Raw genomic sequence first — 123,548 nt, 5'->3', positions numbered from 1 at the left:
GAGAAAGGCTGAGAAATGAGAGTGATATCACCTGAATTCTTCACCTGGAAAAATGTCTCAATCCCCTCTATAAGCAAGGCGCAGGCAGGAGAGTAACATCATTCATGTGCAGGGTGCAGTGACATATCGTGATATTTTCTCTAGGTAGAGTCCAGGCAGAAGAATCACAACATTCAGGTGCTGCGCCCAGAGACATATCACAATCCACTTTGAGGGTATTTCTCAGGCAGCAGAGAAGAGGCACATTATGTAGGAAATTGATTCAGAGATGTGTCACAATGCCCCTTTTGGGTGGTGCACAGGCAGGTGAAGAGAGTCACATCACCTACATAATGGACCTGGCAATATGTCACAATACCCTCTGATGGAAGGGCAAAGACAAGAAAGTCACATAACCTAGGTGAGAAAACCAGAGATATGTCACAATGCATGCTATGAGTAGGAATCGTGAAAAAGAGGAGAGCCACAAAACCTAGGGCCAGCACCCAGATATATGTCACAATTACCCCAGTGAGTAGGGCCTAAGCATAAGAGGAGAGTCAAATAACATAAATGCTGTGCCAAGCCATATGTCAAAATCCCCACTGTGGACAAGTCCCCTCCCACCCAAAAAAAGAGTCACATTATCTACATTTTGGGACCACAGACATGTATCAATGATGCCTGTGGGCAGACAGCAGGCAGAAGAAATTCATCACTTTTGTGCTGGGTCCTGATAAGTCACTCTTATCTGTAGTCATGGCCCAGACAGAAGAGGCAAGTCAAATTAGCTGGGTGCAGAGCCCAGAGATATATCACAATGCCTACTATAGGCAAAGCCCAGGAAAGAGAGAAGACTCAGATCAAATAGTCGATGGGCCCAGAGATATATCACAATGCCCCCTGAAAGGAGGGTCCAGGCAAAGGACTCAAATCTCTTTTGCTTTGGGCCCAGCAATATGTTGCCATGCCTTCTGAGGGTAGGGCTAAAGTGAAAGAGTAATATCACCTTGGTGTTGGGCACAGCAATATGTCAGTATCTTTTGTGTGAACAGAATTTAGAAAAAAAAGAAGAGTCACATCAACTGGGTGCTGAGCCCAGGGATATGTCTCAATTTCTCCTGTGAGCAGAAACCATGCAGGAGAAAAAAGTCAAAACACATGGGTGATAGGCACAGAGATATTTTATAACATCTGCTATTGGAAGGGCCCAGGTGGAAAAGTAATGTCACCTGGTGCTGGACAGTGCAATATGTCAAAATAGCCAGTGTGGTCAGGGCACAGGCAGAAATCACATAACCTGGGTGCAGGGCCTGGCAATGCATCACAATGCCTTCTGTGGGCAGAGCCAAAGCAGGAGAATAGGTTACATCGGCTAAGTGCTGGACCAAATGACATGTCATAATCTCTGCTGAAGGCTGGACCCAGGCAGGAGAATCACTCAGATTCTGGACAGAGGCATATGTCAGATTCACACCTATAGGAAGGTCCAGGGATGAGATTAATTCCACACAAGTTCCAGTTCCAGGTATGAGAGTCAACACCTGTAGTTTGGGCTAAGTACATGAGTCACAATCTCAACAAGGGACTGAATTTGTACACAAGAGACTAAATCTCTCCTGAAAACTGCATTCCCTTAGTGAAGTCACAACTTCACTGTTGTTGGGAGTCTTAGTCTGAGAGTCATCAACTCACCTATGGATCAGATCCATGTATGAGAGTTAATTCTCCGACTTTCCACTGCTTCTGGGTGGGAGATTCAGAACCTCAACAGTGGGCTGTATTCATGTGGAAGAATGACAGTCTTTACTATTGGCCACCTGTGCATGGGATAATCACAATGTTACCTGTGTGCTGGGCCTTGTGGGGACACTCTGTCTACCATTCAAGGTATTTATATGGTATGCATGAGAGTCAAAATCTGCTCTGAGGCCTGTGTGCTGGTATGCACCCATGATTGTACCTGTGGGCCTAAGCTCATTCATGAGAGTCAACATACCTTCCATTGATTTGGTCCAGATAGAAGTTTCTCAGCTGTCTATGAGCTGGGTTTAGAAATGAGTCACCATTCCAATTGTGGCTGGATGTTCACATATGACAGTCACAACTGCAACTGAACTGCATCCACCTATGAGGTTGAAGACCTCACCAGTGCACTGTGTCCATGTGTGAATGCCTTTTAGTTCATGTGACATAAGTAATCTTTGGGAAATAAAAATGGCTTTACATGCAAGGTGTGTAAGAAAAATAGAATGTGCTTTCAGTATAAGATTATAAAAAGGCATAAGAATGTTAATTTTGGGGCCTCGGTTAGAGATCTAAAGGGTTGTTTGAAGTTAGAATAAACCTAAAAGTTTGAGCAAGCTGTGGAAAGTTTTTAAAAAATTAATCTCATAAAAAATTCTGTGTGTGAACATACCGGCTAAAGTTAAATAGATATTATTCAGTTTTCCCATAAATTGAACATTGGAATAAAAGCACAACAGGTTTTTCTTAGAGCACAGATTTGCCCTTTAACAAAAATTTTAAAGGGTTTTAAAAGATTTCTGAGAATCTTACCTTATAATCAAACTAATGAAGATTGGATATGTTTGTATATAAGATTTTATTAAGAACTTTGCTTGGCATCATTAGTATACTAACACAAACATGAAATATAGGTTTTCACTCTTGAACAAGATTTTCATGTTATATTTTAAAAAATGAAAGATTTTGGTTTGTCTTTTGAATAAACTACAAGAAAAAGACAAGAGACAGACTGTTTGGAAAGCTAAGTCTTTCCTCTATTAATAAGTAAAGGCTTTTGGCTTTTAAACAATTTTTAAAAAGAAAGGTTACTGTTTGGCTAAATGAATGACATAGGGTGACCTGGAATTTGATTTTATAATATAAAATTTTTTAAACCTTTGTTATTTGAAAAACTTTCCAAAATTAAATTGCAAATTTTGTCTTTTCTGACCTAATTAATCTTTGAGATATTAGGTCACCTAAAGTCCAAAAATAATATATTCAATTTATTTGGTATAAAAGTTAATACAGAATGTATTGTCAAATACAGAATGGTATTTGGCTTTCTTGGGGTTGTATTTGTATAAATATGTCATTGGTGACATTCTGAAATTATGGAAAACTCCTGCAAGTCTGATATAACAATGTATAGTGTGTTATTAATAGTTATAATTGTTTTGTAAAATTGTTTATTCCACAAGAGTAACCAATATTTCTAGTCAATTGTGGCTTTGATAATGGCTGTCCTAAGACTTTTTTGTCACCCACAGACAATTTTTGTCTTGTTTTAATCCTTTTCAAAGGATAATTTATAGCCTGCTATGGAACATTGATGGGTGCTTTTCAATGCAAATTTCTGATAACTTTGAAGACTGCAAAATTAGAACAGGGGAAAAACTTTCAAGACTCTCATGGAAAGCTGAAATATTAATAAATATAAAGCAGAACAAGAGTTTACTGCATGAACTGAACTAATAAAAGATGGAAGTAATTTTTTTGGCTTTTTGCTTAAAATGTTGTAGATCCTTTGTTTTTCAGAGTCAAGAGCACTTTTGAGCTATTTGCAGCATTTGACAATTGAGTAAAATATACTTCAGTAAACATACTTTGGAGCATATTTGTTTCTCTCTCCCTGGTTTCTCCAGAACGTGCAAAGGTATTGGTGAGTATCTTAATTTATGGCAATATAGTTATTTGCATAAGTGCAATAAGCATGTTTTCATTTGCAACAGGACACAATGGGAGACACAGGTTATTTTACCAAAGCTTTGACTGGAATTATGGTCTTTGAGAAATCATACTTGATTTGCAGAGCCAGTAGAAGCCCTTTGGGAAAACTGGCCTTCTACATTGTCTACACAGTCCCTGTGCAGGGTTCCTGACCTGTGATAAGTAAGGAATGTCACTTTCTGACAGGCCCAAGAGCCCCAAGCTATCTTGAGACCTCAAAAAGAAAGGAATTAATCCAATTCCTGCACTCCCAGAAGACTAGGCATTCTATGTCACAGGATAAGACAAGAGGTCAGCACAAGGTACCATTTACAAAGACCTTGCTGATAAAAGAGGATGCAGTACAAAAGACAGCAAAAACCCACTGAAAGAACAATGGCAATGAATGTGACCTCTGGTAGTCCTCACTGCTCATTATATGCTAAATACAATGCATCGGTATGCTAAAAGACACTCCCAACAGCACCATGACACTTTACAAATGTCATGGCAATGTTAGGAAGGTATCCTATATGGTCTAAAAAGAGGAGGCACCCTGAGTTCTGGAAATTGCCCATCCTTTCCCTGGAAAACTCACAAATAATCCATTCCTCATTTAGTATGTAATCAAGAAATAACCATAAAAAGAGCCAATGAGCAGCCCTCAGGGCTTCTCTGTCTATGGAGTAGTCATTCTTTTGTTTATTTACTTCTCTAATAAACTTGCTTACACTTTAAAAAAAGAAGTCACATCACATCGAATAGTTGATAGGTCTAAAGATATGTTACAATGCCCTTTGTGGGCAAAGTGCAGGCAGGAGACTCACATCACCTTGGTGCTGGGCCCAGGAATATGTCACAATGCCTTCTGAGTACAGTTCAAAAATGAAAGTGTAACATCACCTTAGTTTGAGGCCCAGTGATATGACACAATCTCCCCTGTGGACCAAAACTAGAAAGGAGAATCACATCAGTTAGGTGCTGAGTTCAGCAATATGTTATAATGCTCCCTGTGAGCAGGGACCAGGCAAAAAAAGAGAGTCACATAACCTGGGTTATTGGCACAGAGATTTGTCACAATTCCCCCTGTTGGCAGGGCCTAGGCATGAGACATACATCACCTGGGTGTTGGACCCAGCAATATTTTATGATAATATGTGAAAAGGGCACAGGCAGGAGAGTCATGTAACCTGGGTACATACCCCAGAGATATGTCAAAATACCTTTTCTGGACAGTGCCAAGGCAGAAAAATAGAGTCACATCACCTAGGTGCTGGGTACAGCAACACATCACAGTTCCATCTGTGGGCTAGACCATGGCAAGATTCATATCACTCAGATGCCAAATAGAGGAATATGTCAGAATCACTCCTGCAGGAAAGTCTGAGGAAAAGATGAACAATCTTACACATGTCCCAATTCTAGGTATAAGAGTCAACACTTCCTATATTTTGGGTCTAAGCAAATGAGTCTCAGTCTCAGTGGTGGGCTGAATTTGTGCATGAGAGTCTCAATTTGTTCTATGAATTCCATTTTCTTAGTGGAGTGATGGCCTCATAACTGTGCTGAATTTTGGTCTGAGAGTCACCAACCCCACTGTGGCCTGGGTCTACCAATGAGAAACAATGTTTTAATTTTCAACTGCCTTTGGTTATGAGATTCAACACCTCAACAGTGGGCTGTATTCATGAGGAAAGATGGCAAGTTTTACTGTCAGTTGGGTGTGGATATCACTGTCAAAATCTCACCTGTGCGCTGAACCCCGTTAGGACATTCTCTATACTACCCAAGATCATTGTAGACTAGGAATGAGAGTCACAATTTGCCCTGAGACCTTTATGCTGCTCCCTAGGCCCAGGTAGAAAAGTTAATATTTCTCGAATTAACTGGGCCCAGACAGAAGAGTCCTCGCTTGTCTATGAGCTGGGTCTAGAAATGAGTCACCATCCCAACTTTGTACAGGTGTTTACATGACAGTCAGGAATCAAACTGTGGATTGCATCTGCATGTGAGACACAAGACCTCACCAATGGGCTGTTTCCAGGTGTTAGGGTGACAATCCTAACAGTTGGCTGGGTGTGTATACAAGAAACACAATATCCCTTTTGTTTTGGGACATGTGGACACTCTCTGTACCACTCAAGAGCTTTATACTATATACAAGTGCATGGTAGTTCTCTATGACCTTCATATAAACAGGAGACACAGGTATTTTATAAGTTTTCCTAAGCCTAGCTATGAGAAACAGTATCTCTTCTATTGACTTGTTTGAGGTATGAGAATTGTCATCACACTGGTGAGCTGGGCCAGGATATATGTAATAATTTCTCCCCTGAATAGGGAGTAAGCAGGGAAGTCACATTACCTGGGTTTGGGGCTGAAGATACATCATAATCTTCTTTGAGGGCACGGACAAGGAAGGAGAGTCAAATCTCCTGAATTCTTGGCCAGCAAGATTTACAATCCTCTCCTGAACACTGGGAACAGGCAGCAGAGTCACATCACCTGGGTCCTGAGCCCAGTGATATATCACAATTGTTTCTGTGGGCAAACCCCAGTCAGAAGAGACACATCACTAGGTTGCTTAGTTCAGTAATATGTCACAATCTTCCCTGAGGGCAGGGTACAGACAGAAAAGGACAGTCATATTTTTAAAGTCACATATCTTTTAAAAAAATCATGAGGCCCCCTTGGGCTGAGTCTGGGCAGAAGTTTTCCTACCCATAGCTGTTGGTCACAGAGGTATGTCACCGTACCAATAATATGTGAAACCCAAGCAAGAGAGGATAGTCACATCATCAAGGTGCTTGGTCCAGTGATATTCACAATCTCTTCTTTTTGCAGGGCTCAGGAAAAGAGTAGAGTCATATCACCTAGGTGATGAACAAAATGATATGTGATAATATTCCTATGAACAGAGCTTATGCAGGAAAGTCACATCACCCAGGTGTTTAACCTAGCTATATATTACAATACACATGTATGCAGTGCCCAGGCAAAAGCAGAGAGTCATATCACTAGGTGCTGGGTCCAGCAATATTTATAATATCCCTTGAGGGGAGGTCCCAGGAAGTAGATTCACATCACCAAGGTGAATGGCCCAGAAATATGTCCTAATGCCTCTTGTGGGTGGGGCTCAGGAAAAAGAGGAGAGTCACATAACCTGGTGACTGGGCCCAGATCTATGTCACAACCAACCCAGTGATAAGGCCTAGGCATGAGAAGAGAGTCACACCATGAAGGTGCTAAGCCAAGTGATATTTCACAATCCACACTGTGCACAAGTTGCAGAAAAAGACAGGAGTATCACATCATCTAGGTAATGGGCCTAATGATATATCATAGTAACACCTGTGGAAAGAGACCTGGAAGAAGTATTACATCATCTGTGTTCTGGGCCTAGCAATAAGTCACTCTCCCTATCTCCCACTCTCCTGAAGGCATGGCCTAGGCAGGAGAGGAGAGTCATGTCAACTGAGTGATAAGCACAGAAATATGTAACAATGCTCTCTGTAGATAGAACCCAGTCATAAGAGTTACAGCCTTTGGGTGTTGGACAATGCAATATGTCACAATGGCCAATGTTGTCTGGACACAGGCAGGAGAGTCACATAACCTGTCTACAGAGCACTTTGGAATGTCACAGTGCTCTCTGTGGGTGGTGCAACAGCAAAAGAATAAAGTCACATCACCTAAGTTCTGGGTCCAAGGATGTGTCATATTTTTATCTGTTGTCTGACCCCAAGCAAGAGAGTAAAATTATTAAGGTCCCGGGCAGAGGCTTATGTCACAATCACACCTAGGAAGGTCCAGGGATGTGATTGACAATCTTGAACATGTCTAGGTTTTATTTATGAGAGTCAACACCTCCTGTATGTTGGCTCTAAAAACAGGAGTCACACAATCTCAATGAGACAGTGGGTCCATACATGACAGCCTCAATCCCTCCTGCAAACTGTGTCCTCTTTGTGGAGTCACAGCCTCACATGTGTGCTGAATGTCTGAGATTAACCAACCCACTTGTGGATTGGGTCCATGGATGATAGTCAATTTTCCAACTTTCCACTGCCACAGGGTGTGAAATTAAGAACTTCAAAAGAGGGCTGTGTTCATGTGGGAGGATGACAATTTTTACTATCAGCTGGGTGTGCACACAGCTGTTACAATCTCATCTGATTGCTGGACCCTGTTAGGACACTCTCTGTACCACACAAGGGTTTTATGTGGTATGCACGAGTGTCACAATGTGTTCTGAAACCTTCATACTAGTATGGATTCATGATTTTACCTGTGGCTTTAAGCCCAGGTATGAGGGTCAACATCTCTTCTATTGGTGGGTTGCAGATAGATCAGTCTTTATCTACCTATGATTTGGGTTTAGAAATGAATCACTATCTTAACAGAGGCTGGATGTTCTGTCACAATTGCAACTGTAGACTGCATCTGCATTTGGGATTCAGGACCTCCTCAGTGGGCTCAGTCTATGTGTGAGGGTGATGATCTTAATGACTGCCACAGTGTAAATATGTAAAACACAATGTCAATTGTGTGCTGTCCTCTGTGGTGACACTCTCAGTACCAGCTGAGTGCCTTACAGTACATGCAATAGAGTGATAAACCTCCATGATCTTTGTACAAAGAGGAGACCAAGGACCTTACCCATTTTTCTAAGCCTACCTACAAAAGACAGTATTTCTTTCATTGGCAGGTTTGAGGAATGAGGGTCATCATCACATCTGTTACCTAAGTAAAGATATATGTCACAATCCCACCTGTGGATAGGAAGTGCGCAGGAGAGTCACATCATGTGGGTTTGGATCTAGAGATATTTCTCAACATTCCCTGAGGACAGAGACCAGGCAGGAGAGTCATATCACCTGGGTGCTGCTCCTAGCAATATGTCACAATTTCTCCTATGGGTAGGGTGCAAGCAGGAGAAATCATCTCCTAGGTAATGTATGCAGAGATATGTCACAAGTCTTTCTGTGAGTAAGGTTTAGGCAAGAGCCTCCCATACCCTAGGTGTTGGGCCTAGCAATATGTCACAATACTCAAAATATGAGAGGCCCAGGTAAAAGAGAAGACTCACATTACCTAGGTGGTGGGTCTAGGGCTTTATACAGTTTGAATGACAGTCACAATCCAGTCTGAGACTTTCTTGCTGGTATGAACCTGTGATTGTATCTGTGTCCCTAAACTTAGGTAGGAGAGTCAACATCTCTCCAATGTTCTGGGTCCAGGTAGGAGAGCCCTCATCGTCTTATGAGCTGCATTTAAAGATGTTTCACTATCACAAATCAGGCCAGATGCTCACATATGACAGTCAGAAATCCAACTGTGAACTGCATCCATGTGTAAGATTCACAAGTGAGGTCTGTCCATCCATGAGGGTTACAATTTTAACAGTTGATGAGTTGTGCATATGTGCAAGTCAACTTCATCTGTAGGCTGGGCTCTGTGGTGACACATTGTGTACAATTCATTGGCTTTATACCATATGTGAGAGTGTGGTAATCCCCTCTGACCTGCAGAAAAATAGGAGACCCAGAATCACACCCATATTCTTAAACCTAGCCTTGGGAGACAGTATCTCAGCAATTGGCTGGTTCAAGATATGAAAGTCATCATATTACTTGTGAGCTGGGACAGTATATATGTAACAAATCTGCATGTGTGTAGGTAGCAAGCAAGAGAGTCACATCACCTGGGTGCTGGGCCAGAGATTTGTTATGAAAAACAAAGCTTTTAACTGGTCCTAAGAACTAACTAGACATAGTCACAGAGATTTGTTATATTTGTTTATATTTGTTAGAATATTTCCTTATTTTTGAAAACTGAGTGAATTTTCAATGTATTTATCTTTCTAATTGTATCTACTGAATGATTTGGTGACAGAAATTTGCATTGCTTTTGCCTATTGGCCTACAATAACAATGCTTCAATAACTATGGGTATGCAAATAACTGTTCATATTACCATATATGTGAAAATTTATGTATGTGTTGCATTTTATTTTATTAGTCTACTTTTTTTACCTTTACACTCATCCAAATTGTTTTAATTCTTTAGCTTTATAATGTGTTTTGAAATCAGGAACTGTAATGCCTCCAACTTGTTTTTTTTAAAAATATTTTTTGGTACATTATTGTCTCTTGCAATTTCATATACTTTTGCATTTGTTGTTTTTGTTTCTTTAAAAATGCAATGAGAAATTTTAAAAACATTGCATTAAATCTGTAGATTACATTGGGCAGTATAAACATATTCACAATATTAATTATTTCAACTTTTCACCAAAAGCATGTTCAAGAGTGTATTGTTTAATTTGTAGATATTTGTGAATTTTTCAGGTTTCTTCTGTTGTTTATATATTCTTATTCAATTTTGGTTATAAAAAGTAATCCATACAATTTTAGTTTTAAAAATTTGTTAAGACTTCTTTTTTGGCCTAACAGGTGATCTATCAAAGAGAATGTTATGAGCTACTGCAAAGGGTGTGTATCCTATGTTGTTGAGGAGTATTCTCTATACCTTTCTTAGGAATCATTGTTTTATACTGCCTGCAAATCTTATGTTCCCTTACTAATATTCTGCTTTGTCTTATTTTTATTACTGAACACAAGGTATAGAAATATCTCACTATAATTATATTGCTCTCTATGTGTTTCTTCAATTCTCAATATTTGCTTTATATATTCGGAACCCTGTGAGATACACACACACACACACACACACACACAAACTTATGTACAAATTTGTCATAGGTTCCCAGTGCATAAATCTATTATTGTATTATTGTTGGCAGGGCACAGTGGCTTACATCTGTAATCCCAGAACTTTGGGAGGCCGAGGCAGGTGGATCACGAGGTCAGGAGATTGAGACCATTCTGGCTAACATGGTGAAACCCTGTCTCTACTAAAAATACAAAAAAAAAAAAAAATTAGCTGGGCGGGTGGCATGTGCCTGTAGTCCCAGCTACAGGCTGTAGTCTATACAGGTTTTTTCTATGGTACCTTGGAGATTGCATAAAACCTTTAAAAGATACAACAATATATTTTAATCTGGTGAAAAGTTAACTTTAGTTGCCTGTAAAATTTCTTCCTCATTACATATGCCCTAAACCTTGTTATTAATGTTGCTAATTATCTTTTTATGTTGCATATTCATTAACGGTGTTTATCATAATTTCTATGCTTTTATCTTTCAAATTTGTAGAGATTAAAATGCTTTTTCCACCATTTTGATAATGCTAAGGAATTCTGTTTTGTGTATGTGCATAAGTTTTTTAGAAAGTTATGTATTTTTATAAAATTATGTGTTGTTCTTCATCATGTTCTTTTCAGTGGAAGGAACTCCTTTCAGCATCTTTAATATGTACGGCATATGCAATGCCAATATACTGTTTCCAAATTTGGTTACTTTGCAAGGTCTTTTTCTTTTTATTTGTTAGGACAGTTTTGCTGATAGTATTATTCTCACTTGACAACTATTTTCTTTAGGACTTTTGACTACATCACACAGTTTCCTCCTAGCCTGCAAAATTTGTCGACAAATTTACTAGTTATCTCATTAGACTATGCTTTTAAATGACACATCACTTTTACCTTGAAGCTCTCAAGATTCTCTCATTGTCTGTGAATTTAAAAATTGTGCCTATATATATGTTTGTTAGAAATATCTTTGTGTGGCCAGGTGCGGTGGGTCACACCTGTAATCCCAGCACCTTGGGAGGCTGAGGCAGGCTGATCATCTGAGGTCGGGAGTTTGAGACCAGCTGACCAACCTGGAGAAACTTCGTCTCTTCTAAAAATATATATATATAAATTAGCCGGGTGTGGTGGCGCATGCCTGTAATCCCAGCTACTCAAGAAGGCTGAGGCAGGAGAATCGCTTGAACCCAGGAGGCAGACATTGCGGTGAGCCGAGATTGCGCCACTGCACTCCAACCTGGGCAATAAGAGCAAAACTGGGTCTCAAAAAAAAAAAAGAAATATCTTTATGTGAATCCTAGTTTGTTTGTTGAGCTTCTTCATTTCTACATCACACTTTATTACTTTTAAAAATTTTCAGTTATTTCGCTTTGTATTTTTACCTTCATAATTTCTAGGGTTTATTGATATTTTAAATATTTTTGTTGTTATTCTTTTTTTAATTGCATTTATTTTAATGCTGAATTTACTCACAGGCCATAAGTTTGTGTTTCTTCAGTTTTTTCTGGGACACCTTTTTTTTCTGGGTAATGTCCTTTTTTGGTTTAGGAACAATTTGTTCCTTTTCAGTAAAGATCATCTTTATGTGGCAGGAAGAGCTCATGTATGGGTTAATCTAACCGTGAGCTCTGCAGTCTAGACATAAGAAAATTTGTACTGGAGAAAAACCCTACAAACGTGAAGAATGTGGCAATGCTTTTAATCAGTGCTCAAACCTTATTGAGCGTAAAATAATTCATACTGGAGACAAACCCTACAAATGTGAAAAAATGTAACAAAGTCTTTAACTGGTCTTCAACTCTTACTGAACATCAGAGAATTCATACAGAAGATAAAGCCTAAGAATATGAAGAATGTGACAAAGGCTTTAACTTTTGAACCCTTATTACACATAGGATACATCATATTGGAGAGAAATTCTAGAAATGTGAAGAATATGGCAAAGCTTTTAATAAGTTCTCAAATCATACTGGAGAGAAACTCAACAAATCTGAAAGATGTGACAATGTTTTTGAGAACACCTCAAACTTTTCTAAAAATAAAAGAAATCATACTGGTAAGAAACAGTAGAAGCGTGAGTAATGTGACAAAGCCTTTAAATTCTTGTCATACTTGATTGTAAGATAATTTATACTAGAGAAAACTTCGTCAAGTGTGAAGAATATGACAAAAAGTTTAACCGATGCTCACATCTTTTTGTTTGTTTGTTTGTTGGAGATAGAGTTTTTCTCTTGTTGCCCAGGCTGGAGTGCAATGGTTTGATCTTGGCTTGCCGCAACCTGTGCTTCCTGGGTTCAAGCGATTCTCCTGCTTCAGCCTCCTGAGTTGCTGGGACTAAGGGCATGCACCAGCACACCCAACTAATTTTGTATTTTTAATAGAGATGGGGTTTCTCCAAGTTGGTCAGGCTGGTCTCAAACTCCTGACCTCGTGTGATCTGCCTGCCTCAGCCCCCAAAGTGCTGGGATTACAGGCGTGAACCACTGTGCCTGGCTCAATGCTCACATCTTATCACACAGGAAAGCATTTATTCTTGAGAAAAATTATACTAATATAAAAAATGTGGAAAAGCCATTCATATCTGCTCACATCCTACTCAACATCACGGAGTTCATACTTAAAGCATTAACAATGCAATTACTGTCAAAAGATCTATCAGAATATATAAAATTTTAATAGTATTTATTTTGGGCTGGGTGCGGTGGCTCACGCCTGTAATCCCAGCACTTCGGGGGCTGAGGCAGGCAGATCACATGAGGTCAGGAGTTTGAGACCAGCCTGACCAACTTGGAGAAACCCCATCTCTATTAAAAATACAAAATTAGTTGGGTGTGTTGGTGCATGCCCTTAGTCCCAGCTACTCAGGAGGCTGAGGCAGGAGAATCGCTTGAATCCAGGAAGCGCAGTTTGCGGCAAGCCAAGATAACACCATTGCACTCTAGCCTTGGCAAAAAGAGTGAAACTCTGCCTCAAAAAAAAAAAAGTGTATTAATTTTGAACATGAATGAACATTACAAATATAAAAAGGGTTTTAGTGCCTTTACTTCTATTACAGATCTTCTTGTATACATTTTGTGCTACAGGAAAACCCTACGGCAGTTGCTCAAACTTTATTCAACACCAGGAAATTTATCTTGGAGAAATACCCTGCAAATTTAATGAATTTGGAAAATCATTTTTTAAAAAACTACAGCTTAGAAAACATCAGAGTGTTTACTAAGATTTTTTTTTGTAAATACATAAATGTAGAGTATTTTATCCAAAATTAAGTCTATGTCAGTATCAGAGAATACACAGTAGTAATAATAAGGCATGACATGTCAGACATTACACTGAATCAGTGTTGAGTACAGAAAATAATCCCAAACTAAAATTGTTAGATAAGTTTTTTGTATATATCTTTAAAAGGAGCAGATTTTTTGTAGAGTTATAATTACATTGGAAGTATACTTTTTATTGAAAAAATTACAGACTTTTTGAAAAGCAAATAATGATGTAATTGAACTCTCAAATTATTTTCTGCTCTTCGTTTCTATTGTATTCACATGTGAAAGCCTGTGATCGATTGTTGTCGCATCAGACATATGAGAGATTATTTTTATTAGGTGGGCATTATTAATGAACTTTTCCGTAAAAGAGTAAGGATATTAAAATATAAGATGCATGATGAAAATCTAAGTGAAGAGGCTTTTTGTGGTTAACTTATAATATTGAGTAGTGTATGAGGTAGGTTTCTAAGTAATATTCTTGTGCATTATAGTGAGAGAAAAACATTTTTAAATTTTAGTTAAAATTAAAAATAAAATTAGTAGTATATCATTATAATTGTGCTTATATGTAATAAAATATGGTACATTTAAAATTTTTAGATTATATGTGAACTTAATTTTGTAACATTTTTTAACATGTTAATTTTATTGTGCATTCAATAGTGTTATTATGCCACTAACTTTAACCTATCCCACCTTACTCAAGGGTGTAGGTAAAACATGGTAACAGTATATTATTTAATAACATAGTGGAATAACATCTCTAGTAATCTATTTTTTCAGTGGCTTTAATCTGCAAACAAGTTAGAAACTATTGTTCTCATAGGTTAAGTTTTTATTTTTTTATTTAAATTTTTAAAAAAATTTTGTGGGCATATATTGTATGTATATATTTATGTCCTATATGGCATATTTTGATACAGACATACAATATGAAATAATTACATCAGGGTAAGTGAGGAATTCATCACCTCCAGGATTTATTCTTTTTTTTTTTTTCTTTTTTTTGAGACACAGTCTCGCTCTGTCACCCAGACTGGAGTGCAGTGGCGCAATCTCAGCTCACGGCAAGCTCCGCCTCCCAGGTTCATGCCATTCTCCCGCCTCAGCCTCCCGAGTAGCTGGGACTACAGGTGTCTGCCACCACGCCTGGCTAATTTTTTGTATTTTTAGTAGAGACGGGGTTTCACCATGTTAGCCAGGATGGCCTGGATCTCCTGACCTCGTGATCTGCCTGCCTCGGCCTCCCAAAGTGCTGGGATTACAGGCGTGAGCCACTGCGCCAGGCAGCATTTATTCTTTAAGTTACAAACAATTCAATTCTACACTTCTAGTTATTTTAAAATGTACAATTAAATTGTTATTGACTACAGGTCATTTTATGGTCATAATAAAAATTATATACAAGTATACATAAAATCCACACATATCTGAGACCTAAATATTTTTAAAAACTTGTTACATATTTTTCTTTGAACATGTGGACACTCAGCCTGCAAAAACATACAGATATTTAGTTTTGATTTAAGTACGATTAAATGTATACATATATTACTCTGAAGACAAACATGAGGTGTAAAAACATTATGCAGTGTGTTTGTATAACTATGAGTTTGTACCTGTTTTCAGAAGAATACAACAATGTTAGAACAAAACAAATTATTTTAGTGACTAATTTACTAGAAAACTAAAAACCTCAATTCGCCTAGGCAATAATCTATCGTGATTAATTTCCCAGATGTTTTTTGAGCTTCTCATATTTTGATGTCTAGGTCTCTAGCAAAGCTGAGAAAGTTTTCCTTGATTGTTACCCCAAAAATGTTTTCCAAACCTTTAAATTTCTCTTCTTCTCCAGGAAAGCCAATTATTCTCAGGTTTGGTTGTTTAACATAATCTCAAACTTCTTGGAGGCTTTATTATTTTAAAATTATCTTTTCTTTGTTTTTGTTGGATTGGGTTGATTTGAAAACATTGTCTTCGAGCTCTGAAGTTCTTTGTTCTGCTTGTTTAATTTTATTGCTGAGACTTTTCAGGATATTTTGCATTTCTCTAAGTGTGTCCTTTATTTCCCGAAGTTGTGATTTTTTTTTTGTATGCTATCTATTTCACTGAAGATTTCTCCCCTCATTTCTTGTATCTTTTCAAATTTTTTAAAATTGGACTTCACATTTCTCTGGTGCCTCCTTGATTAACTTAATAATCAACCTTCTGAATTCTTTTTCACGTAAATCAGGGATTTCTTCCTGGTTTGAATTCATTCCTGGTGAGCTAGTATAATTTTTGGAGAGTGTTAAAGAACTTCATTTTCTCCTGTTACCAGAGTTGTTTTTCTGGTGTCTTCTCATTTTGGTGGGCAATATCAGAGGCAAGACCTGGGGCTCAAGACTGCTGTTCAGATTTTTTTGTCCCACACAGTGTACCCTTGATGTAGTACTCTGCCACTTTTCCTAGGGATGTGGCCTTCTTAGAGCTGAGTTATAGCGATTGTTATTTCTTTTCTGGATCTAGCAACTTAGAAGAACTACCAGGCTGAGGGTCAGTACTGGGGCTTGTCTGCATAGAGTCCTTTGATGTGAACCATCTGCAGGTCTCTCAGCCATGGATACCAGCACCTGCTTCAGTGGAGGTGGCAGGGGAGTAAAATGGACTCTGATGCTTCTTAATTTTGGTTGTTTAATGCACTATTTTTGTGCTGTTTGGCCTCCTGACAAGAGGTGGTGCTTTCAAGACAGCATCAGCTGTGGTAGTAAAAGGAGGATCAGGCAGTGGGCAGGGCCCCATAACTCCCAAGAGGGTACCCTCTTTGTCTTCAGCTACCAAGGTGGGTAGGGAAGGACTATCAGATGGGGGCAGGGTTAGGCATATCTGAGCTCGGGCTCTCCTTGGGCAGGGCTTGCTGTGGCTGTTATGGGGGTGGGGGTGTGGTTTTCAGGTCAACAAAGTTATGTTCCCAGGAGGATTATGGCTGCCTCTGCTGTGTCATTCAGGTTGTCAGAGAACTGGGGGAAAGCCAGCAGTTACAGGCCTCACCCAGCTTCCGTACAACCCAAAAGGTCTGTCTCACTCTCACCGTGCCACCCCCACAGCACTGAGTCTGTTTCCAGGCAGTGGGTAAGCAGGGCTGAGAACTTGCCACAGGCTCCCAGCCTTCCAGCTGAGAAAGTAAGCAGGACTTTCACACCTTACCACCTGTCATGTGTGCACACCGGATTCACACTCTTCCTGTGTTCTGGTCAGGAGACTTCGTGTCCAGTGGAATTGTTACAAAGTTCAGCTGGAGGTTTTCTTCTCCCTGTGGTCTTTTCCCAGTGCCTCTGGCGTCTCTCCCCAATGACCCCTGTAAAATAGATCAGAACTGGGTTTTCTGGGGAACCCAGATTGCCCACAGGTCTTTTCTGGCTGCTGCTTCTACTCCTGCATTTTGCTCAGCTCTCTAAATTGATTCGGCTCCAGGTAAGGTCAAATTCTTTTTCCGTGATCTAGACCATCAGGTTTTTCAGTGAGGGTGTGTGTTTGTGGGCAAACAATCCCCCTTTCTTACTTTCACAGCTTGGGAACTCACAGTATTTGGGCAGTCTCCCAGGCCCTGCAGGAGCATCTGCTTTTTTCAGAGAGTTTGTGGATTTTCTTGGCTTTTCTGGAATATTTCTGCAGTAGTTCTGGAGGAAAATTTCATGATGCGAGTCTTAACATGCTCCTCTGTGTGTCTGAGTGGAAGCTGTGATCTAATTCTGCCTTCTGTATACCATCTTTTGTGGAGTCCTGACCTATTTTTTTCTTGGGAGCTTTTTTAATACATATAGTTACAGGTATAAGATTGGTGGATAAACATACAGAATGGGTCCCCTGGGTATGTTTATACAAACTCCATATATACATACGTCTGGCAAAAAGCTTCAGGAAAAAAAGTAGGTCTGAGGTTATTTTGCCTCACAACTCCTGTAAACCAGGTGAATTTGAGAAGCTGATTAGCTCTGCCCAGGTTAATTCAATCAGCCAATCCTCTCAGCCCAGATAGATATGATCAGCCAATTAGCTAAGCTGGAAAAGTGAAAGCATCCCATTTTGTGATGTCATCAAGCCACATCACAACATGGCTGATATGAATAACACAGACACACAGTGAGTATGAGAGTGGGGTCTTAAAGGCCGGGTGCAGTGGCTCAGGCCTGTAATCCCAACACTTTGGAAGGCCAAGGCAGGCGGATCACGAGGTCAGGAGGTCGAGACCAACCTGGCTAACACGGTGAAACCCCGTCTGTACTAAAAATACAAAAAATTAGCCCGGCGTGGTGGTGGGCACCTGTAGTCCCAGCTACTCGGGAGGCTGAGGCAGGAGAATGGCGTGAACCCAGGAGGAGGAGCTTGCAGTGAGTCCAGATCACGCCACTACATTCCAGACTGGGAGAGAGAGTGAGACTCCGTCTCAAAAAAAAAAAAAAAAAAAAAATTAGCGAGGCATGGTGGCTCAGGCTTATACTCTCAGCTACTTGGGAGGCTGAGGTAAGAGAATCGCTTGAACCCAGAAGGTGGAGGTTGCAGTGAACCGAAATCGTGCCACTGCACTTCAGCCTGGGTGGCCAACCAAGATGGCCTCAAAAAGCAACAAGAGGCCGGGCGCGGTGGCTCACGCCTGTAATCCGAGCATTTTTGGAGGCCGAGGTGGGCGGATCACGAGGTCAGGAGATCGAGACCATCCTGACTAACACGGTGAAACCCCGTCTCTATTAAAAATACAAAAAATTAGCCGGGCGTGGTGGCGGGCGCCTGTAGTCCCAGCTACTCCGGAGGCTGAGGCAGGAGAATGACTTGAACCCAGGAGGCGGAGCTTGCAGTGAGCCGAGATAGCGCCACTGCACTCCAGCCTGGGTGACAGAGAGAGACTCCGTCTCAAAAAAAAAAAAAGAACAACAACAACGACAAAAGCAACAAGAACAACAACAAAAAAACCCAATAAAACAAATAGGTAATACTGAACATTCACGAAAGTGCCATAGGTGGCTCTTATTTGCCCCGCCAAATCTTTGTGAGGAAGGCTAGGCCCCCTGGTGTCAAATTTTTCTGGCAATTCCTCTCTAGATGAACAGAACCTCAGTGAGCTGGTTTGATGAAACCCAAAATTAAAAACAACCAGGTACCAGGTTATCAAGGAAATATTTAAATTTATGAAAAAAAGTGACGTGGTGTGTTGCTTGGGTTGAATAAATCTTTACTGAGCTAAGTGATTGGATTTACCTAACCTGTAGGTAAAGATAATGGAAATCACCTCTGATGAATTTTATTTTATAGGCTTCTTACTGTACATATATACAAAGACATAAAATATGTGGCTAAACATATACACACAAAATAAGTCACATGGGTATGTCTACATAATATTCATCTGTGTATAGGTCTCCAAAGAAAGCCTTAGAAAAAAGTAGGTCAAAGATCATCTCCGTATTCTCCTGAAGCCAAGGTAAATTCAGTAAGCCAGTTAGCAGAACCCAGGTGGAACCAATCAGCCAATTATCTAAATAACGACTGTGGACTTATCAAGGCAGGACCAAAATGGTGGGTGTGAGTAGAATATGCACACACTGAGAAGAAATGCAAGGGCTGGGTGCGGTGGCTCACGTCTGTAATCCCAGCACTTCGGGAGGCTGAGGTGGGCAGATCTCGAGGTCAAGAGATTGAGACCATCCTGGCCAACATGTTGAAACCCCGTCTCTACTAAAAATAGAAAAATTAGCTGGGTGTGGTGGCGCATGCCTGTAGTCCCACCTACTCCGGACGCTGAGGCAGGAGAATCACTTGAACCCGGGAGGCAGAGGTTGCAGTGAGCCGAGATCACACCACTGCACTCCAGCCTGGCGACAGATCAAGACTCCGTCTCAAAAAAAAAAAAAAAAAAAAAAGGAACTTTCATACATGTATACATTTGTCTGCCCTTTAAACAATATCTAGAGAATTACACAAATAAAAATGTGCTCCAATATCCTGCTGCATTTTACATATATTGTTAAAGAAGCATTTTTTCTTGTTTCTTGCTTCTGGGAGATAAAAATACACTAAGGCGATGGAAGTCATTCATTGCCATGTCAATGTTGACCCTTCTCTTTCTGTTGCACATGGGGCCAAAGTTGAACCAGCCTCAGTCCAAAGTTTCTCACCAAAATTTGAGAATGTTTATTCTTTCTCATTAAGACTTTCATCAAGACAGGGACTCTTGTTTATGTCCATGAGTGTGCGATGTGAAAACATACTCTTTTCTTTTTGTCTTTGTGGCTAAAATAGGGTCTTTATGGTAATGGAAAGAAAGCCTAGGTTTCTTATTATAAGATAGACTGTGATACCGAAAGCAAATATAATGGTACATGTTACCTGGCTACATTTCAAATAGGTGATAGTGACACTGCACTGAACCACCAAAGGTGGTTCTTTTTGGCCAGGGCAAAGCTCCTTTGTGAAAAAGGTTAGGCCCACTGGTGTCAGGCATGTCTGAATGTTTCTATCCGGATGGACAGAATCCCATGAGCCAGTTTGATGAGACCGAGTTAAAAACACCTTGGTGCTGTGTAATGAGGACATTTTTACATTAAAAAAACAAGATTTGAGGCCGGGCATGGTGGCTCATGCCTGTAATCCCAGCACTTTGGGAAGCTGAGGTGGGCAAACCACCAGGTCAGGAGTTCGAGACCAGCCTGGCCAACATGGTGAAATCCTGTCTCTACTAAAAATATAAAAATTAGCTGGGCGCGGTGGTGGGTGCCTGTAATCCCAGCTACTCTGGAGGCTGAGGCAGGAGAATCCTTTGAACCTGGGAGGCAGAGGTTGCAATAAGCCAAGATTGCACCCATTGCACTCCAGCCTGGGTGACAGGGTGAGACTCTGTCTCAAAAAAAAAAAAAAAAGAAAAAAAGCATGATTTGGTGTATGGCTTGAATTTGATAAATCTTCACTAAGCTAATGGTTGATTGAATTTACCTGGCCTGAATGGGGAAAAAATAAATATCACCTCTGACCTACTCTTGTTGGCTGTCTTTTGTATGTATAGATATAGATATAAGATAGGTGGCTAGATAAACATATACACAGAAAATGGGTAACATAGGTATGTCAACGTAATGACCTTTATTGTATATGTCCTGTAGGGAAGCCTCAGAATAAAAGTAGGTCAGAGGTCATTTTTCTTTCCAGCTTCTGCTGCCCAGGTGAGTTTAATGAGCCACTTAGAGCAGCTCAGGTTGATATAAGTCAATTAGCTAAATTAGGAAGGTGCAGGCATCCAGGCAGACCCCAAATGGCAAATGTGAATCACATAGGCTTACAATGAGAAAGGAAGCAGGGCCCTGAAATGCTAAGCTGGAACTAGAGTCTAACATGGTTTTGCCGAAAACTTACTTCCCAGGCATTGCACCTAAATGTGAAGCTTTGTTGATGTTTAAACATAACACTGTATGGCTGTGTTCCAGTCTGAGATGGTACGGATCCATATGGGTTAGAGTAGGTTTACATCTGCATCTTCAGTGTAGGCTAGGGAATTTAAAATGTCTTTTGATTAATATCTTTTGTATATATAAATATTTACATAGGCATGCTCATATAATTCTATATGCATATTTATCTACTCATGTATATCTATATACAGATCTATCTATCATTTTTTCCATTTGCATACTGAATAAAGATATAGGAGGTCAAAGGATAAATAAGTATTTGCATTTATAGCAATGTAAAGAAAAACTTCCATAAATGCAAAATCTTACTTGCCCTTTAAATTTTATCCACAATTGTACAGAAATGGAGGTATGCTCTGATGTACATCTTGTTGCATTTAATGTTTACAAGGAAAGAATTGGTCTTTGTTGCTCACATCTGTTAGCAGAAAATGCACTAAGGCCATGAGAGTTATTTATTGCCAAGTCAAAAATGACCCTTTTTATTCTGGTGAACACGAAAACATGGATAAATTAGTTTCAGCCTAAAGGCCTTAACCCAAATTTGCAAATGAGAAATAATTCTTTTAAAAGCTTCCCTCAATTTTAGGGCTCTTATTTTTGAATACTTGACACAGAAATAGATCTTATCTTACTGTTTTGTTGGCTCAAGAAGTGACATTTTGGGTAAGAAAATAAAACACAAGGTCTGGGACTTGACTATAGACTGCTATACTGAAAGCATACTTCAGGGTTTTTTTGGACACTTTTTTTCTGTACATTTAAATACAGATATAATGTATGTAGATAGATAAACATATACATCCAGGTTCACTGGCTCACGTCTGTAATTCCAGCACATTGGGAGGCCAAGGCGAATTGATCAGTTGGGGCCAGGAGTTCAAGACTGTAGCCTGGCCACATGGCAAAACCCCATCTCTACTAAAAATACAAAAATTAGCCAGGCATGGTGGTGCACACCTGTAATCCCAGCTACTCATGAGGCATGAGAATCACTTGAACCTGGGAGGAAAAAGTTGCAGTGAGTCGTGATCACACCACTGCATTCCACCATGGGCAACAAAGCAAGACGGTCTCAAAAATAAAAAGATAAACATATACAAAGACACAAGGTCATAGAAATATGTGTATATAATGTTCATTTGTGACTATGTTTTGTAAGAAACTCACAAATGAAAAGTAAGTCAGAGGTTATGTCCCTACTCATGCCCCTCAAGATAGATGAATACAATCAGCCAATTTTCTCAGCCCAGGTAAATGTAATCAGTTGATGAGCTCAACCCAAATGTTTCCAATTAGCCAATTAGCTGAGCCCAGGTCATTCCCATTAGCCAATTAGCTCAGCCCAACTGATTCCATTTAGCCAATCAGCTCAGCCCAGGCAATTCCAATCAGTAAATTAGCTCAGCCCAGGTGATTCCAAACAGCCAATTAGTTCAGCCCTGGCAATTTCAATCAGCCCATGAGATCAGCCCAGGTGAATCTAATGGGCCGATTAACTTAGCCTAGGTTATTCTAACCTGAAAGTTAGCTCGTGTGATTTTAATAAGGAAATTAGCTAAGTTCTAGTAAATCCAATTAGCCAATTAGCTGAAACCTTGTGATTTCAATCAGCCAATTAGCTCAGTTCAGAAATATCCAATTAGCCAATTAGCTCAGCTTAGTTTATTCCAATAAGCCAATTAGTTTTGCACAGGTAGATCCAATCAAGAAATTATTCAAATAACAACTGCAGCTTCATCAAAGCAGCATGTATAACATGGCTTTGCTGTCAGCTTATTTCTGAGGCCTATGCTACTGAAGGTGAAGGTATTTTTATGTTTATATAAACAATATTGAATAGCTATGTTCCATTCTGAAATTCTGTTGTGCAAAGGAGCTTAGAAGTAATTCTATACTTGCATCATTAGTATATGTTAAGAGATTGAAAATGATCTTTTGGGGAACATTTCTTTTATACATAAATATTTACATAGACATATAATCCCGTAAGTTTTTAAAATCTATTTACTTATGTATATCTATATCCTGATGTACCAATCTTTGTATTCATATTTAAAAAGAATAGAGATACAGAATGTGGAAGTATTGGTAAATATTGGTACTAATTGTAATATAGAAAGAAACTTTAGGCTGTGTGTGGTGGGTCACACCTGTAGCCCCAGCACTTTGGGAGGCCGAGGCAAGTGGATGACCTGAGGTCAGGAGTTTGAGGCCAGCCTGGCCAACATGGTAAAACCCAGTCTCTACTAAAAGTACAAAAAATTAACCAGGCGTGGTGGTGGTCACCTGTAGTCCCAGCTACTAGGGAGACTAAGGCAGGAGAATCGCTTGAACCCTGGAGATGGATGTTGCAGTAAGCCGAGATTGTGCCACTGCACTCCAGCATGGGTGACACAGCAAGACTCCGTCTCAAAAAGAAAAAAAAAAAAAAGAGAGAAACTTTAATAGATATATAAACGTATTTGCTCTATAAACTATATCTAGAATAATACACAAATAGAGGTATGCTCTGACATACATTTTGCTGCATTTAAATAAAAGAAAAAAAGCATTTGTCCTTTTTGTTCACTTCTGTGAAATGGCCATGCACTAAGGCCATGGAACTCATTAATTGTCATGTCAAAGTTGACCCTTTCTTTATGTTGTATATAGGGCCAGAGATAAACCAACTAAAGTCCAATGGCCACCCACATCTTATTCTTTCTCATTAGAACTTCCATCAAGGCAGGTTTTTTTTATGGCTGGATGTGGTGGCTCACGCCTTTAATCCCAGCACTTTGAGAGGCCGAGGCGGGTGGATCACCTGATGTCAGGAGTTCTAGACCAGCCTGTCCAACATGACAAAACCTCATCTCAACTAAAAAAAAAAAAAAAAAAAAAATACAACAATTAGCTGGGTGTGGTGGCAGGTGCCTGTAATCCCAGCTACTTGGGAGGCTGAGGCAGGAGAATCTCTTGAACCTGGGAGGCGGAGGTTGCAGTGAGTTGAAATCATGCCATTGCACTCCAGCCTGGGGGACTTTGTCTCAAAGAAGAAAAAAAAAAGACAGGGGTTTTTGCTTCTTTATTCCATGAGTGTGTGATGTAAAAGTGCAATCTTATCTTTTTGTCATTGTGGCTGAAGTAGGGTCTTTATGGTAATGGAAAGAAAGTCTAGCTCTCCTTTTAGAAGATAGACTGTGATACTGAAAGCAAATATAACAGTACATGGTGTCTGGCCAAATTCCTGTGAAGCAAGAGCGAACATGCAATGAGGTGCCAAAGGTGACTCTTGTTGACTAGGCCAAAGTTTTTTTGTGTGTGAGGAGGGCTAGGCTCACTGGTGTCAGGTATTTTTAAATTTCCTAGCTGGATAGACAGAATCCCAATGGGCTGGTTTGGTGAAAGACAAAATTAAAAGAACCCAGGTTCCAGGTAAGTAGGACATTTTCACACTTATCAAAAAAAGTGATGTGGTGGGTAGCTTGAATCAAACAAAAGTTATTGAGCAAATTGGCTGATTAGATTTATCTGGCCTGGAGGAAAAGAAAATGCAAATGACCTCTGACATAGTTTATGTTAGTGGCTTCTTTTTGTACATGTAAACATAGACATAAGATCGGTAGATTGATAAACATATAAACACAGAATAGATTACATGGGTCTGTCTACAAAATGTCCATTTATGCATCTGTCCTGTAAAAAAAGCTTCAGAATAAAAGTAGGTCAGAGGTGGTCTTATTGTTCTATCCCTGCAGCCCAGAATTCAGTAAGACAATTTGCTCAGCCCACATGATTGCAATAAGCTAATTAGCTCAGCTCAGGTGAATATAATCAGCCAATTGCCCAAATTGGGACAGCAAAGGCATCTAGGTAGGCCAAAATGATGGCTGTGAATAACACAGGCATACCGTGAGAAAAAAGCAGGGTCTTGAAATGCTAACCTGAACTTAAAGGCTTACGAGGCAGTTCTGAAAGCTTACTATCCAGGCCATGCCCATAAATGTGAAGCTTTGTTCCTCTTAGCCTTATTGCTCTTATCTGTGAGAAGAATATTTATTAAAGCCCAAATAAATTTGGGTTTTTATTGTTAAGTTAAAAATGTTCCTATTGGGTGGCTGAGGCAGGAGAATCACTTGAACCTGGAGGCAGAGGTTGCAGTGAGCAATGGCACCACTGCACTCCAGCCTGGGCGACAGTGTGAGACTGTCTCAAAAAACAAACAAAAAAAAGTTTATATTGATTCTGGTGAACATGGAACCAGAGATAAACTAGCCTCAACTTAAAGGACCTCACCCACATTTAAATATGCACTTAAGCCATGGGAGTCACTCATTGCCATGTCATTGTTGATCCTTCATTTTATGTTGTACATAGGAACAGAGATAAACCAGTCCCAGGACAAAGACCCTCACCTCAATTTCAGAATGCTTATTATTTCTCATCGGGGCCTCCATCAAGATGAGTTCTTCTTTTCTTCATAAATGTGTAATGTAAATGTGCACTATTGTCAACTACTCTTTGTTGCTGATGTAGGGTGTCTATGGTAATGGAAAAAAGTCTAGATCTCTTTTTAGAAGATAGACTTTGATACTGAAAGTAATTATAACAGTACATGGTACCTGGCCACATTTCAACCAGGTGATAGTGAATGTTCACTGAAGTGCCAAAAATGGCTATTATTGCCCAGGTCAAATTTGCTTTGTGATGAAGGCTAGGCACACTGGTGTCAGGCATATCTGGCTGTTTCTAGCTGAATGGACAGAACCCCGCTGGAGTGGTTTAATAGAATACACAATTACAAACTACAGGGTTTCAGGTAACAAAAGCAGTTTCGCATTTATGAAAAAAATGTGATGTGTATGGCTCAGACTGAATACAACTTAACTGAACTAATTTGCTAATCATATTTAAATGGCATGGAGGAAAAGAAAATGGAAATGAACTCTGACCTAGTTAACTTTGGAAGCTTTATTCTGTACATACCTATATAGATATATAGATATAAAGTAGCTGCATAGATAAACATATATGCACAGAATAAGTTCCATGGGTATATCTATGTAATGGTCATTTGTCCATGTGTCCTGTTAAAAAAAAAGCATCAGAAGAAAAGTAGACTAGAGGTCATCTCCTTTATTACATTTGCAGTGCAGGTGAATTCAGTAAGCCAATTAGCTCAGCACAGGTGATAGCAGTAAACCAATAAACTCAGCTCAGGTTAATATAAGCACCTAATTATCTAAACTGGGAAGTGGAGGCATCAAGGCAGGCTCAAACTAGCAGATGTGAATGACACAGGCATACAGATAGAAGAAAAGCAGGCCCCTAAAGTGGTAAGCTAGACATAAAGACTTACAAGGCAGTACTAAAAGTTGATTTCCCAGGTGGCCATAAACATTAAGTTTTGTTGATGTTTATAAATAACATCGTGTGGCTCTGTTTCACTCTAATTGTATAGAGCCATCTAGGTGAGAAGTATGTCTTCATCTTTGTTTTCAGGATAGGCTGAGGAATTGAAAATGTCACCTGATGAACATTTTTTGTATACATAAACATTTACATAGACAAACTAATATAATGCTGCATATATGTGTTAAAATATTTCTCTACCAATGTATATCTATAATCGTCTATCTAGCATTCTCTCCATATTCATGCAGAATAAAAAATATAGAAGCTCAAGATATTGATAGCTACTTGTACTGAAGGTAGTATAAAAAAAAAAAACCTTTCGGTCAGGCACGGTGGCTCATGTCTGTAATCCCAGCACTTTGGGAGGCTGAGGCAGGCAAATCATGAGGTCAGGAGTTTGAGACCAGCCTCACCAACATGGAGAAACCCCGTCTCTACTAAAGATACAAAAATTAGCTGGGTGTGGTGGTGGGCACCTGTAATCCCAGCTACTCGGGAGGCTGAGGCAGGAGAATTGTTTGAACCTGGGAGGCAGAAGTTGCAGTGAGCCAAGATCGCAACACTGCACTCCAGCCTGGGCGACAGAGCAAGACTCCATCTTAAAAAAAAAAAAAAAAAAAAAAAAAAGTCCGTGCATGGTGGCTCATGCCTATAATCCCAGCACTTTGGGAGGCTGAGGCAGGCAGATTACAAAGTCAGGAGATCGAGACCATCTTGGCCAACACGGTGAAACCCCTTCTCTACTAAAAACACAAAAAATTAGCCAGGTGTGGTGGCTGGCGCCTGTAGTCCCAGCTGCACGGGGGGCTGAGGCAGGAGAATGGCGTGAACCCAGGAGGCAGAGCTTGCAGTGAGCCAAGATCGCGCTACTGCACTCCAACCTGGATGACAGAGCGAGACTCCGTCTCAAAAAAAAAAAAGTTGGTCAGTGGTCATCATTTTTTTACCCCCTCATGCACAGGTGAATTCACTAAGCCAATTAGCACAACCCAGATGATAACAATAAGACAATTAGCTTAGCTTGGGAGGATATAATGAGCCAATTAGCCAAATTGGAAAATAGAGAAATCAGGGCAGGCCCAAAATTGTGGATGTAAAAAACACATGCTTACCAGGAGAAGAAATGCAGGGTTCTGAAATTCTATGCTGGACACAGAGACTTAAATGGTAATAGTTAAAACTTATTTCCCAGGCCATGCCTGTAAATGTGAAGGTTTGTTGATGTCTACACATAACATTGTTTGGGTGTATTTGAGTCTTTGATGGAATGGAGACATATAGATGAGAAGTAAATTTTCATCTATGTCCTCAAAATTGGCTGATGTATTGAAAATGTCTCTTGATTAACATCTTTTGTATATATAAATATTTACATGAAAAACATAATTCTCTTCATATTTATTTATCAATCTACCTATGTATTACTATATCTGGATGTCAAGAATGTTATATTTTATTCTGGTGAGGACAGGACCAGAGATAAACTAGCTTCAGCTTAAAGACCCTCACCCAAAGTTAAAAATACTGAACAAGGCTAGGTGCAGTGGCTCACTTCTGGAATCCCAGCACTTTGGGAGGCCAAGGTGGGCAGATCACCTGAGTTCAGGAGTTCAAGATCAGCCCGGCCAACTATGCTGGAAACAGTAAAACTTTATCTGCCCTTAGTACATAATTAAAATAAATTACCAGGTTTTACATTAAAGTTTAAAATTGCTGAGTTACCATTATAACATGTAATCGAGACCCCTAAAAATGAATTTACATGCCAGATGTGTAAGAACAGCAAAATATGTTTTAGTAAAAGATTATAAAAGGGATGAAAGTTTAAATTTTTACCTAGGTTTAAAGGATTATTTTGAATTAGATAAGATAAAGCTGATAGCAGTAAACCAATAAACTCAGCTCAGGTTAATATAAGCACCCAATTGTCTAAACTGGGAAGTGGAGGCATCAAGGCAGGCTCAAACTAGCAGATGTGAATGACATGGCCAGGCATGGTGGTTCATGCCCATAATCACAGCACTTTGGGAGGCCGAGACGGGTGGATCACCTGAGGTCAGGAGTTCAAGACCAGCCTGACCAACATGGAGAAACCCCATATCTACTAAAACTACAAAATTAGCCAGATGTGGTGGGGCATGCCTGTCATCCCAGCTACTTAGGAAGCTGAGGCAGGAGAATTGCTTGAAAATGGGAGGTGGAGGTTTCACTGAGTCAAGATCATGCCATTGCACTCCAGCCTGGGCAACAAGAGCAAAACTCCGTCTCAAAAACAAACAAACAAAAAAAACTGATGGTTTAAACAAATTGTGGATGGACTATAAAAATTAATATTGCAAAAGAAATTCTGTGCATGAACATATTGACTAAATTCAAAAAGGTATTATATAGTTGTTATTCCATAAATTGTGCATTGAACTAAAAGAAAAACATTTCCATAAGGCACTAGTCTGTGCTTTACCAAATTTATAAATGATTACAAAAGGTTTATAAGAATCTTACCATATGGTCAAACTGATTAAGATTGAATTGTCTATATAGTTTCATTAGAAAATTAGGTTTGATATTAATAGTAGACTAATGAAAGAGTAAAATTTGGCTTTCTCTTCCTTGTACAAGATTTTCATGTAATAGTAAAAGATAATGGCTGGGCACAGTGGCTCACGCCTGTAATCCCAGCACATTAGGAGGCAGAGGTGGGTAGATCACCTGAGGTCAGGAGTTCTGGAACAGGAATTAAAATAAATTAAAGAATCTGTAAACAGAAACTCAGTTATATGTAAGAAAATCCAATCCCCACCTGAGAAAGAGAAAGGCTGGAGTCCTTTAAAAATTAACTGCCTGTTTTTCTGTGGCTAGCGAGCCTTATCTCACCCTTTCCCAGGCATTGTGAAGACCCTGTTTCTCTAGCTGTGCAGCTGCAATGTCACTAGACAGATAAACTCAAGTCATAAAACATGTTTTTCCTTAAAAAGTAAGAGATGATATAATGCATGTCTTAATTAATTGAATAACTGTCTTTGTTTCTCACTTCTGTAATATGCTTCCCTCTGCACAGATCTCTCCCAACCCCACAAAATGCTTAAAAGGTGACTTAGCTCTTTGTTTAGGGCTCAGTCCTTTGGATGTTAATCCAACTGGGCCAGTGCACCTAAATAATAAATATCCTCCTCAACCCCTTGGTCTCTCTGATTCCATAAAATATCCCACTACAGTTCAAGACCAGACTGATCAACATGGTGAAACCATGTCTCTACTAAAAATACAAAAATTAGCTGGGCATGGTTGTGTGTGCCTGTGGACCCAGCTATTCAAGAGGCTGAGGTGAGAGGATTGCTTGTACCTGGGAGGTGGAGGTTGCAGTGAGCTGAAATTGCACCACTGCAGTCCAGCCTGGGTGACAGAGTAAAACTCTGTCTGGAGAAAAAAAAAAAGAAAAATTAATGAAACATTTCTGTTTGCCTTGCAGGTAGACTGCCAAAGAAAAGAAAGAAAAGAGAAAAGACAGATTGTTTAGAAAGCTGAGTCTCTCCTCTTAATGAGTAAAGGCTTTTGCCTTGTTTTAAAATTTTCAAGTCATCATTTTGGCAAAATAAATAATTTATGGTAACTTGAAATTGTATTTCATAATATCAAGTACTTAAAATCTCTAATATTTGACAGGCTTCCCAAAATCAAATTTCAGCTTCAAGGTTGTCTTTCCTGACCCCTAGCTTTTGGATGCTTCAGTGATACAGAGAACCCCTGGAGCATCCAGAAGAGAGAAAATCAGAATTATTTGACATGTTTAGGTACATGGGATTGCCAAAATAATGTTTAATCTTCCTCACATAATATTTTAGTTAATAATATTAATATGTGTTTCAAAATTGTATGGGATTTCTAGAATTCTAATGTCTAAATATATGCTATCAATCACAATTAAGGTTGCTATGTTATAGTAAAACACAGAGAGAACAAAATTTATTTGTCAATTGTGTTTGTTTGTTTGTTTTTTGAGATGGAGTCTCACTCCATCACCCAGGCTGGAGGGCAGTGGTACAATTTCAGCTCACTACAATATCCGTCACCTGGATTCAAGCCATTCTTTTGCCTCAGCCTCTCAAGTAGCTGGGATTACAGGTGCCCACAAACATACCTGGCTAATTTTTGTATTTTCAGTAGGAACAGAGTTTCACCATGTAGGCCAGGCTGGTCTCAAACTCTTGGCCTCAGATTATCTGCCTGCCTCAGCCTCCCAAAGTGCTGGGTTATAGGCGTGAACCACCGTGCCTGGCCTCAACTGTGTTTTGGACTATTCCCTGGACATGTTGTCATCCACAGACAATTGTTTTCTTCTTTTTCAAAAGATGGTTTATAATCAGCTATAGGACTTTAACAGGTGCTCTCAAATACAGGTTTCTGATAACTTTAGAGATTGTGACATTGAAATAAAGGAGAAACATACAGAACTCAGGAAGAGCTAAAGTGTTCATGAATATCAAGCAGAACAAAAGTTAGCTCAATGGACTAAACTAATAGGAAATTGAAGTAATTTTTTTTTCAACTTTTTGCTTCAAACATTGCTAATTTTTGTTTTGTTTTCCATAGTCAAGGAAAGTTACCTTGAGCTATTTACAGCCTTTAATAATTGAGTAAAGTATACTCCTGTGAACAAAATTTGGAGCATATTTGTTTTTCTCTGCCTAGTTTCTACAGAATTTGGAAGCTTAACTGTGAGTGTTCTTAACTTATGCTAATATGGTTGTTTGCATCAGTGCAATAAGAATCCATCTTCTTTTGTGACAGGGTGCAATTGGAGAAACTGGTTGTTTTACCAAGGCTTTGACTGGAAAAATATGCTTCCCTTTAAGGAATCAGGCTCAACTTGCAGAGCCAATAAAAGCTCCTTGAGCAAACTGGTCTCATACCTGTCTACACAGTCCCCATACAGGGTTCCTAACATGTGTTGAGTAAAAAGTGTCACTTTGTAACAGGCCCAGGAACCCCATACACTTGGGACCTCAAGAAGAAAGGAATTCACCCAATTCCTCGGTATTTGAGATTACAAACCCATGAGGGGGCTTGGCTTTAAAAAGTTATATCATAGATTCTTTGTAGAACAGAGTCCCATCAAAGTGAATTTTAAAAGCCTATTTAAAAATAATTATACTTCCTGCACTTTATACAAACAATCAGGCCAAGTATAAGACTAAATTTTATTTTGCAAACAAGTCAGTCCTATCATGATGTGTTTTTAACAAAAATGAGAACTGGAGAGAAAAATTATGTTTCCAAACTTATCATACACTTGTCATTAAATTATAGTCTCATTAGTTTTTAAGTTTTTCCTTGCAATTTAGACTAACCCTGTTTATTCCTGTGAATCAACCAGTGATCTCCAGCTACAGTGCAGAAGAAACAGAAAGGAATGGTTAATGTAACAATCTGGATCCACGTTTCAGTTCTGGGCAATTATCCCACAAATCCTGTCAGGTGATAGGAGTAACTAGGGTACCCGTAACCTGGAGGTTTCTATGTTTGGGAAAATAAGAACAATGGAGCTAATGAAATCCAAGCCCCATGCACGCAAATCTTAGCAGGCATAACTATAGCCACCTGTTATCTAGGTGTGTCAGTAGCCTTAGGATTTTTGTGCTGTCATTACTCTCTTGTTTCATTTTAATACATGTCTTCCAATAACCCAGTTTGTCTTTTCTTGCATTCAGGCCATTAAACTCCAAATGGTCATGCAACTGGAGCCTCAGATGATGGCCACGTTTTACTGGAGACCCTTACATAGGCCTCTGATGGAGATCTGACTGCTGACTTGCCAAAACAGTGCCCCCTGTCAGCAGAGAGGAGTTAAGATTAGTCATCGTTCTTATCATTATCTTTATTCTAATGGCAGTTAGATGTACTTCTTTAGCTTAACATCAGCATAATGTAGGAACAAAATCTTTAAAAATTTAAGCAAACAAAAACCTACACCAAAAAAAAAAACTAACATCCACGAATGCATACATATTGATCTTTGTGTTGGCAGAGTCTGAAGCAGAACATTGGGTGAAGTTGATGCAGTTATTTTGACCACATTGGCATACTGATAAAATTATTTCTATTTGAATAAAATATGTCTACATCCTATAAATACTGCTTTGTACTGTAAATAATAAATGTAAGATCTCTATCCTTAAGAGGATTCTAATTCTCAACTCAATATATATAGAAACCCATTCCTCTGGTTCCTCCAAACTGAAGCCTCATTAAGGCTCAAATATAGAGTGAGAGGGATTCAACAACAGAGCATGTGAAACAAAAAGGATGAGGTAGGATAGTCAACTCTAAGGCCCAGATTGCCTTGGTGACCCCAATATAATAATATCAACTATTATGCTCACTAGCTAAAAATAAACATGAAAAGCTGAAAACACCATGGCTTAAATTTGATGGGACTGAGTCTCTAGAACTGTAGACAGTTATACTAAAAGAATTGAGCCAGAATGGCATGTATCTAAGGATTATTAAAGAGAATGTTTAAAAGCACATAAGTATTTGTTCCAAATCTCATTACAGTAGCGATATTCTTTTCTGTAATGTCAGCTTCCCCAAGCTAGGGATGCCATAGACTAAGACAAGTGCCTAATATGTTGCAGGCAATTATTTTCTACATTTAATGAACTTGCAATAAATTTGTAAAATATATTGGCCTCTGTTTCATGTATAAATCTCACTGAAAGGCACTATCCAGTAGCTATTTTTCTGAGTCATTTTTGGGATTTTCTGTTGCTTGATTCCCAACTAACGTTATTTGAATCTTAGTGATTTCTTTTTCTTTTTCTTTCTTTCTTTTTTTTTTTTTTTTGAGATGGATTTTTGCTCTTGTTGCCCAGGCTGGAGTGCAGTGGTGTGATCTTGGCTCACCACAACCTCCACCCCCTGGGTTCAAGTGATGCTCCTGCCTCAGCCTCCTGAGTAGCTGGGACTACAGGCATGTGCCACCACGCCGGGCTAATTGTGTATTTTTAGTAGAGTCAGGGTTTCTCCGTATTGGTCAGGCTGGTCTCGAACTCCTGACCTCAGGTGATCTGCCTGCCTCGGCCTCCCAAAGTGCTAGGATTACAGACATGAGCTGCCATGCCTGGCCGAATCTTAGTGATTTCTAAAGCCCCAGATGTAATAACAGAAAGAGAACAAAAATGAAGCCAAGTTACCCCAACAGTTCATATCTAATATATTTTGTTTTACGGATGAACCAAAAACCACACAAGCTAAACAAAAGTGGGTTTAATATTCAACCTGAGTTCAATGGTAGCAGTCAAAATCATATGTAAAACTTAGCAAAGTCACAATATAGAAACGCTTAGTCTGGTATTCCAAAAAAAAAAATTCTTATTTTGGCATTTTTAAAAAAGGGTAAATACATGAAATATGACAAAATATACTCCCTCAATTACAATAAAATATTTGAAATATGAATAATTTTATTCTTAATATTTACTATAATATATTTAGACAAGAGTTTCAGTAAAAAATACTTACAGCTACCATGTATGAATTAAAACAGCCCTGGGGGAAATAGTAATTTTTATTAATAGTGAATCCTGAAGCTCCAAGGATGTAAAATAATTTCTCCTGGGCACACACAGCTAATGAGCTACATAAAGCTCACATATGTTTAATTTTAAAATTTTTATTTTCCTGGCCGGGCCCAGTGGCTCACACCTGTAATCCCAGCACTTTGGGAGGCCAAGGTGGGCAGATCATCTAAGGTCAGGAGTTTGAGAACAGCCTCAACATGGAGAAACCACGTCTCTACTGAAAATACAAAATTAGCCAGGCATGGTGGTGCGTGCCTGTAATCGCAGCTACTTGGGAGGCTGAGGCAGGAGAATTGCTTGAACCTGGGAGGCGGAGGTTGCGAAGAGCCGAGATTGTACCATTGCACTCAAGTCTGGGCAACAAGAGCGAAACTCCATCTCAAAAAAAAAAAAAAAAATTTCCCACTATTGTCTATGGTAACATAACAGCTAAATCTTAATCACAGAGTTGGAAGTTGGGAATAAATTAAGACAAATACTATTTAGGCAGGATAGGTAATCAAGAAAGTGACCATGTCCTTGAAATGCAACAACCATGGTGATTGCACAATGACTGCATATTGTCAACAAAATAAACCACAGCATTTGCATAGTATTTCAGCTCATTCAAGCAACGCTTTCTCCAGTTAGATAGCATGCACATTTTGATTTTACCTGTTCTCAGACTAACCTTTTACTCATTATAATAGGAAAATTCACACTTGTGAGTGATTTAGGATGCTTACGAAACATGTGACGTATGAACAAGCATGCACAGCTACTGTGTTTGTGCACCAAGAGAACCACCTAGAACATGCTATTATAGTAACACCTGTTCCCACATCTTTTTTTTTGGAGACGGAGCCTTGCTCTGTCGTCTAGGCTGGAGTGCAGTGGTGTGATCTCGGCTCACTGCAACCTCTGCCTGCCAGGTTCAAGCAATTCTCCTGCCTCAGCCTCCTGAGTAGCTGGGACTACAGGTGCACACCACCATCCCTGGCTAATTTTTTGTATTTTTAGTAGAGACGGGATTTCACCATGCTGGTCAGGCTGGTCTCGATCTCCTGACCTTGTCATCTGCCCACCTCAGCCTCCCAAAGTGCTGGGATTACAGGCGGGAGGCACTGCGCCCTGCCTTCCCACATCTTTAAAAATAACTAAGTAAGATTTGCATAAATACAGTCTCCCTAGTCACAGTCTTTTCTGTCTCATTCTTATAAGCAGCCTGCCTTGAATCCCTTCTCTCTCAGGGTGTACTGGCTATTCTGCACCTAACTTTTAAAATAGTCATTCTCCTTTGCAATACTTTATGCTTCATTTCCTTTGTTGTGTGTCTCTAATTTTTTTTAACAAAGAAGACAAGAAGCGAGGTCTTACAACAGCCATCAAGACTATCATGGTTTGTTTTGTATTCTTTATTATCAATATTTTCTTCTCTGATATGTCAATATGCACATTTTAAACACAGACTACTTTTATTGAAGTCTACTATATAACACTGTTAAATTAAAAATTTAAATCACAAAATAACTTATCATAAAACCATGTATGTATTTCCATTTCAGCTTTATTACACTATTCAAAATTTTTGTAAAATTTCTGACACACAGTAAAATACATTTATCAAATTTAATATTTTATTTTATAATTTGAATTCAATTCCAAAGTGATTTATATTCAAGTTTATTGTTATATTTGCTTTTGACCAATTTAGGCTTTCCAAGCTAAAGATAAACTAAAGCATGTTTTCAAAAGTTCAAGAGATTTAAGCTTACTGGCATCAAATGCTCTGTAGTAAAAAAAAAAAAACAAAAAAACTCATTTTTTAATCGATATTTTAATAGTTTTATGTCTGAGTACTTAAACATCAAGGACAGGACTCTGAATGATGTTGATTGCATACTTAATTTATTAAAGTAGAAGATAATCATCAAAGTCTAATAAGTGATGGATACAGCAACATAATACTTGACAAAACAATTCAAGAGATGTTTGACAAACAAGAAGGCTGCATAGGAACTACGCTGCATTACTAATGTAAAGTGTTCTCTCTCCCTCTCTAACTTTAGTCTTTATTGACAACCTTACAGCTGCCACATACTCACATACACAGAATAAGAAAAATTAACTCTTTTCCTAGAAGGCAGTGTCTCATCTTTATTATATTATACCTGTTCAACATTGCTGTGACAATGTTGTTCAAGTGTACTTTCTTTATAAGATAACCTGTGTGAATTTGAATAGATTGATACTGGAGAGAACCAGCTCAGAATACTCACTTGAACTGTCCCTTTGATTTTCAGGCAGTTAAAATGTTTTCGAAGGGTGAAAATAAACTGACTACTGATTAAGCAGAGAGTCTAACATAGAAAAAGGTTTTTCAATTGTTTGAAAATTACATTGCATGGTCTACAAGTTTTAAAATGTAAAATACGTAATATAAATACTGCACAACTAAATAAGATAGAAATGAAGGAGCTGGCCACAAAGGACAGGCAAAACTCTATTATAGCAATATAGAAAAATATATATCTACGATCAGAAGAAGGTAACTTGAAGTATTTGAGAGACATTCTCTAAAAATCTACAAGTATTTTTAATTTCTACAAAAATGTTTGTTAGGCACTTTAATTTTCTTTGTTTCTTTCTTTTTGGGACAGAGTCTGGCCCAGGCTGGAGTGCAGTGGCGTGATCTCGGCTCACCGCAAGCTCCGCCTCCCGGGTTCATGCCATTCTCCTGCCTCTGCCTCCCGAGTAGCTGGGACAACAGGCGCCCGCCACCACTCCTGGCAAATTTTTTGTGTTTTTAGTAGAGACTGGGTTTCACCATGTTAGCCAGGATGGTCTCGATCTCCTGACCTGGTGATCCGCCTGCCTGGGCCTCCCAAAGTGCTGGGATTACAGGCGTGAGCCACTGCACCTGGCCAGGCACTTTTAATTTTCAAAAAAAATTTAAATGCATTTGTTGTCAGTTCGGGTTTTCTGAAGAATTTAAATAGAAACAATTACAATAATACGTATCAAAAATCAACTTTTCTGTTAATTGAGCAGTTTAATTTTCAGACCAAAAGAGTTAAATTTTACAAAATTTTATGCTGAAAATCAGAAGCCTCTTTCTTATAACCGGGAGAGATGACACAAAGATGCAGCTTTCATGTTGGGTGAAAGAGAAAATGATTATAGGGTTAGATAATTGTTTAATCAATGTTGATGTTTATTACTATTTTGTCTCAAACGATGTTGATAATGAAGAAATGGCCTTGATTGAAAAAATTTTTTAGAAACTTATCTTCTTAATCAGCCAAAATATTAACCAAAATAAGGCATAGAAAATATTTAACAGTCATAATTTACATTTTAAGAATAATCTACTTCTAGGAATAAAAAAAGGAAGGAAAAATGATATAAAAACAAATGAAAGTAAAGGATGTGGATTACTCACAATAGCTAATGTATGAAGTCAACCTAAGTGTCCATCAACAAGGGAATGGATAAAGAAAATGTGGTATATTTACACAATGGAATGCTATTTAGTCTTAAAAAGAAAGTCTTGCTATTTGCAACATTAATAAACCCAGAGGACATTATGCTAAGTGAAATAAGTCAGCAGAGAAAAAAATAATACCAATCTTATTTTTATGTAGAGTTTAAAAATATTCAAGCTCACAGAAGCAGAGAATAGAATAATGCCTGGGACTGGAGGTGGAGATGTTGGTCAAAAGCAATGGGTCTTCCCTAAACCACTTACCTTAACAAATGAATTATTCTCCTATCAGTTTTAATTCAGCAAGGAAGTGAATTATATCCTTAAGAATCAAAACAGGCCAGGCGCGATGGCTCACGGCTGTAATCCCAGCACTTTGGCAGGCTGAGGCAGGTGGATCACCTGAGGCCAGGAATTTGAGACCAGCCTGCCCAACATGGCAAAACCCCGTCTCTACTAAAAATACAAAAAAGTAGCTGTGCATGGTGGCGGGCGCCTGTAATTGCAGCTACTCTGGAGGCCGAGGCAGGAGAATCATTTGAACCTGGGAGGTGGAGGTTGCAGTGAGCCAAGATTGCACCACTACAGCCTGGGCAACAAGAGTGAAACTCCGTCTCAAAAAAAAAAAAAAAGAAAAAGAAAACTGAAGAAATAATATATTTATTAAAGTAATGCAGGATGTATGCTGAAATTTCAGAGGCTTAGCAAAATAATATATTTTCTGCTGACATCACTATCCTCTGGTTTTTTTCTTCAAGAGCGAAACTCCATCTCAAAAAGAAAAAAAAAAGAAAACTGAAGAAATAATATATTTATTAAAGTAATGCAAGATGTATGCTGACATTTCAGAGACTTAACAAAATAATATATTTTCTGCTGACATCACTATCCTCTGGTTTTTTTCTTCAAGAGTGAAACTCCATCTCAAAAAAAAAAAAAAGAAAACTGAAGAAATAATATATTTATTAAAGTAATGCAGGATGTATGCTGAAATTTCAGAGGCTTAGCAAAATAATATATTTTCTGCTGACATCACTATCCTCTGGTTTTTTCTTTTGATGTTAAGAGGACTTCTTCATGATCTTTCAGAGATTATTTTTTCTTTCTTTTTTTTTTTTTTGAGATGGAGTTTTGCTCTTATTGCCCAGGCTGGAGTGCAATGGGGCCACCTCAACTTATTGAAACCTCTGCCTCCCAGGTTCAAGCGATTCTCTTGCCTCAGCCTCCTGAGTGGCTGGGATTACAGGCACATGCCACCACACCTGGCTAATTTTTGTATTTTTAGTAGATGGGGTTTCTCTATGTTGGTCAGGCTGGTCTTGAACTCCTGACCGCAGGTAATCCATCCGCCTCAGCCTCCTAATGCTGGGATAACAGGTGTTAGCCACCGCACCCGGCACACTTTCATTTTCTATCTGCATCCTTCTCTTTCTTCAGCTGATGGATGAAAAAGGAGATGCTGAGAAGACACATTTGCTTTTCATCCACACATCGTTTCCACTCACTATTAGTCAATGTGGGTAGAGCTGAGAATGCCAGTTTCCTGGCAGAATAGCCACTTCTCAGCAGTAAAAAACACACCAAAGTATAAATCTTTGATAAAAAGCTAACATACTTTAAGCAAAATAAGTATATGCATCAATAATAAAATGCTTGTAGATATTCATTTGGTTGATTTCTTTTGAGCTCAGGTAATATTGATCTAAAGCTAGCAAATATACAGCAGATAAATGAATATCACTGGAAATCAGAATATTGCCAATTAAGTTTTCTGTCAATAGAAGTAAAAATATGACCTCACACTAATAGTCCCACCTAGAGTTGTACAACATCAAATGCTTTTTATTAAAAATTGTATTTCATGTAAGTATTCAATTTATATGACCCTCCACTATTTCAATGCTTTCTACACTTTTATCAGTAGAAAACAGGCCAGCTGGTTCTAGGAAAGCACACAGTGCTATTGCTAGTTTAACAGTGATGATAAAGAGCAAAGAGCACTTGTTTGGGTGGTACTCACATGCCAAACTCTGTTTTGGGCCCAAAGTACTGGTTTTCTATTTTTCTCTTAATGTACTAATGAAATAGAATTCTTAGCTAAGAAGACTTTATCTCATTCAAGTGTGTATTATAGAATTTGATTGACATGTGTCTCTGATTTACCTGGAAAAGTAAATTTTTCTATGAATCCAAATTGAGTAATATACATAAACAATTCTTTTACTAAAAGCCTTTCAGAGGTAGAGTAAGATTTACAAAATTTTATTATAATATGAAAAAACTGTGTTAACCATGTTCTCAGTAATCGCTCTGAACAACGCATTCTTAGTTCCCAGTATTCACCAGAAGTCACTCGGGAAATTGGTGTCTCTGTAAAGAGGCAGAAGGAGGTGCTATGTGGAGGTGCAGCACCTTGCACATGCTTTCCACATGCACCTATTAGGGTCTTACTTTAATTGGGCTGTCATTTTAATGGCTAGATACTTACTGCATCTAGTCATACTATTTTTTGGCAGATGATGGCATCTGTTACTCATTAATTTTATATAATTATTTGCTTGGCTGAAAAATAAATGTTAACATACTCTAAATTTAGTTTATATTTGCAATTTTTAATCTTTTAATGTTAAAGCAAATCAGAGAAGAGTAATGTGTATATTTAGTATGCTTTTTTTCTGCCTATCAGAATTCTTGTATTGCCTCAGAAATCTTAGGAAGTTACCTAAAAAAAAATTTCTTCTAATTTTTTAGCCAGAGTTTTATTTAGATTTCTAAAGGTCAATCATGTAATGATTGAGCAAAGCTAAAATCTTGTCTTTGCTTCTTGGTAATAACTGGCCGTTTTATTGTTTTTTATTTATTTATTTTTCTGGCCATTTTAAAAGGCATGGCAATTACGCCAAGACATTGTAAATATGTGGCTTTAAATTTATTCCATTTCAAATGTTTTCTGTTACCTTTAATCATGTTAATCTAAGAGAAATTATCTACATAACTGTTTATACATTCAAGAAATATTCATATTAAGGTGTTTAAAGTTCAATGTATTACAGAATAGTAGGATCTTCTAAAATTAGCAGTTCCTTATTAATAAATTCATTGTTTTCAAGGCTTTTCAATTATGAAAACAAATAATTAGGTATGCTTTCTAATTATAATTTCAATTTTAGGAGGGTACCCACTGGTCTCCATGGTATTTCTGAAATGGATAGTGTAAAACTGGGCCAACCAGAATGGTGCAGACATGCTGATTTATTAGAATGAGTTTAACTTTCTTAGTAGACTACCGGTATCCCAGAGGCTGATCATTCACTATGGCTTACAAAATGTTTCTCCATAATGCCAGTGGGCACTTTCGATCATGTTATCTTTTTCCTCTCATTGATGTGGTCATGTTGTGATTTTTTTTGTCACCTTTGATGCTATCTCAAATGAGAAGTGATTATTTCTTGCATGAATGAGACCCCCCCCTTTTATTTTCTTGTCATGGAATTCTTCTGTCTTCCTGTGGAAAGCAACATGTGGGAAGCAGAAATGATGACAATATACAAACATTTCCTGCCATGTGACCACCAAAAGCAGCTTACAGCATGGCCCACCTAGAAGTCACTTACTTCCAGGCAAGCAGCAGTGTTTTACTATGATGTATCTCTTCCTCTTAAAAGCACCTCTAATTCAGTTTAGCCAAATTGAGATAATCTCCCTTTGGATGAACACCAAGTCAACATATTAGTAACCTAATTTCATGAGTGATTTCTCACCATAGTCACACCTTTTTTACACTCAAGAGAAAAGGAATGCACAGCAGATGTGCAACAGACTGGGAATCCTTGGGATCACCTTAGAATTTTGCCTACCCACCTGAATAGACTTTTAAAAGAGTCTTGTAGTTTATTTTGTTATCTAAGTAAACAAAGATATCATCTGCAAATAATTAATTACTTTCCAGTTTTATTTATTGCAAATATTACTATCTTTTTTGCTTAAATTATTTCTTCATGTACAATTCTATACATTCAAACAATCTTATAACAATATAAATGATTCAATTTTTGATTTTTATTAAAAATGAGTGTTTAAATGTTAAGTTACTGTGAGAATTAAAATTCATTAACACATAATGTTATGGTTAGTGCTCAGTACAAATTAGCTATTAATAAGATATTTATATGCTGAATTACATTAATATGTGCTTTAACACAAATATTTTTACATAACACACAAGTTTATCAACAAACATATATTTAATTTTTTTAAAATGTGGTAAATGGAATACAATTCAGCCTTAAAAGAAGGTAAATCCAATCATTTGAAACAATATGGATAAATTTGGAAGACACTATGCTAGATGGAATAAGTCTGACACAGAAAGACGAACACTGCATGATCTCATTTATATGTAGAATCTAATAAAGTTTAACTCAAAAAAGTAGAAAGTGAATAATGGTGACTAGAAGGCAGGGGTCTGAGAGGGAAATAGGGAGTTGTTAAAGGGTATAACGTTTCAAATAGACAGAGGCAAATAGGGTTTGAGATCTATTGCACAGCAGCATAACTATAGTAAACAATAATGCATTATTTCAAAATAGGAGTACATTTCAAATGTCTCACCACAAAAATGTTATTGATACATTATGTAACTTTACTTATTTTATATACATATATCAAAACATCACTTTGTACCCTGTAATGTATAAAAGTCTGATTTTCCAATAAAAATACTTTTTTTTTTTTTTTTTGAGAGGAGTCTCACTCTGTCGCCCAGGCTGGAGTGCAGTGGTGCGATCTCAGCTCACTGCAACCTCCATCTCCCAAGTTGAAGCAATTCTCCCTCCTCAGCCTCCCGAGTAGCTGGGACTACAGGCATGCGCCACCACGCCTGGCTAATTTTTGTACTTATTTATTTATTTTTGAGAAGGAGTTTCGCTCTTGTTGCCCAGGCTGGAGTGCAGTAGTGCAAACTGGCTCACTGCAACCTCCGCCTCCTGGATTCAAGCGAATCTCCTGCTCAGCCTCCTGAGTAGCTGGCACTACAGGTGCCCACCACCACGCCCAGCTAATTTTTGGATTTTTGGTAGAGATGGGATTTCACCATGTTGGCCAGGCTGGTCTCGAACTCCTGACCTCGGGTGATCCACCCACCTCGGCCTCCCAAAGTGCTGGGATTACAGGCATGAGCCACTGGGCCTGGCCTAATTTTTGTATTTTTAGCAGACACAGGGTTTCACCACGTTGACCAGACTGCTCTCGAACTCCTGACCTCAGGTGATCTGCCCATCTGGGCCTCCCAAAGTGCTGGGATTACAGGCGTAAGCCACTACACCCAGCGAGTACATTTTTTTTTTTTTTAAAGAGATAAACGTTAAGAAATTGGGTCAGAGAAGAAGTGTTTCTTCATCTTAAAATTCCAGGAAACATACATAAATTAAAACATATACATATATATATATATAAACACATATATATAAATTAAAACATATATGTTTCCTGGAAGTATAAGATAAAGAAATATATATATATATATTTATATTTTATATATATATATATATATTTCAAATGCCTTTCTCATTTAGTAATGTAGGTAGGTAAACTTTTAATATTATGAATAGTCTGAACCCAAAATTCAGAAATAAAATATCTTGATTTGAATGTTCAACATAATGTAATACTTTAAGAAACAGACTCTAAAGCAACTGTTTAAAGTTTTCTCTAAATGTCTAAGTAGATGATTTCCTTCACTTGTTAGAGAAAAAATATTTGAATACATATTTGTAAACTTCATTTAACAAATGAACATAAATACTTGGCAATAAGAAATTTATTAAACAAGCAGATGAAGAAACAATTTGCCTCTTTAATTTTAACACTGACAAACACTAGGCATTTAAGTGCTTATTTATCTAGTGTTACTGGAGTGCTAAGGAGCAGTACTCAACAAGAAATCTTTCCACAGATATTTGTAACTATGCTGTATGTGAAAATATGGGAATTTGCCAAAGATAGTATTAAAAACATCCAACTACAATTATAGCCCTGGACTGACTGATTAGAATAAACATGGGTTACAAACCACTGATTCGGCCACGTTCTTTTTAGGCTCAACATTGATCATGAGCTAACAGAATCAACAAGAGCTAATAAATTTCCTGTACACTCACGATGTGCTGGGAACTCTTCTGGTAGCTTTATCAGTATTAATTGCTTTAATTTTACTAATACCCTAAGATTTAAGCATTATTATCCTCACTATACAGCTTAAGGGTTAAGCACAGGGAGGTTAACAAACTGTATTCAGGTCATACAACTCATAAGTGGCAGAACTAGGATGCAAACAGGAACCACCTCGTACTAAGTATCAATCTTAATCATTATGCCCAACACCCTCTCACCTAATGCTTTTTTTCCATTTCGAACGTAACATTTTGGCTTTGAATTTTCTACTTTAGTAGAATCTAAAAGGAATTTAAAAATCACTATTTATACCTTTAGATAGTATGTAGAACTGGATTTTTGGTTTAAAGTACTCATTACTAAGCCTAACAAAAATACATTGGTAAATGGCTACTAACAATGATATTTCTCTTATTATTTGAAAGAACCACTAATTTTACCTTTTATCAAATTTTTATATTAAAAGCTAGAATGAGCCTATAATTAAATAGAAAACTTATGGTCTGCATATACCTGATCATTTTTTGACTGGTTTACACTTTCTGAAAGTTTCAGAAACACTAATATCAGAATACTTTTTCCTATTTAATAATTAAAGAATATTAAGTTTTTACAGTGACTAAAATAGTTTGGAATTACTTTTTTTTTTTTTAATTGTATTTACTTATTTTTTTTGAGATGGAGTTTCACCCTTGTTGCCCAGGCTGGAGTGCAGTGGCACGATCTTGGCTCACTGCAATCTCTACCTCCCAGGTGCAAGTGATTCTCCTGCCTCAGCCTCCTGAGTAGCTGGGATTACAGGCGCCCACCACCACGCCCAGCTAATTTTTGTATTTTTAGTAGAGACAGGGTTTCACCATGTTGGCCAGGCTAGTCTTGAACTCCTGGCCTCAGGCAATCCAACTGCCTTGGCCTCCCAAAGTGCTATTACAGATTCATATGAGCCACTGCATCCAGTCAATAGTTTGGAATACTAATCAGTCACTTACCAATGATCAAGGAGTTGGCTACAGTTAGGTGAGTAAAAATCTGTAGACTAAACTGTACCTACTAAAAAAAAATCACATAAAAGAATATGGGCCAAGCGCGGTGGCTCATGCCTGTAATCCCAGTACTTTGGGAGGCTGAAGCAGATCTCAAGGTCAGGAGTTTGAGACCAGCCTGACCAACATGGTGAAACCCCGTCTCTACTAAAAATACAAAAGTTAGCTGGGCATGGTGGTGTGCACCTGTAATCCTAACTACTCAGGAGGCTGAGGCAGGAGAATCGCTTGAACCTGGGAGGCGGAGGTAGCAGTGAGTTGATATCATGCCAGTGCACTCCAGCCTGGGTGGCGGAACGAGGCTCCATCTCAAAAAAAAAAAAAAAAAAAAAAAAAAAAAAGTAGAATTTCTCCAAATTGTTTTATCAAGATGTAAAATAAATATTATTCCAAATTTCAGATCCGCAGGTCATTGTATTGTTTTGCCACATTCAACATTCACACTTAAAAATATAAGATTCTGCCAGGCGCAGTGGCTCACACCTACAATCCCAGCACTTTGGGAGGCCGAGGTGGGTGGATCACCTGAGGTCAGGAGTTTGAGACTAAACTGGCCAACATGGTGAAACCCCATATCTACTAAAAATACAAAAATTAGCTGGGCGTGGTGTAATCCCAGCTATTTGGGAAGCTGAGGTAGGAGAATCGCTGGAATCTGGGGGATGGAGGTCACAGTGAGCCGAGATTGGGCCACTTCACTCCAGCCTGGGAGAGACAGCGAAACTCCGTCTCAAAAAAAGAAAAAAAAAAAAGATTCTGCATAGAAACATAAGTTGTGCTATAAATATATCATAGGAAATTAAATTTAAAATTGTTCATTTACCATTAACTCTATTTAGAATCTAATTTCTGAAATAATTTTTTTTACAAATTTTATATTTGCCATGCTTTTTGCAAGAATAAAACTTTTTTTTTTTACAAAGAAAAAGCTAACTGATGTAATCTTTTCACTTGTTAACAGTGTATGTCTATTCTCTTAATTAACTAATCTGAAAGTTTTATTGATAAGCAAATTCTTCAGTTAAAACCAATTTTTCAATGCATTAAAAATACTAACTTTCTCATGAGAATCTACAAACTACCATGTAAAATGACATGGCATGAAGACAACAATGAGAAAACTGTAGTCATAACACAGTAAACGAAGAAACGCTGTGATGCATATATAGTTGGAATACACATAAGACAAAACTGAAGATTAGAAAATAAAAGCAGCAGAATTTGTGTTTAAATTCAGCAAGTCAGCTTTGCAGCCTGAAAATGTCTTCTCCACATGATGAATCAATGTTATTTCTTCACCATTGCTATTTTCCATCTCTAACTTGAAGTTACGAACTAACTCCAACAAAAATATTTATGACTTATTATAAAGCATGTTTTACTCAGAAGAACTGTCATATTTGTTTGCTACATTTATATGTAAAAACATCCTCATGACTTATGAAGTCTCCCTAGTACTTACCAAAGCAAATTAGCTCACTCAATAGATTTACTTATGTCAATTACAAAAAGTGAAAGAAACAATAAAGAAAATAAGGCTTATACAGGTTTCTCCAATAAAAAACAAAAATCAAACGTTAAAATATAACAATATAACTATTATAGTTATATAAAAACATATAAAAATATAACTAATTTTGTTATTACATCTAAAAATTACTTTGTGTGCACTCTTAAATTTCATAAAAATCATTCTTATAATCCCTGACCAGCTCACATAATGAGTACTTCATAAAATACAAAACAAGAAAATTATGGGTCTAGCATGAGTACCAGACAAGTAAAAACAGAGAATGTGCATAGGGAGATTCTGAACTATAAGCCCTAACATTTTACAGTAATGAATTCAATACAATGCACAGAGTATAGATTTGCTTTCAACATTTTCGAGGTTTTTAGTTTTCTAATAAGTCACCTTATTAAAATAATTTGTTTTGTTCCAATATTGCTTTCTCCTTCTGAAAATGGGTACAAACTCATACTCATACACACTTACTTCATAATTTTCTTACACCTAAGGTTTATCTTTAGAGTAATATATGTATACATTTAACTCTATGTAAATCAAAACTAAAAGCCTATATGTGTTTGCAGGCAGAGATAAAACATGTTCAAAGAAAAATATGTAATAAATTCTTTAAATATTTATTCAGGACTTGGAAATGTATCAATTTTATTTATACTTCTATATAAATTTTATTATGACCATAAAAATGACCCTGTAGTCAGAACAATTGTAAATTTTAAAATACTTTTAATATTTTAAAATAACAGTATTTTTATTTTACTAATCAAATTGTTTGTAATAAAAAGGATAAATACTAGAGGTGATGGATGCCTCATTTATCCTGATGTAATTATTATATATTGTATGCCTGTACAAAAATATGCCATATATGGCATAAATATATACACATACTGTGTAACCACAAAATTAAAAAGAATAAATTTAAGAAAAAAAGGATAAAAATGTAACCTATGGGAAAAATATTTTTAACTTATTTGCAATTTGAAGCCATTGGCAGAAGAGATTACTAGAGGTGTTATTCCACTATGTTGCCAAATAGTATATTGTTACCATATTTTACCTACACCCTTGAGTAAGGTGGGGTATGTTAAAGTTAGTGGAATAATAATGCTCCACTGAATGCACAAGTCTTTTTTTTTTTTTTTTGAGACGAAGTCTTGCTATTGTTGCCCAGGCTGGAGTGCAATGTCGTGATCTTGGCTCACTGCAACCTCTGCCTCCTGGGTACATGTGATTCTCTTGCCTTAATCTCCCAAATAGCTGGGATTACAGGCACCCACCACCATGCCCGGCTAATTTTTTGTATTTTTAGTAGAGACAGGGTTTCACCATGTTGGCCAGGCTGCTTTCAAACTCCTGGCCTCCATTGATCCGCCCGCCTCAGCCTCCCAAAGTGTTGGGATTACAGGCGTGAGCTACTGTGCCCAGCCTGAATGTACAACAGTCTTAACGTGGTAAAAGAAAATATTTAATTATAAATTAAGTCCACACATAATCTAAAAATTTTTAAATGTACTGCATTTTATTAAATAAAAGTATAATCAGTAACATTATATGGTACTATTTTAATTAATTTTAACTTACATTTAACTAAAATTAAAAATGTTTTTCTCTCATAACATGAGCAACTACTTCATACATCACTAAGTTAACCACAAAGAGCCTCTTCACTTAGACTCTTATGCATCTTATATTTCAATGTCCTTACTATTTTATAGAAGAGGTCGTATATAATTCCCATCTAATAAAGTATCTCTCATATCTCTGATGCAGCAATAGTTGATCACATGCTTTCACAGGTGAATACAATAGAAATGAAGAAACAGCATGAAGTAATTTGAGAGTTGACTTACATCATTATTTACTTTTAAAAAGTTTTATAATTTTATCAAAAAAGTATACTTGAATTATGACTTCTCAAAGAAATGTCTACTCATTTTAGTTATATAAAATTAATTTACTCACCAACTGTAGTTTTGGATTTTCTATACTCAGCAATCTGATTTAGTGTAATGTCTGAAGTGTCAGTGCCTTAGCTATTTCTACTGTTAATTCTCTGATAATTATATAAACTCAATTTGAATGAAATATTTCTTCATATTTATTGCATCTGCAAAAGTATATTTTAGTATAAGCTCTTGCATTTTCTAAGCTATAGTTATGGAAAAAATGTTTTTCCAAATTCATTACATTTGCTGAATTCTTCTCCAACATAAATTTCCTAATGCTGAACAAAATTTTAGCAACTGCTTCAGGGTTATTCTCTAGTATAAAATGTGTACAATAAAATCTGTGATACAAGTAAAAGCACTACAACCCCCTTTATATTTGTAATGTTTGTCTTCAGAATAAACTCTTCTTCACTTTAAAGCCTTATATTTCTGAAAGATCATTTGATAGTAATTGTATTTATAATACTTTTATTAAGTATGAACTCTCTGATGTGTAATATGTGAGCAAATATGAATGACTTCTCCACATTCTTTATATTTGTACACCATTTCTCAACTATAAATGCTTTCCTGGACAATAAGTTGTGAACACTGGTTAAAAGTTATATTCTTCACACTTGGAGTTTCTCCGGTATAAATTATTTTACCTGCAATCAAGTGTGAAAACCATTTAAAAGTTTTTCATGTTCTTTGTATTTCTAGAGTTTTGCACCAGTATAATTTTTTTTTTTATGTTTAGAAAAGTTTGAGGTATTGTTAAAAGCACTGTGACATCAATCAGGATTGTAGAGTTTCACTCCAGTATGAAACATCTTATATCTGTTAAGAATTGAGGACTTGTTAAGGGCTTTGTGACATTCTTCACACTAGGATTTCTGTCCAGTATAAATTATGTGTAATAAGGGTTGAGAACTTTTAAAGGCCTTCTCACATTCTTCACATTTGTAGGCTTTGTCTTCCACATGAGTTCTCATGTTTAGTAAGAGTTGAGAACTGGGTAGAGGCTAGGCATTTCAAGGGTTTCTCTCCAGCATGAATTATTTTGTGCTTAGTAAATGTTGAGGATTTGTTAAAAGCCAGGCCACATTCTTCACATTTGTAGGGTTTCTCTATTATGAATCCTCTTATGTTTTACTAAACATAAGAGGAACAGTCAAAAGCTTTGACACATTCTTCACATTTGTAGGGTTTTTCTCCATTATGAATTATGTTTAGTAAGGTTTGAGGAATGGTTACAAGCTTTGCCACATTCTTCATTATTTGTTGGAGTTCTCTCCAGCATGAATTCTCTTATGTACGGTAAGGTATGAGAAACGATTAAAAGGTTTGCCACATTCTTCACATTTGTAGGGTTTCTCTATTATGAATCCTCTTATGTTTTACTAAACATAAGAGGAACAGTCAAAAGCTTTGACACATTCTTCACATTTGTGGGGTTTTTCTCCATTATGAATTATGTTTAGTAAGGTTTGAGGAATGGTTACAAGCTTTGCCACATTCTTCACTATTTGTTGGAGTTCTCTCCAGCATGAATTCTCTTATGTACGGTAAGGTATGAGAAACGATTAAAAGGTTTGCCACATTCTTCACATTTGTAGGGTTTCTCTCCAGTATGAATTACCTTATGTTGAGTAAGGTGTGAAGACCGGTTAAAGGCTTTGCCACATTCTTCACATTTGTAGGGCTTCTCCCCAGTATGAATTATCTTATGTTGAGTAAGGTGTGAAGACTGGTTAAAGGCTTTCCCACACTCTTCACATTTGTAGGGTTTCTCTCCAGTATGAATTATCTTATGTCGAGTAAGGTATGAAGACCGGTTAAAGGCTTTCCCACACTCTTCACATTTGTAGGGTTTCTCTCCAGTAAGAATTATCTCATGTTGAGTGAGGGTAGTAAGAGCTGAGGACCAGTTAAAGGCTTTGCAATATTCATCACATTTGTAGGCCTTCTCTCTAGTATGAATTCTCTTATGTTTAGTAAGGTGTGAAGACCGGTTAAAGGCTTTTCCACACTCTTCACATTTGTAGGGTTTCTCTCTAGTATGAATTATCTTATGTTGAGTAAGGTGTGAAGACCGGTTAAAAGCTTTGCCACACTCTTCACATTTGTAGGGTTTTTCTCCAGTATGAATCATCTTATGTCGAGTAAGGGCTGAGGACTGGTTAAAGGCTTTGCCACACTCTTCACATTTGTAGGGTTTCTCTCCAGTATGAATTCTCTTATGTTGAGTAAGGGTAGTAAGAGCTGAGGACCACTTAAAGGCTTTGCAACATTCATCACATTTGAAGGGCTTCTCTCTATTATGAATTCTCTTATGTTGAGTAATGTGTGAAGACCGGTTAAAGGCTTTGCCACACTCTTCACATTTGTAGGGTTTCTCTCTAGTATGAATTATCTTATGTTGAGTAAGGTGTGAAGACCGGTTAAAAGCTTTTCCACACTCTTCACATTTGTAGGGTTTCTCTCCAGTATGAGTTATCTTATGTCGAGTAAGAGCTGAGGACTGGTTAAAGGCTTTGCCACATTCTTCACATTTGTGGGAATTCTCTCTAATATGAATTCTCTTATGTCGAGTTAGTTGGGAAAGCATGCAAAATGATTTGCCACATTCTTTACATTTGCAAGTTTTCTTTTCAGTATGTCTTATCTTATGTCTATCTGAATTTGAAAATTTATAGAAGACTTTTACATATTTATCACACTGATATATTTTGCTCTGGGTAGTTATCAGACATTGGTTAAGTCCATTATAACCTCCTTTGCACACCTTACACTCATCCACACTTTTACAGCCCTTTCTTAATTGTAAATTCTCATGTTCACATTTATCATATCTCCTCAGTATGACATTTTGGAGAAAGTCTTTTATGTCTCGCTCTGGGCAAAAGTCTTCAGCAATATGAGAACACATAACTAAAAGAAATAAAAACAACAAATTACTTACTAGACTCAGGTAAATATTTTTTACAAATCTAACCTATAAAACTGTATACACTACATAAGCAAGATGGCATAGCAAAATACCACAGGCTCTAATTTATTCAAAAACATATAAAATGTAACAAAAACATACTGACCAAAACACATTTTTGGAAAATTTATAAATGAGTTAAGTGTGTAAAGTGCCCCAGGTTAACACAATGTAAAAAGCAACACAGAAGAAAAAGAAAAATCTGTTATATTAACCCAACACAGTACTTCCTTCTCCTCAGTATAACATAGTGCCCTTAGAAGTAAATTGCCAACTCCTTGTTTCTATTTAAAAGACAAGAAAAATATTGGCACATACATTTCTATGTCTGGCTTTTAGGGGTCTTTCAAGACACTGGTTTCATTCTCCCATTAAATAAAATGCTGAAAAAAATAGCATACTTTAGAATGACAATTTGAGACTGCTGAGACCAAAGGTAAATGTTACAGCAGCAGAGAGCCTGCAGTACCACAGACAGGTAACAAGTGTAGCAAGTGATTGATAACTAGGAAGAAGCGCAAATAAACTTTCTAAACTAGAAAATAAAACATTTCAGATCAGACACATTCTAAGAACATGTTTGAAAGGCTCCCAGAATGTCTAGCCATGACAACTGGTTTTAGATTATGCCAGGATAAAGCTACATTGTAAAGATTGTGACAAGTAGCTTTTTTTTTTTTTTTTTAAATGTCCAAGTCTCAAAGATTACAATGTATACAAAATATTAGGGCAACATGGCCCCATCAAACAAATCATGAAATTTTCAGAAAGCAATCATTATAAAATAAAAATGTATAAATTTTAGAAATTTAAAATAAGTTGAATAATACTCAACGAGTAAAAGGAGCACAGACTACTGAAAATCAGAAAAATGAGAAAAACAGCAAAAATATTAAAAGCATTTTAAAAACAGTAATTGTGGAGGTAAATAATACAAAGATAATAACTAACCAATTCTAAAAGAAAAAATGATATAAAAATAAAGAAGTTCAACAAACAAAAATACACATACAAGATATTTATTTAAAAAACACATATATAAGAACAACTTAAAATGTCACAGACAAGACACAATCTCAAGAACTGCAAGACAAAAGTGATGTGTCATTTATAAGCACAGAGTTACACACTAAACAGTGAGTTTTTCAAAAGAAAATTTTGCAGGCAAAAGAAAACTGTGTGATATTGTCAAAGTCCTGAATAAAAAATGCTGTCAGGTGAAAAGAATAATCATCAGCAAAAACATCCTACCAAATAAATTTAAAAAAAAAGACCTAAAATAACCAAATTCTGAGACAGTATATTAGCACTGCATATGGCCTATATATATATCAAAGATGCTGAAAAAAGTTTCTTCCACTGAAAATAACATGATGCAAGAAAACAACACATACTCATATAAAAATATATGTTCCTGGGAAACATACATACACACAAATAGAATTCCTTAGCATTCTCATAATGGGACAGAAAACATTTATAATTATGCTCTAAAATTAGAAAAATAAAAGCACAGAAATTATTGTGAATATCTGTTAATAAATATACAACATATAATCAGCAATATCAATAACAAAGTTGAGGGCAGATGTAATGAGGAAAAATTTTTGTATATAACTGAAGTTCATTTTTCACTAGATTAAATATATACTGCTTTATCTTTTAGAGGTTTTATGTAATCCCTAAGGTACCACAAAGAAAATATCTGTATAGACACCCAAAAGAAAATAAGAAAGAAGTGAAACCATATCAATACTAAAATGAAACAGACACAACAGAAGACAGAAAGGGAGAAAATGAGGGACAAAGATACAAGAATCAAATAAAATAATTAATCAAATAATAGAAGTCTTTTTCTTTTAGAAAATTACTTACATATAGGTATAATTAGCTTTCTAGTCAAGAGACATAGTTTCAATAAAGGGATTCATTAAAAAACATTAAAACTCAAGGCCCGACTTGCCTTTCTACAACAGTCAGTTTAGAACTAATAATAAAAAAAGCCTGAAAGTGGCAAGATTGATGTAGGCATTTTATCCAAATATTAACCAAATGAGAGCGGAAAAGGTCAAAATAGTATTACACAAGCTACATCGTAAGTCAAAAACTCATATTATATAGAATGTATATGAAGTCAAAACTCCAAAAAGACAAAGAAGGACATTAAGCAATAATAGATTGATGGGGAACCTATGAAAAATTTGTATATACTCATGTTTGTGTGTTTGTGTGTGTGTGTGTGTGTGTATGTGTGTGTGTATCTCACATTAGGGTTCCAAATATGTAAGGTAAATATGGACATAATTGAAGAAACACATAGAAAGCAATATAATTATAGTAGGATATTTCAATACCTCACTTTCTCTGATAATAATAAAACAAGAGAATATTAGTAAGGAAACAGTGGACTTGAAGGCAGTATAAAACAAGTATTTCTAACACAGATATAGAGAAAACTTCTCAACATCAGGAAACACACCCTTTGCAATAGCTCATACAATCTTCTTGATAGACCACCGGTTAGGTCAAAAAATAAATCTTAACAAATGTTTTAAAACTAAAATTTTGAGCCAGTCATGGTGGCTCACACCTGTAATCTCAGCACTTTGGGAGGCCGAGGCAGGTGGATCAGCTGAGGTCAGGAGTTCAAGACCAGCCTGGCCAACATGAAAATACAAAATTAGCCGGGTGTGGTGGTCTCCACTGAAAATACAAAATTAGCCAGGTGTGGTGGTACATGCCTGTGATCCCAGCTACTTGGGAGGCTGAGGCAGGAGAATCACTTGGACCCGGGAGGCAGAGGTTGCAGTGAGCAGAAATCGTGCCACTAAACTCCAGCCTGGCAACAGAGCAGGACTCTGTCTCAAAACAAACAAACAGCAATGAAAAAAAAAGCTAAAACTTTGGCCAGGCACAGTGGCTCATGCCTGTAATCCCAGCAGTTTGGGAGGCCGAAGCGAGTGGATCACCTGAGGTCAGGAGTTTGAAAACAGCCTGGCCAACATGGTGAAACCCTGTCTCTACCAAAAATAAAAAATTAACTGGGCCTGGTGGCATGCGCCTATAATCCCAGATACTCAGCAGGCTAAAGCACGAGAATCACTTGAACCCGGGAGGCAGGAGTTAGCCGAGATCACGCCACTGCACCCTAGCCTGGGCAACAGAGTGAGATTGTCTCAAAAAAAAAAAAAAAAAAACCCTAAAATTTTCTGGATTACTTTCTATGAACAAAATGGAATAAGAATATGAAACAATGAAAAAAACTAAAAATTTCACAAATATATAGAAATTAAATGATACACTCAAGCATGCTCTTGTTCAAAAGTTAAAATAATTAATATTGTATAGATGTTTATACTGTTTAATGTAATCTACAGATTTAATGCAATGTTTTTCAAATTTCTCATTGCATTTTTGAAAAAACAGCAATAGCAAACTCAGGAGTGCTATTGCAAGAGACAACAAAGTACCCAACAATCTTCAAAAAAAAAAAAAAAAAGAAACAATGTTGGTGGCATTATAATTCCTTATTTCAAAACAGATTACAAAGCTACAGAATTAAAACAATTTGGTATCCGTATCAAGCTGAAAACTAGACAAATCAAACAGAATGCAGCACATAAACTTTCATATATATGGTCATATAAAGAGTTATTTACATACCCATAATAATTGTAGCATTGTTACGGAAAGCCAATAGTTAAAAACGATGCTAATTTCTGTCACCAAATTATTTAATAGATATAATTTGAAATGTAAAAATACTGGAACATCACTCAGTTTTCTTTTTTTTTTTAAGAGATGAAGTCTTGCTCTTGTCCCCCAGGCTGGAGTGTGATGGCATGATCTCAGCTCACTGCAACCTCTGCTTCCCGGGTTCAAGCAACTCTCCTGCCTTGGCCCCCCGAGTAGCTGGGATTACCGGCACCTGCCACCACACCCAGCTAATTTCTGTATTTTTAGTTGAAACGGGGTTTCACCATGTTGGCCAGGCTGGTCTAGAACCCCTGACCTCAGGTGATCCACCCACCTTGGTCTCCCAAAGTGCTGGGATTACAGGCGTGAGCTATCGCGCCGGACCACATCACTCAGTTTTCAAAAAGCAGAAAATATTCTAACAACTACACAGATAAATCTTGATGATATTTTGCAAAGTGACATGAGCCAGCCACAAACAGACAGAGATTGTATGAGATATATAAAGAAGTTACACCCTAGGAAGAGAAAACAGAGTGGTGTTTCAAAAGTGCCATAATACTGGAAAAATTGGTAGTTGTATAATGTGTATTGAGATTTAGCTTTGCAAGATAAAAACGCTTCAGCAATATGTTGCATAACAATGTCAATATAAGTAAAGTGAATATTTGAAAATATTTTATTATAAATTATTATGTGTTTTTGACAAGTAAAAATGAACAATGGTAGCTAGAAGAGAAATTTAGTTATGAGTTTAGTTTTTCGAGATGGAGTTTCACTCATCGCCCAGCTGGAGTGCAATGGCGCGATCTTGGCTCACTGCAATCTCCACCTCCTGGGTTCAAGCGATTCTCCTGCCTCGGCTTCCTGAGTAGCTGGATTACAGGCGCCCACCACCATGCCCGGCTAATTTTTTTGTATTTTTAGTAGAGACGGGGTTTCACCACTTTGGCCAGGCTGGTCTCAAACTGCTGACCTAAGGTGATCCACCCACGTTGCCCTCCCAAAGTGCTGGGATTACAGGCATGAGCCACCACAGCCTGCCAGTAGTTTTTAAATTATCTTCAAAGCCAAAAGTATTTCTTTCACAGAAAAATAATATAGATTCATGAATAAACAGGATATGGAAGATTCACAAATAAATAGAATGTTGAAATTAGGAGAATTTTTGTGGCTACTCATCTACACAGGATTAAACAACCATTCACAACAAACCTACACAACAAATATACAAGTTATAAAGAAACACAGGGATAATATTTATAAAGGCAAACAAACACAGAGACAATTATATTGGCACTAGATGTATGGCTGATTCATATTTGATTTTGCTCCACAGTCTTAAATTGTTCAGAACTAAATATTGTCATACACAATTATAATATAAACTGAAAAATCAAAACACAATTAACTGGTATGAGATGGTATGTTCTAAAATATACAATACAAAAATATAAAATTGCAAAACAAATTTAAAACGTAGAATGTAATACTTATTGGACAGCATCAAGTCGATCAATATATTCATGAACAAAATGTTGGAAGAAGACTATAGAGAAAAAGTAATACAGAGTTTACTTGAAAATGAAAAAGACTAAGTACTTCCCAAATTTTGAGGTAATAAAATCATACCTGACCAATAATACTTGATGTGAAATTATTTTACTTCAAAAAAAGATAAAAATAAACACTTTCCAAAATAAAAGGTGAAAGTGTTCATACGACTAGCACTGTCCTATAAAAAATGCCACTTGGTGGCGAGGCACAGTGTCTCATGTCTGTAATCTTACAGTTTTAGGAGGCCCAGGCAGTCACATCACTTGGGACCAGGAGTTCAAGAACATCCTGAGGAACATGGTGAGACTTTGCATATAAAAACAAAGAAATGCTACGAGTCCATTATGTTGAAAAATAATATTCGCACAGCATCATATGACTATGTAAATATAAAGCTCCCTATTAAATGTAAATATACAGACACACATGGAATCCTTTACTATTATAATGATGGTGCATAAAATCCCTAAATTTCTTCTATAGAATATGAAAAACAAAATATAAATCTGCATAAATCTGTTATTAGATATAATTTGTAATATTAATAACAAAAATGTAGAGGAATAGTATTTGTATTCAGTTGAAGTTGTTATGAGATTAAAATATATTGTTTTAACTTTAAGATGTTTTATGTAATCTTCATTTTTCAAGATGATTATGAAGATAATATTTATAGAAAGTATGCTAAACAAATAGAAAAGTAAGGCATGTCACTATAAAATTAAAATTTAAGGTGGTAAAATAGGAAATGAGAAAAAACATATCTATAAGAGCACATAAAACAATAATAATAAAACTGGTAATAGAAACATTTCTTTAAGCAATTATTTTAAATACAAATTAATTAAACTATTTAATTTTAAAAAATGTAATCCCAGGACTTTGGGAGGCCAAGGTGGGCTGATCACTTGATCTCAGAAGGTCAAAACCAGAGCAGGCAACATGCCAAAACTGTGTCTCTACAAAAAATACAAAAAAACTAGCCGGGTGTGATGCCACATACTTGTAATACAGCTGCTTGAGAGGCTGAAATGAGAGGATCATCTGAGTTTGGGAGGTTGAAGCTGCTGTGAGCCATGATCAAACCACTGCAAACCAGCCTGGCTGACAGAGTGAGAACCTATCTCAAAAATAAAAAATTAAATAAATTATATTTAAAAAATTAAATGCCTAATTGGCTTAAGAAAAACAGCATACAATATGCTGCATACAAGAGATTCATTTTAGAATTCAGTTAAATAGGCTGAAAGTAACAGAATGAAAAAAAGCTATATTCCATGCAAATAGTAACTACAATTGGGTGAGGTAGTCATAATTACGGTAGACATAATATGTCCTAAGTACTAGCATGAGACAAAGATTGATATTATATAATGGTAAAATGGGTCAATTTAACTGGTATCTATCCATATGCATATGTGTATATATAACATATATATGTATACACATAGATATCTATATAGGGCCGGGCATGGTGGCTCATGCCTTTAATCCCAGAACTTTGGGAGGCCGAGGCAGGTGGATGACGAGGTCAGGAGTTCGAGACCATCCTGGTTAACATGGTGAAACCCCGACTCTACTAAAAATACAAAAATTAGCTGAGCATGGTGGCACGTGCCTTGTAGTCCCAGCAACTCGGGAGGCTGAGGTGGAAGAATTGTTTGAACCTGGGAGACGGAGGTTGCAGTGAGCTGAGATCCTGGGCAACAAAGCAAGACTCCATCTAAAAAAAAAAAAAAATCTATATAGATATATAATATCTGAGCTGAGATCCTGGGCAACAAAGCAAGACTCCATCTAAAAAAAAAAAAAAAATCTATATAGATATATAATATCTGAGCTGAGATCCTGGGCAACAAAGCAAGACTCCATCTAAAAAAAAAAAAAAATCTATATAGATATATAATATCTGAGCTGAGATCCTGGGCAACAAAGCAAGACTCCATCTAAAAAAAAAAAAAAATCTATATAGATATATAATATAATTAATGTATTTAATAAAATACTTATCTAGCTATATGTATACGTATATATAATATCAGGGCTCCAAAATATATAAAGCAAATATAAACAAATTGAAGCAGGAAATACATAGCAACATAGTTGTAGACATCAAGACCTCATTTTCAATAATAAATAGAAAATTCAGATAAAATAGCAATAATAAAACAGAGAACTTAGAAAACATTATAGACTGTATAAATTATTTTGAATATACAGGAAGTCCGATAGTAGATAATTTATTAAAAAAAAAAAAGATTTGGCTCACAGTTCGGCAGACTGTACAAGAAGTGTGTGCCAACCAACATCTGCTTCTGGTGAGGGTCTCAAAAAGCTTACAATCATGGTGGAAGGCCAAGAGTAACTGGTAACTGGACATACCACATGGTAACAGACAGCAAGTGTGAGGTGAAGGAGCCAGGTTCTTTTAATGAGCCAGCTCTCTTTTGAATTAATAGAATGTGAAATTTTGATTACAAAGAGGATGGTGCCAACCCATGCACAAGGAGTTTTTCCTCACAAACCAAACACCTCCCACTGGTCTTACATCCAACATTGAGAATTACATGGCAGCATGAAGTCCTCATGCCTATAACCCCAACACTTTGGAAGAACAAAGTCAGAGGCTCTCTTGGGGCCAGAAGTTTGAGACCAGGCTGGGCAACATAGAGAGACCCTGTTCCTACAAATAATAAAAAAATTAGCCAGACATGGTAATGCATGTCTATAGTTCCAGCTACTAGGGATGCTGAGGTGAAAGGATCACTTGAGCCCAGGAGGTTGAGGTGATAGTGAGCCAAAATCATGCCACTGCACTCCAGCCTGGGTGACAGAGTAAGATCCTGTCTAAAAACAACAATAAATACATTTAAGTATACCAAAATTACACACTGTGTGTTTTCTGACCACAACTGAATAAAACTAGGAATTAAAAGCAAAAGTAAAACTGGCAAATCCAAAAGTATATAAAACTAAATATATAAAACTCTTCAACATATTCTTGCTCAGGGGCCAAAAATTTTTCAAAGGTGTCAATACAACCTACAGTTGTGAACAAATCTGATATAATCATTATAACAATCTCAATAGCACAGTTTTTAACAGAAATAATATGCTTTGGCTGTGTCCCCACCCAAATCTCATCTTGAATTGTAGCTCCCATAATTCCCTGTGTCATGAGAGAGACAGGGTGAGCCAATTAAATCACAAAAGTGGGTCTTTCCTGTGCTGTTCTTGTGATAGTGAATAAGTTCCAGGAGATCTGATGGGCTTATAGAGGGGAGTTCCTCTGCTAACGCCCTCTTGCCTTCCACCATGTAAGACATGACTTGCTCCTCCTTTGCCTTGTGCCATGATTTTTGTGAAGCCTCCCCAGCCATGTGGAAGTGTGTGCCAATTAAACCTCTTTTCTTTATAAATTACCCAGTCTTGGGTATGTTCTTAGTAGTAGCATGACAACAGACCAACCAATACAATAAATCTTGTGTAAAAGTTTAAACCTTGATTACAACTATAGCCAGAAACCCACGAAAAAGAACAAGGAGGCATTATACTTTCTGATTTCAAAACATACTAGAAGCTAAAATAAAAACGATGTGGTACTGAAACAAAGATAAACAAAGATAAACAGATGAAAGAACAGAATACGAGTGAAGAAATGAAACCCCCTTTAAAAGATCAAATGATCTTCCACAAAGTTGCCATGAGCACACAATAGAGAAAAGATAACCTTTTCAAAAAGTAATGTTGAAAACTGGATACCAGCCAGGTGCGGTGGTGGCTCACACCTGTAATCCCAGCATTTTGGAAGGCCAAGGCAGGTAGAGCACCTGAGGTCAGGAGTTTGAGACCAGCCTGACCAATATGGAGAAACCCCGTCTCTACTAAAAATACAAAATTAGCAGGGTGTGGTGGCACATGCCTGTAATCCCAGCTACTAGAGAGGCTGAGGCAGGAGAATCACTTGAACCTGGGAGGTGGAGGCTGCAGTGAGCAGAGATTGTGCCACTGCACTCCAGCCTGGGCAACAAGAGCGAAACTCCGTCTCAAAAAAAAAAAAAAGAAAGAAAGAAAACTGGATATCAACAGTGATAAAGTTGGATTATTTCCTTGAACCATATATGAAAAATATTTTAAATAAAAGACTCAGACATAAAAAATAACTAACCAATTTTTTAGAAATATAGAAGAAAAACATGACATTGGTCTTAGCAACATTTTTTTAGATACATTAAATGCATCAGCAACAAAGAAAATAACAGAAAAATTTAACTGCACTATCCTTCAAAATTTTTGCACCCAAATAAAATATTCAATAGAGTGACAATGCCTCATAAAAAATGTGTGAAAATATTTGCAAATCACATGATAGGAGTTAATATTCAGAATATATAAACAAGTCTTTAAACAATACAGTTGAATAAGTTGATTTAGAAATGGTCAAATAATTGAACAAAATTCTTATAAAAAATATACACAAATAAGAAAATGCATTTAAAAGAAAATGCAAAATAACTATTTTGTAGAGAATTGCATAAAAATCACAGAAAACAAAATCACCTCACACTCATTGGAATGGCCACCATAATTTTTTTTTTTTTTTTTTTTTTTTTTTTTAGATAGAGTCTCCCTCTGTGGCCCGGCTGGAGTGCAGTGGCGAGATCTCAGTTCACTGCAACCTTCGCCTCCCGGGTACAAGCAACTCTCCTGCTTCAGCCTCCTGAGTAGCTGGGACTACAGGCGCCTGCCACCACACCCAGCTAATTTTTTTTTTTTTGTATTTTTTTTTTTTTAGTAGAGACGGGGTTTCACCATATTGGCCAGTCCGGTCTCAAACTCCTGCCCTTGTGATCTGCCCACCTCGGCCTCCCAAAGTGCTAGGATTACAAGCATGAGCCACCGTGCCTGGCCTAGAATGGCCACTATAATTTTTTAAAAAAACACCAAATCTGTTGATGATGCAGTGAAAATGAAACCCATGTCGATTGTTGGTGAAAATCAGGAGTGTAGCCATTATTTTAAAATGTTATAAATGTACCTCAAATAATCAAAAATAAAATTACCATAAAATACAGCAATCTCATTTATGAATCTATATCTATAACATGCAACACAGGACCTGGAAGACGTATTTGAACAGTCATGTTTATTGTATTAGTATTCACAAAAGTCAAAAGGCTGAAGCAACCCAAATGTCTTAATTTGGAAACACATTGAAAAATGTAATACATAAATACAATGAAATATTATTCAGCCTCATAAAATCTTGTCACATTTGAAGATAAACTGAGATTATGTCACCTGAAATAAGCCAGTAACAAAATAATGAATACTATATAATTCCACTAATATGAGATATTTTAAGTAGTCACACTCATAAAAACAGAAAGAGAAATGGTGTTTGTCGAGGGCTGGAGAGAAGGTAAAATGGGTTGTTGTTATTTAATGGGTATTGAGTTTTAGTTTTACAAGATGGAAAATTTCTGGAAGTCTCTTGTATAACAATGTGAATGTACTTAACATGCCTGAAATGTATACCATTTTTTTGAAACAGGATCTTACTCTGTCACCCAAGCTGGATTGCAGTGGCACAACTATGGCTCACTGCAGCCTCAAACTCCCAGGCTCAAGTAATCCTCTTCACTCAATCTCCCAAATAGCTAGGACCACAGGTGCATACCACCATGCCTGGCTATTAAAACATTTTTTGTGTGTGGAGAGAGGGGGACTTTATATGCTGCCCAGGCTGGTCTCAACATTTTGGGCTCAAGCGATCCTTCTGTCTTGGTCTCCCAAAATCCTGGTATTATAGATGTGAGCCACCACCATGCCTAGGCCTGAAGTGTACACTTAAACAGATTAAAGATGGTAAATTTTAGGACAGGCATGGTGGCTCATACCTATAATCCCAGCATATTGGGAGGCCGAGGCTGGCAGATCGCTTTAGATCAGGAGTTCGAGACCAGCCTAGCCAACGTGGTGAAACCCCATCTCTACTAAAAATACAAAAATTAGCTGCTCATGGTTGCCTACGTCTGTAATCCCAGCTACTCGGGAGGCTGAGGCAGGGGAATTGCTTGAACCCAGGAGGCAAAGATTGCAGTGAGCCGAGGTTATGCCACTGCACTCCAGCCTGGGCAACAGAGCAAGATTCCATCTCAGAAAAAGATGGTAAGTTTTATGTTATCTGTTTTTACAATAATAAAGGTTTTAAGAGAAAAACAGAAAAAAATACACAATTATAAATCCTTTCAAAAATTACCTTCAAATCACAAAAGTGTTTCTCTCACACACACAAAAGAAAAATTCATTATTAAACATATGGTGAAAATAAGACTATTTCCATAACTACTCACTTAGTCAAAACCACCACTAAAAACCAGCTAAAAATATATACATAAGCGATAACCAAACTTGGGATATTTATAAACACACACACATATATAATCTGATAATGATAGACATATGAATGGTTTATCTCTTTTTTTTTTCCCTCTCGAGATGAAGTCTTGCTCTGTCGCTCAAGCCAGAATGCAATGGTATGATCTCGGCTCACTGAAACCTCCACCTCCTGGGTTCAAGTGATTCTCCCACCTCAGCCTCCCAAGTAGCTGGGATTAGAGGCGCACGCCACCACGCCCAGCTAATTTTTTGTATTTTTAGTAGAGACGGAGTTTCACCATGTTGTCCAGGCTGGTCTCAAACTCCTGACCTCAGGTGATCCGCCCGCCTCAGCCTCCCAAAGTGCTGGGATTACAGGTGAGAGCCACTGCGCCCAGCCTGGATGGTTTATCTCTTAATTCAAGCCCATATTGACTTAAAGTGTACAAACAAAATTGCAAATTGTCTAAAATTATAGTACGTAAGTAAAACAAAAAAATCACAATGAACTGATGTTAAGAAACCTACATTGGCGGGGCACAATGGCTCACGCCTGTAATCCCAGCACTTTGGGAGGCCGAGGCAGGTGGATCACGAGGTCAGGTGATTGAGACCATCCTGGCTAACATGGTGAAACCCTGACTCTACCAAAAATACCAAAAATTAGTCGGGCGTGGTGGCGGGCGCCTATAGTCCCAGCTACTCGAGAGGCTGAGGCAGGAGAATGGCGTGAACCTGGGAGGCGGAGGTTGCAGTGAGCCGAAATCATGCCACTGCACTTCAGCCTGGGCGATAGAGCAAGACTCCATCTCAAAAAAAAATAAAGAAACCTACATTGAAAAAAACACACTAACATGTAACTGCAAAACAATAATAAGTAAAATGTTTACTCATATAATCTGGTATGCAACATTGATGTACCATTTCAAAAAATTGTCTAGATAACTACAGTATTTGACTGTAACTGTGTACTCATGGAAGGCAGGTATTTTGAATCATTGACAGGCACTGTGTGGCAGTAAAATTTTAGAGAAAACGCAGAATAATCATAAACAGAAGATTTTAATGAGAAACATTTAATAAATAAGCATTTAAAATAGAGATAATTTTTATGTTTTAATTGTATGCTATTCTTTCACAAAATGAAACTGCTGTAATCCAACTTTAGAAGCAAGGAATAGCCTTACATTGCTAAAATATACATGTAATTTAATATATGTATTTATTATTAAATATTTATTTTGTATATATAATATATATATAGCAGAATATCATTAGAGTCTCATATAAAACGAATACTTATGAATAAATTATGTTATTGTTTAGATATAGGCTAGAGAAAGTGGGTGAAAAGCTTATAATTCCTTTTTGCCCGTAGCAAACTTAAATTTATAAGTAACTATATTAGTAAATATGGAGTGCCTACTAATTATCTAATTTACTTCAAACATAACATGTAAATTCTAGCTTATTGCTCCTAAATGTCTGAATCTAAAATTACAGGCACATTTGAAATAGAAATTAGAAATTAAAAACTTATAGAAAGGGTGACATTAATAAGATAGAGAAATAAAAGGTGCCCTATTTGTCTATTCCTCCACAGCAAGAAAATTTGTTGGCCATCCCTGACAAAAATACCTTATGAGAGTATCAGGCCTCATGGCTCAAACCCGTAATGACAGCTACATGGTATATTAAGGTTGGAGAATTGCTTCAGGCCAAGATTTCAAGACCAGCCTGGGTTATGTAGCAAGACCCCATCTCCAAAATAAGTGCCTTTAAGAGATCTTTAAGGTCCAGGGATGAAGTTGTGAAATTCTGCTAAAGCCAAAGATTGAGGGGTGTTCTCTTCAGAAAGCAGGCTCTCATTTCGGTGGCAAACTACAGGACCCCTGGTCTTGGCTACAGGACAGGAAATGGCCAACCCAACTTGGTCCCACTGAGAATTCTGAATTTACTCTGTAATTATTTCAAAATCCTTTCAGCCACAGTCTGGGAGAGGTTCTGTCCTTTCACAGGCCTGGAGGAAGACACCCGTTTATAGCCATGCAGGCAGGCCTGCAGACCCTGGCTTTTAATGTGGTGCCTTTAGCAGTTCAAAATCTCAGTTCCAGCTTCCTGGGCCACAGTTTATGGCCAGTTCTCTTTACCTAGAAACCAACACAGTGTGACCCGAAGAAATCCTCTGTGGTACTCAGCAAAAGCCGTACTCATTTACATCCCGATTTAAGGTACATTATATACAGACCCTACTGCAAAAACCTGCCCTAGTGTCTGCCCTACAGAGCAAAGTCTTGAAGGATATCCAATCTGTCCAAAAATAATATGGGAATTACAACTATCCAAGCCCCTTGTAACAAGCCAACTAAAGGTGGACCCTAGTGCAGACCCAGCAATCTTGTGACCAAGCTACAACCCCTCTCCATCACAAACCCAGAGGGAATCCCATCACCCTGGGGGCCCAATGGAAGAAGATCTTTACCTCCTGAAACTAGTTTATAGAAACTTGAAGAGGTGTTTGCTCCTTCAAATTCAGACACCAAATGCAAAATTATATTGTGCACCTTGTCAATGCTTCTATTTTAACATAGCACTGAAGTATATGGCAGAATAATTAGTCAAAACAATTTTCAAAAAGCCATTGAAACTGAAGACAAATAAGTAAAAATTTGCTGTTTGTAGATTACATCTTATATATAGAAAACCATAAGCAGCACATTAAAACCTGTCTAAGTTAATAAACTCAATAAATTAGCAAAATATAAAATTAAAATACAAGTTATATTTCCATACACTTAAAACGAACTATCTGGTAAAATAGACAAAAAAATATCTTATTTACGATAGCATTAAAATAATAAATTTCTGGCCGGGTGTGGTGCTCACGCCTGTAAACCCAACACTTTGGGAGGCTGACGAGGGCGGATAATCTGAGGTCAGGAGTTCGAGACCAGCCTGGCCAACATGGTGAAACCCCATGTCTACTAAAAATACAAAAATTAGCCAGGCATGGTGGCGAGTGCCTGTAATCCCTGCTACTTGAAAGGCTGAGGCATGAGAATCACTTGAACCCGGGAGGCGGAGTTTACAGTGAGCTGAGACTGCACCATTGCACTTCAGTCTGGGCAAGAAGAGTGAAACTCCATCTCAAAAAATAAATAAATAAATAAATTTCTGAGAACAAATTTGACCAAGGAGATAAAAACTCTTTACACTGAAAGATATAAGATAGCTAGGAAAAGAAAGAGAAGACAAAAATAAATTTAAAAATGTTTCATGTCTATGAGTTGAAAGAATATAGATTCAATAAATATAGGTTCAATAAGCTCCCTATAAAAATTCCAGTGGCAAGTTTTTTTCACAGTAATGGAAAATACAAGACTAAAGATTACATGAAACTACAATAAACTCTGAATAGCCAAATCAAACTTGAGGGGAAAAAAAAGCAGAATGACATCATATTTTATAATTCCAAACTATCTTTCAAAAATATACTAAAGAAAAAGGATGAAATGTGCAGAAAAATTAAAAAATTCAATGGAACAGAAACCACTACTCTATTCATGTCAGACACAATGCAAAAAGAGAACTTAAGAAATAGCTTAACATAGAATTTTTGAAAATAATGCAGATATTTGTATGTCCCTAAAAACAATGAAAAAGCAGTCAGACTGTGCAGTCTCTTATATGCCATGAGGACTTTGGCTCTCACTGTAAACTTGAAGGAAAATGACTGAAAGGAAAATAGAATCTTTAGAGAATTTAAAAGCATAAGACAGAAAATGTCCCTATGTGAGAGCAAAGAAAAAAAAAATACAAACTCAGGCTTCCAGAAACTGTATCCTTTGGAACACAGCTTCCGAAATGACATTTTAAGGACTTGCTTTCTCCTTGACCTTTGGATCTCTCATCTGTGCCATCTGTTGTACTGGCTTTCACTCTCACCTACCTGGGGGTTTGGCTACCATCTCATGTCTCTTCATATTCCAGGGCTCTTTTCCTTGCTCCAGACAGGTGATCAGGTCTGGCTTAGAGACAGCAATACCTGTTTTTTAAAAAATAAGTAACATGCATCTTGCTCATATTCTCCAATTACCAACTTAGTAATGTGCTCAGTAAAGGGGATGTAATACAATATTCTAATACATTTATCCCAAAATACTAATTTATGACAGAAATTTCTAAATATTTAGAAAATACTGTATATTTGTAGGTTCTTAATTCACTACCCAGTACTACCGAATAAAAAAATTGGTGGTAGCAATTAGTTTTTAAGGTGTGGGCAACAATATTTTACACCACTAAATTTCTGGAATTACCACTATTCTAGAGTGAGGGATACAGATCAGCTCAGCAATGTGGAAAGTTCAGTTCAAGGTGAAACATCTTGAAGAAATTTTTTTTTCTACACTGACAAATCCTTATGATTTTCTTGAAAACAGGGATTATGAAACTCATTTATGCAAAGCATAATTATCAAAAATTACCAAATTACCAAAAAACATTCTATAAAACACAAAAAACAAAAAACAAAAATAAAGCCTTTGGAGTATATTAGGAATTCAGTATTGAAGTTATCCTCACCCAGGAAGACCAGATTTCTGTAGTTCTCTAACATCACATCCCTATATAAATTCTGCTGAACAGTGTCCAGGCATTGCCACTCCTCCAGAGAGAATTCTACAGTCACATCCCTAATTGTCAGTGGTCCCTGAAAAACACACAAACACAGACACACATATATTTACCAAATGGTCATGGACAGAATTTTTAATGTCACTCAAGGTGTAATTAGAGAGTAGAGAGAACAGGTTCTGCCTTATTGGAGTGACCAAAATTATCCAAGAAAATATTTTTTTAACACAGAAATATTCTCTAATGTATTCTCTGACTCTAAAAAACACACCCCCATACACATTTACCCAGTGGCCAGGGCAGAATTTTTAATGTGTCTCAAGGTCAAATGAGAGAGTAGAGAACTGGTTCTGACTTATAGCAAGTCTGTTTCTGAATTTTTTTTTTTGTTTTGAGTTTCTATATTTCTAACAAGTTCACCAGTAATGCCAATGTTTTTGGCCCAAGAAGAATATTTTGTCAAACATCCACTAAGTAAAAGAGCCTGTGTTTTTCCTAACATTGCTGGACTGTAAGAAAAAAAAAAAAAATGACTGTTTTTACTTGCCAAAGACAGATATATGCAAATAAAACCTAAGAAAGAGGGGCAGCTACCAGATAAAATGTGATGGTTTATGCACATCCGCTGCATAAAAATAATTTATAATGAAAAGAAAAATAATTAGCTTTCTAGTAAAAAAAATCTGTAGGAGACCTCCTTAACCAAGTGAATCATTAATATTACTTGCACTAGGACAAATTTTTATGATGTGCTGATGCACAAAAGGACACATCATCACCACTGTGACATTTTCTCCCAGAAGTAAATTGTAGTTTGAATTCAACCATAAAGAACCATCAGTTTTATACCGTTCAAGATACAGATATCTCCCATGTTCTGTAATTTTTAATAGTGATTTTAAGTAGTTTTCTTTAGCACCCTAGAAAGCAAGTATTTCCTCATATTTTTTCAGGACTTTCTGGGTAATAAATGCCATCCTCTTTAAATAAACACTTTCTTAATCCTGCTCTCTATAGTTAATGAAGAACACAGATGGAACCTCAACATTACAAGTTTTCCATCTTTTTTAAGAACCCCTTTCTTCTCCAATAGGAATCTTGAGTATTCACACCTTCCCAGCCACAAAGGGAACATTTTTAATACAGTAGATTATAAATTCATGAAGAAAATTCTGCGTGGCATAGAAGGAGCTATGATGTAGAAGGCTCTGGTATATGGGAAAAAACATATTTTTCAGAGACCCTTGACTATTATAAGAATTTTTAAAAGTAGTTAAAACAAACTTATTAAGGAGGAAAAACAAGTAGAGAAGTAAAGGTTTGCATGTAAAAATGCATGGCATTTCAGAAGGCAGAGTGGACACAGCTCTTGATATGAGACCTGTTTAGCCGAAAAAAAAAAAAGCCATTCTTTTCCTCCTTCTCCTCTGGAATTCCTGCTTAGATGAAATTTTCTGCACAAATTACACCTGCATCTTGAGAATATTCCTTTAAAGGTGTCAGCACCACCCATTTACCTGCTACCACCACACCCACTGGCAGAAGGACCAAGACCTACAGAAACATTCCATCCATTTCTGTCCTTTATACTAGTAGAGATTCAGGAACAATGAGCTTCTCTATGAAAATAAAAATATGTTTCTTCTTTTCTGTCCTCAGATGCCCTCCTCCGCCACAGACAGCAGCAATTTCTACTACAGTAATGGTAATATGGGCCACACTGCCTTGTCTCTCCCAAACCCAAACAGAACAGGCCCTGTGACCACCCTTTAGTGCAAAGGTTTCTACCTTAAGTCTCATGAATGTCTTGAACCCTTCATTGTTGATTCTGGCCTCACCTTGGAATTATACGAGAGACTTAACTAAAACAACAAGTATGATTCCACCTAAAACAATAAACAAAACCTGTGGGAAAAGCTGAAGTAAGGATTTTTCTGCAAATTGGCCATGTAATCCTAATTAGAGGTCTAGGCTTATAACCACTTAGCTAGGCATTTAATCTGAAGCTTTAATGAGCTTACAAATCACTTAGTAATTTTGGGCCCACTCTATGTAATGTGATGCTGCAGGTTTGAAAAGGGTCCAAAATGAATGTTTTAAACAAGTCCCCTGTCAATGTTGATGTTGCTCTCCCTGGGCTCATGATCAGCATTAGTTAGAGAAAGCAGGCACAGCACAGAGTCCCTTACACTCAGCACTCTTGTCACAACACAAATACTTCTAGGGCAAATGAAGACAACCACTCTCCATCCTAAAGTATCATATTCTTTGCTGGCTCTGTAGAGTATACAGAGGAAATAGAAAACAGCCATGTCTGAATAAGTCTGCATTTAAATAACATGTACAAGTGTACTGATGGAATGTTTATTAAACATTGTGCTCTACGTGCTCAAGAGGATGTTACAGAGTACTGTGCTGGGAATAACACATTATGTGACTTAATCCTCATAACAACCTTGGGAGTTGGTATTAAGTGTTTAATAATTCCCAGGATTTAGATAAAGGGCACAGCATTTTAATTTTTATAGTTTCTCTGTCATTAATTTTTTATAAAATGTATAGAATAAAATACATTTTATAAAAAATAGATAAGAGGGATAAAGGAAAAATTTAATGTAGTTTAGAGGAATTTTTATTGTGTTTATATTTAATTTTTTGTGATTTGTGGAGCAACTACTGATTTGTAAGAATAGAAAACAAGTTGCTAAATGGAATGTCTCTGCAAGCACTGGTTTTAATAAAAAATTTAAAAAGACCCTGAAATACATACTTTATTATTCCCATTTATCTGCTTTTGGATTTCAGAAAATTGTGAGCACCACTTCTAGAAAGACAGCAGGATTCACCAACCAAAACTCTGATCTTATTAAATCAGTTATCTGAGGCAAGACTCCAGGGTGGGGACAGGACTAAATAAAGCCCCCAAGTAGGAACTGAACAGAACTGGAGCAGGGAGTGCAGCCTATGTAGAATTTGTTCTCTATGCCACTGGGGTACTTCCAGTTCTGTTTCCTAAGCTTACCTAAGAAAAACTTAAATCCCAGAGTTCATGTAACTTTAATATTTTTAAAGCTACTGCCCTGTCAATTTCATAATATATACTAATAATCCATTTAAACAAATATCTTAAGGATATCTAGAATAATTTTATTAGAAGATAAATATGTATTCTTAGCAAAATAAAAGAAATAAAAATAATAACAATTCTTCTGTCCATAAACATCCCGTCAGGTGATGACATCAGAAGTCACAACAATATTGTTTTTTGTTTTTGTTTTTTAGACAGAGTCTCGCCCTGATGTCCAGGCTGGAGTGCAATTACTCAATCACTCAATCTTGGCTCACTGCAACCTCCGCCTCCTGGGTTCAGGTGATTCTCCTGCTTCAGCCTCCCAAGTAGCTGGGATTACAGGTGCCCACCAGCACGCCCAGCTAATTTTTTATTTTTTTAGCAGAGATGGGGTTTCACCATTGTTGGTCAGGCTGGTCTTGAACTCCTGACCTTGTGATCCACCCGCCTCGGCCTCCCAAAGTGCTGGGATTACAGGCGTGAGCCACCACACCCGGCCTAATATTGTTTATTTTTTATTTGGGTTACTTATGGCCCAAATAAACCCCAAGTTTCTTTGCACAAATCTATTTATTATGTCAACCATATGATGCTTAATTCATCGTTTGTCCAGTTGCTGGTCTGGACTAAAAGTTCATGGATGGTAGGGACCATGACTGCTACATCTGTTATATTAATGGCCATATGAGATGGAAGCATTTAGTTTATCTGTTCGAATCTCCAGAACTTCTTCTTTTCCTCCCAAGTACCAGGAATCTGAAGAAACTGTCGTCTGGGTACCAACCAAAGACATCTCTTGAATGAGGTATGACCCATTTCTCTTACACTGAGACAGAAGCAGAGTTAACCACTCTTGTCAGCCAGACAATTCTGCTCTGGAAATCCTCAAATGTCTCAAAGACGCCTAGGTGAGAGGATTCCCAGTGACCGTGTACTGATAGCCCAATTGTAAGCCAGACAGAAGAGATTTAGGTTGATTCTAAATAGAAAATGGAACTGCCCTGGTAAAGCTCCAGAACCTGGATCACCTGTCCTGATTTGCTAGCTTTTGGGTAAGAGGTAGGACAAAAATGTTCTACTCCAGTATCACATTTTAGGAGTAGGTATAGTTGCAGTCATGGCTGTGGATACTTTGTAGCCTTGATCTCTCACTCCTAAGATGCTTCTTTTTACTTACAGATTCCGCTATCAGATTCTATTTACACCAGGATCCTCTCATGTAACTGTAGCAGGTCACTGGACAAGACTTGAAAAGCTCAAAGAGCCACACTATTAAAGGGGGGCTTTAAGATGTCTATGTTGACATCTCACAATGCAGAAAATTCCTCCTATTGGTTTTCATTACCTTCTTAATCTAAAACCTGGCCCTGTCTTGTGAATCTCAGGCAGAGGTCAGCTCTTATGTACAGATTCTTGGTCAGATCAAACTGGCTCTGCATTCTTGGGTGTTACAGCAAGCGGAGTACAATCAAAGAGAGATGTTCTCCTAGAGGCTGTTCTAGCACATCCTAAGTAATATGTCTGCCTAAAAAGAAAAACCCGAGGCAACACGGATATAAGTAGACAGTTTATTTGTTCCACCTTTGAGGATTGTAACCTGGGAGCAAAGATTCAAGTTGCCCGGAATCTACACTTTGATTAGCAGCAGTTACAAGTGGATTTGTAAAGGCAAAAAAAAAAAAAAAAAAAAAAACCAGGGACAGAGTGGGATGGTACAAAAATGTTTGTCAGTAACAAATGATTTTGGGAGTGAGAGATCAAGGCAACAAAGTATCTAGAGTCATAACCACAACTATACCTACCTTTCTTATTTATTTATAGAAATAACATTGACTTTTGATTGGATATACATCATTAAGGTTTACAGCTTAAGTTATAGTGTTCAGTGTCACATTTTTAGTTAAATTGATAGCTACTTGTGGCAATTGTGAATGGTTTCAGGAGATGAATACATAGCTCAAAGGGGGGGGAGACATAATTGTGCTCTCTTTTTTTTTTTTTTTTTTTTTTGAGATAGAGTCTCACTTTGTCACCCAGGCTGGAGTGCAGTGGCGCGATCTCGGGTCACTGCAACCTTCGCCTCCCAGGTTCAAGCAATTCTCTGCCTCAGCATCCCAAGTAGCTGGGATTACAGGTGCCCACGACCACGCCCAGCTAATTTTTGTATTTTTAGCACAGACAGGGTTTCACCATGTTGGCCAGGCTGGTCTTGAACTCCTGACCTCGTGATCCACCTGCCTTAGCCTCCCAAAGTGCTGGGATTACAGGTGTGAGCCACTGCACCCAACCTGGGCTCTCATTTTAATGTCTCTCTGAGTTTGACAACTAAAAGGACTTGTATTCCTCAGATAAACGTCTTTTTATTTTCCAAATCTTAAGACCTACATTCAGAATTTGGAGCTGCAGATTTAGGCTCTGGATGGGTGGAGTGGCAGCAGGTGTCACTTGCATATTTGTGGACATTTTAGCCAGAGGAGATACAAGAAAGTGAAGATTCTCATGTCTACATGTCTACTCAGTGCACACATGTTACTCTGATTGGGTTTCTGAGCTCCATGTTCTGTGAGTCAGTTTCAGGTCTGAAGATACAAGAGTCATTGAAAGAGGTAAAATGTTGATTGCTGCCCTGTGAAGTTTGTAGAAATCTGGTCTAGCTTCTCTAGAAGTGACTGTAGTGGCCTATAGATATCAAATAGGCAGATACACAATTCTTCCTGCATATTTAAGAGACAGCACATACTGTGTAGCATAATTGTGAGGTGACTGGAAGCCTGAGAGGGAAAGTCCCTTCTAGAGTAAAGCTTGGCTGGCACCTTATGTGTTTATATCAAGTCTGGTAATTCTAGACAGTGTTTGGAATATATAACGAAAAGAAAAACTTTCTACAGCCCCAGAGAAACACAATGATAGAACAAAAAGAAAACTGTTTTATTACACAATTAAACTAGAATGTGAAGTGCATCATGGTCAATCTGCTTAAGAGACTGCAAAGACAGAAAGATGTTCATCAAATGAGTCCATAAGTAGAAAAATTTACACCACTATGTCATACATAATTCATTCTAAATTCACTTGATAATTGAAAAGGCCTTCCATGTATGCTACATGGTTATATTCAACGCCAAAATAAACCTTATCACATCTTCATGACAAGAGGCAGTTTTGCCACTTAAGCCTGGTGCCTGCTGAAGGTAGGCTCTCACTCTTCTACAAAAATGGTTGATTAGGATGCTGTCATTTTGGCTATTTACATTTTAAAACAATGGCTCTCTACTCCCTGAGACTGGGCTAGAGCACTCCTGCTTGCCCTCCCCTGGTCACCAGTGTCCTCTCTTGACTCCTACCATCTGCCACCAAGGCACAGCCCACAGCACAGGGCTCACAGCTGGCAGCTCACATCTTATGTGAACCTGAACTGCCATAGCAGCACTCCAGTGCCACATCAGAGTGAAGCCTGAGCTGCAGGAGGAGAGCTTGCAGGCCTCCTGGGTAGAACTGCACCTTCACAATAAAGGGAATGGAAGAAGTGTTTCAGCCTCAGTGCCAATTTATAATGGTGACATGAAAAAATACTGCTGGATTTGCAGTATGAGTCTGGGTAGAGATCACTCCAAGAGTCATCCCTGTGACAGCCCACCTCATTCAAAAACACCATGGGATATGCATAAGGCTTCTAAAACAGACACCCAAAGCATTTGAGAGAAAAACAGCTTTCAAATGAGCAAGATTTTATTGAGAGAAATAAAGAAGTTAAAAGCATCTGAAGAAAAACTCAAATTAGACTAAGATTTATCGAAATAGCCAGAAAATATTCCCCTAAAAAGAATTTCTCTCTAAGCATCCAGAGTGCACAGCTACTCTCAGGATGAGAAACGTGAGCATTATAAAGAAATTGTGCATATTTTCAGCAGAATTTCATAAAGTTTCTCTTTCATCTCTGCTGCTCTCTCATCTCCTAGCCATTGAATGGGGGATCTATGTTGAAATACATCTGACAACTTCCACCAGCACTTTTTGATGAAGAATTGGAATCCCTCTCTGTTCATATAGTAGAACATATTCGAGCTTGCAACATAGTTAACTAAAGAGCTATTATGGTTTTTGGATGGCCATGTCACCTGTGTTTGTCCTGTAATAGCAGCATTCCAAGTTAGTGAAATACAAGACACTAAAATTATGCTTACCTAGAGTTATCCCTATTAGGTAGATTAATAAGCATTTCAGACTAATATCTACTGTAACAATTTTGTAGTAATTTTTTTGAACATTAGATACAAATATCTAAGTATATATAATTTTAATGTACTAGTCATAATAAATGTAAAATTTTTTTAAAATGTCTGTAATCACTGGGCGCCATGGTTCATGCCTGTAATCCCAGCACTTTGGAAGGCCAAGGTGGGTGGATCACCTGAGGTCGGAAGTTTGAGACCAGCCTGACCAACACGGTGAAATCCCATCTCTACTAAAAATACAAAAATTCACTGGGCATGGTGGTGGGTACCTGTAATCCCAGCTACTTGAAAGGCTGAGGCAGGAGAATTGCTTGAACCTGGGAGGCAGAGGTTGTGGTGAGCTGAGATCATGCCATTGCACTCTAACCTGGGCAACAAGAGCAAAACTCCATTGGAAAAACAAAACAAAACAAAAAAAGTCTGTTATCATAATTCAGTTAAAATACTTTATATTTCAAAAGTATAAATAACAATATTAAAAGGCCTGATTCATTGAAAGTAAATTTTGTGGCCTTATATTGATACTATTGTAGAAAATACTTTTTTTTTTTTTTTTTTTTTTTGAGGCGGAGTCTCGCTCTTTTGCCCAGGCTGGAGTGCAATGGCGTGGTCTTGGCTCAACGCAACCTCCGCTTCCCGGGTTCAAGCGATTCTCCTGCCTCAGCCTCCAGAGTAGCTGGGACTATAGGCGTGTGCCACCACACCTGGCTAATTTTTGTATTTTTAGTAGAAACGGGGTTTCACCATGTTGGCCAGGCTGGTCTCCAACTCCTGACCTCGTGATCCGCCCACCTCGGCCTCCCAAAGTGCTGGAATTACAGGTGTGAGCCACCGTGCCTGGCTGAAAATACTTTTTAAAGTATATAAATGCAGGTTGCCTACAAACACTACACATAACTATGCTAATTGTTCTGAAGTAATAAACAGAAACCAAAGTACAGCTAAAGACTTCACTGTTCAGTTTATATACTGAACTGCTTTCTTTTGCAGTGTGAGTACTTCAGCCTGAAAATATTAGATAGTTACCTTGGACAATCAGTTTTCTGTTAAAAAAAAAAAAAAAAAACTACTCGGTATCTTTTAGTCTTTATCATTCTGTATGGCTAAATTTAATCCTATTTTTGTGCTCCACTTTTGCGTATTTTTAAAATTAGCTTTGATATAAACAAATCTGTGTTGACTTTAAAAGACTAAAAATGAAAGGAAAAAAACTTTGCCAAAGCAAAAACAAAACAATGAATCTGAAGTCCTAGCTAATGACAACCTTGAGTAAAAAATAATGACAAAAGGTTTACTTAGCTGTTAATATAATTTATGTATATTTCAAAATAACAAAGATAAATGTACATATCATCTAAATGCTTTAAGATGCTAAGTGCTTATTTCAAGATAGAAGAATAAAGCTTTTCATTTCTAATTTATATTTTTTTCTACAACAGCCAGGTTTTCTGGATGTGTTCTTGAATTCCTGGACACCTGAATTTCAGTACACATTGGATTTAGGCATCTAAGGGGCAGCCTTGGGCACACTTTGTGCACTTGAAAGAATGCTTATGGGGAAAAAAGCAGAAGAGAGAAACGTGTTATAAAAATTCCATGGGTACACATGAATAAAGCAAGTTCTTAGAAACCTATGAAGAGACTTTAATTCTGACACAACAGTAGGAGACTACAACACCCCACAGAAACTATTAGACAGATCCTTGAGACAGAAAATAAACAAAGATAACATTCGTAAACTTGACACTTGACCAAATAGTCCTAATAGATATCTACAGAACTCTATGTAAAAACAACATAATATACATTATTCTAATCACCATGTGAAACAAACTCTAACATTTACCACACAATTAGAAATAAAACAATACTCAGCAAATACAAAAATCCCTACATTATACCAACCACACACGGAGACAACAGATTGTTGAAAATATAATTCAACTACAAAGAAAACCACTTGAAAACATACAATTATATGAAAATTAAACAACCTGCATTTAAATGACTTTTGGGCAAATAATGAAATTAAGACAGAAATCAAGAAGTTGTTTGAAACAACTGAGAATAAAGATACAGCATACTAGAATTGCTGCAACACAGCTAAGGCAGTGGTAAGAAGGAAATTTATAACACTAAATGCTCACATCAAAATGTTAGAAAGATCTTAATTTAGTGACCTAATATCACAAAATAAAGTATGAGAAGCAAGAGCAAACCAATTCTAAGCTAGCAGAACGCGAAAAATAACCAAAAGCAGCTCTGAACTGAAGGAGACTTAGACATGTAAAACTATACAAAAGATCAAGAAATCCAGGAGTTAAATCTTTGAAAAAAAATTGATACGATATACTACTGGCTAGATTAATGAAGAAATAAGAGCCAAATAAACACAATTAGAAATGACAAAGGGACATTATTACTGATCCCACAAAAATACAAGTAACTACTGAAGTCTACTATGCACATCTCTATGCACACAAACAAGAAAATCTAATAGTAATAAATAAATTCCTGGACAAATACATCCTGCCAAGACTGAACACAGATATATCCTGCCAAGACTCCACACAAAAGAAAACGAAGCCCTTAATAGACCAATAACAAGCTCCAAAATTGGATTAGTAATATATAGCCTACCATCCAAAAAATTCTGAGGACCAGAGAAATTTGCAGCTGAAATCTGTAAGATGAACAAAGAAGAGCTAGTACCATTTCTGCTAAAAGTATTCCAAAAAAAATGAGAAGGAAATCTTCCCCAACTCATTATATTAGAACACAATCATTCTGATACTAAAACCCGGCAAAGATAAAATGGAGAAAGAAAACTTCAGGTAAGCCGGGCGCAGTGGCTAGCCAGGAGCTGTAATCTCAGCTCTTTGGAGGCCAAGGCGGGCAGCTCACCTGAGGTCGGGAGTTCGAGACCAGCCTGACCAACATGGAGAAACCCCATCTCTACTAAAAATACAAAATTATCCGGGTGTGGTGGCGCATGCCTGTAATCCCAGCTACTTGAAAGGCTGAGGCAGGAGAATTGCTTGAACCCAGGAGACGGAGGTTGTGGTGAGCTGAGACTGCGCCATTGTACTCCAGCCTGGGCAACAAGAACGAAACTCGGTCTCAAAAAAAAAGAAAGAAAACTTCAGGCCAATATCCTTCATAAACACTGATGTAAAAATCCTTAGCAAGGCTGGGCACAGTGGCTCACACCTGTAATCCCAGTGCTTTGGGAGGCCGAGGCAGGTAGATCACAAGGTCAGGAGTTCAAGACCAGCCTGGTCAATTTGGTGAAACCCCATCTCTACTAAAAATACAAAAAAAATTCGCCACTGAACTACAGACTGGGCAGCAGAGCAAGCCTCTGTCTCAAAAACAAAAACAAAAAATCCTCAGCAAAATATTGGGTAATCAAATCCAACAGCCAACAGCACATCAAAAAGCTAATCCACTATAATCAAGTAGGCTTTATCTCTGGGATGTAAGATTGGTTCATCATAAACAAATCAACGTGATTTATTACATAAACATAAAGACAAAAACTGCAAGATTATCTCAATAGATGCAAAAAAAAAAACACAAAAAAAACGCTTTCAACAAAATTTAACATCGTTTATGTTAAAAGCCCTCAACCAATTAGGCGTTGAAGGTACATACTTCAAAATAATGAATTATCTATGACAGACCCACAGCCAACATACTGAATGGAATGGACACAAGCTGGAAGCATTTCTCTTTAAAAAATGGCACAAGACAAGAATGTCTTCTCTCATCACTCCTATTCAACATAGAATTGGAAGACCTAGCCACAGCAATCAGGTGAGAGAAAAAAAAAAGGCATCCAAATGGGAAGAGAGGTTGTCAAACGATCTTTGTGTGCAGACAACATGATTCTGTATCTAGAAAAGACTATAGTCATGACAGAAAAGCTCTTTAAATTGACAAACAACTGCAGAAAAGTTTCAGGATACAAAATAAATGTACAAAAATCAATAGCACCCATGTACATCAACAATATCTGAGCTAAAAGCCAAATCAAAAACAAAATCTCATTCACAACTGCCACAGAAAAATAATTATGTAGAAATACAGCTAACCAGAGGGGTGAAAGATCTCTATGACAAAAATAAAAAACAAAACAAAACAAAAAAAATTGCTTAAATAAGTCAGATATGAAAAACAAATGGAAAATCATTTTATGCTCACGGATAGAAAAGATCAATATCATTAAAATGGGCATACTGCCCAAAGAAATCTACAGATCTAATACTATCCTATCAAACTACCAAAAATATTCTTAACAGAACCAAAATAATCCATTTTAAAATTCATATGGAACAACAAAAAAAAAAAGCCCAAATAGCCAAGGCAATCCTACACAAAAGGAACACAGCTGGAGGCCTTACATTACCAAACTTTAAACCACAGGGCTATAGTGAAAAAAGCAGCATGGTACTGGTACAAAAACAGGCTCAGAGACCAAAACAACAGATTAAAGAGCCCCAAAATTTATTCTGCACACCTACAACCATCTGATCTTTGACAAAGCTGACAAGAGGAATTTGAGAAAAATTCCTTGTTTAATAAATTTTGCTGGAATAACTAGCTAGCACTATGTAGAAGATTGAAACTAGACCCCTTTCTTACACCATATATAAAAATCAACTCAAGATTGATTAGGCCAGGCACCGTGGTTCACGCCTATAATCCCAACACTTTGGGAGGCCAAGGCGGGCAGATTGGCTGAAGTCATGAGTTTGAGACCAGCCTGGCCAATATGGTGAAACTCCATCTCTACTAAAAATACAAAAATTAGCCGGGCGTGGTGGTGGGCACCTGTAATCCCAGCTACTCAGGAGGCTGAGGCAGGAGAATTGCTTGAACCTGGGAGGTGGAGGTTGCAGAGAGCCGAGATTATCCCACCACACTCCAGTCTGACGACAAAGCAAGAGTCCATCTCGGAAAAAAACAAAAAGAAAAAGTAGGCAAAAGACATCAACAGATACTTTTCAAAAAAAGACATACATGTGGTTAACAAGGATATAAAAAAATGCTCATCACTAATCATTAGAGAAATGCAAACAAAAACCACAATGAGGCATCATCTCACACAAATCTGAATGGCTATTATTCGAAAGTTAAAAAGAATCACAGATGCCGGTAAGGTTGTAAAAGGAATGCTTATACACTGCCGGTGGGAGTGTGAATTAGTTCAACCATTGTGAAAAGCAATGTAGTGATGTCTCATGTAAGTAAAAACAAATTACCATTTGACCTAGCAACCTCTTAATTGGGTATATACCCAAAGAAATGTAAATTATTCCATCATAACACATGCACATGCATGTTCATTGCAGTACCATTCACAATGGCAAAGACATGGAATCAACCTAAATGCCTATCCATCGTAGACTGGATAAAGAAAATATGGTATGGGCAGGTATGGTGACTCATGCCTCTAATCCAACACTTTGGGAGGCCAAAGCTGGTGGATTGCCAGAGCTCAGGAGTTTGACAGCAGCCTGAGCAATATGGCAAAACCTCATGCCTACAAAAAATAGAAAAAGAAAAAATTAGTGGGTGTGGTGGCATGTGACTGTAGTCCCCGCTACTTGGGGGGCTGAGGTAGGAGGATTGCTTAAGCTCAGGAGATTGAGGCTTCATTGAGCCTAGATCACACCACTCCACTTCAGCCTGGGTGAAAGAGTAAGACCCTTTCTTCAAATATAAATAAAATAAAAGATTTAATAAAAACAAAATATGGTACATAAGCATCATGGAATACTATGTGGCCATAAAACAAAAAAAAAAAAAAGAAACAAAATCATGTCCTTTGTAGCAACGTGGATGGAGCTAGAGACCAGTATTCTTAGAAAACTAATGTAGAGACAGTAATCCCAGCACTTTGGGAGGCCGAGGTGGGTGGATCACCTCAGGTCAGGAGTTCGAGACCAGCCTGGCCAACATGGTGAAACCCCGTCTCTCCAAAAATACAAAAATTAGCTGGTGTGGTGGCAGGCATATGTAATCCCAGAGTCTCAAAAAATAATAATAAATAAATACATGTTACCATTTATAAGTAAGAGCTAAATGATAAGAATGCATAGACACAAAGAAAACAATAGATACTGAGGGCAAGTTGATGGTGGATGATGGGAGGATAAAAAAGATCAGAAAAAATACCTGTTTGGTGCAAAGTTTAGTATCTCAGTGACAACATAATCTGCACACCAAACCCGCATGACACAATTTTACCTATATAACAAACCTGCATGTGTACTCAAGAACAAAAAATAAAAGTTAAAAGGAAAAAAATCCATGAGTTAGTTTGAGAGAGTGCAATGTAGGTGATAGGACTGGTTTGTGCTACAGATAGTGGCCCAGGTGTGACTCTACTCTAATTTATTTCTGGGTTCATGCAGGCAGATGAGATTACGAACAGGTGGTCCAGAACCCTAGGTTGGTGGAGAAAACAGGTTGCTGCTGCAGATTCAGTGTCTGGGGGTGAGGATATGCCAGGAGACTTGTAGACACTTGTGGGTTTTTGGCAAAAAAAATTAGGATAAAAATGCTGTGGTGAAATTCCTGAGGGTGGTGTCTAGCCCTGGGAGTGATGTAGACACCTCAATGTCTAGTGGGTGTGTTTGTGACTGGGTAGAAATCCTGTGCTGACAGCTGTGGAAAAAGGGAATCTGCTATCAGAGCTTCTTTCCTTTAAGTTTTCAGTCCGCTCTCACCCTGGGAGGAGACCTAGAATCACAAAACAATGGGCACTGTGACAGACAGAAAAGCAGAGCCTCCCACTGTTTCATTCCAGGCCAGGCCTCTGTGGTATCTTTCTTCTGGCACCAAATCTGTAGTTTGCTGAATACCAAGATTCTCCAACATCAACTCATTGTCTAAAATTTGAATTCTGACACCAGCCATTCAGCACAGACCCTGATTCAGGGCTCAGTCCCACAGTATTCTCCTTACTGCAGATGTCAGTAACAAACCCAATGAACCCATCTATGCTCCTGAGCTACTGTTTAAAAATCGGGGACTCCCATAACCTCCCTCAAGTTCAATGATTTGATAGAGCCACTAACACAACAAGCAAAACAACATAGTTATGTTGACCAGTTAATTATAAAAGACACAACCCAGAAAAAGTAAAATGGAATAAATGTATAGGACAAAAAAAAAAAAAAAAATAGGTGGGGAAAGATGAAGCACATAGGTAATCCAGGTAAATAATTGTGATTAATAAAATTCTCCATCCTTTGTGTGCTCCAGGAACAGTTCATGGAAAGAAACACCCTTTCCAATATAACTTAGATTGTGCTCTTTTTTTTACCCATCACATAGCCGGACACAGACTCTGCACATTTTCTTTTTTTCTCATATAAAAATCAGCTGAATTTGGCTAGGCGCGGTGGCTTATGCCTGTAATCCCAGCACTTTGGGAGGCCGAGGTGGGTGGATCACCCAAGTTCAAGAGTTCAAGACCAGCCTGGCCAACATGGTGAAACCCCTGTCTCTATAAAAATACAAAAAATTTAGCCAGACATGATGGCTGGTGCCTGTAATCCCAGCTATTCAGGAGGCTGAGGCAGGAGAATCGCTTGAACCCAGGAAGCGGAGGTTGCAGTGAGCTGAAATCACACCATTGCACTCCAGCCTGGGCGACAGAGTGAGACTCCATCTCAAAAGATCTCAACTCTAGTTATTTAATCCTCAATTTGCCATTTCCCTCACACCTTCTTTTTAATCTGTTTGCTCCTCCTTATGAAAGTCAGTCCCTGTCTGCCTAAGCTTTGCAATCCTTAAAGATATTATTGTTAGTGCTTCCTCCTGTTGCAATACTCCTTTGGAATTTTTTTTTTAACATAAACCTAACTTTGCTTTTATTTTACAAAGTCTAGAAACTATCTCAGAACAATAACAACTTCATCTTCAGTAAGACCTTCTGAGACCCCTTCTATTTTAACCTTGACTGCATCTGCCTGTGGATCCCCAGCTTTCCAGGGCTCTGAGCTTCTCTCAGGATAAAGCCTTCTTCCATGGCTGGGACATCTGCAGGGGCGGCTCCCCAGAAAGAATTAACTGGGCCTTTAATAACCTTTTTTTGCAGGCTCAATATTAGCCTTAGCTTGGAGTCACTGGGCTCAAGTTTTAATTTCTATGACAGAATTACTCACTTGGTTTTTGAAACTAAGTGTTTAAAAAATCTAGCAAAATTATCATAGTACTCAAATAAGGAAAAAAAATTAAGGTGCTTATATTTCATACCCAATAAAAAAAGTGAAAGTATTCCTTTCAGAGAATAACTGTATTATTGTATTAGTTTCATTAAAAATCACGTAGTAAATAATTAGTAATATGTGAACACTTCTAGGAGGTAACAAGTTTAATCTCATAAAATTTAACATTAAACTCAGAAATCAAAATAACAGAATATAGAACAGATATATTCACTATTACAAATTTTCCCTACAAAAAAAGAAACTGATGCTTTTATGAATCCATGTAACTCATCAATTATCTACCATATTTTCTTGTGGAAATGTATTCATTTTCTACAGCCAAAATACAGAGATTTTTTTCTATTCCTCTCCTTGGTAGCATTCTAAAAGCTAAGCCTTGGAATTGCGTTTGAAACCACCCGGCCATAAAAAAATAACACACTTGAAAAAATTTCTAAATTTGGCCGGGCGCAGTGGCTCACGCCTGTAATCCCAGCACTTTGGGAGGCCGAGGTGGGCGGATCACGAGGTCAGGAGATGGAGACCATCCTGGCTAACATGGTGAAACCCGTCTCTACTAAAAATACAAAAAAATTAGCCGGGCATGGTAGCGGGTGCCTGTAGTCCCAGCTACTCGGGAGGCCGAGGCAGGAGAATGGCGTGAACCTGGGAGGCGGAGCTTGCAGTGAGCCAAGATCGCACCACTGCACTCCAGCCTGGGTGAGAGGGAGACTCCCTCTCAAAAAAAAAAAAAAAAATCTAAATTCACTCTGGAAAAGAAATAGGTAAATGAGAGCTAGGTGTGGTGGCTCATGCCTGTAATCCCAGACCTTTGAGATGCTGAGGCAGGCAGATTACTTGAGGTCAGGAGTTCCAGACCAGCCTGGACAACATGGTGAAAACCCATCTCTACTAAAAATACAAAAATTAGCCAGCATAGTGGCGGGCTTTCACGGAGTTTCACCGTGTTGCCCAGGTTAGTCTCAAACTCCTGAGTTCAGGTGATCCACCCACCTCCGCCTCCCAAAGTGCTGAGATTACAGGCATGAGACAGTGCTCCCAGGTCCCTTTGTAAATATTTTCTCACCTTTAAAGCCCTAATAAAATGCAACTTATACTTAAAAAATCTGAGGTCAAGATAAGTGAAAACAATTCTTTTCAAGGTGACAAACCGAGAGAGTAGCAATGCTGATTAAGAAACAGATGCGTCTGACTCATATGTCAAGTAAGGCCATTGAATCGCTTGAGAGATTCTCCCACCCCATCCTGCTCTCATAAGTGCTCAATAACCACTCTCTCAGGAGAAACTGCACTATGCCCCACTGAGTGGCCCAGGATCATTTTATTTTGTAAGCTCTTGTACCATCTAACTGGGTTCAGTTTTCTTTTTTTAAATTTTTGTCTTTTGAAATACTAGTTTTTGGCCAGGCGCAGTGGCTCACGCCTGTAATTCCAGCATTTTGGGAGTCCGAGGTGAGTGGATCACCAGAGGTCAGGTGTTCAAGACCAGCCTGGCCAACATGGCAAAACCGTGTATCTACTAAAAATACAAAAATCAGCCAAACGTTGGGGTGGGCACCTTTAATTCCAGCTACTTGGGAGGCTGAGGCAGGAGAATCCTTGAACCCAGGTGGCATAGGTTGCAGTGAGCCAAGATGGTGTCACTGCACTCCAGCCTGGGCAACAGAGCAAGACTCTGTCTCAAAAAAACCAAAAAACACTATTTTTTCTTTCACAAATGTTTCACTATTTTTATTTCACTATTTCTCTGCCCACTTAGAGAATCCGGGGGGCAGAAATTATTTCTGTGTTTTTTACCAGCATCTGATTGCTTAACAGCAATGTGTCTCTAAGAAATGGAAGCTGAGTTGGGTGAAGACAATCTTAATATCTTCGAAAAAGAAATACAACAGGAGACTCCTCTCAGCCCTGGGGCAGCCACCTTCTTTCTTAATAGGCTACACTCCATAACTCAGGTTGTGCTATAAGGGAAAAAAAAAAAAAAAAAAAAAAAAGACCAAGTAGCTGATATCCACTAGATACTCTAGCAGATATAGCCATGGTGGGTATCTTGGTTTATCCCCAGGAAATACTGAAGCCCAGGACCAAGAACAAAACTAAAGGGTGGGTGAAGACATCTCACCTCATAGCTTCCAAAGGGAAACTTTGACCCAAAAACATTCTGATAAGATCTCTGTGCCTATACAAGATAAAAGCAAAGAGGAACAAAATTTTTTTTACACTACAATGTCAGGGAATTATACTTTGCTTTCTTCCCATGCAAAGTATTTACAAACAGAAGACAAGTCTTTTTAAAGTGCCATCTGATGCTTTGTCAAAAAATGATTAAAATATGGTATAAAAAATGTAAACTAAAGGACGAATAATTGATAATGTGAATTAGGGAAAACTGGCATTTGGGAATGTCAGAAGAAACTGAAAATTCAGTATTTTATTATTTACTATGTTTGCAATCCAGAGTTAGGCTGAAGAAACGATGGATGGGGAGGAGGGTAAAACTTGAGACTCTGCTTGGGCCACATGTAAAAAATTCAGCGGAAAAAGCCAGACGCGGCTCACGCCTGTAATCCCAGCACTTTGGGAGGCCAAGGCAGGCGGATCACCTGAGGTTAGGAGTTCGAGATCAGCCTAGCCCACATGAAACCTCATCTATACTAAAAATACAATAATTAGCCAGGTGTGGTGGTGGGTGCCTGTAATCCCAGCTACTCCGGAGGATGAGACAGGAGAATAGCTTGAACCTGGGAGGCGGAGGTTGCAATGAGCAGAAATCTCGCCCCTGCACTCCAGGCTGGGTGACAGAGAGAAACTCCTCAAAAAAAAAAAAAAAAAAGAAAAAGAAAAACAAGTCAGCAGAAAATTAGTCTCCTGTGGCTTGTGAAAATAATTAAGTGGCAGGCAACTAGACTGAGGTGGCTCTAGTCCCTGGATTTCTACTTTAAACAAATTTAACTCAAATGCATGGTTTTTTTTGTTTTGTTTTTTTGAGATGGAGTTTCACTCTTGTTGCCCAGGCTGGAGTGCAATGGCACAATCTCGGCTCACTGTAACCTCCACCTCCTGGGTTCAAGAGATTCTCCTGCCTCAGCCGCTGGAGTAGCTGGGATTACAGGCATGCACTACCACGCCTCGCTAATTTTGTATTGTTGGTAGAGGCGGAGTTTCTCCATGTTGGTAAGGCTGGTCTCGAACTCCCGACCTCAAGTGATCCGCCCGCCTGGGCCTCCCAAAGTGCTGGGATTACAGGCGTGAGCCACAGTGCCGGCCTCAAACGCATGTTTTTATAAATTACTAAATTGGGGGAAACAAAATTGAGGCTTAACCAACTATACACTACCATTTAACCTCTGATTACATAACAAGGAAATGTCCACCTTGATCTTACAAATTAAGAAACTATGTAACTGCACCTAACCAATTATTGAATTTGGTTTTCTTTATCGCATGTTATTAAAGTCTTTTCTTCAAGCCCCTGCTATGGACGACAAATGACAAACCATAGCTGGGTACTCTACATTTTTTTTTTTTTTTTTTTTTTTGAGACGGAGTCTCGCTCTGTCGCCAGGCTGGAGTGCAGTGGCGCCATCTCGGCTCACTGCAACCTCTGACTTCCTGGTTCAAGCGATTCTCCTGCCTCAGCCTCCTGAGTAGCTGGGATTACAGGCACGTGCCACCACGCCCGCTAATTTTTGTATTTTTAGTAGAGGCGGGGTTTCACCATATTGGCCAGAATGGTCTCAATCTCCTGACCTCGTGATCCGCCTGCCTCGGCCTCCCAAAGTGCTGGAATTACAGGCGTGTGCCACCGCGCCCGGATTTTTGAATCACTCTTTAATTAAATTCTTTAATATTTTTGCGGTAACTTCTGTATATTTTTAATAAGGGAAAAGAGAGACTCAGAACCCCACAGACCAAAGCTCTTCCCATTCATGAACCCCGCACCCCGAGTCAGGATTCTCCCCTGACGACCCTCCTGTGGTCCCTGCACAACCTGGGGAGACTCGGCGCTGCAGGTGGAGAGCTGCCAAGAGAGGGCTCCAGGCCAGGGCACAGTCACTGCGCAGGGAAGAGACAGGACGCCCGGGGTTCCGGCTGTCAGCGCAGCCGCCATCTTATGGCTGAGGGGGACCGAGGCCGAGCTGGCCAAGGAAAACGGGCGCAGATGGTAGAGCTGACTGCGAGGAGGCCTGAGTCCCGCCACAGCGACTTCCCACCGGTTCCAACCACCCCCTTCCCCTCTCCCGGGATGTCGGACCCGGCACTCTCACCATTTTTAAGCTTCCAGGGAGACCTGGCGTCTTAGCTGGGGATCTCCCAATACCTGCAGGTCACAGGGCCACAGAGGCTGGGCCCCTAGGAGAAGAGGAGACAGACGAGGGAAGACGAGACCTGCAGCTCTGGCTACAGCGAGAGACAAAGTACCCGCCAAACCCGGAAGCCGCCCTGTCCGCTCCAGCTTCGTGTCTGATTGGACGGTTTCCAGCCCAGCGTCCCTGACTGGATAACGTTTAAGGCCCCGCCCCTTTAGGCCCTGAGTGACAGGAGACTTGATGAGATGCTCGGCTGAATGAAGAGTGACAGCCTAAGCTCCAGCCTTTTCAGGCAGGGCTTCCTCTCTGAGCTGAGCCAGGCCCAACCCAAAGGTATTTGCATTTAACCTTGTGTGTAAGGTCATATGCGTTTATACATAATACATAATACGGCCGGGCGCGGTGGCTCACGTCTGTAGTCCCAGCTACTCCGGAGGCTGAGGCAGGAGAATCGCTTGAACCCGGGAGGCGGAGATTGCAGTAAGCCGAGATCGTGCCACTGCACTCCAGCCTGGGCGACAGAGTGAGACTCTGTCTCAAAAAAAAAAAAAAAGAAAGAAAGAAAAAAATACGCTATATTGTTATTCACAAACAAAAATAATCTAATAACAACTATTTTAAAATTTCAGCTTTCCTGACCTTCCTGGCTTCTGGTTTTTTGATCAGGCAGCCTGAGATTTTAAGAAGGACGCAATCATGGCCGGGTGTGGTGGCTCACGCCTGTAATCCCAGCACTTTGGGAGGCCGAGGCCGGCGGATCACCTGAGGTCAGGAGTTGGAGACCAGCCTGACCAATATGATGAAATTCCGTCTCTACTAAAAATACAGAAATTAGCCGGGCGTGGTGGCGGCTGCCTGTAATCCTAGCTACTGGGGAGGCTGAGACAGGTGAACCTAGCTACTGGGGAGGCTGAGACAGGTGAACCCGGGAGGCAGAAGTTGCAGTGAGCCGAGATAGTTTTGAACTCCAGCCTGGGCAACAAGAGCGAAACTAAGCTCCGTCAAAAAAAAAAAAAAAAAAAGGAGGCAATCTTCTGAAATAGAATGTGAGCCAAATGTGAATTTTAAATTTTCTAGTAGCCAAACTTTAAAAAGAAAGAAGAAACAGGTCAAACTGATGGTAACAATTTCAGTAACCCAATATATCCAAAATATTACTATATGAGCAATGTGTAATTATTAATGTAGCATGTATATAGTTAGAACTATATCATTGGAACTAAGTCTGGTTTTGTTGTTGTTGTTGTTTTGATTTTTTTTTTTTGAGATGGAGTTTCGCTTTTGTTGCCCAGGCTGGAGTGCAATGGCACAAAGTCCGTTCTCCGCCTCCTGAGTTCAAGCGATTCTCCTGCCTCAGCCTCCTGAGTAGCTGGGATTACAGGCATCTGCCACCATGCCCGGCTAATTTTTGTATTTTTAGTAGAGAGGGGGTTTCTCCATGTTGGTCAGGCTGGTCTGGAACTCCCGACCTCAAGTGATCCACCTGCCTCGGCCTCCCAAAGTGCTGGGATTACATGCGTGAGCCCCCGCACACGGACTACTAAGTCTGTTTTTTGCTTTTCCAGCACATCACAGTGTAGACCCAGCCACATTCCAGGTACTCAGGAGCCACAGGTGAAGTGCAGCTCTGATGTTGGGTGGGTAAAGGGCCTGAACGAATTTATTCTGCCAGTGTGAAGGAAGGGCCTCTTCCTAACAACATCTCTCTTCAGTTTGGAGGATGGAAAAGATAGTGGCCATAGAAAGAGCAGAGGGCAGCAGGAATAAATTAACCACAAGTAGACAACTGCTGGCCACCTTTGGCCCACCTTCCTTCCAGAGATCAGAAAGGGAACAAAGGATGATAGGTCCGGAGGAGAAGAAAACTAAGTCTTCATATCTGTGCATACTCTTGACCTGCAATGTTTATATATAGAGAAAATAGATTAAATGCAAACACATTTTGCTATTTGGCCTTGAACCTAATCATCAGGCCTCCTGGATTGAAGTGATTCTCGTGCCTCAGCCTCCAGAATAGCTAGGATTACAGGCGTGTACCACCATGCTCAGCTAATTTTTTTGTATTTTTAGTAGAGATGGGGTTTTGCCATGTAAGCCAGGCTGGTCTTGAGCTCCTGGCCTCAAGGGATCCACCCACCTCAGCCTCCCAAAGTGCTGGAATTACAGGCATAAGCCACTGTGCCTGGCTATGATATATTTTTACATTTATGGTTTAGGTGATGTGTCCTTCTTCTCTGTCAGGTCCCTGCCAAAATGTGGCATGATGACATATCCCTGGACCTAGCACCTAGTTAATGTGACTCTTGTATGTTGCAGAGGCCCCACATATTTTGAGTAGTGTGACGTATGACTAGACCCAACACCTAGAAGATGGGAGGCACCTGTCTATGCCCTGTAAACAGGGTGTTAGCCCTACCATTCTCGAGAGCCTCATGACATATCTCTGCATTCATCACCTAAGAGATGTGACTCTCTTCTGCTGCCTGCATCCTGCCAACAGGAACGATTGTGACATAACATTTGGCCCAGCAACAGGTTGATGTGTTTTCTTTTCCTGGGTCCTGTTCACAGGGAGCATTGTGACATATCACTGGGCACAACACCCACATGCTGTGACTCTGCTGCCTGTGTTTTCCTTTCAGAACAGGAATGTAACATATCCCTGGCCAAGCACCCAGGTGACGTGACTCTTCTTCCTAGTTTCTGCCATGAGAAAAGATTGTGATATATCTCTGGCCTAGCACCAAAATGATGTGACTCTCTTGCTCACTGTCTATGCACAGGTGGGATTTGTTCAGCTCATAGGTGAGATGACAACTCTCATATATCAAATCAACAAGTAGGGGACATACTGTCTTTCAAAGCTAGTCTTAGGGAAATACGTAAGATTCTTGGTCTCCTCCTTGTATGAAGGTCATAGTGGATTACCACTCTCTTGTATATCATATAAACCCTTCAGGTGGTACAGAGAGTGTCATCACAGGGCCCAGCACACAGGTGACATTGCATTTCTTGTATGCACACTGCATCATCTATTAGGATTGTCACCTGACACATGGACAGAGCCTACTGGTAAGGTCTTGAATCTCACATGTGGATGCAGTCTACACTTGAAATTGTAACTGTCATAGTTGAACATCTGGCTGCACTTGAGATGGTGACTCATTTTTCACCTAGCTTCACAGCAGATGAGAACTCTTTTATCTGGAACCAGCCAATTATAGAGATGTTGACTCTCATACCTGGGCTTAGAACCACAGGTACAGTCACGAGTCCATACCATCATGAAGGTCACAGAGTGGTTTGCAACACTCATTAATACTGTAGAAAGTTCTCAGATGGTACTGAGAGAGTCTTAGCAGAGCCTAGCACACAGGTAAGATTGTGAGGCTCATATGCACACCCAGCCAGCAGCAAAAATTGTCACCTTTCCACATGATCACAGCCCACTGTTGAGGTCCCAAGTTTTCCTTGTGAAAACAGTCAAAAGTTGGAAAATTGACTCACATGTGGATTTGGTTCAAAGGTGAGTTGGTGACGCTCAGACATCTATTCAACACACCTGTGAGTCTGTGGCTCCAGTAAGCCTTCAGTCTGCAGGAGAAATTGAGGCTCTCACAAACAAATCAAGTGCGCCATTGAGATTGTGACTCTTGTACTTAGACCCAACATACAGGAGGTGTTGACTCTCAAATTTAGAACTGGGACATAAGTGAAATTGTTAATCTAATTTCTAAACCATCCTGCAGGTGTGATTGTGACATATGCCTCTGCTCAGTACTTGAGTAATTTGACTCTCCTGCCTGGGCCCAGTCCGTAGTTGCAATTGTGACACATTGCGGAACCCAGCACATAGGTGATGTGACTCCATACTCCTGCCTTGATGCTGCCTACAGGGGGCATTGTGACATATCACTGGGCCTTACATCCAAGTGATGTAAGTCTCTCCTTTTCTGGTACTGCCCACAGGGGACACCATGACATATTCCTGGGCCACAAAGCCAGCTTATGTCGTTCTCCTATTTTTTCTCTGCCCACATGGGCCACTATGACATACTGCTGAGTTTAACACCCACGTGATGTAACTCTTCAGCCTCAGCCATGCCTACATGGGACATTGTGATGCATCTCTGCACCCATCACTCAGGTGATGTGACTGTCTTTTCCTGTGTGCTCTCTGCTCAAAGGGGAAGATTGCTACCTGTTGCTGGGTCCAGCATCTAGCTGATGTGACTCTTCTCATCTTTCTAAGTTCTGTCTGCAAGGGAGATGTTGACATTTTACTTTGCCCAACACCGAGGTGACATTAACCTGTTGGCTTTGTCGTACTTTCAGAAGACATGTGACATATTGCCGGGCCCAGCAGCAAGGTGATGTGAGTCTCCTGCCTGGACCCTGTTCTCAGAGGGCATTGATACATATTTCTGACTTCATCAACTATTTTGTGTGACTCTCCTCTCTTACCTGGGCTTTGACCATAGAAAAAATTGTGACATATCTCTGGGACCAAAACCTAGGTGATGTGACCCTCTTCTTAGCATACGATCAAGCCCACAGAACCAAGATGCCTTATCGGTGTATCTAGCACAAAGGTGAGGTGATTATTCTGTGTGGTCCCTGCCCACAGGGGTCATATTGACATGTTTCTAAGCCCATCACCTAGATTATGTGACTCCCTTTTTCTTCCTGTAAACCGTACACAGATAAGATTGTGACATATCACTTCATCCAGAACTTTTGGGGTGATTGTGGCATATCGCTGGCACCACCGCCTAGGTTATGTGACACTTTTCTTCCCTCTTAGCCCTACCCACAGAGGACATTGTGACATCTCTTCACTTAGGTAATGTTACTTTTTTGCCTGGGCCATGCTCTGTGACATATTGCTGGACCCAGAAACTAGGGAATGTGACACTCCTCTACTGCTTAGGTTCTGCCCAAGGAGAAATTTGTGGTGTATTGCTGGGCCAACAGCTAGGTAATGTGATATTTTTCTTTTACCTGGGCCCCACATATTTTGAATACTGTGAGATACTGCTGGGTTCAACAGCTAAGGAATGGGAGAGTACTGCCTGGGCCCTGCTCACATAAGTCCTTGTGAAATATCTCTTCATCCATCACCTAGACTATGTGGTTCCCCTTCCTGCACCCTTCCCATAGAGAAGATTGTGACATAGTACTGGACCTAGCAACTAGGTGACATGTCTCTCCTGCCTGGGCTCGACCCACAGAAAGCATTGTAATATGTTACTGGGTCCAGCACCCAGGAGATGCGACTCCACTGCCTGATCTCTGGCCTTATGCAAGATTGTGACATATCCCTGGCCCAAGAAAACAGGTGATGTGACTCTACTGATTAGTCTCTATCCACAGGTGGTATTGTCTCATTTACCTTGGTTTAGCTCACAGGTACAATACATTTAACCAGCCAGTAGCAGAGAGTCTGTGTCTCTTTGCAAGGCTTTGGCAAATAGACAAGTTTCTGGGTCTTCTTTTTATAAAGACCATGCAGAATTGGCATTCACTTGCATATTGTGTAAAGTTCTTGGATGGTACAGAGAGTGTCATCACAGAGCCTGGCACACAGTTGAGGTTGTGTTTCTCATATGCACAACACAGCAACCCTTAGGATTGGAACCCCCCCACCCCAACATAGACAGAGCTCACTGCTGAGGTTCTTAATCTCATAAGTGGATTCAGTCCGCAGTTGAAATTGTGACTGTCATATGTGAATATCCAGCCAGAGTTGAAGTGGCTAGATATTCACATGTGGCTAAATATTCACATATGGTTCAATGGCTATGAGCTTCCTGCAGCTCATAGGCAGGTAAGAAATCTCTTATCTAGACTCAGCCAACTGGAGACATGTTGACTCTCATAGCTGAGCTTAGGGCCACAGGTATGATCATGGGTCCGTACCAGCATAAAGTTCTCAGACCAGATTGTAACTATTTTTTTTTTTTGTTTTGAGATGGAGTTTGGCTCTTGTTGCCCAGGCTGGACTGCAATGGTGCAATCTCAGTTCACCACAACATCTGCATCCTGGGTTTAAGTGATTCTCCTGCCTCTTCCTTCTAAGTAGCTGGGATTACAGGCATGTGCCACCACACCTGGCTAATTTTGTATTTTTAGTAGAGATGGCGTTTCTCCATGTTGGTCAGGCTGCTCTTGAACTCACAAACTCAGGTGATCTGCCTGCCTCAGCCTCCCAAAGTACTGCGATTACAGGCTTGAGCCACTGCACTGGGCCAGCAATTCTTATGCATACAGTATAAAGCCCTCAAATAGGACAGATTATGTCCTAACAGATCTCAGCACACAGGTGAGATTGTGACATTCACATGCAGACGCAGCTGACAGTAATAACTGTCATCCTTCCACATGAGCACAGCCCACTGTTGAGATTCTGAATCTCAAAACTGATAAAAGTTTCAAAAGTTGAAAAATTGACTTTCATCCTTGAATCCACTGTACAAGTAAGCTGGCGACTCTCAGACCAAGATTCAGCACCCCTGAGACTTGAGAAACTGTGAGTCCACTAAGGAGACACAGTCTAGAGGATGGATGGAAGGTCTCATGCATAGATCAAGACCACGGTTGAGATTGTGACTCCTGAACATAGATGCAACATAAAGGAGGTGTTAATTCTCATACCTGGAACCGTAACATGTGCAGGATGGTTAATCTCATTTATGGACCTTCCCTCAGCTGTGATTGTAACATACACCTCTGTCAAGCACCTGAGTTTTTTGACTCTCCTGCCTGGGCTCAGCCCACAGATTGGATTGTAACACATCGCTGAACCCAGGATCTAGGTGATGTAAATTTATTCTCCTGCCTTGGCGCTCCCCACAGGGAGCACTGTGACATATTACTGCAGCTAACATAGGGGAACCATAACCAGGTTATGTGACTCTCCTGCCTGTGCCTTGCCCACATGGGCCATTGTGACATATTGTTGGGTCTAACATCCATGTCATGTAACTCTCTTGCCTAGGTCCTGCCTACAGAAAGTATTGTGACATATCTCTCTGCCCATCACACAGGTGATACGACTCTCTTTTCCTGCTGGGTTCCTGCTTACAGGGAGTATTGAAAGAGATTGCTAGCCCCAGCACCTAGATGATGTGACTCTTCTTTCCAGGTTTTGTTCATGGGGAACATTGTGACATATCACTGGGCCCAACACCAAGGTGATGTTCCTCTTTTGCCTTGGCCCTGCACTCAAAAAGCATTGTGACATATTGCTGATCCCACTAGCAGGTTGATGTGAGTCTTCTGCCTGGATCCCATTAACAAGGGGAATTGCGATGTACCTCTGGGCCCATGAACTATTTGATGACTCTTCTTTCTTGCCTAGGCTTTCTTTTTTCTTTTCTTTCTTTTTTTTTTTTTTTTTTTTTTTTTGAGATGGAGTCTCGCTTTTTCACCCAGGCTGGAGTGCAGTGGCACTACCTCGGTTCACTACAACCTCTGCCTTCCACTTTCAAATGATTCTCCTGACTCAGCCTCCCGAGTAGCTGGGATTACAGGCACCTGCCACTATGCCTGGCTAATTTTTGTATTTTTAGTAGAGATGGGGTTTCACCATATTGGCCAGGCTGGTCTCGAACTCCTGACCTCATGATCCACCTGCCTCGACCTCCCAAAGTGCTGGGATTACAGGCATGTGAGGCACTGCACCCAGCCAGCTTTCTCCATAGAAGATATTGTGACATAACTCTGGGCCCAGCACCTAGGTAATGTGGCTTTTTTCTTCGGCTTGGATCATGCCCACAGAAGGGATAATGACTTGTCACTAAGCCCAGCACACATGATGTAATTTTTCTGCCTGGTCTTTGCCAACAGAAATCATTTTCACATATTTCTGAGTTCATCACCTAGTTGATGTGACCCTTCTTATTTTCAGACTTGTTCACAGTGGAGATTGCTACATATTGCTGGGCCCAGCTCCTGTGTGATGTGATTCTCTTCTCATGCCTGGGTGCTCCCCACTGGAGTGATTGTGACATATAGCTTGGCCCTGGCCCTAGTTTATGTGACTTTCCTCTTCTTCCTTAGCCCTGCTCACCTGGGGACATTATAACATATCTGAGCCCATCAGCTAGGTGATGTGACTCTCTTGCCTGATATTCTTCTCAGGGGTTAGTGTTTTATGTTGTCAGACCAAGCAACTAGGTGATATGACTCTTCTCTACTGCTTGGGCTCTGCCCAATAAGAAATTGTGATGTATCACTGGGCCTAGGTTATGTGATGCTCCTCTCCTCCCTGGGCTGTACATATGTTGCTATTGTGACATGGCTGGGTGCAATGTCTAGGTCATGTGAGTTTCCTGCATGGGCCCTGCCCACAGGGGCATTATCACATATCATGTTGTTAGTTATCTAGGTGATGTGACTCCCCTCTTCTGCCTGGGTCCTGATGAAAAGAAGGATAGTGACTTATCACTGGACTGAGCACTTAATGGTGTGACTCTCCTCTTTTACCTGGGCCTTGCATAATTTTGTTATTGTGACATATTGCTGGGTCCAAAACCTAGGAGATAAGAGACTTTTGCCTTGGCCCTGACTACAGGGGGCTTTTTGATATTTCTTTGCATCTATCACCTAGGGGATGTGTCTCTCCTCTGCCTGCACCCTGCCTTCAGGGAAGATTGTGACATAACACTGGGTGCAACAACCAGGTCATGTGTCTCTCCAGCCTGGGCCTAGCCCACCGGGGAGCACTGTGACATATTGCTGCTTCCAGAAACTAGGTAATGTGATTATACCAACTGTGCCCTGCTTTTAGAAGGACATTGTAACATATCACTGGCTGAGCACCCAGGTGATGTGACTTACCTGTCTGGTCCCCACATTCAGGGAAGATTGTGACATATCCCTGACCTAGCACCCAGGTGATGTGACAATACTGCCTGGGCTTTCCCCTCAGAGGGTATTATGATACATTGCTAAATGCAGCACATAGGTGATGTGACTCTCCTCCACTGCTCAGTCTCTGTTCAAAGAGAGATTGTGATGTATCACTAGTCCCAGCACGTGGGTGATGTGGCTCTCATGTTTGGGCCAAGCCCATGTATGTATTGTACGTCATGTATGTCATGTATTGTGACATATGTCTGGGTCCATCACCTCGTTAATATGACTCTTCTGTATGGGCTCTGTCCACAGGGGTACTATAAAATATTTTTTCATTCATCCCCTAGGTTATCTGCCTCTTCTCTTCTGCCTGGGCACTGCCAAAAAAAGGAGATTTTAGCAATTCACTGGACCCAGAACCTCATTGAGGTGACATTCCTATTTTGCGGGGCCCTGCATATTCGGGTATTGTGTCATATCACTGGACTCAACACATAGGGGATGGGAGGCACATGCATGGGCACTGCTCACAGATGGCCTCGTGACATATCTATGCATCTATTACCCGTGAGATGTGACTGTCCTCTTCTACCTGCACCCTGCTTATAGAGAAGATTGTAACATATTGCTGGGCCTACTGACCAGATGATGTGTTTCTTTTGCCTGAACCTTGCCCACAGGGAGCATTGTGACATATCACTGGGCTCAGCACCCAGGTGATGTTCCTCTCCTGCCTGGTCCCTTCCATCAGGGAATATTCTACAAATCTCTGGCCCAGCACCCAGTTGATGTGACTCTCCTGCTCTCTACCTACTCACAGGTTATATGTCCCATGTCGTAGGGGAGATGACGACTCTCATATCTTAAACCAGACAACAGTTGATATGCTGTCTCTCATAGCTAGGCTTAGGAAAATGGGTAAGATTCTAGGTCTCCTATTTTTATGAAAGTCAGAGGGGATTACCACACTCTAACCTATGGTATAAAGTCTTTGGATTGTACACAGTGTGTCATCACAGAGCCCAGCACACAGATGAGATTGACTTGCATGTATGGACAACCAAGCACCTGTTAAAATTGTGATCCTCACAGATGGACAGACTGCAATTGTGAATCCCACACATGGATGCAGTCCACAGTTGGAATTGTGACTGTCATATGTGACCATCCATCCAGATTTGGGATAGGAAAACATTTTTAAATGCAGCCCATAAGAAACTGAGGGCTCTCCTATCTGAACCCAGAAAACTGGAGAGATGTTGACTCTCATAACTGGGCTTAGGGACACAGATACAATCATAGGTTTATACCAGCAAGAAAATCTCAAGCTGGATTGTGGCTCTCATGCAAACCATATAAAGCCCCAGGATAGTACAGAGAGTGTCCTAAAAGGGCCAAGCACACAGGTGAGATGATGACACTCCTGTGCGCACCCTGACAACAGTAAAGATTGTCATTTTCCCACATGAACCCAGCCCACTTTTGAGGCTCTGAACCTCACACCCAAAGGGCAGCTGAAATTTGAAAAATTGAATCACATACATGGATCAGGTCAACGGGTTGGTTGATGACACTCAGACCAAGATTCAGCACACCTGTGAGCCTGTGATTCCACTAAGGGAATACAGTTCATGGGAGGGATTGAGGACTTAATACACAGATCCAGTTCACCTTTGAGATGGTGACTCGTGTAATTAGAGACAACATACAGTAGGTATTGACTCTCATACCTTGAACCAGATCGTGTGTGGGATCCTTAATCTCATTCTTAGACCATCTTGCATGTATGATTGTATCATACAGCTCTTCCCAGCACCTGAGTGATTTGACCCTTCTGCCTAGGTCCTACAGGTGAAATTGTGGCATATCACTGAACCTAGCATCTAGGTGGTGTGAGACTATACTTTTGCCTTAGCACTTTCCGCAGAGGGCACTGTGACATTTTGCTGGCCCTAGAACCCAGTGGAAGTGACTTTCCTCTACTTCTTGGTCTCTGCCCAAGAACAGATTGTGATATGTCACTGGGCTCAACACCTAGGTGATGTGAATTTCCTCTCCTGCCTGGACCAAACACTTTTGCGATGCAAATTTGTTTGGGCCCTGCCTACAGAGGTATTAAAACATATCTGTTCATTCATCACCTAGGTGATGTGACTCTTCTCTTCTGCTTGGGCCCTGACAAAATGGGGGATTTTGACACATCACTAAACCCAGCACTTAAGTGATGATACTCTTCTGTTTTCCCTGGGCCCTGCATATCTTGGGTATTGTTATATATAGCTGGGCATCATTCCTTTAGGATGGCAGGCTCCAGCCTGGACCCTGCCCATGAGGGGCCTTGTAAGATGTCTCTTCCTCCATCACATAAGAGATGTGACTCTCTCCTTTTGCCTGCATCCTGCCCACAGAAAATGTTGTAATGTATTGCTGGACCCAGTCACCAGATGATGTGTCTCTCCTGCCAAGGCTGTGCCCACAGAGAGCATTTTGACATATCACTGGGCTCAGCACCCAGGTGAAATGACTCTGCTGCCTGTACTCTGCTTTAAGAGGGGATTGTAATATATCTGTCGCTGAGCACCTAGGTGATATGACTTCTGCCTGGTTCTGACCTCAGGAAAGATTGTGACATATCTTTGCCAAAAACCTACGTGATGTGAATCTGCTGCTGACTTCCTACCCACAGGTAGAATTGTGACATATATTTTGTCCAGCTCACAGGTTCATTAATCGCTCTTATACCTCAAACCAGCCAATAGAAGAGATACTGTCTCCTATAACTAGACTTAGGAAAATGAGAGAGATTATGGGTCTTCTCTATGTATTAAGGTCATAAAGCACTATTATTCTTTTACATATTATATAAAGCCCTTGAGTGGTACAGAAAGTGTCATTACAGGGCACACTAAACAGGTGAGACTGTGTTTCTTATATGCACATACCACCAACTGTTAAGACTGTCACCCTCACAGATGGACAGAGCCCATTGGAGAGGTCCTGAATTTCACACATTGACACAGCCCACAGTTTGTATTGTGACTGTCATATGTGAACATCCAGCTACAGTTGGGATGGTGACTCATTTCTAATTCTGGCAAGTTAGATCCTTTCTACCTGGATGTATTCAATGGAGAGATGTTGACTCTTATTCCTGGGTTTGGGGCCACAGGTAGGATCATGAGTCTGTAGATGCACAAAGGTCTCAGAGCATACTGTGACTTTAATGTGTGTGTGTATATATATATACACACATAACCATATACATATGATACCATATCTATATGTGATACAAAGGGTGTCATAACAGAGCATGGTATAGAGGTGAGATTATGACACTCATATATGTATACCCAGCTGGCAGTAAATATTGTCGTCATTCCACATGAACACAGCTCGCTCTTGAGGTTCTGAATCTACATCCAAAGAAAGTTGAAGATGGAAAACTGATTCATACATGGATTCGGTTCACAGGTAGGTTGGTGACCCTAAGACCAAGATCCAGCATATCTGTGAGGCTTTGACTCCACTAAAGGGACACAGTCTGTAGGAGGGATTGAGGCTCTTATGGATGGATTCCCTAAATTGTTGAGATTGTGAGTTATACACTTAGACCCAACATACAGGAGGTGGTGCCTCTCATATCTAGAACCAAGACATGTTTAGGATGCTTAATCTCATCTCTGGACCTTCCTGCAGCTGTGATTGTGACATATACCTCAGCCTAACACTTGAGAACTTTTACGCTCCTGCCTGGGCTCAGCCCACAGACTGGGTAGTGACATCTTGCTGCACCCAGCACTTAGTCAATGTCTTGGTTCTGCCCATAGAGACAACTTTGACATATTGTGGCTCCTCACACTTAGGTTATGTAACTCTCTTATCTGTGTCTTGCCCACATGGGTCATTGTGACATATTGCTGAGTCCAACATGAAGGTGATATAATCCTCCACCCTGTCCTCTGCCTACAGAAGGCATTGTTACATTTCTTTTGGTCCGTCAACGGTGTTGTTACTCTCTGGCTCACCCTTCTTTCAAGGGGTATTGGGACATTCTGCTGTACCCAGCACCTAGTTTATATAAATTTTTCTACTGCTTCGGCTGTGCCCAATGAGGGGCTATGAAGTATCTCTGGGCCCGGCACCTAGGTGATTTGATTCTTCTTTTTCTTTTCTTTTTTTTTTCTTTGAGACAGTTTCACTCTGTTGCCTAAGCTGGAATGCAGTGGTGGGATCTCGGCTTACTGCAGCTTCCGCCTCCTGGGTTTAAGCGATTCTCTCGCCTCAGCCTCTTGAGAAGCTGGGATTACAGGTACCTTCCACCATGCCTGGCTAATTTTGTAGAGACAGGGTTTCACCATGTTGACCAAGCTGGTCTTGAACTCCTGACCTCAGGCGATCCACCTATCTTGGCCTCCCAAAGTGCTAGGATTACAGGCGTGAACCACAATGCCTGGCTAGGTGAGAAAGCATCAGTATGACAAGGGCCATTTATAACTCTTGAGTTCTTAACAAAAGATGATATCTGCAAAATTAAGTGTTCTATTTAAGAAAAACATTGAGCAAGCTTATCCTGCATTTCTACACAAAGAGCACAATAACAGTATAATACACAACAGTAAAGCAAAATAAGTAAAATTATCCCAAGTAAACTAAATAAGGGCAGATGTTGAAACAAAGCTGATATGGGTTTACTACCTGATTCCAATATGTGTTCACAGTTAGAATAGTGATCCGGATTTATTTATTTATTTATTTATTTATTTATTTACTGAGATAGAGTCTCACTCTGTTGGCCAGGCTGGACTGCAGTGGCACAATCTCGACTCACTGCAACTCCACCTCCCAGGTTCAAGTGATCCTCCTGCCTTAGCCTCCCGAGTAGCTGGGATTACAGGGATGTGCCACCACTCCCGGCTAATTTTTGTATTTTTAGTAGAGACAGAGTTTCACCATGTTGGCCAGGCTGGTCTCGAACTCCTGACCTTGTGATCCACCCGCCTCGGCCTCCCAAAGTGCTGGGATTACAGGCATGAGCCACCGCACCTGGCCCCTGATCTGGATTTTTATATTACCCATCTCTCTTGTTTCTTTAGAGCTGAAGTCAGAGATCACTGGTGTGTTCACAGGAATAAGCAGAATTAGTCTAAATAGCAGAGAAAATACTCAAAAACAACAAATGAGACTAGTGTCTAATAACAGGTGTACGATAGTTCTTGAAACATAGTTTTTTTCTCTCTCCAGTCTTCCATTTCTACTAAAGACAAATCATGGTAAAACTGATTTACTTGCATAAAAAGCTTTAGTCTTAGAGTTGGCCTGATTATTTGTATAAAGTGCAGCAAAAATAATTATTTTTCACATGTGTTTTAAAAATTGGCTTTGATTTAACTATGTTGCATTAGAGGAATATCAGAAAAGACTTTTTAAAAGCCAAGCCCAGCCATGGGTTTTTACCATCAAATACCTATGAGTTGGTAGAGTTTCTCTCTTCTTGGGGTCCCAAGATAACTTTGGGCTCCTGGTTCTGTCAGAAAGAGACATTCCTGGCCAGGCATGGTGGCTCACACTTGTAATCCCAGCACTGTGGGAGGCCAAGGTGAGTGGATCACCTGAGGTCAGGAGTTTGAGATGAGCCTGCTCAACATGGTGAAAACCCATCTTTACATGAAATACTAATATTAGCTGGGTGTGGTAGCACTCACCTGTAGTCTCAGTTACTCAGGCACCTGAGGCAGGAGGATCACTTGAACCTGGGAAGCAGAGGTTGCAGTGAGTTGAAATCACACCATTGTACCCCAGGCTGGGTGACAGAAGGAAACTCTGTCTTAAAAAAAAAAAAAAAAAAAAAAAAAAAAAAAAAAGAAATGACATCCCTTACTTACCATGGGTCAGGAACCCTGCACAGGGACTGTGTAGACATAGTCGGAGGCCAGGTTTCCCAAAAGGCTTATATTGACTCTACAAATTCAATATGATTTCTTCAAGGAAAGCACCCCATTCCAGTCAAAGTCTGGTGAAATTACCGGTGTCTCCAATTGTGCTCTGTTGCAAAAGAAAACATCTTTATGGCACATATGCAAATAACTGTATTTCCATAAATTAAAAATACCAATAGGTTTCTACATTCTGGAGAAATCAGATAGAGAAAAACAAATATGCTCCAATTTTTTTTACAGAAATACACATTCCCCAGTTAAAAACTGTAAATAGCTATAAATATTTTGACTCTGAAAAACAAACAAAAAAAAAGGATTTGCAGCATTTTAAGAAAAAAGTCAAAAACTATCACTTTTGTTTTCTATTAGTTAAGTTTATGCCATAAACTCCTTTTCTGCTTGATATTCATTAACATTTCAGCTCTCCATGGGAGTCCTGAAAATTTTTCCTCTGTTCCAATGTTGCAGTCTCCAAAGTTATCAGAAACCTGCATTTAAAAGCACCCGGCGAAGTTCCATAGCAGACCATTAATCACCTCTTGAAGAGGATCAAATCAAGGCAACAATTGTCTGTGGGTGACAAAAAGTCTTAGGACAGCTGTACCTTATTTATTTACGCATTTATGTATGTATGTATGTATGTATGTATGTATTTATTTATTTATTTATTTAGAGACAGAGCCTCATCTTGCTCTGTTGCCCAGGCTGGAGTGCAATGGCACAATCTTGGCTCACTGGAACCTCCGTCTCCTGGGTTCAAGCAATTTTCCTGCCTCAGCCTCGGGAGTAGCTGGGATTACAGATGTCTGCTACCATGCCAGGCTAACTTTTTTATTATTATTATTTTTAGTAGAGACAGTGTTGCACCATATTGACCAGGCTGGTCTTGAACTTCTGACCTCAGGTGATCCACCTGCCTCAGTCTCCCAAAGTGCTGGGATTACAGATGTGAGCCACCATGCCCGGCCAACCCCCTAAATCTTAGAAAGGACTCCAGCCTTCCTAACTTGGGCCTCAAGCTTTTTATTAAGAGAAGTCTTTAACCCAGTATGTCTTAGGAGAGACTGTAACTCTCCTATGTTGGGCCTCTAACCCAATCCCATTTTTTACCCTGGTAAAATGTACCCCACTAGTTACCCAAAGTTGGCTAATTGGTTCTGCAGTTTATTTCCTTTCATTCAGTTTTCTCCTCAGTATAGTCCCTTTATAGTTTGCCAGAAAGCTGTTACTGAAAAGGGCTTTTAATCCAGACCCCAAGAAGTCAGGGTGAGCCCATGCAGTAAAACAAAAGCAAGTTTATTAGAGAAGTGAAGAAACAAACAAACAAAAAATGGCTGCTCCATAGGCAGAGCAGCTAATGTAATTCTTGTCTCTTAAATTGGCGTTGACCATAGGAGGGATTGAGACAATTCTGTAAGGCCAGCACCTAGGTGATGTGACTTTCATCTTTTGTTTGGACCCTGTGCACAAAAGGAAGAGTGGCTTATCACTGGACCTCACACACAGGTGATGTAACACTTCTGTCCAGGGTAATTGTGATGTGTTCCTGTGCCCATCACCCAGATAATGTGACTCGTCTCTTTTCCTGAGACCTTCCTAAGTGGGGATTGTGACATATTGCTTGGCCCAGTACCTATGTGATGTGACTCTCTTCTCTCATACCAGAGACTTGCACCTAGGGTAGTTGTGACATATAGCTGGGCTCAGCCCCTGGGTGTGACTCTTTTGATTATCCTCAGCTCTACCTACAAGGAGCACTGGGAAATACATCTTTGGGCCCCTCAATTAGGTGATGCGACTCCTCTTCCTGGACTCTTTCCTCAGGAGGTATTGTGACATATTCCTGGACGAAGTACCCAGGTAATGTAACTCTTTTCTACTGCTTGGACTCTACCCAAGGAGAGATTGTAATGTATCACTGGGCCAAGCACCTAGGTTACATGACTTTCCTCTTGTGTCTGAGTCTTGCATAAATTGTGTATTGTGACAAATAACTTGGTCTAAAACCTAGGTGATGAGATTCTTCTGCGTGGGCCCTGCCTACAGGGGTATTATGACATATCATTTTTTTTTAATCACCTATGTGATGTGCCTTTGTTTGTGTGTGTGTGCGTCCTGGCCCTGCCAAAAGTGGGGATTGTAACATCTCACTAAACTTAGTACCAAGGTGTTATGACTCTCCTTGTTTGCCTGGGCCGTGCATATATTTGGTACTGTGACGTATGGCTGAGACAAATACCTAGGGCATGACAGCCTCCTGCCTGGGTCCTGCCCACAAGGAGCCTTTTGGCTTATCTCTGCATCCATGAACTAGGAGATGTGACTCTTCTTTTCTGTCTGGGTTCTGCAAAAACAAGTGATTGTGACATATCATCAATCCAGCAACTAGACGATGTGATTTTTCTTCCCTGCTTGAGCCCTGGATATGTTGTGTATTGTGATATATGGCTGGGTCCAACATCAAGGTAATGTGACTCTCCTAAATGGAGTCTGCCCACAGGAGTATTATGACATATCTTTACATTTATCACCTTGGTTATGTGACTTTTTATTTCCCTGAGCCCTCTTGAATTAGGAATTGTGTCATATCGCTGAACCTAGCACCTAGTTGATGTGACTCTGTTTTATTGCCTGGGTTCTGCATTTTTTAAGTATTATGACATGTCCCTGATGACAACACCTAAAGAATTGGGAAGTACCTGCTTGTACTCTACCTGCGAGGGGACATTGTGACATATCTTTGCATCCATCAGCTGCTTCATTTGACCCTCCTCTCCTACCCATGTTTTGTTAATAGGAGAGATTGTGACATATCTCTGGAACCAGAACCTTGGTGATGTGACTATTCTCTCCTGCTGAAGCCATGCCCACACAAGGGAAAGTGACTTATCACTGGGCCCAGCACGCAGGTGATGTAATTCTTCTGCCTGGTTTTTGTACCCAGGAGCCATTGTAATCTATCTCTGGGCCCATCATTTAAATGATGTGACTATCCTTTTCTTCCTGAGCCCTATTCACAGGGAAAATAGTGACACATCTGTGGGGTTCTCACTGAAATGATGTTACTCTCTTGCCTGGGCTCACCTCCCAAGGGAACTGTGACAAATTACTGGACCAAGCACCTAGGTGATGTGGCTCTGACAAAGGAGAAATTGTGATGTACCACTGTTTCCAGCACCCAAGAGATCTGACTCTCCTGTTTTGCATGGGCCCTGCATTTATTGTGTATTTTGACATATGGCTTGGTCCAACACCTAGGTGATGTGACTCTCTACTTCTTCCTGGGCCATGCCAAAGAAGAGGATTGTGACATATCACTGGATCCAGCACCTAGGTGATGTAAATCTTTTCTTTTGCTGAGCCATGCATATTTTTGGTATTGTGACATGTCACTGGACCCAACACCTACAGAACTGGATCAGAGGCTACTGAATAAGCCCTGCCCATAGGCAGCCTTGTGACATATGTCTGCATCTATCACCAAAGTGGTGTGACTCTTTTTCTGCCTGCATCCTGCACATAGAGAAGATTGTGACATATCGCTGGGACCAGTAACCAGGTGATGTTTCTTTTCTGGCAGGTCTTTTCCCACAGGGAGCATTGTGAAATATCACTGGGCTCAGCCACCAGGTTATGTGACCCTTCTGCCTGTGCCCTGCTTCCAGGAAATATTGTGACATCCCTCATACAGCATCCAGGTGATGTGACTCTTCTGCTCATTTTCTACTTGTAGTTGGGATTGTGACAAATATCCTGGCCCAACTCCTAGGTTCTATGATGATTCCCATACCTGGAATCAGCCAATAGGGGAGATAGTGTCTCTTGTATTGTAGCTTAGGGAAACAAGTAAGATCCTGGGCCTCCTCTTTGTATGAATGTCATAAAGAATTACCATTCTGACTGGGCACGGTGGCTCATGCCTGTAATCCCAGTACTTTGGGAGGCCAAGGTGGGTGGCTCACAAAGTCAGGAGTTGGAGACCAGCCTGGCCAACATAGTGAAACTCCATCTCTACTGAATATATAAAAATTAGCTGGGTGTGGTGGCATGCGCCTGTAGTCCTAGCTACTCAAGAGGCTGAAGCAGGAGAATCACTTGAACTTGGAGGCAGAGGTTGTAGTGAGCCGAGATCATGTCATTGCACTCCAGCCTGGGTGACAGAGTGAGATGAGGCTTCCTCTCAAAAAAAAAAAAAAAAAAAAAAGAATTACCAATCTTTGGTGTATTTCATAAACCTTTTGGGTGGCACAAAGAGTGTCTTCACAGGGCTTAGCACACAGGAGAGATTGTTTCTAAAATGCAGAAACTGCCAACTGTTAGGATTGTCACCCTCACACATGGCAAAAGCCAACTGGTGAGCTCCTGAATCTCACAGGTGGACACAGTTCAAAGTTGGAATTGTTACTGTCATATATTAACATTTGGCCACAATTAATAAATTATTATCATTAATAAATGCAATGCATAGGCAGGTGAAGACTCTCCAATCTAGACCCTGCTGACTACAGAGTGAGGACTCTCTAATCTGGACCCTGCCAACTATGCTCATACCTGAACTTAGGGTCACAGATATAATCATGGGTCTATACTAGCAGAAAGGTCTCAGAGCAGACTGTGACTTTTATGCACACTCTATAAAGCCCTCAGGCAGTGCAGAAAGTGTTCCAACAGAGCTCAGCACACAGGTGAGATTGTGCCACTCATATGCACACCCAGTCAACAGTAAAGATTGTTATTCTGTCTCGTGAAAACAGCCAATGATTGAGCTTCTGAATCTCAGACTTGGAGGCAGTCAAAAGTTAGAAAATTGACTATCATACCTGGATCCCATTCACGGGTGGGTTGGTGACTCTCAGATTCAACACAACTCTGAGGCTGTGAGTTCACTAAGGACATACAGTCCACACGAGGAATTAAGGGTCTCATGGACAGATTATACTACCATCTAGATTGTGACTCTTTACGTAGGCCCAACATACATGAGCTACTGAATCTTACACCTAGAACCTAGACATATACGGGATTGTTAATCTCATACCTGGACATTCCTGCAGGTGTGATTGTGACATAGATTCTGCCCATCACATGAGTGATTTAACTCTACTCCCTGGGCCCAGCCCAGAGCTGAAATTATAAAATTTCACTGAAAGCAGCAATTAGGTGATGTAGCTGCATGCTCCTGCCTTAGCGTTGCCAAAAGGGAGTGTTGTGACATATTGCTTGGCCTTGCACCCAGGTGATGTGAGTCTCTTCTGCCTCCATGCTGCCCACAGGCAGCACTGTCACATATCACTTGGCACCACATTCAGGTTATGTGATTCCCCTGCCTGTGCCCTGCCCATATGGGCAATTTTGACATGTTGCTGAGTCCGATACCCAGGTGATGTAACTCTCTGGCCTGGCCCTGCCTAGAAGGTTTTTTGTGACATATCTGTGCACCAATCAACTTTGTGTTTTGATAATCCTCTTGTACCAATTTCTGCTCAAAAGAAGGATTTTGACAAATAATTGGGACCAGCACCTAGCTGACGTTACTCTACTCTTCTTTCAAGGTTTGGTTTGCAGGGGATGTTGTGACATCTGTAGGCTAACAGACAGGTGATATTCTTCTGCCTTGGCTCTTTCAAAATAAAGCATTTTTACATAGTGCTGTGCCCAGCACCACAGTGACTGAGTCTCCTGCCTAGACTCTGCTCACTGAAAGATTGTAACATATCTCTAGACCCATTAACTATTTGATGTGAGTCTCTTCTTTTACCTTGTCTTTTCCCACAAAAGATATTGTGATACATCTCTGGGCCCAGCACGTAGGTGATGTGACTTATTCTGCCTGGGTCATGCCCATAGAAGGAAGAGTAACTTACTACCAGGCCCACCACAGACATGCTGAGATACTTCTGCCTGTTGCTTGCCCACAGGATGCATATGCCGTATTTCTGGGCCCATCACCTAGATGATGGGACTCTCCTCTTCTTTCTAGTACCAGTATACAGTTGGAATTGTGATGCATTTGTTTAGCTCAGCAGCTACATGATGTGACCCTCTTCTCATGAGATTCCTGCCCACTTGGGTAATTGCAACATATAATGTAGCCTAGTTTCTAGGATACCTGACTCTTCTCTTATTCCTGAGCCTTACACAGAATAGGCAATATCTCTGGGCTTCTCACCTAGGTGGGGTTGCACTCCTCCCTAATCTCTCCCTTCAGGGAATATTTTGACATATAGCTAGACCCAACACCTGGGTAATAAGTGTGTGGGCTCTGTCCAAGAAGAAATTGGGATGTATTGCTAGGCTCAGTACCTAAGTTATGTGACTCTTCTCTCCTGCCTGGGCCCTGCATACATTGTGTATTTTGACATATCGTGGGCTCAAACACGTAGGAAATTGGCAATTTCTACCTGTGGCCTGCCCACAGGTGATGTATCGCTGCATCATGACCTAAGAGATATGACCCTTGTTTTTAGCCTCCACTTTGCCCACATGGAAAATTGTGACATATCACTGGGCCCAGCAACAAGGTGATGAGTTTGTTTTGCCTGCACCTTGCCCTCAGAAAACAGTGGAACATAGCCCTTGGCCTAGCACTAAGGTGATGTTTCTTTTATCCCTGGTCTTTGGCCTCAAAAATGACTGTGACATAAACCTTTCCCAGCTCTCTGGCAATGTGACCATCCTGTTCACTCTCTACTGACAAATGGGATTGTAACATACATCTTGGCCTGGCTTACAGGTGCAATAATGACTCAGCAGTCACCAGGAGAGATACCGTCTCTTGTAGCTAAGCTTAGAGAAATGGGTAAGATTCTGGGTCTTCTTTTGGTAGGAAGGTCATAGATTATTTCCACTCCCTCACATACTGTATAAAGCCCTCAGATGATACAGAGAGTGTCTTTACAGGGCCCAGCACACAGGCGAGACTGTTTTTCTTGTGTGCATACCCCACCAATTATTAGGATTATTGCATTCATGCAAGAACACAGTGTACTGGTGAGGTCTTGAACTTCATACTTGGACTCAGTTTACAGTTGGAATTGTGATGGTTATATGTAAACATCCGACCACAATTGAGATGGTGACTCATTTCTAAAACCATCTCATAGGCAATTGAGGAATCTCCTCTCTGGACCAAGTCAGTTAAAGAGATGTTGACTCTTGTACATGGGCTTAGGGCCACAGGTACAATCATGGGTTCATACCAGCATGGAGGTCTCAGAGCAAATTCTGACTCTCATGAATAGTGTATAAAGCCCTTGAATAGTAGAGAGACTGTCCTCACAGGGCCCAGCACACAGGTAATATTGTGACACTCTTATGCACAGGTAGCCAATAGTAAAGGCTGTCATCCTTCCACATGAACACAACCCACTGTTGAGGTTCTGAATCTCCCACTCAGAGGCAGTGGGAAGTTGAAGAATTAACTCTTATATGTGGATCTGACCCATAGGCTGGTTGGTTACTCTCAGACGAAGATTCCCCACAGCTGTGAGGCTGTGGCTTCAATAAGGGGACACAGTCTTCAGGAAGGATTGGGTCTTCTGTGTACAAATCTGGCCCATTGTTGAAATTGTGACTCAGGTACTTAAACCAAACCTACAAAAGGTGTTGACTCTTATACCTGAAACTGGGACATGTGTGGGATTGTTAATTTCATTTCAGGACCTTCCTGCTGGTGTGATTCTGATGTATGCTTCTGCCCAGAATCTGAGCGATTTGACTTCCCAGCCCCCAGTAGGGATTATGACATATCACATGGCCAAGCACTTAGCTGATGTGACCTATTCTTTGCCTTGGCTCTGCCCATAGAGGGCATTGTGATGCACTGTCAGGCCCTGCACCCAGGCTATGTGATTTCTGCCTGTACCCTGACCACATTGGCTCTTTTGACATATTACACTGTCCAACACTCAAGTGATGTTACACTTCTGCCTGTGCCCTTCCTACAGGGGACATTATGAAATATCTCTATGCCCATCACCCGTGTATGTTGACTCTCTTCTTCTGCATGGATTCTGCTCACAGGGGGATTGAGACATATCTGGGCTCAGCACTCAGCTGATGTGACGCTTCTCTCTCTTTTTTTTTTTTTTGAGATGGAGTCTCGCTCCATCACCTAGGCTGGAGTGCAGTAGCGCAATCTTGGCTCACTGCAACCTCTGCTGCTTGGTTCAAGTAATTCTTCTGTCTCAGCCTCCTGAATAGCTGGGACTACAGGTGCCTGCCACCACACTTGGTGTATTTTGTACTTTTAGTAGAGACGGGGCTTCACCTTGTTGGTCAGGCTGGTCTCAAACTCCTGATCTCGGGTGATCCACCCTCCTCAGCCTCCCAAAGTACTGGGATTACAGGCATGAGCCACCGCACCCAGCCAATGCTTCTTGTTTTCCTGTGTTCTTCTCCCACAAAATATAGTGGCCCAGCACAAAGGTGATGTGAGTCTCTTGCCTGACCCTTGCTCACAGGAACATTGTGAAATATCTCTTGGCCCATCAACTATTTGATGTGAGTCTCCTCTGTTACCTGGGCTTTGCCTATGGAAGACATTGTGACATATCACTGGGCCCAGCACCCAGGTGGTTTGATTTGCCTCTTCCGACTGGGCCATGCCAACAGATAAAATAGTAACTTATCACAGGGTCCAGCACACAGGTGCTGTTGCTCTTCTGCCTGGTCCCTGCCCACAGGTGTCATTGATACATATCTTTGGTCCCAACAAGTAGATGATGTGACTCTTTACTTCATTCTGAGAACTGTACACAGTGGGGATTGTGACATATCGCTAGGCCCAGCATTTATGTGATGTAATTCTCATGCCTAGGCCCTGCCCACTGCAGTGATTATGACATATATCTGGGTGCAGCCTCTAGGTTATGTGACTCTCCTCTTTTCCATGATCCCTACTCATAGCATGAATTGTGACATATGTCAGGTTTTCTCACTTAGGTCATGTGACTTTCTTGTCTTTGCGCTTCCATCAGGGGGCATTGTGACATATAGCTAATTCCATTATCTGGGTGATTTGACTCTCCTCACCTGCCTGTGCACCACCCAAAGGGGACATTGTGACAAATCCCTGAACCAATTTTCTACATAATGTGCCTCTTCTCCGTTGCAAGAGACATGCCCAAAAAAGGGATTGTGGCATATCTCTGAGCCCAGCACCCGAACGTTGTAACTCTCCTGCCTGGGCTGTGCCTAGAGAAAATATAATATGTCACTGGGCCCTACATGCAAGTGATCTGATTCTCCAGCCTGGGCCTTGCCCATAGGGGAGATTGAGACGTATTGCAGGTGAAGAATTCAGGTGATGTTACTCTCATTTCTTAGCCTTTCCCACAGGTAAGATTGTGAAATATAATGTGGTCCAGCACACAGATGAGATTTGTATTCTTGTATGCAATCCCAGACAACAGTTACTATTGTCACTATAACACATGGACAAAGACCACCTTTGAGGTCCTCAGTCTCATGAGTGAATGCAGTCAACAGCTGCAATTGTGACTGTCATATGTATATCTTGCCAGAAGTGAGGTGGTAACTTATTTCTGGATTCAGCTCACAGGAATTGTGATGACTCTCAAACATGGGCCCAGCCAATAAGAGAGATGTTGACTCTGGTAGCTAGGCTTTGGGGTCTAGGTCTTTTACTTGTAGGAAGGTAACAGAAGACTATGACACTCGCACATATAGTATAAAGCTTTTGGGCAATACAGAGTGTCATTACAAGACTGAGTACACAGGTGACATTGTGGATCTCCTATACACACCTAGCCAACAGTTTGAATTGCCACCCTCACACATAGGCCGAGCTTACTGGTGAGGGCCTGAGTCTCACACATGAACCTATTCCACCAGTTGGATGGTGGAAGATTTCTGAACCCAATTCACTTGCCCAATAAACCCGCCAATAGAAGATATGTTGATGCATGTACCTAGGCTTAGGGTAACAGGTAAGGTTTTGGGTTTTCTACTTGTATAAATGTCACAGAGGATTACCATGCTCACTAATATTGTATAATGCCCTCAGATTGTACAGAAAGTGTCATTACATAACTCAGCAAAATTTGAGATTGTGACTCTCAAATGCACACCCAGCAAACAGTAAGAATTGTCCCCCACACATATGAACAGAACCCACTGGTGAGGTTCTGAAACTCACTTACAGATGCAGTCCACAGTTAGAATTTTTAATGTCATGTGTGGATCCAGCCACAGGTGGGAGGGTGACTCATAAAACCCAACTAAGAGGCACAGCAATGACTTTCATACCTGGACCCAGACAATAGGACAGATGTTGACTCTCATACCTAAGCTTAGGGCAACAGGCAAGATCATGAATTTATAGCAGTGGTAATATCTCACAGGGGATTGTGACTGTCACCCAATCAATGTAAAGCCCTCAGGTGGTACAAAGAGTGTCATAAGAGGACCCAGAACAAGCTGAGATTTTAATTCTCGCATGCACTTCTAACGCCTAGTAAAAATTGTCACCCTCCTGCATGGATACAGAAAACCGTTGAGCTTCTGAATCTCACACTTGGACGCAGTCAAAAGTTGGGATTGTAATTGTTTTATGTGGATTTTGTCTACAGGTGGATGGTGACTCTAAGACCAGGATTCAACACACCTAGAAGGCTTCGACTCTGATATGAGTCACAGAAGGCTCTGCGACTCTTCTATTTTCTCTAGGTCATGCAAATGGAGGTGGATTGTGACATATCTTAGGGCCAACACAACACACAGTCTACAGGTGGAATTGGGAGTCTCATGCGTGGATCCAGTTCATCACTGATATTGTGACTCACGTACTTGGATGCAACTCACAGGAGGTGTTGACTCTTTTACCTGAAACTGGGACATGTGTGGAATTGTGAATCTTAGCCCTAGATCTTCCCACAAGTATGATTGTGACATATACTTTTGCCTAGCACTTGAGTGATTTTAATTCCCTGCCTGGGCCCAGCTCTCAGAAAAGATTGTGATGTGACTCTCTTGCTTAAGCCCTACCTACAGAGGGTATTGTGAAATTTCACTGGGCCCAGCACTTAGGTCATGTGACTCTTATTTTCAGCCTGGGCCCTGTCCACAAAGTCACTGTGAGATGTCACTGAGCCCAGCACCTCTGTGATGTGACTGTACTGCCTGGGCCCTGGCCACAGTAGGTATTGTGAAATACCTTTGCCTGCATTCTGCCTACCTCCCAGCAAAAAAAAAAAAAAAAAAAAAAATGACATACCACAAGCCCAAGCACTTAGGTGATATAATTCTCCTCTTCTGCCTGGGCTTTGGCCTCAGGGGAGATTGAAACATTGTACTGAGCCCAGATTGCAGGTGATGTGACCCTCTATCTTAGGCTCTGCCCACAGGAGGTATTGTGACAGATCTCTATGGTCATAATTTAGGTGCTGTGACTCTTCTATTTTCTCTAGGTCACGCAAATGGAGGGGGATTGTGACATATCATAGAGCCAACACAAAAATAATGTAAAACTCCTGCCTGAGCCATGCCCATAAAAGGCATTCTGACATATCACCAGTCACAGCACTCAGGTTATGTAACTCTCTTTCCTGAGCCCTGCCCACAAGGCATATTGTAACGTATCTTTAGCCTAGAACTTAAAATATGTGACTCTCTTAGCTTGTTTCTTTTCCGCAGGTGGGATTTTGACATATAACTGCACCCAGCACACAGGTGAGATTGTGACTCTTGTATGCTCATCCTGCCAAAAGTTGAGTGTCACCCTCACAAATGGACAGAGACTTCTGGTTAGGTCTTGGATCTTGCACATGGATGCAGTCCACAGTTGGAATGTCACATGTAGATCCAGCCACAGGTGTGATGTTGACCTATTTATAAAGTTAGTTTACAGGCACATTGATTACTCTCATACCTGGATCCAGCCAATAAAATATATGTTGACTATTATAGATAGGTTTGAGGAAACTGGTAGGGTCCTGGGTCTCCTACCTGTATGACAGTCACGGAAGATTATGACACTTATGGAAATTACATAAAGTCCTCTGGCAATACAAAATTTTATCACAGGGCCCAGCACACCGGTGAGATTATGATTTTAATATGCAGACAAAGCTAACAGTTAGTATTGTTACCTTCACATATAAACAGAGCCCACTGGTGAGGTTCTAAATCTCACACACCAAAAAAATTCACAGTTGGAATTGTGACTGTGATATGTGAATCTGCCCACTGATGGAATGCTGACTCATTTCTGGATTCAGCTTAGAAAAATGGTGATGACTGTTTCACCTGGACTCAGCCAAATGGAGAGATGTTGACTCTCTTAACTAGGTGTGATGGTTAATACTGTGTGTCAACTTGGCTGGATTGAAGGATACAAAGTATTAAATCTGGGTGTGTCTGTGAGGGTGCTGCCAAAGGAGATTAACAACTGAGTCAGTTGGCTGGAAAAGGCAGACACACCCTTAATCTGGATGGGTGCAATCTAATCAGCTGCCAGAGTGGCTAGAATATAAGCAGGCAGAAAAATGTGAAAAGAGAGACTGGTCTAGCCTCTCAGTCTACATCTTTCTCCTGTGCTGGATTCTTCCTTCCCTTGAACATCAGACTCCAAGTTCTTCAGTTTTGGAACTCAGAGTGGCTCTCCTTGATTCTCAGCCTGCAGAATGCCTATTGTGGGATCTAGTGATTGTGTGAGTTAATACTTAATAAACTCCCATATATACATCTCACACAGGGATATATATATTCCATTAATTCTGTCCCTCTAGAGAACCCTGACTAATACAGATTTTGGTACAAGGAGTGGTTCTAGAGGAACAGAATATTAAGGATGGAGTTCGTTTTCTGATTCTGGGGTTTCTGGAGTTGGCTGCCTAATATGATTAGACCCCAAAATGCTAAAGACTCTACTTCTAATAGTATGGAAAACACTGATAGTCCTTGGGATGAATTGTTTAGAGAGTTATGTAAAATAACTGCATTTGACACTCCTGCTTTATCACTCATGAGAGGCAAGGACTTTAGTGACTCTATACATAATACCTTTTACCAGCTAGGCATAGTGGCTCACACCTGTAAACTCAGCACTTTGAGGGGCTGAGGTGGGTGGATCACGAGGTCAGGAGTTCAAGACCAGCCTGGTCAAGATGGTGAAACCTCCTCTCTACTAAAAATACAAAAATTAGCCGGGTGTAGTGGCAGGTGCCTGTAATCCCAGCTACTCAGGAGTCTGAGGCAGAGAATTGCTTGAACCTGGGAGGCAGAGGTTTGACCATATGTGGAGAACCAAGGAACATAATGAAGCTGGTTGTCCTAAGTTCAGTGGACAAAGTGATGATAGAAAATGATGAACTCGGGGATTCTATATTTTGGCTTCAGAAGCAGTTACTGAGCCTCAAATCTGCTAAGATTGCCCTGTGTGAGAGTCTCATCTCTGATAGAGAAAGAGCTGAAATTGTGCAAAAACAGACACAAACTCTTATTATGCTAGTGGCTGACTTGCAATGAAAGTTGTATGCACAGCCTCACCAGGTGTCTACTGTTAAAGTGAGGGCATTGATTGGAAAAGAATGGGACCCTGCCAGTTGGAATGGGGACATGTGGGAGGACCCTGATGAAGCTAGGGTCACTGAGTTTGTAAACTCTGATGAGCCTTTTTTGTCAGAGGAAAGAGCTTCCCCATCTCCAGTAGTGGCAACATCCCCTTTCTGATCCATGCTGCCATCAGCCTTTCCACCTTTGTCTGAGATAAACCATGCACTGCCTGAGGCAACAGTGATGGCCTCCCCTGAGGCAGTTGCCAGGCAAAATAATGTTGATTCTTCTCAGGAGCCACCCTCAACACCCCTGTTTTCTTCTAGGCATATAAGTAGACTAAAGTCCCAGTGGACCCCTAGAGGTGAGGTTGGGAGTGTGCCCCATGAGGAGGTACACTACACTCAAAAAGAACTGCTTGAGTTTTCTAATTTATGTAAGCAGAAATCTGGAGAACCGGCTTAGGGATGAATATTAAAGATGTGGGATAATGGTGGAAGGAACATAGAGTTGAACGAGGCTGAATTTGTTTATTTAGGCCCACTAAGTAGGAACACTGCATTTAATGTTGCAGCTTGGGGAGTTAAAAAAGGTTCTAATAGTTTATTTGCTTTGTTAGCTGATATATAGATTAAAAGATGGCCCACTGTGAGGGACCTGGAAATGCCTGATGTCCCTTGGTTTAATGTAGAGGGAGGAATCAAAAGGCTTACGGAGATTGGGATACTGGAGTGGATTAGTCACTTTAGACCTACTAATTCCAGCAGGGAAGGTCCAGAAGATATACCCTTGACCATTGCCTTGCAAAATAGATTTGTGAGGGCAGCACCTGAATCTTTGAAGAACCTTATAATTGCTCTTCTCTGCATGTCAGATGTAACAGTGGGAACCACGGTCACTCAACTACAAAATTTAAATACAATGGGAATAATTGGATCTCATGGTGGCAGGGGCCAAGTGGCAGCACTCAACTATCAAAGGCAAGGTGGGCATAGCTACTGTAATGGACAGCAGAGGCTGAATGGCAATCAGAATAGTCTGACTTGTGTAGAGTTCTGGCATTGGCTTATTCATCACGGTGTTCCTAGAAGTAAAATTGACAGGAAACCTACTGCATTCCTACTTAATTTATACAAGCAGAAAACTTCTAGGTTGAATGGACAAAAGACTAATTTGAAACATAAAACCAGAGACTCATGGACCCTCAATCAATTTCCAGACTTGAGCCAGTTTACAGACCCAGAACCCCTTGAATAAAGGGGAGGCCGGATTCCCTTGAGGAACAACCCCAGTACACTACTGACAATTTATGTAGTGAATCTTTCTCTCATTTTTCCCCAAGGAGATCTCTGGCCTTTTATGGGGGTTATTGTGCATTGGAGAAAGGGAAATGATTGGACATTTTGAGGACTCCTAAACACTGACTCTGAGCTGACATTGATTCCAGGGGACCCAAAACATCACTGTGGTCCTCCAGTTAAAGTAGAGGCTTATGGAGGTCAGGTACTTAATAGAAATTTAGCTCAGGTCCGACACAGTTGATCCAGTGGGTCCCAAGACTCATTCTGTGGTCATTTCCCTAGTTCCAGAATGCATAATTGGCATAGACATACTTAGCAGATGGCAGAACTACTACATTGGCTCTCTGAGTAGTAGGGTGAGGGCTATTAGGGTGGAAAAAGCCAAATGGAAGCCATTAGAGCTGCCCCTACCTAGGAATATAGTAAATCAAAAGCAATATTGCATCCATGGAGGGATTGCAGAGATTAGTGCCAACATCAAGGAATTGAAAGATGCAGAGGCTGTTATTCCCACCACATCCACGTTCAACTCATTTGGAAGAAGACAGATGGATTTTGGAGAATGACAGTGGATTATCGTAAGGTTAACCAAGTGGTAACTCCAATTGCAGCTGCTGTACCAGGTGTAGTTTCATTGCTTGAGCAAATTCCCACATATCCTGGTACCTGGTATGCAGACATTGACTTAGCAAATGCCCTTTTCTCCATTCCTGTCCATAAGGCCCACCAGAAGCAATTTGCTTTCAGCTGGCAAGGCCAGCAATATACCTTTACTGTCCTATCACTCTCTCTGGCTTTGTGTCATAATCTTATTCAAAGAGACCTCTATCGCTTTTTGCTTTTGCAAATATCACAGTGGTCCATTACATTGATGACATTATGCTGATTGAATCCAGTAAGCAAGAAATTTCAAACACACCAGACTTATTCATGAGACATTTGCATGCCAGAGGATGGAAAATAAGTCTGACTAAAATTTAGGGACCTTCTAGCTCAGTAAAATTTTTAGGGGTCCAGTGGTCCAAGGCCTGTCAACATAGTCCTTCTAAGGTAAAAGGTAAGTTGCTGCATTTGGCCCATCCTACAACCAAGAAAGAGGCACAATGTCTAGTGGGCCTATTTGGGTTTTGGAGGCAACATATTCCTCATTTAGTTGTGTTACTCTGGCCCATTTATTGAGGAACCCAAAAAGCTGCCAGTTCTGAGTGGGGTCCAGAAAAGGAGAAGGCTCTGCAACAGGTCCAGGCTGCTGTGCAAGCTGCTCTGCCACTTGGGCCATATTACCCAGGAGCTCCAATGGATCTTGAGTTGTCAGTGTAAAACAAGGATGCTATTTGTAGCCTTTGGAAGGCCCCCTTAGGTGAATCACGGCAGAGGTCTCTAGAATTTTCTTTCTTTCTTTCTTTCTTTCTTTCTTTCTTTCTTTCTTTCTTTCTTTCGATGGAGTCTTGCTCTCGTCATCTAGGCTGGAGTGCAATGGCATTATCTTGTCTTACTGCAACCTCCACTTCCCAGGTTCAAGCAATTCTCCTGCCTCAGCCTCCTGAGTAGTTGGGATTACAGGCACCCACCACCATACCTGGCTAATTTTCATATTTTTAGTAAAGATGGGGTTTCTCCATATTGGCCAGACTGGTCTCAATCTCCTGACCCCAGGTGATCTGCCTGCCTCGGCCTCCCAAAGTGCTGGGATTACAGGAATGAGACACTGTGCCTGGCCAGCCTCTAGGATTTTGTAGCAAAGCCCTGTCATTTTCTGCAGATAACTACTCTCCTTTTGAGAGACAGCTCTTGGCCTATTACTGGGCTTTGGTAAAAACTGAATGTTTGACTATAGGCTATCAAGTCACCATGTGACCTGAACTGCCTATCATGAACTGGGTGCTTTCTGACCCATCTAACCATAAATTAGGTCATGCACAACAGCATTCCATCATCAAATGGAAGTGGCATATACGTGATCGGGCTCGGGCAGGTTCTGAAGGCACAAGTAAGTTACATGAGAAAGTGGCTCAAATGCCCATGGTCTCCACTTCTGCCACCCTGCTTCTCTCCCCCAGCCTGCACTGATGACATAATGGGGAGTTCCCTATGGTCATTTGACAGGAAGAAAAGACTATGGCCTCATTTACAGACGGTTCTGTATAATATGCAGGCACCACCTGAAAGTGGACACAGCTGCAGCACTACAGCTCCTTTCTAGGACATCCCTGAAAGACAGTGGTGAAGGGACGTCTTCCCAGTGGGCAGAACTTTGGGCAGTGAACCTGGTTGTGCACTTTGCATGGAAGGAGAAATGGCCAGATGTGTGATTACATACTGATGCATGGGCTTTAGCCAACGGTTTGGCTGGATTGCCAGTGACTTGGAAGAAGCATGATTGAAAAATTGGTGACAAAGAAATTTGGGGAAGAGGTATGTGGATGGACCTCCTGAGTGGTCAAAAACTGTGAAAATATTTGTATCCCATGTGAGTGCTAACCAATGGGTGACCTTAACAGTGGAGATTTTTAATAATCAAGTGGATAGGATGACCTGTTTTGTTGACATCACTCAGCGTCTTTCACCAGCCACCCCTGTCATTGCCCAATAGACCCATGAACAAAGTGGCCATGGTGGCAGAGATACAGGTCACAAAGTGACAAAGTGCTGAATGAAATGGTGGTATACTTTGGAATGACAGTTTGGGTCTGCTGAGACCAGAGGTAAATGTTACAGCAGCAGAGAGGCTGCAGTACCACAGACAGGGAACAGGTGTAGCAAGTGAAGACTATTAAGAAGAAAGACAAACTTCTTTAACTAAAAAAAAAAAACACCAAATTTCAGACAAGACACATCCTAAGAACATGTTTGAAAGACTCCCAGAATCTCTAGCAAAGACAATTGTTTTCAGACTATACCAGGACAAAGCTATGTGATAAAGATCGTGACAGCTACCTTTTAAAAAAATGTCCAAATATCAATTAAAGATTACAATGTATACAAAACAGGGTAGTACATTCCCATCCAAAATATCATAAAATTTTCAGGAAAAAACCTTAAAAAAAGAAAATAAATTGGGCCGGGTGAGGTGGCTCACACCTATAATCCCAGCAGTTTGGAAGGCAGCGGTGGGTGGATCACTTGAGCCTAGGAGACCAGTGTGGGCAACATGGCGAAACCCTGCCTCTACTAAAAATTTGTAACAATGCTACAGTTATTATGAGCATGAAAATAACTCTTCATATGACTATATATGTTAAAGTTTATATATGTGCTGCATTGGTTTTTATTAGTCTACATTTTGACTTTTATACTCACACCAAATTGTTTTAATTTTGTAGATTTGTAATGAGTTTTAAAATCAGGAACTGTAATGCCTTTAACATTATTTCTTTTTTTGAAGATTGTTGGGTATTTTATTGTCTCATTAGATTCCATATACTTTTGGAGTTGCTGTTTCTATTTCTTCAAAATGTAGTGTGAACTTTTAAAGGACATCCCATTAAATCTGTAGTTTACATTGAACAGTATGGATATCTTCAAAATATTTATCTCAACCTTTGAACAGGAGCATGCTCATAAGTGTGTTAATTTCTATACATTTATAATTTTTTCAGTTTTTTTCTATTATTGTTTCATGCTCTCATTTCATTTTGGTCATAGAAAGTAATCCATATAAATTTAGTTTTAAAAAATATGTTAAGACTTCTATTTTGGCCTAACAGGTGGTCTATCAAAGAATGTTTTATGAGCTGTTGGGAAGGCTGTGTATCCTGATGTTGTTGAGGAGTGTTCGCTATACCTCTGTTAGGAATGACTGTTTTATACTTGTCTTCAAGTTCTCTGTTCTCTTAATATTACGCTGTCTTGTTTTGTTTTTGTTATACAAATTGGGGTATGGAAATATGCTACTGTAGGCTGGGTGCAGTGGCTCATGCCTGTAATCCCAGCATTTTGGGAGGACAAGGCAGGCAGATCACAAGGTCAAGAGATGGAGAACATCCTGGCCAATATGTTGAAATCCTGTCTCGACTAAAAATACAAAAATTAGCTGGCCTTGGTGGCATGCACCTGTAGTCCCAGCTACTTGGGAGGCTGAGGCAGGAGAATCTCTTGAACCCGGGAGGCAGAGGTTGCAGTGAGCCAAGATCACACCACTGCACTCCAGCCTGGCAGCAGAGCAAGACTCCGTCTCTAAATAAATAAATAAATAAATAAATAAATAAATAAATAAATAAGTAAAGATACAGCCAAAGTAACATTATTTTGACCTCTTCTGCTCTAATTTAATTGATATTTGCATGGAATATCTACATCCATCTTGCCATTATCAGTCTTTTTTATCATTAGATCTCTGATGACTCGATTATAGAAAGGCAAGTTGGATCTTGTTTTTTAAAATTATCTAATTCCTTTATTACAAGTATGTCTCTTAATTGGAAAGCTCATTTTATATACATGTTTAAATAATTTTCTGGAACAGAAAGACTTAGCAATGTTATTTTATTGTTTTATTTGATTGTTGTATCTTTGTCTCTAATTTTCTCTCTTTGTGTCTTCCTTTGTGTAATTTTGATTTTTGTACCGATACCCTTTTAATTTTTTCTTATTTTGTTTTGTATATCTATACAGATTACAGTTTTTTTTGTGGTACCTTGTGGTACCTTGGAAATTACATAAAACCTCTAACAGATATAATAATATATTGTAATCTGGTAGAAGATGAACTTCAGTTGCATACAAAGATTTTACTCTCAAAATTTTAATAATTTTCTAAATTTTTTTCAAATTATAGACAATACTTAAAAATGTTTTCTGCACCATTGTGATTATGTCAAGAAATTTCATTTTTTGGTATGTGCATATCTATCCAAGAAAGTAATCCTTTTTTTTCTTTTCTCTTTTGGCTGGATGCCGTGGCTCATGCCTGTAATCCCAGCACTTTCGGAGGCTGAGGTGGGCAGATCAGGAGGTTAGGAGTTTGAGACCAGCCTGGTCAACATGGTGAAATTCCATCTCTACTAAAAATTAAAAAAATTAGCTGGGCATGGTGGCAGGCACCTGTGATCTCAGCTACTTGGGAGGTTGAGGCAGGAGAATTGCTTGAAACCAGAAGGCAGAGGTTGCAGTGAGCTGAGATTAGGCCACTGCACTCCAGCCTGGATAACAAGAGTAAAACTCCATCTCAAAAAAATGTATATATATATGTTTATATGATTATGTGTCATTTTCTTGAATCATTTTATTTTAAGTAAAAGAAACTGCCTTCAGAATTCTCTTTTTTTCTTTTTTATTATTACACTTTAAGTTCTGAGATACATGTGCAGAATGTGCAGGTTTGTTACACAGGTATACATGTACCATGATGGTTTGCTGAACCCATCCACCCGTCATCTACATTAGGTATTTCTCCTAATACTATTCATCTCCTAGCCCCCCTCAATCTGACAGGTCCCAGTGTGTGATATTCCCCTCCTTGTGTCCATGCGTTCTCATTGTTCAACTCTCACTTATGAGTGAGAACATACAATGTTTGGTTTTCTGTTCTTGTGTTAGTTTGCTGAGAATGATGGTTTCCAGCTTCATCCATGCCCATGCAAAGGACATGAACTCATCCTTGTTTATGGCTGCATACTATTCCATGGTGTATATGTGCCACCTTTTCTTTATCCAGTCTATCACTGATAGGCACTTGGGTTGGTTCCAAGTCTTTGCTATTGTGAATAGTGCTGCAATAAACATACGTGTTCATGTGATTTATAATCTTTTGGGTATATACCCAGCAATGGGATTGCTGGGTCAAATGGTATTTCTAGTTCTAGATTCTTGAGGAATTGTCACACTGTCTTCCACAATGGTTGAACTAATTTACACTCCCACTAACAGTGTGAAAGTGTTCCTATTTCTCCACATCCTCCCCAGCATCTGTTGTTTTCTGACTTTTTAGTGATTGCATTCTAAATGTCATGAGATGGTATCTCATTGTGGTTTTGATTTGCATTTCTCTAATGACCAGTGATAATGAGCATATTTTCATATGTTTGTTGGATGCATAAATGTCTTCTTTTGAGAAGTGTCTGTTTATATCTTTTGCCCACTTTTTGATGGGGTTGTTTGTTTTTCTTCTGTAAATTTGTTCATGTTCTTTGTACATCCTGGATATTAGCCATTTCTCAGATGGATAGATTGCAAAAATTTTCTCCCATTCCGTAGGTTGCCTGTTCACTCCAATAATAGTTTCTTTTGCTGTGAAGAAGCTCTTTAGTTTAATCAGGTCCCATTTGTCAAATTTGGCTTTTGTTGCCATGGTTTTTGGTGTTTTAGTCATGAAGTCTTTGCCCATGTCTATGTCCTGAATGGCATTGCGTAGGTTTTCTTCTAGAGTTTTTATGGTTTTGGGTGTTACATTTAAGTCTGTAATCCATCTTGAGTTAATTTTTGTATAAGGTGTAAGGAAGGAGTCCAGTTTCAGTTTTCTGCATATGGCTAGCCAGTTTTCTCAATACCATTTATTAAATAGGGAATCCTTTCCTCATTGCTTGTTTTTGTCAGGTTTGTCAATGATCAGATGGTTGTAGATGTGTGGTGTTATTTCTGAGGCCTCTGTT

At 39.6% G+C, this 123,548-nt stretch overlaps 1 protein-coding gene and 1 long non-coding RNA gene across 2 annotated transcripts; one reads left to right on the top strand and one right to left on the bottom strand.

Annotated features, from left to right (window-relative positions):
* Positions 1-47,443: 47,443 nt before the first annotated feature.
* Positions 47,444-87,676, bottom strand: ZNF257 (zinc finger protein 257). The gene is made up of 4 exons (XM_054465180.2): positions 87,306-87,676; positions 67,439-67,565; positions 66,804-66,899; positions 47,444-51,162 (listed from the first exon to the last, which is right to left on the bottom strand). Exons 1-4 carry the CDS (start codon positions 87,306-87,308, stop codon positions 49,754-49,756), a joined length of 1,635 nt encoding a protein of 544 aa, XP_054321155.2. The 5' UTR covers positions 87,309-87,676; the 3' UTR covers positions 47,444-49,753.
* Positions 87,677-103,800: 16,124 nt separating this feature from the next.
* Positions 103,801-113,059, top strand: LOC129020606 (uncharacterized). The gene is made up of 3 exons (XR_008495862.2): positions 103,801-104,002; positions 104,940-105,701; positions 112,735-113,059. It is a non-coding gene; the product is annotated as an uncharacterized LOC129020606 (long non-coding RNA).
* Positions 113,060-123,548: the final 10,489 nt, after the last annotated feature.

This window comes from Pongo pygmaeus, chromosome 20, assembly GCF_028885625.2.
Source record: "Pongo pygmaeus isolate AG05252 chromosome 20, NHGRI_mPonPyg2-v2.0_pri, whole genome shotgun sequence".
NCBI lineage: Eukaryota > Metazoa > Chordata > Mammalia > Primates > Hominidae > Pongo > Pongo pygmaeus.
Note: the sequence above shows the minus strand (reverse complement) of the source record. Positions and strands in the feature narration are given on the sequence as shown.

What these genes read in the sequence shown, in the direction of transcription:
- ZNF257 (XM_054465180.2), bottom strand. An exon ending in CAGAAATCTGGTCTTCCTGG is followed by an intron (nt 66,900 to 67,438) that starts GTGAGGATAACT and finishes TTTAAAAAACAG; the next exon opens with GTATTGCTGTCTCTAAGCCA. An exon ending in GATGGTAGCCAAACCCCCAG is followed by an intron (nt 51,163 to 66,803) that starts GTAGGTGAGAGT and finishes TATTTCTTTTAG; the next exon opens with TTATGTGTTCTCATATTGCT.